Genomic DNA, 144,179 nt, shown 5'->3' with positions numbered 1-144,179 from the left:
CTACTGAACCTGTACCTTTCTCAGAGGTAATCATCGGGGAAGGCCAGTGGGTTGTTTCGGTCCCTGAACACCCTTGGAGCTGGTGGTCGGAATGCTCTCCTTAACAGTTGAGCGCCTTCATCAATGGGGTCCTCTAGGAATGGGCAGGCCATGGTTGTAGTTGCACTAAAGGTGTAGGATACTGCTTATATACAGACATGCAAACTCCTCACCTTTCGGCGAAATTCGCCGTTTTGAATAGGAAATGGGTGACTTACGTGATTCGTGCAGATCCGCACAGAAAATATTTGGGGGGGGGGGGGGGGGGGAGTCCACTATCAACCCCACTCACTGTCACACGCAGACGAGTGCATCTTGACTCAACATGAACATGAACACATACGTGAATATTACGTGATTGGAAGCCAACGCATCTCTGATTCTAGAATACTCGCGGTAATAGACTACTGCTACATCGCGTGGCGCCAATAAATGAGCTGACCAGCAGCGAGCGAGAAACGCTGTAGAAGCGCCACATAGCTGTTCTGCCTTGGATAGAAGAGAACTTCAAGAGCGAGAATCAACGTGGGAAAGCAAATTTGAGGTAAGATATAAAAAACGAACGACCTTGCTTGCTGACTTGTATCAAACAGGAAAGCACATTCTTGAAGAAAAGTGAACCAGCCATAGCACTACTTTACTATGTATGCCAGTGTCTAAGTTAGATAGGTTCTACTGAATGCTAGCGGCTAGGGCACCTTGCATATAAGATGGAAGAATGGACATTTGTAGATGAAATAGCTTTTAAATTTCATGATTAAAATTGATACAAAATAAACAAATAATGTCATGTTCAAATCTTCACTCCTATGGCTACTAAAAAAATGTAAGGTTTATTTAGCAAATGTTATTTTGAAGTATTAAAAAACATAATTGTTTTAAGAATTTTCGAACGAAATGGTTGGTAATTAGCACGTTTACGATATGACATTATGTGACCCTCCAAGGCGAAACCAGTCGTTTAGCGCACGGTGCTAGTTTGAGAAAATCCACGGTATACAGTGTCGACGGTATACATTCTACTCTACACTTTCATATTGTGAACAAATTTCACGGATAAACATACGTTTTCACTGTTAAACCTTACTTTATTTAGGTGAAGATTCAACACATTAGCAGTCATTCCCTTTGTCCACGCCGCTGTAAGGTTTTATGGTAGAGCTACAATTTACTCATTAGCCTACTCATTACTAATTACTCAATGTGTCAGCTCTTTATCATTCTTGGCAGATGATGTAACTGAATATGAATGTGAAAGACTTGCCCTTCAGGGCACGAACGGTCAAAAGCACGAACTTTTAGAAATATCCTGGCGTCATTTTAGGGACTAGAAGAAGTTTTCCATTGACGTAGGCTATTGCATTTTAAAAGTATACACAATCTGTGTACACAGAACTTCCTTTCCCCTTACTTCCCCCGAAATACATTAAGTATATTCTATAGTGACACCTTATGACCGTTCCAGGTATTAACTAGGGGGCAGAAAAAGACACTCACTGCACGGTTGAAACTGCACTCAGTCATCCGCTTCAAAGTCACGCTACATTTCGTTGGAACACTTAGTTTATGGCCGTTCATGTGAGCACAATAACTTAATTTTGTAAATGTTACCAAAGCGACTGGTTTTGCCTTGTAGGGTCACATATGTTCGCTCGCTTAGTGCCTAACAACACCCCTCAGCTGTGCTATATTCACGATATAGAATGGCCTCTCGGGGTTTATTGCTTAAATAATATTAGACCAGCCTTTAAATTACACTTTTGCTTGAACCTAAACTATGTTCTTATAGCTTTGTTCCAGAATGAGGGATCTCACTGTAGAAGATGTAGAAGAAAGGAGCACACTGGAAATGTTTTACATTTATTTTTATACCATAAGGGACTTTTCTACATTTTCTTTAATACCTAAAAGGACTTTTCTTATTATTTGAACAATTATACAGTATTGCCTTGCAAGCACTACATCCATACACAACATTTATAACATTTTACTATTTTACTAACTTTACTAACTGATTCAATGCCACTATTCTCCTTCAGTGTGAATTCCCATTTTTATTGAGATATGTTGTTGAGGTATGCCACATGGTGCCCCCCCCCTCACCACCTTTCTTATGCAGCCCTTGCCACTTAATCTACTAAACCAGGGGTTCTCAAACTTTTTCAAGCTGGGCCCCCCCTAAGTGGGTCAGCTGAACTTGGAGCCCCCCCCCACCCCCCCATAGGTTTACATTTATTCATTTGGCAGACACGTTTATCCAAAGTGACTTACAGCAATAGATAGATAGATAGATTGATAGATTATAGACCTATATTAATATGGCATAGCTACTAGGCTAGGCTGTTATTATTATTAGGCCATATAAGTTACTATTACTATTATTATATTGTTATTATTATTGATTATAGTTATAATATTAGTAGGCTATAGTATGCTATTAGCTAATTTTATATTATTATTGTTGTCGTTATAGGCTCCATAGGTTATTATCATCATTATAATAATTATTATTACTATTACCATCATTATTTTCTGGTTGGCGGTAATTATATTATTAGTAATGGTAGTGGGCCTAGCTAGGATATTATTATTAGGCCTATTATCATTATATCATTATTGTTATTATCATTATCATAATTATTATTTATATTATTACTATTATTATTATTACTATTATTATTATTATTACTACTATTATTATTATCATTATTATCATTGTTATTATTAGCCTGTGTTATACGCTTTGTCAAAACGTTGTATGTTGTCAATGTGAGATGTGGGCCTGCTTTTCTTTGCAGAGATCTTTAATTCGTGGCTCAATTTTAGATAAACATAGCCTCAGGTCATCCTCGATCTGTGCGCGGTTGCGATATTTAGTTTTGAGCGCAGTCAGTTTTGAAAAACCTGCCTCACACAGGTATGTCGATGCAAAAGGAAGGAGAATTTTTAAGGCTACATCGGAGAGTTGGGGGTATTCCTGCATCACTGCTACCCAGAAGGATGCAAGAGGACAGGTGGTGAAGAGGTGCTTTAACCTACTGTCACTCTTCAGCTCAATAAGCTGTTCCTGCATTTGCAGCGACAGCTCATTTGCTGTGCAGATAAATGGATCCCGAACCCACAAAAATGAGCGGTAGTCCTCCTTGAAATAGGATGCAAACTGGTTCTTCAGCGCAGACAGGTGATCTGCAGCTGATTGGAGGAGAGAGGAGAAATCAGTGCCACGTGCATCACTGATAAACTCAGCAATGCTCGGGAACATTTCACAGTTACCGTTATTGATGCGGTCATGCCAGAGGGCAAGTTTTTGAACGAACGCATCCACTCTGTCTGCAAGGAGCAAGACATTCGAATCTCGGCCTTGCAAGGACAGGTTCAAGCTATTCAGTCGCTCAAATATATCGACCAAATACGACAGAGAAGCTAACCACAGAGTGTCGTCAAGGTGCTTCGCCAGGTCTGATTTCCTTTCAGTTAAAAACAATTTGACCTCTTCGCGCAGCTCATACAAGCGCTGTAACACTCTCCCTCTGGAAAGCCAGTGCACCTCTGTGTGCAACAGGAGTTGGTCATGCCCCGAGCCCATCTCTTGACAGAGGACACCGAACAATCGTGAGTTCAATGGACGGGACTTAATGAAATTTATGATCTGAACTGCTTGATGGAGGACAGACTCAAAGGGCTTTGGCATTTTTTTTGCAGCAAGTGCCTCACGATGGATCATACAGTGAGTCCATCTGGCAAGCGGAGCTACCTGCTTGACACGCATCATTGATCGTGCCCCATCGGTGCAAATACCTACACACTTGTCCCAGCACAGTCCAGCATCTCTGACAAATGAGTCAAGAACATGAAAACGGGTTTGAAGAGGACGACAAAACAGAACATCCTCTTCAATCCCCTGGTCTCTCACGAACCTTACATAGGTGAGCATCTGAGCCTGCCCAGCAATATCTGTTGACTCATCTAATTGCAATGCATAATATGGACTCAGTTTAATATGGGTTATTAATTGCTCTTTGACATCGCTGGCCAGATCGGAAATTCTCCGTGCTACTGTATCATTTGACAATGGGATGGCACTCAGTTTGGAGGCAGCGCTTTCACCCAGCGTGATTTTACACGTCTTGTGCCGCAGGCAAAATCAGTGTTTCAGCGATAGTGTGCGGCTTCCCAAGTTTTGCCATTCTTTGGGAAACCACATACGAAGCTTTGAGACACTGACTTGACACAGTGGTGTGTTGGACAATGGTGGCCTTTTGGAGGTGGAGGGCATCGCGTTTTCTTTTAAAAACATCCACTGGTTTGTCTTTTATTTCAGAGTGCTTGGTCTCCAAATGTCTTTTTAATTTGCATGGTTTCATGCTGTCATTGGCCAGCACCTCCGCACAAACAACGCACTGTGGACGTGGTTCTAATGTGCCAGTTACAGAAAAACCAAACTGCAAATAACTCTCGTCATATTTGCGGAGCTTAGCCTTTTTAGGAGCTGGTGCATCAGTTGGTTTATCTTTTTTTTGTCGAACGAGGAATTTGTCCATTCTGTTTTGATGAAGTGAATTCAAAATGAATAAAGTTCTAAATATTAAGGTGTGTGTATTGTGTAGGCTATGTTAATTTAATGAACAAATTACAGAGGCTATTCCTTGTTGTAATGCTAGCTCGAAGACGATGGAATGAATGAATGCAAGCAGACAATCCAGGGACAAGCTCCGTTGAAATGAGTGGATCGGTAAGGTATTGGATGTGTGTTGCAATACGGTGTGGTTGAATCCTAATGAAGCGTAAGAGACGAGTATTAAAGTAAGTACAGTAGGAAGGGAAAAGGTAAGGGTACAAGCAGTAAGAAGGGAAAGAAGGCAAGCCAGAAAAACAGGCTAGCTAGCCTACTGCAGTTGCAGCGGCAAGAAAGGCACGCTTAGCAGGAAGAGAAAGAGGCAAGTCTATTAAATTTTAAAGTAAAATTGAAAACAGAAATATGTCTTTACAAAGACAAAGCGATTTACTAAAATGGAACACTGAGATAGCCTTTAAAAAGGCAGTTGTGGTCAACTTGAAAACTGTCGAAATGAACGAACGTGATCAAAGTAGGCTACCAGGCTACAACTTATGTTGCACACTGGTGTGTTTCCGATGTCTGCACTTTCTTAAGTAGCTATGTGTGTGCTGTCCGCGCCTTAAGGTCATCGTTGACATTTCAAATGAATTGTAGTTTCTAATTGGTTGGCGTGAAACTGAATGTGTTCGTGATTTGTTGGTGCAGCTGTAGCCCAGCCCCTTCCGTATTTTTTTATTTTATTTTATTTTTATTTATTTTTTGTTTAGCCCCATGAGCAGCCAGTGACTGGTCCGTGTCACGCCCCCCTTGGGGTGTGTTCGCGCCCCCCAGTTTGAGAACCACTGTACTAAACCACTCTTTTACTGCACTTTTTACCCCCCCCAAAAAAAAAAATCACAAATAGGCTGACACCAGACATAATTTCACTGCATTTCTTACTTCCAGTAACTATATATGCATGTGACAATAAACTTCCTTGTATCCTTGTAAATGAGTCATTTTGTAGTTTGTTCTCTTTGTAAATGTGTGGTTTTGAGTTGAGGTTTTTTTTTACTCTTAAGTTAACTATGCACTGGTCTCAATGTCAATCGCGTTTGTTTTGTGACGTAACGGCCCATCTTGGCTTGTCCCCTGCACTCCAAAATCTGGCGCTAGTTAGCCGATGCTACCAACAGCTTTTTCAATGGTGGTGCTTCGGCATCGGGCTAGCCATGCAAATAAATCACTGTTTTACACCATTTACGAGGCTCAATGTATCTCCACACTTCATTGGTAGACTTCCGAGGGCCCTGACATTTAAAACGAGACATTGAGAACTCACAATTGGAATCTCACAATTCGGTTCAATAAAATCGAACCGAATTGCGAGGGCAGTGCCAATGCACACCCCTAAAAACCAATAGTGACTTCTCTCCAACACCAAACAGGAAGGGGCAAAGTAGGCGACAGCTGTAGCAAGGGACCTGATGAAACCCATGAATATGATCATTTGTTATTTCATTTCTAGTCGGCTCTTCCATGCGACAGAACAACTCTATATCGGTTAGAGATGTCACGCATGAAACAATGCTGCAGAAACACGAAAATATGACTTTGAATTTAGTAGGCTATCATTTCAGTTCCTGTTTATCTATTGCACGATGGGTAATAATTTAAAGGAATCTAGTTGCAGTCTTGTAAATAGTGACCCTGCAAGATCCCTAGTTATTGCAAAATCATAGTCTGTGACTTAAAACTCTATTACTTGTCTTTAGATGTGAGAGGGTCTGAGACTGTAGTCTTTCAAAAATCTTTTCCAAATCTTTCCAAAGTCTGTCAAAGACTAAAACATGTTTGATATTGTGTACCTTACACTTAAAGGAATTATCCGGAGTAAAATGCAGTTTACATCGATTTACAGATGATTGGGAGTACATACGTTGAGTTGACATCTAAATCATGTCATTCGGATGTGTTTTGAGAAAGTTAGATGTTACCATTTTTAGTCAAAGCTCGTTAGCGTGGAAGTGAGAAGGCCATATTATTTCGCCGCTACAAAACGCTATTTTTATACCTCTTCTACAGTTCCAAACAACATTGCACTTACGTGGTAGTGAGTAGAGGGTCCCTAAAGCCAAACCGAAGTATCCCGAGGTCTTTATGTGGTCTGATAGAGTCCAGAATGAATTTCATCAAGCCAGTACCTTTCCGGAAATGTTGCCATCTTTGCTGCCATCTTTAGGGGAAAGTCCGTAGGAGTCGATTGCCAAGTGTGCTCTGGAAATTCACAATTTCGTCGCCGTTTAAAAAAACAAAAACAGTGTTTTCCTTGTAGTCCCTTGACACTCCAGTAATTCATTGCCATACTATCACACAGTTGCCTCAATTCCTGTTCTCCATACAACAGTGGCACTGGAGAGGGCCAGGTGTCAGGTGACAACACATTTATTTGATTGAAAAGCTCCAGCTCATGCTCTGGGACCATCCTGGACTGCATGCCACAACTGAGTGCATGAAAAAACTTTTTGCAATTGACTTTTATTTGTCTCCCACCAGTTTTATTTGTCTCCCACCACCAAAGGAACCCCTTTAAAAACTCTAGGGGCCTGAAAAAATGCCTGGAGACACCAGGCCTAAAAAAATGAGGGCCTGGTGTCTCCATCATTGCTAAGACATCAGCCTGCCGTTTAACTTTCTTTAACCCTTCTGAGAGATGAATTTCTCTGTTTTGTAATGCCTCAGACAAGTCTTTCAGCTCCTCTAGAGCATCCAACATTAGTCCCAAATTGACAACAAAACCCTCTGAGGATAATTTAGCTGCAAAAGCCCTTCATACACCTTTCAGCCGAGGTCCTCAATGTATATTTAGCAGCACTGATAAAGTGCTGGTGCAAAGCACCATACATATTCCAGACAGCCTCAGCTGTCCTGTAGGATGAGGCAACCCATCTCACACTTAACACACAACCTATTTTTCTCAACTGTGTGCCCACTACTGATGCAGCCTCATCCAGTTCCCTCAAATTCTTTGGGGACTGATTATAAAGACAGTACAGCTTATCCAGGAAACTGGTGAAGTGGTTGGTTTCCACACAGCTCCTTACGGCATCCCCAACTGACAGCTTTAGCCTGTGACTAAGGCAGTGCCAGCCAACCACTGCTGGATACCTGGCCTTTAGCTTTGCATACACCCCTGCCTTTCTACCCAGCATCACCGATGCCCCATCTGAGCAGAAGCCAAGAAAGCTTCAGAAACTCATTGTCTAACCCATTGTCCATGAGACACTTGAGCAATGCATCAGTGATGCTATCTGCAGTAGTCTGTTCTAGCTCAATAACCTCTAAGAAAAAGGTGAGTGGGTCGATGTGCGAACATATACAACTAAACAAGATTTTTTGCTTAGTGTCGTACTCTCATATATCAGGATGGACACTTTGGGCCTTGTATTCCTGATGCTGGTCATCAGGGCATGTTTAATTTCTTCTGAGATGAAATTAACAATCTCTGTGCATGTGACATTAGTGTGCAAAACTCTCCCCATATTAAGACCATTCATGCGCTGTAGGTCGATAAGCGAAGGGTGATCTGTGTATGGGCGATTTTTTTTGCCAATGTGATATGCCGTTCTAAACACCTTCTCAGTGGTGCACAGCTGTTCTTGTTGTGCTTTTAGGAAGCTTTCTTCTTTTTTTTCACAGATAGTCTCGGCTAATTTGTGGCTATGCGATGTTACATGGTCGCATATTTTTTTTCTTTAGTATCCCCATATGGTTTAACTCTGCCATATTGCCACTCTGATGAAAAAGAGTATTTGTTTGAACCAGATCTTAGCACAACTGGTGACCCTGCATCTCTGCATATTTCACATCCCAGTGCCCTTGAGCAAGGCACCTAACCCCAACTGCTCGGGCACCGGATTAAGGGGCTGCCCACTGCTCAGGGTGTGCATGTGGCACGGTTACATTCTTTTGATATGGCAATTGCAGCATTAACTTACCCCCCAAATAAATCTTACAGGGTCAGCTTCATCAATGTTTATTCAGCGTCTGAATGAACACAATCAGCTTAATAATCTTTTTTGAAAGATTGGCCTAAACTATCAACAGAGCGAATGCTAGTAGAATGAGTTGTTTCTTTCTCTGTAAACGATGGGATTAGTGCTGCCAATAACGACTAGGCTAATTTTCTAACAACTAATTCTTTGATTAGTCGACTAATCTATACGACTAATTAAAAAAAAAAAACAAGTGTTTGTTATTTCGTTGTGTTCATTTTGTTGTGTTTTATTTGACAAGCGTCTTTGACAGGGCCATAGACTCTATTATGTCTATGGACAGGGCGGCCAGAGCCTCTTTTGCAGCTCAAATCAGCGGCGGTGTGTACGTACAGTGAGCCATTTAAGACAGGAGACCAAAAATAAATAGGCAGTAAAACGACACGTTGACTAAAAAAATGCTGTGGGCTAATTTTCATGTTGACTAATCGCGGCAGCACTAGTTGGCCTACTTAATTAGCTTAGTTGGCTTTTTTGTTTCTGACGGACTGAGTGCTAGGCTGAAAGTTTCAGCAAGCAGCAGCAGCAATGATTAGTTAAATCTGCACTAGTTCTATTGTTGACGTTAGTGTGGCATAGGGTGAATTGAGAAAACATAAAAGACTGAACCCCATTTAATTTGTTAGACTTGGAACACTACCACTGATTCTGTAGACCTCTCATTGTGATATTCATCCCTGTTAAGAGTAAACTCTCCAGCAGATGGCGCTCTCTGTAATACACATAGGCAACTACTGGTAAATAGCTGACGACAGAACAAGAGTTGTCAAGTAAGTTACGTGTGTAGAAGTGCGCTGATGAACTGTCACATCTTTTTTGTATTCCCAACAGGTAAATACACTTAAAACAGAATCTTGAAATTAGTTAACAGTAGTAGAAGTACAGATAGCGACCTGTGGTAATGTTAACTCTCTACAACAACGAGTTTTCTTGTGTGTTTTAACTAGCTTCTTCTGGTACAGTGGCGCGCGGTCAGTTAACGGTTATCGGCAAAGCCACTGAGTATGTTTGTTACATTATACGAAAGCTTGTCAGCTAGAGGAATAATACAGTTCAAAAATGAATGCTGTGTATGTAATGTATGAGGTTTACTGTTATGAAAAATAGGCTAAAAGTAAATACTGAAGGTATCATTTTGTGTATTAGCTCCCAAGTTTGTGTCAGCGTCAGTCCCAATGAGTGAATGTATGTTAGCTAACGCTAATCGCGATAGAGGTTATTGCATTACTATAGAGGTTATTGCTATGTTACACTCTCTATGTGGTTCTGAAGGAAGGCATCAAGACATGATTGTCCTCTATTGTTTAAGTGTCACATTATTTTGGGCGGTATTGATGTTAGGAATTATTATCTGTTATCTCCACACTGGGAATTTGAAGAAAGAAATCTAGCAACATGAATAGAACATAGGCTAAGGTTGTTCAGTGAGAATGTTGTACACACACGCGCGCGAGCACAGACACAATTGGCGCCATTACACACACACACGCACGCACACACACAGAGAATTATTATCTGTTATCTCCACACTGGGAATTTGAAGAAAGAAATCTAGCAACATGAATAGAACATAGGCTAAGGTTGTTCAGTGAGAATGTTGTACACACACACACGCGCGCGCGAGCACAGACACAATTGGCGCCGTTACACACACACACACACATCTTCACAAATACTTACCTGTTACATGGTTTCTGCTTATTAGAGAGATTGTCATTTGATGAATAGTTATATGATTACTGTATACACATCTGTAATACTTACCTGTTACATGTCTACTGCTTATGAGAGAGGGTATCAATGGATGAATAACTTAGATGTTAGATGATTTCTGCTACATACGCATAGTATACTTACTTGTTGGTGGTATAATTGTATAATATGTTACATTATTAGTGCTTATGCGAGACATGGAATTTAATTGCATATTCAAAATATCTGTTACAATGTTCTTCTGAAACCCAATGTGTGATTGGGTTATACATGAACTAAAGGTTGTGATGCTTAGTAATAGTAATGTGTAAATAGCTGACGACAGAACAAGAGTTGTCAAGGAAGTTACGTGTGTAGAAGTGCGCTGATGAACTGTCACATCTTTTTTGTATTCCCAACAGACTTTTAATTAAATGTGTTACACCAGACCACAGTGTCATTCTTGGACCCGTAACATTAGCTTGGCTCATTTGTTATTTCCCGTGTAATTTGCCTTCAAAAACAAACAAGCACTCACCTTGCTTCACCAGACAAGACAGCTTTAATACACCTACTGTAGGCCTACTGAATCTCAAAACAACTTTATGTAATTCAGTTATCTAAAAGTCAACTCTTCAGTTTTGATGGCTGTGGGCGGGAACGTTAAACTGCGCAGGATCAACACAACGCAGGTTACTAGACAACGATCAATGCATTATGACGCCTGATGATTCCATGTAGCCTGGGTGTCTGTGTGGTTTTGCTAATTAGTCTCATATATGCCATGTATTTGCCAGGAGATTAAATAAAAATAATTCAAGTGGAAAAGCAATATTTGGTGCTGAAGGAGACGGAGCTGAGCTCCGGCAGGGTGTGTTGTGGACCTGAGAAGGCAGAGCTGCGATCCGGCCCAATTTAACCTCTGCTAGACATAATATGATGAGGATATTATCCTCATCTTAAATATCGGCTACTGCCCAGACGGCAAGCAGATATCGGACCACCGGTAGATTCTGGTCGGCAACGGTCCGCTGTATGAATGAATAAAGAAAAGGTTGTCAAAGCTGCGGCTCGTTAGCCCTTGAGCTGCCAGCGGACCGCGGTAGAACCGATGCCCAAAACTATGCCCAAGAGCACCTGGCTGCAGACCTATGGGGAGTGGAGCTCCACTCCAGAACGGAAATACGTCACCTCCACTGTCTATGACGCACCTCCACTCCGCCCCTACAGCGGTGGCTGCCTGGCTGCGCTTTTTAAAAATGTGTGTGCACTATTGCTTGGAGGAGCTACGCAAAAGAAGATATTTCTTGAGAGACTTGTACAAGTTATACAGATTTAAGTTAGTAATGTTTTGATAATAAAGGAGTTAAAGATTTAGCCCGACATCTGTTTTTTCATGTCAGTAAGCAGGGTTGCCAACTTTGGGTGTTTGGCTGAAGTGAGATTTTGTGAAGTCATAGTGCGTGTGCGTTAAATTTTTACCTAAACCTAATTTTAAAAATGTCTGTCCCCTGACTTTTTTGCTATGTACAGTATAATCCCTGATTTATGTTTTTTTTTTTTTTAGAAAAAACTAATAGAATGGAAAAGTTTCTTCAAAATGTACAATTAAATTATTGATTGCACTTGAAAACAAGACCAGTGTTTTAACCCCGTGGCATGGAAGGATTATGAGCCACTGGGCACAGACATGAAAAGGGTCCACCTGAAAAAGGTAGTAGCTCAGTAGAAAAAATTGAAAAATAACCCCTTAAATGATGACTTCTGGCGAGTTTTGTGGAAAGAAATGGACAGATTGAGACTTATGAAATTGTGTATGATTCTACGTATGTATCAGGGATGGAAATATCCTAACATATTTTTTTCCACCTACCATTGTGGCTGGTGGATTCCAAAGTCTACCAGCCACTAGATACAGTATGAACATTTGATGAAAAATCATGACCAAAATGATCACGGTTATTGGTATTATTGCAATATGATTCAAATGTGCTGACTTTTTTTCTAAACCTACCATCAATGTTGGACAGAACTCATAATTGGCCTGCCCTTCATGCCCAGTAGCAACAAATCTAAAGGTCAACAGAACAGCTATAGTGTCATAAAAGTGATGTGGCTCCTTTAAGACCCAATCCACTGGTGTGAGTTCTGAAGCCATCCAACTTTATCTAACTCTATACTATCCTACATCATCTGATTTTAATATTATGTCTAGGCTATATTTAACATTTATTTTCTATTTGGCCTGTTATGAAATTATGCATTGACCAATATAAGCACATTTTTTTAAGACACTTAAATACATGCATTCCTAGCATTTTGTGAAAACAAATCATTATGGCTACATCGACAAACTCTTAGCCATGAGCTGTAGCCTATATCCTCTGATTTTAATATTTACACATATGTAGGTAGGCTATTTAAGCACAGCTCAGTTAAGACACTTAAAGGCCAAAATTGGAGACCATATAGAAATTTGCTACCATTTCAAAACCGGATTACTCTGGAACGACTTATTGTACAGGGGATTACAATACACCTTTGTAAGGTCTGCTGTTTATTCTGGTTTACGGTTTGTCATGTGTGGAACGAAAAGTTTGTGATATATTCCACCTATATGAATTGAAATGAGCGCAGAGCTGCCTAATATGATTATTTCTTGAAACTTAATTTTCTCGCGAACCGTTTATCGCAGCAAATAGCGGCTATAGAACCTTATAAAAGATGAGAAAAAGTTATTTCATGTGATGTCTGTGAGGCTACTTCGCGAGTAGTTCCTATAGAAGAATGGGCGGCCACACTTTGTGTCGGTCTGCCTCATGTCTAAATAGCAGCGTGTTCCGTGAAGGTGTCGCGGACCGGATTAAAATAGCCTAGTCAGCGAATCAACAATCAGAGAAAACTGCGCTGAGAACGTTGTAGGCGGATATTAGACCTACCTGCTGTTGGTCTACATATGTATGCCTTAAACTCGTATCCTGTCATTTAGAAACAATGCTGTGGTCTAGTCTAGTCATCAACAAAAAATGAACGTATTGCAAAAAAAAAAAAAGAATGGATTTGGCGTGACATTTCTTGCGTGTGCGTGAGAGCGTGAGTGTCACGCCAGATGCGTGAGAGTTGGCAACCCTGCAGTAAGTCAGCAGGCTATAGCTGTAGTCTTACTTGCGAGCTTCTAATGTAGCTAGTAGCTCTAATAGGTGACTTACCAGCCAGTTTTAAGAAAACCAGTAGCCTTACTTTATGTGTTTCTTTTCTTCCTAACTTATGTTGTAAAGTAGTAATAAGAACTGTAAGATAGTAGGTATCCAAAGTAACTGTAAGTAATCTGTAAGTAAATAGTACGCAGTACAGCAGTAACGTTTCATTCATTCTCCATGTATTCTTCTTCTCTCATATCATGTCAGAACATGAATAACGCATAATGCGTTCTCGCCACCTACTGGCGAATGTACAGTCTAGAACACAACATTCCCCTTTACATAAGGATGATACCACAGATATAAATGTTGTGAACAGGCATTTTGCTAGAACAGAAGTAATTATAAATGTCTTACTATAGCAATTAAAATATAAGTAGAAATCCGTACTGTACCGTTTTGGAAATATCAAGAGCTTTGTGTAGGCTACTATAACAGTTAGCCAGAATCTAATTTGTAATAGAAATATTGCATCATGTTTAACACTGATGTTTCATAAGTAGAAATGAGAATAGTAATAAACAAAGCAAAAACTCAACAATCGTAAGTATCAGTAGAAATATGTAAAACGATTAATATTCAATAGCCAAGCAATAATAAACATTTTAACCGGCTACATTAACTCAGTTTTTTATGGTAGAATTAAGTTTCAGCGTGTGTGAGTAATGTGAGTGTAACTAAATGTGATTAAGTCACATATTCCTGAAGCCAGCTTGGAGGCCGTCTGACACGAGCAGGGTCAACAGAAGAAAGAGATTCACTGTGTACATTTCTCCGGAACCGAGGATGTCCAGAGGAGAATATAGTGAAAATGCAAGTGGATCATGTAAGCCAGTGTATTACATTTATTCAGTCATACAGTTACTGTCAAACCTTAGGTACACTTGTGGTTAATCTTGTTACTTGACAATCTATTTATGAAATATTGTGTGATTTCATTACATCAACTTTTGCTGTTTTGTTGTCTTTACAGATCGACAGCTCATTGATGGCAGATTTAGATGATACCACTTTGGCTAAGTACATTCCAGCGTATGGAGACAGGATTGCCGCAAGCCGTTTTTGTGTGCAGAATAGAGGTGGAGGTGGAGAAAAAAGGCTCTCCTTATTTGAAAAACTCAAAAGAAAGATGGGCAATTCTGACACGCCAAGCATAGATTCCGAGGAGGAGAGTCCTGGTCTGCATCATCTAAAGAAAAACAAAAGGGCATGCAAGGAAACAAGGAAAATAGAGCTTGGCTGGATCCATGACAACCGGCAGGTGAGAAAGCGACGTGGTGGAGGCACCAGACATCTGAGCATTTCAAAGGCAGCTACAAAAAAAGACATCATGAAGAGTGTCAAGGATTTGTTTTTCCCCAATAGCATGTCGTCAATGGGGAAGTGGGATGACTTCAGCCATGACATTGTGGATTTCCAAGAGGCTTGCCTTGAGGAGAGTATCAGTGTTGGAGAAATGTATGAGGCGCACAAATTAGGAGTGTTACGTTTTTATCTCTGCACAAAGACTCTGGAAGTGGAGCAACACATAGAAGCTGAGCAGCAGGAAGCACAAGAAGACATTGTCCATGTTGACCTCTCTGCTTTGTATGATTCAGAGGTCATGATCGGACCTTTTCAATGCGGGTCGTTTTTAGGTTCTCTAGACGACACCCTCTTACACGAGCCTCCTTTCCCACTACATCATCTAATGAACACCTCAACTTTAACAACTCACTCTGCTGCACTCACTGTGCCACCAAGCCCTGCCGCCTCACCCGCTGTGCCACCAAGCCCTGCCGCCTCACTCACTGGGTGTGTTCGAAACGGGTAAAGTTGCTGCCTTTTAAGATATCTAACTGGGGAGCAAGGCAGCAAGTGCGGTTCGAAACCGAAAAAACAAATTCTGCTGCCTTTTAAGATATCTTAGAATTCCCAAATAACGGTCATTTTTGAAGGCAGCATCGATGCACACTTCATGCTGCCTCCTACCCATAATCCCTTGCGGCAATGTCTGAAACAGCTTTGAAAGGTAAACAAACATGGCGGATGACATCGGTAATGGCTGCTGAATCTGTTTAAAATGTCATTTGTGTGATCTTATTTTGCTTAGATTTGCAGATTACAGATTAGAAATAAACAATTTACTATCTGATTATGCCATTGTTGTAACCATTAATAGCGTCTGGTCTGATATATCTGCCGGCCGTAAAACTAATTTATACCGTTAGCCTGCTAGCTTACGTAAGCTAATTTAGTTTAACGTCAGGCCTTTGCTAACGTCATACCGTAGTGTTAACCAAAGATTCTAGAGTGCTACGCTCATTTTTAAAAGATGCATTTAATCCAAAGTCATGTCTAGTGAGACAGCTCTCTATGTAGGGAGGGAGGCAGTAGGCAGCTTTCTCCCGTTTGGAACACACCCACTGTGCCACCAAGCCCTGCCGCCTCACCCGCTGTGCCACCAAGCCCTGCCGCCTCACCCGCTGTGCCACCAAGCCCTGCCGCCTCAGTTGAAATGCCACTAAGCCCTGCCGCCTCAGTTGATATGCCATCAAGCCCTGCTGCCTCACTTGATATGGAACCAAGCCCAGGTAGCCCAACTACTGGCTTTGAAATTTTCAATGCCACAATCAAACTGCACAGAGTCAATATCCTGGATGAGCTAATCACACAATTCAAAGATGAAGTGATTATGAACTACCCTCTGAAATACAGCTTCATAGATGAGATGGGCGCAGATGCTGATGGTGTGTTCAGGGATGCATATGCTGCATTCTGGATAGAGTTCTTGGACTGTGCCGCAGAAGGAGCTGATGTGAGGGTGCCAGCACTAATGCCTAAGTGGCAAGAAATGGAATGGCAAGCTATTGGGAGAATTTTGGCCAAGGGCTTGAAGGATCATGGGTATTTCCCTTCTCGCCTAGCCCAAGCCTTCACAGCGGCTGTTACATTTGGTGTACACTCAGTCTCACCTGAGTTGCTCTTTGACTCTCTAATGCTATACCTGAGTCAGTGTGAGCGTGACCTGATAAGCAAGGCTTTAAAAGAGCCTCTTGTGGATGATGACATGGATGAGCTCCTGGATCTCATGGACCGTATGGGTGTGAGGACAGTGCCCACACAAGATGGCTTGAAAGCAGTACTCCTTCAGGTGGCCCACAAACAGCTAATTCAACAGCCAAAGTATGCACTAGATGCCATCGCAGCAGTTGCTGCACCAACACTCCAGGAATTTTTTCCATGTATAGAGGCAATGCAGCGATTGTATGACAATCTTAAACTGACTGAGTAAGCTGTTAAAACTTTTTTCAGCATTTCCAACCTCTACAGGAGAAAGACAAAGTCTGCAGTTTTTCAACCAATATGTAAGGGGGATGGATGATATTGGACTCAGGAAGCTTCTAAGGTTCTTGTCAGGGTCGGATGTTATCTGCATCAAGGAGATCCAGGTGGTGTTCACAACACTGGATGGCCTTGCCCGGAGGCCCATTGCCCATACCTGTGGCCCCTGTCTAGAGCTGCCATCAACCTACACCAGCTATCCAGAGCTGAGGTCAGAGATGGAAGCCATTCTCACTGCTAATGCTTATTCAATGGACATTGCATAGGACGTCAGATAGGCATAGGTGTGTAAGTTCATGTTCAGACAGGTTAAAACCGCCAAAGGCATAGCACCAACAATTGATGTTCAAAAAAAAAATTAACATGTTAAAACTAAAATGTAAAACTTTGCAAGCAAAAAATATGTACCTGAATATGTAAATGTTGTGAAAATATGAACTTAATGAAATTAAATGAAATGTTGTTGTTTTTTTTAAAAAATGAAAGAAAATGTTAAAATGTTGAAAAAGTGTTGTTTTCCCCACCAGGAGAGAGAACAGAAAACTTGATTTCTGTAGCATTGTTGCCTTAAGGCAACAAACCAATATCTGGTTTTGGGGGGGTTTGTATTAAAAAATAAATAAATAATTTACCTTTTCTGTGTCTTTGGTATGGCCTTTATGTTCACCAACTTTTTTTTAACTCATCCCTTGTAAAGTCCCTACCCGGTGGCAAACATCTACAACCTGGTCCAAAACTGCCAAGACCCATAGAGTCCAATGACTTCCAGGTTCCCCAGTTCCTTTGGTGCAATAAGTATTAATTTTAAATACCAATACTAAATAAATGTGCATTAGAAAGTCAACAATCCACCAACACCATTATCAAATAGAGAGACTATTCAGGCTGTCACAAACTACAAATACCTTGTCCACTCTCTCTCTTGAGGCCCCGCCTGTTTTTACTGCATGCCTGTTCTGTAACCGCTCTTTCTTGTGTGCAGGTCTCAGGTGTGCGCAATGACCCTGGCTGATTGGCGATGGTAGAAAAGGCCTGCCGTGCCAACTCTCGGGGCTGCTCCTCTCCTCCGCTGGCTTTAGGCTTTTGTTTGGTTATTCCCATGACTGATCTCACACCACACTTTTGGTTACATCGCATATCACTGACATAGGCTACACCACATCCTTTTACCTTTACCTTAGTTTCTGTTAAATCTTATCTAATAAATATTGTTATTCCTTTTACCTCGCGTGTGGCCTCCCCGGTTGATTCATGCCAGAGCCAAGCATGTTACACTTGGCATATGTTAAACAATAATCTCAAATGGGACTCATGGAATGAACGTTTGCACACGAAGACACATCAAAGAATGTATTTTTTGTATTTTTTAAATAAATTGTTTTTGTTAATGTTAACAAAATTTAAGGGAAAATAACATAAGGGATCATTGGATGCAAAATCAAACGTTTATTATCATTGTAATCAAACATTAAATCCGAGTTTGAATATAAGCCCTTAAAAAAAGATAGAGCTCAATAGCTTCCCTTGCCATAGAGGGTGGATGCAGATGATTTTCTGACATTGCTAAGCAGCAAATGTCAAAAACAGTTTTGTCGCAGGGCAATGGGCCTCTTGGTAGACATTCCTCTCTACAGACTTGTATTTGCTGAGGAGCAATTGGTTTTAGGTAATCTGTTGTTCCAAACAGATGGGGAACGCTGTACATCAATACAGGCCGTCCACTCGGAGAAACAGAATTCCTGCAGGGCCAAATTCTGTGGCAGTTCCAAAGCCGAGCAACTTGCTGGAGCTCCCTCTATAAATAAACATTACCTATTAAACTTTTACTCTTTTCTTTCATGACAATGTGAACATTGAAACAATTAAGATGACAAGGCTGTACAGATAGGCTACATTTAAAATAGGACTGTGGTTTAAGAAAACGTGAAAAAAACGCATCTGCATTCATATCAACGTGGGCATAGCCGTTTTTGGTGTCTGGTCGACAAATGTACAATGGAATGATGGGTCTTTTATAGGCTACACATCCTAATGTCCATGATCGGATAAAAGAAAGATGTGTCCAAATAGGCCTTTATCGTCATTAAACCATAGGCTCTATGATCAATTGAAATATTATTTTTTGTTTTGTTTTTAATAGCTTATAGCCAGCAAAAGACATGAAATTTGATGTGTAGGCCTATGCTTAAGAACTGTAAAGCCTATCAACTGCAATTTTTGAGTCGCTCCACCCAAGGTGGAACTTGCCCAAAGGCGCGTAAGGGTAGGCTATAATGCGAAGTTTGCCCACGGCAGCCGTGCGACCAAATCGTGAGGTGTCACAATGCAACAAATGTTAAACAAATGTGAATTAGGCTATAGCCTATACGTTTTTTGTGCGCGCAATCACGTGTTTCAAAACGGGATTTCTTATTCGAATAGGCTAAGTAAATGCGATAGACTTAAAGGTTAATAAAGGTTATTATGCAAAGGTTTTGTCTATACCTACCTCAATTACTTCCATGCAAGTGAACTGGATGAGATTTTTGTCCAGGAAGTCTCCAGAAAAATGGTCCAGGCCCTTAAGATCCTGAAATTCATTGATCCAATATTGCGCATGATGTGTTCTTAGTAATCCCCACCATTGCTCAATCCTTTGGTTGTGATTACTTGAACCGGTGATGTAGGATCTTTTGGAAAACTCATCATCATGGGTGTCTCTTAAAAACACCTGAATTTGCCCCATTACGCAATTCTCGGTGCCCAGATCTGTCCTGATGCGTGATGGTGTTCCGCCTCTTTTTTCTACCTCATCAATGAAATAGCCAGCGATGACCTTTGGGTTGCTGTTTGTGGAGTACGCGTGAAGCCATATCCATCCACTGCGCCATTGATGCAAATGCCATACGGTTTCAGTTTATCATATCCGTCGACATGCCACAAGAAGTTTGGACCAGGATTCCGGTATACCCGTCGCCTTAAACGCTTCCGTAGCCTCAGCTGCACTCCTTGAGGGTCTAATATTTGTAGCAGGTATCGAACAGTTACATGTGTGACAACCAGGCCAGCTTGGATGCATTTCAGATGCATGAATCTGTAGCCATGCAACATCCCGTATTCCTCTAGTTGTTCCACTAGGAATAGCGCGACATCGAGCAAGTTAGACTTATTTTTCCGCCTGAACAACCCCATCATCTTCAATCGCCGTCGTAGTCTAGACATACTAATTTGAATGCCATCTTTATGGAGACATGTCAACATCTCCCAGTGCCTCATTCCAAGTAGGAAATAAAAACAAATGAACTGGGAAGCATCCATCATTACCAGTACGCACTATCGTATGTTGCTGTTTGCTTGGCCTATCTTTTCTGTTTTTCTGAATTAATGAGATCATTTTATCGTTAATTCAGAAAATCAGAATAACTCGTTAATTCAGAGAAACAGGGCTGTTTTTCTGTATTGATGAGATAGTTAACTGGTTATTTCAGAAAAACAGGATGTGCTAAGTCATTAATTCAGACAAACAGGGTGCATTTTTTTTTATTGGTCATGAATGCAATACGCTTCCGTAGAGTCGTACCTCTCCCGTGTCGGTACGTGCACTCAAACGCTCTGGTGCGCGGCGCGAATGTGTTAGCATGTTGCTATGCTAGCGGGCTCAGACGTAGCCATAGATAGAAGTAATCAAAAACATCCACGTTTCTGTCGTGGAAAAAATCACTAACTTTTAACTCTAACTTAGCACTCTGAACAAAAACCAGCGGAGAACGGTCTGAGATGAGAAGTGGCCGCTTGTGGCCTTTTATTCACAAGTCCTGCTGGGTACAGCTCTGAAAAAAATGCACAGAGACTAAGTGTCGCCAGGCAGGAGTTGGGAATGATGGATGTCCTCTGCAGCGGAGACTCCATGACCCAGGCCTTGGGGAGAAGGTGCGCACGTTCTGAGGATTTTCCTCTTGGGGAAAGTTTTTGTATGTTATCAAAACACCTCCTTTTTTCATATGGCCAACCCTGGCCGGGTGTCTGCCCCCTATGTAAATGGCAGACCCCCTTGTAGCCAATCAGTATACACTCAATAAATTATATTGGTGGATGAGCTCACCAAGCTGCCACAAAAATTATTAAATAATCCCCAGTAGCCCTGTGTCACGTTCGCGCACATGCATGACATCCTCCCCCAGCTTCTGCCTGGCCACCTGGCTGCACATGAACTCTTCATGAACTTTACTACATATATCTCTCGGCTGCTGCCTGGCAACACATGACATCTTCAAAAAAAATCTGCCACATAATCCCCCCTTCGAGGCTTGCAAAAGTCTCGCTGAAGGGAATCACATTTTCAACACATAAAGTATAATAAGAACATAAGGATTGCATAAAGAATATAAGTCATTGCATATAGCCTAGTATACGTCATTAGGCAGTGTTTCCTAGCTTGCTGATTGCTAAGGCAAATGTGGAAATAAATGATGCTATAACTTGACATAAGTTGCATAAGGCACACAAGACAAACAACACAATTAAAATACATACTGGTGACACTAGTGTAGAAGCAATTGATAAATGATACCATTTACCAAAATATTTAAGACAAATGGCTGGGCTCCGAGTCGGTTCCTGCCCTAAAGTGGTGTTTAAAAATGTACCTCCACTTGCCCTACCGGAAGACTATCACTATTGACAGGTGAACTAAAATCTACATCTCCATGATAGGAGGAGCCCATACCAGCCAATCATGACAGTCTTTGGTTGATTCACGACACTTACAATTACAGCTAATGCTACTAATCCTACTAAAATAGTTGTTCTCGTTTATCATAAGTAATGTTGTTTCCTTATGTGTAATGGTTATAGTCCTTAGTTTTACAGAGGACATACTAAAAATGATTAGATATGGTTAAATATGCCTTCCATGCTCTGCCTTCCTAGGCATTACTATCCAAAGTAAGACTATTTCAAATTTTAGTGCTGCGAGTGCAGCTTTGCATCCTCTGGTTCCCATTGTCATAATCATGTAGACCCACATGATACTGTTGTGGTATGTGAACAACACATAGACTCTGAGATCAGTACTCAGATAGGAAGAGGTTTCAGGCCGCTTTGAAACCAAACTTCCCTGGCTAGCAGCCATCCAGAACCTGTGGCGGCAACCCCCCTGCCTTAGGTCGTCCCAATGCAGGCCAAAAACAAGGATCTTACCCGTTATAGGGCCGAGTAGCCTTAATCAACACAGTGTCCTGTTCTGATGAGGAACACACGAGAGGTGCAGAATATCTTCAAATTTAGACTTGGGAAACAGAGCATGTGGTCAAAATGATACAGTATATTGCTAAATTTTGCAAGCAAGTCTATCCAACAATTGTGGATGGTTGTGCCTGTGAGGGCTAGTCCTCCAAAAAACTAAGTTTCTACTATGACTATATGATTAAATGAAAAAACATGCATGTGATTACATGGTTAAAGGAATTATGTGTGTAATTATATATGATTAATATGAAAAACATACATGTAAGTATAACCTTCCACATCCCTACACATTTCTAGGCTTCTTGCAGAATTGTGTCGTCCATACTGCCTATAGCGTATCAATAATAGATCATTATTAATAATATGAATTAATATACAGTAGTTATCACATCATATCCTCATCAACGTGCTATGTGGGTCACACAGCTTCATCATGTACACTAACAGCTACTAGTTACTTGAATTTGTTAGACCTTTCATATTGGTGGTGGTGGAAACTCATTGCACACATATTTTATGTCTTGTGTGAGGAAGTCCATTTTGTTTGCAAAACCCTCCTGCATTTCCATATACTTACTTAGGTCAACCTTCCCTTCAACTAAATGAGTGTTTTCTTCTACTTCATTTAACACATTAAGTTGTTTAGAAACAGTGTCTGAGCAATACCGTCCCATACATGGCAATAAACAACAATCACACATTTCATATGGCTTATTCACTGTCATCGTCATCGGAGGTCCAGTATTGGACCATCTCCTCCAGCTCCTTCCAATCCAGTCCAGTATAGCTGTACCTGGCCAGGTCTCTTGGACTCTTGCTATGTGGGCTGCGGCTAGGCTGCCGCCGTGTGCTGGTCTGTTGAAACAATGTCAGGGAAAAAGTTCTGGTTGCTGTCCTCCCCAAAGAATGTAGCTGAGGATGACAGGGCCGATGGTGGTGTACTGTTCCGGTGAGTGAGGCCCCTCTGGCTCTGCATGCTGTTCGTCAGGTAGGCAAAGGCTGTGCTTGATTCTGGTTCTGGCTCCGATTCCTGGGATTGGTGGGGCTGCTGTTCCTGCTGGCGTTGCTCGTTGATGTGTTGTTCTTCCCTTGGATGTTCTGCTGCCTCCTGGAACCCTGAGTCCTCCCACTAAACAGGAGTGGTGGTTGTGGGAGCTGGTGTGACTGCCATGGCTTCAGGCGGTTGGAGCTCCTTGCTGAGAAGACTGCAGTGATGTCTGAGTGACCAGCGGGCTCACCCCCAGTGTGAGCATCCTGGCTGAGGTTGTTGGTCGAGTGTGGTTTCCCCTCAGACCTCTGGTTCTTCTGCATCAGCACAGCTGTTGGGATGGCCTGGATCACCATGAATGGTCCGGTTGCCCTAGGGTCAAGGCATAACCTTTAAACATTCGCAGGTACACCAAATCTCCATGCTAAATTGGTCCGTCTGTGGTCATCCTGTCCAACCACTCTTCATTGTTTTTCTTTTCACTAAAGAATTCTTGGTGAATATGAGACAGTTGTTTAACATAATATCTGATTTCCTGTATTTTGCTGCTTTATCTTCCCCCCTTGCGCAATGATCAGATGATCATGCGCAACTTACAGTCCATGAGGAGGGTAAGCAATTACCGATCTGGGGCTATCGCGAGACCATTATGCTTTCTCTAGATCCCATCGGGTCCTTGTTTAGCACCTTCATCATGCCATTTTTTTTTTTTTCACCTTTTCCCATTCAGTAGCGTGTTCCTGCATTATTTAAATCTTTGTCAGTAGTGAGACGGGGTTGCATTATGGTAACATTAACATTCCATCATCCAGGTGACCCTACTGGTGCTTATATAGCTCCGGTGCCTGTGGGGTCATCTACTAATTGAAACAGTAAGTCTTAGGGATAATGGGGTTCACAATGGAGTTTTCCGCATATGATACACTCCCCCCTTTGACACATGGCACCACACAGAGGGTCATTATGATGCATGTGATTCTCATCAATCCACTAGGAACACCATTTGCACCCCCCAGATGAGAAGAAAGGGCACTGAGTGGATCCACCCAGTAATATGACATGTTGCCCGCCTTCACGAGGGGCTGTATTCATCTCTCTTGCCTTGGGAATGGCCTCTATGTCGTCCACTGTCCATGTGAGTGGGTTTCTCAAATTGTCAGATCCGGTCTTGAAATCATAGCATGCAGGGGAGCAATTATTTGCTTGTATCACTCCACTCAGTCACTCCTGTATCCAATTAATCCCCAAAAAATTACATCATTAGTTTTAGTAGCAGGTTGTGGAACTCTGGGAATAGACTCTGTATGTTCTGGTGCTATGCCCTTCTTCCCTTGCTATATATAAGTCTTTGTCTGCTAAAAGTTTTAGTATCTTGTTGCCTCCTGTATTTGAACATCTACGAGCTTTCGCTGAGCATACTGATCTTGTTGATTTTTCTTCTCTTCTGATTGTCTATACTGATTCACAAAGTGGGCCACTGCTTGTCTAAACTCGTCCTTGGTCATCACTGCAAGCCGTCAGTCATTCTCCAATTGTAGTTTTACAGGTCGAGGTAGCGCATCAAGGATTGCTCGTCTGAATTGTGATCGGCCGGCATGGGACACTTCAGGGTCTTGCTCCATTTTACATCGCCATTTCTGTGCTGCTTTTTCCACAAAGGCAGCTGGGTTCTCACTCTCTTGTAAATTGTCAATCCATACTGCTGTGGGGCTGCACTGATTAGGATAAGCAGCTCTCAGAGCTCTCCATATCCGTGTCCGGTATCCATCAAATGGTACTCCATCCATAGCATTATCATCCATAATGTATCCAAGGTGCTCCCTTTCTAGCACAGTTGTGGTTTCGTGTTTTCCCAAGGACATGCTCAAAATGTATTTGATGTCTCCTAAGGCTAGAGTTTTTCCGGTCATTTCTGTTTCGAGCTCACCTATATACAGGCCTGCGCCATCATGAAGCACAGGTAATCTTGCCATTAATCCACTGACATCTGAGTGAGACCATGGTTGGTAGTGGGCCTGTTGATTTTTTTTATTATCAGGGGAGCCATGATCCTGCTCTGTTCTTCTGTGTCTGAATGATCTTCTTCGTCCTTCTTCTTCTGTGCCTTAATCTTTTGTCGTTCTTTTTCTGCCTTTTCCACCTTCTTTAATTCTTTTTTTGTTTCATCCAGGCTCTTTCTTACTACCCCTTCTATTTCACTTAATCCCCTTCGCACTCCTCTTTGGAATTCGCTGAATCCCTTTTCTACTCCTCTCTTTACTCGATGAATTCCCCATAGGCCTGCTTTCACCATGCCGGGTGGGATTATAAGTGGGCATTCCAGTGTGGCACCTGCCAGTAGTCGTCCTTTGCATGTCCTTTGGTGAACTCGTAGTCCGGTTTCGCCTTTGAACCATCCTTCGCAGTCAGGACACTTGATTTTAGTGGGTTGTCTGAGTATGGGCTTCAGTGGCTTGTTGGCAGTAAGTCCTTGTTGATCCATGTGGTTTTCTTCCAGTTCCTCATCTTCTCCAGCCTCAATTTCATATTCTTCCTCTGCCTTGAATTCATGTTCATGTACTCTGTTCGGGTCAGCTTGAAATGCTGGTTCTCCCTCTATTTTCAGACAGACTTCTCCTAGTTCATCCACTCCTGTCAATGTGCCCTCCACTATTCTCACTGTGCGCTGTGGGCGGCTGTCGTTTTCTTCCATCAGTTCCAGTATATAATTCCGATAATTCATTAGGATGGGGTTGTATGCTGCTCTGCGGCAATAAACTCTTCAGATATGTGTTCACCCACCTCCTGCCAGGTGAGTGCCAATTCGGTGTTTATCCAGTTCAGCAGCAGTTCCGCCAAAGCCTTCCGGTCAGTGGTTTCCTCTGTTTCTCTTAGTGTGTGTATTCTCTTTATAATTCTAGATTCTTCTTCTCGTCTTTCTCTCCAGAATTCTTGTTCACCCAATTCAGTGGGAGTTCTACGGACTTTGGGGGATAAAGAGGCTTCCTTCCTAGGTGCAACAGGGCCTTGGGTGTCATCCGCATATCTCCCTGTTCCCTGCAGGGTGAGAGAACTTCTCCTTGAAACTGGTTGGTGTGCAGCGTGCAACAGGTGCTTCTCTAGATATGCCTGTGAGTTGGATCGTGGACAGGTGGTGGTTGCCCAGCTGAAAGCAGTCCTTGTATGTCCTTGGTCAGACTGTTCACATAGCTGCTGTGTTTTAGGCCTGGCTCCCCCCTTTGTCTTCTGAGGTGTTGGTGGTGGGGGCATTGGTGGAAAGAGTGTTGGCTCAGAGTGAGACCTGGCTACTGTTGGTTTTCAGTTGTGTCTTGGAACTCTTTTGTGTCGGAGGCCCCCTTCATTTCGATATGTGCTGCAGCGTTAGTCTCAGCTCCTCTCATGGCTTTCCTGAAGTTTTCCATGTATCTTATCTTAAATCTTATCTCTTTCCACTTCATCCATGTCAGATACTCTTCTTGTTTGTGGTTCGGAGGCCCCTTTTATTGCAATGTGTTCTGCGGCATTAGCTTCTGCTGCTCTCATGGCTTTTCTGAAATTTTCCATGCATCTTATGCGGTCTCTTTCCACTCCATCCATGTCAGATGCTCTTCTTGTTTGTCGTGTTCTGGTGCGGGAAACATTACGGGGCGGTGAAGTTGATGATGAAGATGATAGTGGGGGTGAGAACGCACGGCGCCGGGGTGGCCGTCGGTGAGTCACTCGGGCTTCTTCCCGTCCTCTTCTCCTAATTCTGACTATTTCCTCTGCCAACTCTGTCTCTGTTCCATCTAGAATAATTCCTGCAAGACTTAGAAATTGTCCATCTGTTTGTTCATTGTGTTCAGAAGTGTGTGCTGCCTCAGGGAGACTGGGATACAAATTCTTAACTTCCGCGTACGGAGGGGGTCTCATCTCCTCCACTCTGGGGGCTCTGGGTGTTTTTTCCTTTGTCAGATGTTGTGCTTCCGATTCCAATTCCTGTGCCTTGTCCTTTCTTATGTCCTTATCCTTGCAGTTGGCATTGGTTGTTGCAGCGAATAGCCTTAGTGTATCCAGCTCAAGCCTCCTTTTCCGTTGTCTATCCATTCCTCGCTCATTTTTTTTTGTAATTCTTGAGTTTCTCTTCCATTTGAACCAGCATAAGACTATCAAAAGTTCCTTCCTTGGGCCATGGTGTAGCATCTTTTTGAGTCCGGAGAACCCATTTATGATTTATGTTTTCGATTATTGCTTGACGTTCAGGATACATTTTTATGACCCTTCCCACTGGACTGCATTGTTCTGATATAATTTTTGGTAGCTTCTGTGTGTGCTCACTTCCAAGCATACAGTATACTACTGGCGATGCACTCTTGCTGTTGTACAACAATTAGTCTTTAAATCCTAAACTCCAGTTTTGAGATGTTGTGTGGTCATATGGTCCCGTGATGTTTCCATCAGTAAGGTTTTCTTGTGTTTGCTGGCTCCTAGTAGCTCATTGATTAATGCTTGTTGTCTGGCCCCCTCCTGCTGCTGTCTTGGCGCCTTTAGCTGTGGCGACTGGCTCCCGTGGATCATCATTGAGAGTTCTGCATAGAAACTTGAAATGTGTTAGTTGTGCATACAGTATGTTCATACAAGTTCAATAAGCTATGAAAATTCATTAGCGAGCTGGAACTGGTTCCCGTCTCTAAATCTTCCATTATTAATTGATACATTCCGTTAGGTAGTTTTATGATTGTTAGGATTTTACCTGTCATCATTATTTTCATCATCATCTTTTTTTTTTTTTTTGCTGTTATTCAATAACCTGACTCAATTAATCTTTGCCTGCACTCTAAAAATGATTCATGAGGTTAGTAGATAAAACTTAAAATGAAGAACATTTTCGACATAAAAAAATTAAGTTTGCTACTTGTACATGTATAGGTGAGTTGACAACTTATTTTAAGGAGTTTGTAATACTGAAAAAGAAAGAAAGCTGTCTCAACTTATTAATATATGGATTTTCAACACACAGTCTTGCTTTCACCTAACAATAAAAAGTATTAAGTTACTGAAACTTGTAAATCTCGTGACCAAACTTATAAAGCTGATAACACGACTGAACATTCAGGACCTTCCAGACCACGCCTGAGAAGTAACAGAAATTATGGCACAGGATCCTGGAGCCTGCATCAAATATCAAAGGTACGTGCAAAGTAGTCTAGCCTATTTTGCGCTTGTTTTAAAAGCAACAGCTATCAAACACAGTGCATCAAAATCTTTGTCACGTGACACTACAAATGAAATTAACGCTACAGCTTGCCCTTTTGCTAATTTGAATATTTGAAAAGATGGATTTTACCTAGCTATCTACAGACAGTAGCTATCGTGTCTTCCAAGCTAGCTGCACGGTAATTAAACCATTTGAAAAGATGACTTTGGTAGCTGGCGTCTTCAAAGTTACCTGCAGCCTGCCCTTTGATCATTTGGAGTTAGTAAAGGTAAATTTAGCTGTCTGGTGTCTTCAAACTTCACCGTGGCAGCTGTATTCAGCACTTAACATTTTAGCATTGCTAGTTCTAACACTGCACGTGTTTGAGAATCATATTTGGTCGTCCTAGTTAAGCCTAACATTGTCACTATTTATGAAGGTTTGTGGGCCATTTGACATTCTTAGCTTAACCTGAACACAGGCCTAATAGGTAGGCCAACATTTATTTATTTTTGAAGTTTGAGAAATATTCTGTGTCAATCCCTGCAAACCACGTAGATTTTGTTCATTTTGTTGTTTGTCTTGAGGTAAATATTCTAACATTGTGCCTTTCTTTTATACAGATAAATGACGAATTCAGACGGATCTCTACATTCATTCATTGCACAACTGGACCAGTTGCCATTGCTTTAAAAATACACAATGCTTTCAGAAAATTTAAATTGCTGTGTGCTTTTATTCAGACAGAAGTGAAGTAAGTTACTATAACTTAAAAAGATCCATGCAAATTGTTACCTTAATTTTTTTATTTTCTTTCATTTCAACTCAAGTCGCTCTCCGAGCAAACACTGCGAGACCTGATTTGTCCTCTAAAATCTTAAGTTGAACCAACTCAACCACATCAATTTGATCATACAATATAATTCAGTTGTTCCAACTATATAAGTCTCACAATATTCACCCAAAAACGGCCCGAGCCGAAACCACCCAAAAAGATCCATGCAAATTGTTACCTCAATTTTTTAAGTTGAGCCAGTGTATTATTTTTAGAGTGTGTTCTTCGAGGACTAAAAATCTACAAACTCACGTGTTTTTAACTTTGTTTTTTGAAGATTTCCTACCCGTCAGGTGGCTTGTGAATTTTAAGTCTGTTCAGAGGGGTTTCTATCTGTCCGAATGTCACTGACTAATTTTGTTCTGTTCTGAGTTTTCTGTCTGTCCAGTGGCATTCGGCTCATGAATTCTGTTCTGTGGGGTTTCTATCTGTCCGAATGTCACTGACTCATTTTGTTCTGTTCTGAGGGTTTTCTGTCTGTCCAGTGGCATTCGGCTCACGAATTCTGTTCTGTGGGGTTTTCCGCCTAAGATATCTTTCTGCTGTGTTTTACTAAACATGTGATTGAGGTGTCTGTGATTCCTTCAAAACATGGCCCTGCACCCAGTGATTAATGTGTCTGAGAGCCTCCAAATGACCCGCACCACTCAGCCCTAAATTATACTGACCGTTGCATGCGTTCCCAAGGAAAAACAATCCTTATTCTCACAAAATTGCATCTCCTTGTTCTTCTATATTCTTTTTGTTCTTCAATTATCGGTCATCAGAACAGGTAAAAATGCTTAAAATGCAACAATTTTTTGTAACCCTGTGTGGGAATAGTAGGTACAGAAAGACAACATTTCCACACCCAGACACCCACACTCAAGCACACACACTGACACAGACACCCACCTACACTTGGGTCCAATGCCAGTATTCATGTGTTATCAATGTACAAAATGTAAGACCAGAATATAATTACACACTACACAGTGGTCTGTGGCAATAGCAAAACAGATCGAATTGGCACAATACACAATACACAACTACACTTTCCCCAATCACCCAAATCAGAATACATTGGCTACATCTTGATCCATTTCCCCCAGATCCCTGGCCCCTGTGGCAAGATCAGGCCGCGGCAACTCCTCATGCATGGAGCAAACACATCAAAACACTCAGTCTGAGCCGCCACTGCAATCTGCACTTCTTGCTCTTGTGCCTGCTCCCGCTCTGCTCCCTTCAGGAAGGTCATAAATCAAGTCAAAGTCAAGCCCTTCCTCCACTGCTTCTACAGTATGTGCTCTAAGTTTGAATCAGGGCCATTGCTAGATGCAACAGGGTCAGCGCTAATGTGTCTCAGTCATCCGTCGTTGAGTCAAAGTTCCTTTTTTTTTTTTTTTTCTCCTCACACATTCATAATTCCATTCACGCGGGTACCCTCACACATTCATTCATCTCAACATTCAATCCTTTTCATCAGTTCTCACTACTTATTTGCTAAATCATACAAATAATGGACGGGTGTCTCATTCATCCTCCTATTATTACAAAATGTAAGATCCGTAATCTACTAGTCTTTCACACAGGAATTATTTAGGGTTGCACTCTATTCATCAATTTGATAAATCTATTCTACTCTCGGAGATCGCAGCAATCCGGTAAAAATACAAATATCTAAAAATGAAAAAAAAATCTTATCGAAGATCGCATATATTCGATAAATCTATTCTACTCCCGGAGATCGCATCAACCCAGTAAAAATATAAATCTAAAAAAACATATTTTATCGAAGATCGCATCAATTCGATAATCTATTTTACTCTCGGAGATCGCATCAATCCGGTAAAAATACAAATATATAAAAATGAAAAAAGAATTCTTATCAAAGATCGCATCAATTCGATAAATCTATTCTACTCCCGGAGATCGCATCGATCCAGTAAAAATATAAATCTATAAAAATATATTTTATCGAAGATTGCATCAATCCGGTAAAAATATAAATATATAAAAATATATATATCTTCTTACCCCAGAGTTCTCTTTTTTATTATTATTTTATGAGGATCAGGTGAATATGCCTGTCCCAAGATTCAGCCAACTCCAAATGACAAATGGTATTTTAAACTAAAGCAAATATGCTCACCTTGGCGCGCCTTTGTCATTAGGAAGGCCTCCTCCGGGGCAAACCGCTTCCCCGTCCTTCACAAAATCTCGGTAGGAACCTCCAAATATGTCGTGGAAAAAATCACTAACTTTTAACTCTAACTTAGCACTCTGAACAAAAACCAGCGGAGAACGGTCTGAGATGAGAAGTGGCCGCTTGTGGCCTTTTATTCACAAGTCCTGCTGGGTACAGCTCTGAAAAAAATGCACAGAGACTAAGTGTCGCCAGGCAGGAGTTGGGAATGATGGATGTCCTCTGCAGCGGAGACTCCATGACCCAGGCCTTGGGGAGAAGGTGCGCACGTTCTGAGGATTTTCCTCTTGGGGAAAGTTTTTGTATGTTATCAAAACACCTCCTTTTTTCGTATGGCCAACCCTGGCCGGGTGTCTGCCCCCTATGTAAATGGCAGACCCCCTTGTAGCCAATCAGTATACACTCAATAAATTATATTGGTGGATGAGCTCACCAAGCTGCCACAAAAATTATTAAATAATCCCCAGTAGGCCTGTGTCACGTTCGTGCACATGCATGACATCCTCCCCCAGCTTCTGCCTGGCCACCTGGCTGCACATGAACTCTTCATGAACTTTACTACATATATCTCTCGGCTGCTGCCTGGCAACACATGACATCTTCAAAAAAAATCTGCCACAGCGGCCTTACATTGTACGATTTTTGTCTGTTTTCACAGTCGGCGACTAAATTTCCAAAGTCGGACAGAAATCATGGGAGTTGTACTGGAATTGCGGCGCGCTCTCGTCAACTAGATCGCTGAGTGTAAGGTGCCAATCTTAGCGGTTTTAAGTCAGTCGGAGTCAGTCCTTTTCTAGTTTTGCCGTTACGACAATATCAAACATGTTTGATATTAATCGCAAGTCTTTCTAGTCGTGGCTCATGCAAATAGTGACGTGAATTATAAAAACCAATAGTGACCTCTCTCCAACAGCAAACAGGAAGGGGCAAAATAGGCGACAGCTGTAGCCTATAATTATTTGTTATTCTTATAATATTTGTCATTTCTTATACATATGTAGTCGGCTCTTCCACGTGACGGAACAACTCTATATCGGTTAAGGATGTCACGCATGAAACAATGCTGCAGAAACATCTTAACGACCATGATTTCTGTCCAACTTTGGAAATTTTTGTCGCCAACTGTGAAAACATTATAAGACCAAAATCGTATAATGTAAGGCCGCCATTAGATGTGAGAGGGTCTGAGACTGTAGTCTTTCAAAAATCTTTTCAAAGTCTGTCAGTGTAAGGAGGGCTTTAGCCGTCGTCCCCCTCACTTTTGATGTCTCTTCAGCACTGCGGGGGACATCCCCACGTCCCTCTTACCTCCTGCGCCCCTGATTGAAGTTAACTCTGCTAAGGTCTTATCACAACATAGTTTAGTCTCCTCAATGTACAGTAGCCTACTAAGTTAAGTTGCAATGCAATCAAGCAGTATCTCAAAGCACATTAGCATACTGTTTGGATGTCGAATTTAGCATGCTTAGCCTACTTACAGCTGCTTGTCAATTTCGTTGAAGGGTTGATTTTATTGACTCTGACACTGAATGTTTGCAAAATCCCGATGTAAATGGAAAAGTGTTTTCCAAAATTCAAAAGTGCTTGTCCCAAGGAGAAGTACGAACCTTTATTTTAATTATGTAGAAAACGTTATGAATTGCATCCACACATCAGTAGCCTTTTAACTGTGAATTGCAAGGGTTCCCTCATGAACGTCTTAAAGTGACAGGCACTCAGGGCCTGTCCACACGGAGACGCTTTTTAGGTTAAACGCAGAGGTTTTGCTTCGTCTTGGCCGAGCGTCCAAACGAATCCTGTAAACGCACTGCCCGAAACCGCACTTTTTTGAAACCTGGTCCCAGAGTGGGAAAATCTGAAATCGTAGCCCGTTTGAATTCGTTTAGACAGCGAAACCGCACATCCTGCTTGTGTATCGATGATGTCATCGCCACACCTCAGCTGCCCTGGACTTGCACTTATAGTATTGGCTAACAATACTAGTTGTCATACATGACATTACCTACGATTACACTCCGTAAGATAAATATCACAACTGGTGCTGCGCAGCGCCGATAGCTTATGACTTGGACTGAACACTGTTTTTCCCAGTGTTTTTTTTTGCATTCTAGCTACTGTCAGTGACGCGAGAGAACTTAAGTTATTAGGAAAGTGCGGTGTAAGTTTAGGCTACATTAATTTGTGCGTAGTGCCAGTGTCATTCATTTATTTTACATGTCTTACAACATATATACATGGATTCACAGTCGAGTGAAATCAGATATAAGCATACAAAGACGCTTAGAACTCACGTTAAGCCGATGGTAGCACACTGAATGCGCGATTTGATTACTAACGTTACTAACGAAGGTTTTATAGCAATATTATAAATGTGGCGACAGAATAGCCTAGAACTTGGGTAAGCCTTGCGTTTAGTAGCCTAATTGCGGTGATAGCCAAAACTAATGTGAATCACGGACTATCCTACAACCAAAGAAAGTAAAGGTGATTAGTAGCAGCTAGGCCTACCTGCGTTAGCCAAATAAAGGACGGGACTGCACCCTTCACAAACCGTAAAATAAAGTTTATTAGTTTTACAGTTGACTACAGTTGACAGTTCACCATCAGTCCACACAAACAATTCTGGTTTCCTTGCACTAGCCATTTCTTCATAGCCTATTCTGTCTGTTTGTAAAGCGCAAGTTTTGGTCAATTTCTGTAAAGAAACAGTGCCACCTATAGGCCTGGGGTATGAAGTAACGTGTTGAGTCGTGTTGAGATGGATCCATTTGGACGCAAATATTCTTGATACGGTTCCAGGGAAGACGGAGGGAAAAAAGATCGGTTTGGTACGTGTGGACTAGGCCTCAATTAGACCTATACACTACCAAGACGATCTTAATACCCCCCCCCCCCCCCCCCCCTTGTCCAAGTCAGCTACCGCCACAAATTGAAACCAATAGACCAATTTCACAGTGTCCAGGTGTCTGGTCTCATTGATGTTAATGATGCCTTAATTGGCAGGGTAAAACGTCTTCTTGTTACTGTCTTTCCTGTGGACTTTTCTTTTGCTGTCTATGGGACAGTGCTCTTCCACAGGAAGTTGATTTACACAGCAGCCCCATCTTGTGAAATGGGCTAATTCTGTGGGAAACACTAAGCTTTGTACATAGTTGTGTGTTTTTAATAAAGCTCTTTCTTTGCATAAACATGTTCCTGGCCATTTTTCCTTATTTCCTCAATAAATTGATGTCCTTGATGGTAATAATAGTGTAGTAGATTACATAGGATGACATGAATATACAGCATAATAGCATATCATTAATAAATAAATAAATATATTTTATAATTTATTATTGGGGTTTACATTTATTATGAGCCAGGGTGACCAATTCATGGGTTTCACAGATAGCTTTAGGCTTAGCTGTGAGGGTAGACCTTCTGTGTAGCCATGTCCCCGGTTGGATATTGTAGCCGCAGTGCCTCTGTAATGTCCATGTATTTAGACTGGCAAGACTCCCAGTCAACATTTTCTTGAAACTTCTTCGCCTTGTACTCAAAGGAGCAGTTACGGCTTCTACACCAGGGTTTCCTACATTCTACATCATTCTACATCAGGGTTAATTACCGGACATTGGCCGAAAAAAAAAAGTAAATGTCCGACAAAATTTAAAAACTTTTTTTCAGAGGACAGACGCGATGGATGATGATAAATTGGTAACGTCTGAAGCCTCAGATGTCTGGTCAGCTCCACCACCACCAGATAAAAAGCATAAGTGTCGGGCGTATCTGTCGGAATCATGACGTTGGAAGTGGAGTTGCGGGGTTGCGGCCGCTCCAAGACACTGTCATTCTCCGTGTACACTGGACATGCAACTCTTTTGTACCCAAAGCATACAGTAGGCCTATGCTTTCTCCGTCTATGATCTGCAGGGTTAGGGCCTCCTCGACGAGGAGATTGCTGGTCCGCGGATAATTTCCGGCACAATTAAACGGTATCATTGAACCGCGGACCGAAAGAAAAAGAAACTAAACATTTCCCAGAATAGGAAATATTTCTTAATTTATTGTTATCAAATAAAGAGGCATAGCCTTAGGGGGTAGTGGTGTGAGCGCTTATTCTTGTGTGTGCGCATCTGTGCAAGTTAAACAGTGGAACCACTGGAGATAACGTGGGTAGCATCAACAAACAACGTAGCCTTTTTAAAACCATGAACAAAGCGGACTCTTGCTGTCCATGAAAACATACATACTGGCTAGATCTTGTTAGGCATGTTTACGTAAGTTAGGCTAATGAACATGTTGCATTCTATTCAGCCTGATTATGTCATTCTTTAAGCTACAGTACATAGCCTGTCTCCAGTGTTCCTCAACTTGACTAGGTAATTAAGAAGTGATAATAGGATATTTGACCGGCATATCATCAAAATGTCTGGAAAACGAAACCTCTGCCGGTCACTTTGACCGGCACCATTTTTTCCTAGCGGAAACTCTGTTCTACACACAGTTACGTGCGTTGCAGTCATAGATTCTATAGTTAACTGTTGCAGTGCTGGAGACGCATTCCATTCACTTAACATGGGCTCACGTCATCCGTTGCCGAACTGAATTGTGGGTCCGTTGTGTCGCGTTGCTCGCGTTGAGAAGTTCAGCTGTTGCTGCCAAGGGGGCAGGCGAATTTCCGGAAGTAGAAGAATCAATGGAGGCTGGAGGGACCACTTCTCTGCTAACCCCATAGAAGCCCATTCATTTTAGTTTTTTTTTTAAATGCCATAACTTCATACAGCATATATCCTAGGCACCCATTGTAGCTTCTGCATTATCTACATAAACAATAGAAGGCAAAACAGGCTCAGCTACCTCATATGTAACGTTGAGGTTCCCGTAAGAAGTATAGTTAGCGAGTCCGGTTGTAGGGAAGCTAACGCACCGTAGGGAGATAACCGTATTGTTTGGATAAGAAGCAGCCAGCACGGAAACTCATGAACAAAGCTATGTAGCCTACAATACCATTGTATGTTAAGGTAAAGCATTGGATAGAGACAAGCAGGCTTGGAATTTCACCATTCTGGGGGCAAGGCCACTTGGCCTTCAGTTGGGCATATTTGGTGGGGGGCACAAAGGCCACATGTCAGGGCACCAAGGCCAAAGTTAACTATACAGTAGTAGGCTATAAAAATGATCAAAGTTGTATTTAGCCTATTCACTGCAGTAGACCTGCATCACTGTATGAAACATTACACAAACATGAAACATGACATATTACATATAACTGTAAATCATCTGATCATCTAATAAAAACAGATATCTAGGCTATATATAAAATTTATTTTATATTTGGCCTGCTATGAAATCATGTATTGAACAATTTAAATGTAGCACAGCTCAGCTTTAAGAAACTCAAATAGCCTAGATGCATGCTTAGCATTTTTTGATCATTAAGGCTACTTTCACAAACTCTTAGTCAGCTGTCCTCTGATTTATCAATATCTAGGCGATATTTGTAACATTTATTTTGTATTTGGCCCGTTATGAAATCATGTGGAACAATTTAAACACATTGTAAAACTTAAAGCCCAAATTTGGAGACATCCATGCATGTCGAAATTTACTGCAAATTCAACTGGATTACTCTGAAACGGCTAACTGTACAGGGGACTGCTTTACACCTTTGTGTTCGGTAAGGTCTGCTGTTTATTCTGATATATGGTTTGTCATGTGTTAAAAGAAGGGTTCGTGAAGTATTCCACCGAGATGAATGTGTAGGGAGATCATGGACGCAAAACCTTCAGTAGAATGTATGATTAAATTGAAATATATTATTTACTTTTCTCGCGAACCGTTCAACACAGCAATTATCGGCTAACATCGTTAAAAAGCTCTTTCATGTGATACTTGTGATGTCTGTGTGATGAATAGGCTACTTCGCGAGTAGTTCAACTGAGAAGAATGGGTGAATTTGGACGCAGTTTCTTGCGCTGTCACTTTCTCCACTGCGTAAAAGACTAAATTAATTTGCGCTGTGAATGCTAAGATTATTTTGACAGGCCACAGGCTAAATAAAAATCGCTATCAGCAGGACACAAAGCAGAATATTGAAAGAAGGGGGCACCAAGGCCACCGTGGCCTGTAAACCTATGATTTTCAAAGGGGCTCACGGCCAACGCAAGGGGCTACGACGGCCATGGCCGTCGTGAAATTCCTACCCTGGAGACAAGTAAACCTAATGAAAAAAGGCACTAACGATAATCATTTCAGAGGTTTTCGATGGACTGACCGTAGGTCAGAAAAGTGTTAGATTAGCTTCTAGTGCTAGGTAGCAGTGCTAGGCTATAACTTTTTAGTTTGTTTTACCATGACTGTTTTTGAAGATGATCATGTGTGGTAGTTTCAACATTAACACGACTTGATATCACTTGTGAGGGTGATATTAATAATAATACTTAAATAAATGTTTAACTTTGAAGGCAAAGGAAGTGTGAGAAGAATTTCTGTATAGCCTATCTATCATATGATTTAGTTCGATGGCTAACGTCACGAAGTTAAGTGCAAGTCTGCGCAGTACTGGGGGGACCAACTGAAAAATCGTTCTATTTGACTCAGTGCCCTCCCATTGAAAACGACGGAGTCTGTTCGTCCATTTCTTTTACTGTCTATGGATGCTGCACCGGCCAATCAAGCCAATCGACGGACGGCACCAACCAATCAATTTACGGTTATACTTAGTCATTTGCATAGGTACCGTCGGGAACACCCATTGGCATGTGTTGACGGAATGCAACTGTGTGTAGAAGCTGGTCGAAGGAGCAGTTCGACTTCTTCGGTCTAGATAAAACACTTGTCCACGTCCACTTGCCAAATCCTGTATGTGCATGCTCCACCCCTTCTTCCGGGGTTTGGAGTTTACAGCACCACATACAGGCCTGGCATATGCACTACAGTGTGTTTGCCCGTTTTCACCTCTTTGTGAGGACGCAAGAACTTTTTCAAAGGGGTCTTTAAAGGTGTGAAGACGGTAAGAAACAATAACACCGTCGTTGTCATGTAGCCGAGGCCTCAAACCTGTTTGCATAGTTACCTTGCAACACTATCTTTTCGTCAAATCACAGTTGCAGTATTTAGCTCAGCATGGCTTTGGTGGCATTTTGTCCGTCACGGCAGTGTTTTAGTCAGAGGACTGCCATCTCGTTTGTTTAGAACACCAGCGTAACCATACAGTTATCAGTACATCAGTTCAACATTTTCACAATGTCATGAAAACAAATTTCCCAGCCTGCTTGCTAGTAGGAAAATAGGAAAGTGACCTATTACCGGCTGTACCCTATTTTTACCCTTTTACGTGTACTGTAGGTAGGGCTGGGACAGTAGCCGCAAAACTAACAAAACTTCAAAACCTATCATCAAAAGATGAAGCAAACCATGTAGGCCTACCTAATGTGCAGTAGCCTACCATTGTAACATTAGCATAAGCATCATGAATGTAACAGTTCTAAAATTGTGATAGCCTTGTTGATAAACTGCTGATTTCTTTCATGTCTGAAGCATTTGGTCTCAGTGAAGTCTAAAGTTTAATTGGCTGTGATGATGGCACAAAATTCATAATCCATAACTCGCAAAAAAACATCCGTCCCAGCCCTATATGTCAGATAATATTCTATATTGCTATAGGCTACTGTACAAACCAAGACAGCAGATTCCTAAAGAAATGCAAACACCCACTCCATAAGGGTATTTTACACTGTAATTTGTAATTTGTACTACACAGTAATTTGTACTACATTTTAACCAAAAATTACATTGTAGCCTACAGTGATTCACCCAGCTAACAATTTATGGTTCCCAGAGTTTTTGGTTACGGGAACATTCGTTTTTGGTTCCCGGACGTCCCCTAAAGGTTAGTTTTTGGTTCCCATGAACGTTCCCCTAACGTTATCCGAATGTTGCAACCTTTAGAGAACCTTCTTCCAATGTTCCCTAAACGTTGCAGCCTTTAGCTGCATAAATGTTTACTTACGAACAGGGCTTCTGGGCACGCGCTTCATCATGGAATGTTTTCGTGGTGGCAGAACAGATTTATCTGAAATAAAATACCATACAATTTGTACAGATTGCGAAAATAATATTTGAATTGTGTAAATAATGTAGTCTGTACTTAAGAGGTCTTACCATCACTTGAAGATTCTTTAATAAACCTCCTTGGGCGTCCACACCGTCTTTTGTGGACGCTCGCCTCTTCCTCCGTCTCGATGCTGCTTGTGTCCATGAGCCGCTGGCATTTCTGCATGGCCTTGGTGTAGGAATCTATGTTAAGAGAACAATGTTTTTGTGAGCCAGTAGCAGAACAAATACAGAGAAAACTATTATTATTATTATTTATATATATAGTATAGCAGAAATAGATCACCTGTACACAGCCAGATTTTCTTGAGAGGATATTTGCTCCAGCTGTTGTTGGGCAAATGGCACGCGGGACTTGGGCCTCACATTTTGCGTGGTCCAGTAGCAAAAGAGAACCTTTTGGGGAAATGTATGTAGGCTAGAAAAGAGATGAGCTGGCTAACACTGCTTTTGCCAGCTGCCCGTTACGCTAGGTCAAACCTGTTGTATTTTCACTGTTAACTCATTGAGTACCAAAATGCGTTGAGTGCCAAAAACGTATATTACGTTTTTAGCTCTTTTTATTTTATTACGAAACTAGACACTCTAACACACCTTATATGTGATTTTTGGAACTTTGTGATGAATGGAAATGAAATATATGACGATCGAAAACTCATGAAAATGCAAGATCTGGACATTTTATCTGGACGTTTGATCTTAACTCGGCTTTTGATGGTTGCCGCTTTGTTTCGAATCAGTCACTGATTAGCCTATCAGTGACATGCACGCCAGGTCAAAATCAGGTCATTTATTTTCGTGGGTTTATCACTAGGTGGCAGGTCTCGTTAGATTTCTTCCCAGAAACTTTGCAGGCAACACTTCTCAGGTGCTAAAGGGAGAAATGAAAAAGTCGAAGCAGCAGGTGCGTTTTCGCCAGACAACGCTCGATGAGTCGATGAGACTTTCTACTAAGACAAGATGACTCTGACCACGACAGGTCAAAAACATTACAAGGAGTGACTGAACACCGTGCTGAGGAGGGAGCACATATTTCATAAAAGACGCAATATCTTCATTTCTAGAAAAAAAACAGGGATTTTGATGAAAACTAGCCACTGTTTAGCTTGGGATTTCTCAGGAACAGAGGCGTGTAGAAATACACGGTTTGCACCCACTGAGAGCTTAAAGTCTCACCTTTTAAACGAGCCATTGTATGTGTTCATAGCTATAACACAGAATGGAAATGCATGGATTCCAGTTTCTTTCAGTAGCAGCAACTGGAATCCATGCATTTCCACGGAATTATTTTTGGAATCTGATCCCTTATCATACCTGTTCATTCTTACTCGTCGCTCGACTTATCGTGACTAAATTCAAGATGGCTGCAAACGCTAAACTTTGTGAAGATACTGTCTGTATAAATCGTCTTGTAAGTAAACTACCAGTGCTTTTTTAAAGTTCTCAATGTCTCGTTTTAAATGTCAGGGCCCTCGGAAGTCTACCAATGAAGTGTGGATACATTGAGCCTCGTAAATGGTGTAAAACAGTGATTTATTTGCATGGCTAGCCTGATGCCGAAGCACCACCATTGAAAAAGCTGTTGGTAGCATCGGCTAACTAGCACCAGATTTTGGAGTGCAGGGGACAACCCAAGATGGGCTATGAGACATACGTTCACACTCGGTATCATGTTTCAACACACTTTAGGTCAATATCACACCGGAATTCTCCTTTAATTACTTTAGCATATTTTGTAATTTGTATTTTGCAGGATTGGAAAAACTCAAATGTAGTTTGTAACAAAATACTTTGAGGGATTGTATTTGAGTATTTCAACTACTTAAATACTTCTCAAATAAGCCAAAATGTCATCACTCAATTAAATACTACCCGCTATAACCATGATGATAGGCAATGCTTATCATAAAGCCAAAGGCCAGAATCTTGGTGAATCTAGTTTGAAGAATAGGCTGGGTGCCTGGAGATATCCTTTGGACAATTCCCTATATTCAACTGTAAAGTTGACCTAAACATTTCATTACCTTTTTGGAAGAAAAGCATGACATTTTTACCCATTTTTCTTACTGTGGTCTGAACATGTGTAAAGTTGAAAATTTGAAAACGATACAGATAAGATACTGAGGGACAGGGACGGATCATGGCTTGTGCCAAGTGTGTGAGTTTCGTGGAAATATGGAGGGCCATACAATTGAATTTATGTGTACATTTAGTTACCGTACACCAATCGGCATGTAGATGGTGGAGTTGAGCAAAGGGTTGCATGCACACATACACACATAAAGACACATACAGATCCACACAGGCACACACACACACAGAAACACACAAGCACACACACACCATGACCCCCCACACACACACACAGAGAAGCACATGTACTCAAAAGCAAACACACACGCACACACTCATTTACATGCAAGAGAAGAGGATGGAGTAGGAGATGGAGACAAATTGACAAGAGTGATTTATTTTTGTGGAGATAATGTGCACGACTGGGCGGCGGTCCTATTGTGTACCGCTCTGTTTATCTAGTTACTGTAGATGTGTTGCATTTATGTTCTGTGTCTGTCAGCCTGCCTAATGCAGACAATGTGTTTGAGATGCACATATATGCACAATATTTAGAGACTGAAGTTCTGTCATTTCCAACTTCAAAACAGTTCAGAACAGGCCATTTTCATTCTGGCACAACAGTTTCCACCTGCCTTGTTCTGCAACTGGGGCGGTGGTAGTGTAGTGGTTAAGGAGCTGGGCTAGCGTGCAGTAGCCTGAAACTTGTCGGTTCAATTCCTGGCTTCCACCGTTGTGCCCTTGAGCAAGGCACTTAACCCCAAGTTGCTCCGGGGACAATGTGATCCCTTGTAATATAGCTGACATATGTAAGTCACTTTGGTCAAGAAGTGTCTGCTAAATGTAATGTAACTGACAGTTAAGGGTTAGCTCTGGCTCTATCCTCATCTGCAGCCATTTCTCATTGCTGTTCCCTGGTTCAAAGTGATACGGCTCAGTGTCTTCCTCTGTTGTCTGATGTTTTTCAAATTGCCTACTGCCACTTACTTGTAGATCAGTCTGTCTGGTCTCTATGATAATTCACAAGTATGAGAGGTATGTGATTCCAGGCGAATCATACAGTAATGCAAAAATTGGATTGGGGCTGGTGCTATCAGTGGGACCATAACAATAATGTATGAGCACTGTCTTTGTTGTGCTGAAACACAAAAATGACCACCTTGAGCATATACGTAGCATATCTTATTACAGGTTTAGTCAGATTTTTTTTCCCGGATTTTTTATTGATCTTTTCTTCAGCAATTTTATGTCAACGATTCCTGGACTCCTCAGTCGCAGGTATCTTTGGTTGACGTTCAAAACTGCATGACATTTGAAGTGTAGGATCATTGACACCCTCTGAATGCATGCACACATAAACACAAGCAGGAATGCACACAAAAGTTGCAAGAGTAGGGGATGGAGTAGGAGATGGAGACAAATTCACAAGCATGATTTATTTTTGTGGAGAGAAAGTACAGGACTGAGCGCAGTCATATCTTGTACCGCTATCTGGTACATCTGATTCAGTTCATTATGTAATAATTTTGTTTAATGTGTGACACGTACATCACCAGATTTATGTGTGCTGGAAATGGCCAGTAAACGGTGGAAATCACATGAGACTGTCAGCCGAAATTCTTCATAGTGAACATTTTCACAATATTATGCATACAACAAATGGGCAGCTCTTGTCCTTGTTCAATCAGTTGACAGAGTACTATTAGGAGCCACTAGGGGCAGTGTATACCATGTTGCAACATTATTTCTTGTAAATTTAGAATGTGTTCAGTAATGCTTGTAGACATTCAGCTTGTATTTTTAGACATAACACAACATTTGTTAATGCATTTTGTGCTACATATTAACTAAGCCTAAATTATAACAATTTATTACAATCCCATGTGTCAAGCCAGATGTAAATTATTGATATAAATTGATACTGAATCGGTATTGAATATAAATACACTATATAGACGAAAGTATTGGGACACCTTAGACCCACAGCACGTTAATGATATCCCATTCTAAATCCATAGACATTAACATGGAATCGGTTCCCCCCTTTGCTGCTGAAACACCTTTGACTAAAGGCGGTCCACAAGACTTTGGAGGGTCTGTGGCAATGTTTGTTCTAGTTCATCCCAGAGGCGTTTGGTGATGTAGAGAATTCTGTTCTCTGTGAGCCAGTCAAGTTCTTCCATATCAAAATCACTTACACAGTAGGACCTTGCTTTGTGTACTGTGCAGTCATGCTAGTGGTGGGATAAAGTTATAGTGGGGTTGGAGTTGGGTCAGTGAAGGGAAATCTTCAGTATACCAAAACATTTTGGTATATGTTTGCGTATAACTTTTTGGAAACAGTTCGGGGAAGCCCTTTTTGGTTCCAGCATGTACCTCAGTGCACAAAACAATGAGCATAGAATGAGCATAGATTTCCACAGTTACTCTAGAATCTTGTGGAAATCCCTCCCAAAAGAGTGTACTGTAGGCTGTTACAGCTGTAAAGGGGGGACCAACTCTATTTTCATGCCTATTGATTCAGAATGGGATGTCATTGAAGTAAGTTCCTGTGAATTTAATGGCAGATGCCCCAATACTTTTGACCATATATATTTTTTCAGGTGACAGTCCAGTTTGCACAGACAAAGGAGTGTTGACATTCTTGGTCTTATCTAATTATCTATTGCTGTTTTTTTTCCAAACATTTTTAGATGTATGTCCCCTTCCACTGTAGAAAAGGGTAATTCCTCTCTTGTCCAGTAGAGGGTGAAATTGTTTCAGTTTTGATGGCCTGGGAAAATCACTCAGATAATTTTGCCCAATGTGTCAAAGACTAAATGAAAGTCTAGTTGAGTGTGTGTAAATTCAGAAATCTTCTATTCCAAATGCACTCTGATTGTAAACATTATTTCACACCTTGAAGCATTAGCTTATTGAGGAGTGTCATTTATGAATAATTGTGGTGTTGTGTATAATTTCAGGAAGGATCACACTGTAATCCCCACTTTTTGAGAGAGCTTAAGATTTACTTCCAGCTAGAGCCAGATGCACAGCACTCAGCGATTCAGTGATCAATGATCTGGGCACTGCTTTGTGACTTCCACAGTGTGACAAGACTTGTATGTTGGTTTTCAACTAGTCTTGTCTAAATCCTTCTGTGTAATTCTGCTTATTGGAGTCAGTAAGACAGCCCCAATCTAAACAATACTTATACAAAAACATCTTTGATCTTATTCCTTGTAAAAAAAAGAAATACCCAACCACTCTCAACCGAACATCTTTTCCTGAGTCACAGTAAAAGCATTAGCACATGAGAGACCGCATTTTAAAGCAGAGAATGTTGTTGCTAACTGGCTTATACCCTGTGCATCTACACTTTTGTGTCATTGTGTGTCTGCTGTGCGAAAGAGAATTCTCTCATCCTCTCAAGCACATAAGAGACCGCATTTTAAAGCAGAGAATGTTGTTGCTAACTGGCTTATACCCTGTGCATCTACACTTTTGTGTCATTGTGTGTCTGCTGTGCGAAAGAGAATTCTCTCATCCTCTCCAGCGCTCAGCCTTCCCATAGTGTACAGCACCCTCATCACCCCACATGGGGGGGGGGGTCTTTCTGACAGCGTCATGAGCTCAACATCAGCAGGAAGGTGCAGAGCGTAGGTCAGAGTGGTCTTAATTACCCACTCTTATATATTTATTTCTTAACACTCATTTCTTTCCAGCTCAGCACACAATGAAAGATCTGCCCAAATGCCTCTGGCACTGTCGGAGATTAGTTATTAGCAAGATGAGATTGGCCCTGAGCGAGAGAGCACATTCATTCACTCATAGTTTTTCACTCATTAAGACCCCTTTGCATTTAGCCGTTTAGTAGACACCCTTTTTGCAACAGAGATGCTTTACAGAGCATAGGCTTCAGACAATAATAAGGCAAGAAAGGCACTGTGTATTCGTTTATTTCAATTATGTTGTGTACTACCGGTATATGTCCACTAGCTATTGTAGTTGTTTGTGATACTAAAGCTAGGTTTTAAATTAGTCCATCAGTGTATTTTTTGGACTGCCAGGTATTGTGTTGGTAGTGAAAAGCTGCAAATGAATATTATAATTCATGCCTCAGATGGCTTTCTAAGGCACTTTTGATTAATTTCCCATGAGTGCGAATCCCAATATCAGGGAAGGACCAATCTGCAGGTGCAGTAATAGGCCCTTAGTGCCTAACCATTTCGACACACCAGAGTGCATTTCCCCAAAATATAAAACAAAAGTCATGAGACATGGCAAGCGACCTGGTATTGCCCAGGTTCTGTTTACACACCTCGTGTTCTACCTTGTAATTAATTTTGTTTGTTTGCACACCAAATTCTCAGGTTGCCACCATCACCGCTCACATGTCATGTTTACCAAACCACATCCACGTGCTCTTTCCATTGACTTTTCCCCTCAGCTGTTCTACTGTGATTATTTCCAGGGACTACAGCGCAATTAATGGCTGAGCACACCATGTGCAATTGTCTCTACTATGGTGTGTTTGGATATGCTGTTATCGCACTTTACTCTGAGGTCATTTTGTGTGCTTAGCTTACAATAGCCGTTGGGAGCATGCTACTATCTGAATGTTATCATCAACGTTATCTCAGCTGGGACTGGATGGAGCTTGGAGATGTTGGCTGAAGACGAGTATCTCACTCTAAATTAAAATGCATGGATACCTTCAAGGCAGGATTTTGTGAATTGCATGTAATTCTGTGTGAATTTTGAATTTCACTGAACAGGATCCTTTATTATCTGACTGAAGGTTGCACATGCAATAATCTTTAATGGGTGGGGAAGGGATGTTTGCTGTATTATTGTAATTGTCTGTGAGAGGAGTTGAATATTAAGGTACTTTGTACTTACCCCAAACCACACATTTTTGGGGTCTTAGCCAGGTAATAATCTTGCTAGTTTCCCATAAGACTTGTTTAGGTCTCCTTGGTTAGTGGAGAGAGGAGAGAAGGCCAAACAGGAGAGTGACCCCCCCGCCTCTTGTACACCAGGAGGGACATCTGCTGCACCTGTCAGACCTAATCAGCAGTATTTCATTAGAAATGCCTCATTAACTGTTACACAGCTTCCTTCTGTGAAGGTGAGCACCTCTGAACTGTTCACACATGCATTCAGAAAGACACAGACAAATAACAAATAAGCACACCTCAAGATGTGTGAAACGCTCAACACATTCTGTATGGGTGCATGTGTAACCGTCCAATTGATAGACTTTGTGATTTGTTATCACACGTGTGATCCCATAATAACAGCTGTCAATCTGGCCAGTCCCGCTTCCCTGTGTAACATTAATCTTGTCACAATGTGATAATGTATTTGTCATGCATTTGGGCAAATACAATTACAGAATTGATCTCAATCATGCCTCTTCCATCTCCTGTCCTGTTAGTGTGTGTATGCATGTGATTTGATTTAAACAGGTGTAATCACAGCGTTTCAGGCAGATGGATTCTCAGGTGAAAGATTGTGTTAACCTGTGAATGGAATATAAGCCATGTGAAACTTTAATTTGATTGTGGCAACTTGGGTACATTACAATCTTTTTCCATAATGTAACAAGACAGTCAACAAACAAATTCATCATTACACAGTAAATTGTAAGGTGGTTTTGTTTTTCTTATTTGCAGGTGGAAGTTGATTTATTCAGGAACAATCATGCGAAATTGCAGATAAATCTAACATGTTAAACTGTCAAAAATAAAGTCTGACCCAGCCATGAGCAGAATCTCACTTTAAACATTACACTGGACCAGAGGCCATCTTTATACGAATGATGTAAGTGAGTGAGTGTGTGTTTGTGTGTCTTCTATATGTGTATGTGTGTTTCAAAAGCAGTGACCGAAAGCCAGATCTCATCCACCAGATTAAAGTGGGAGGTGTTGCTTTCTGAACAGAACACAGTTTATTTTTTTCTCTCTCAGTGACAGTGAAGATGATATTAATTAGCATAATTGCAGTGACCGGGCTGGGAGTGCTGTGTGGATGCTGTGCTGTCTGTTCCATTGTGACTGTCTGAGCCGAGCAGCAGCAGTGGCTCTCTCATTGACTCACCAGCCAGTAGCGTTTCCTAGCAACGCCTCCTGAATGTACTGTACTTGTGTGTCTCATGGGCGCTCTTAATAATCAACACTGCTATTTCCATGTAGGCTTCCTTAAAAGATTGATGCGTATCTGAAATGGGTGTGTTCAAATGTTGTTTATGCCCCCCAACACACACACACACACATACTGAACACATCTCAGCATTCCCCACCCACACATCAGAGGTGATCATCCCATGTCAGAAAGGGACTGTATGTGGTGGCAATTAAGCCGTGAGTGGTTTGCTCTGAGGGCGAGTGGAAGTGTGACCTCCATCAGACTTGCAGATTACCTGGACACTCCTGTTTGTGGTTATGTCAAGCTTGGGCCTCTGTTATGGTAATGGGGGTTGATGAATGGAGTTGACCTTGATAATTCCATTAGTTGAGTCCAGCCTCGGGAAGGGCTCTACGTTAATAAATGGCATATGGGTTTCGGGGGGGGGGGGGGAGTTCAGATGTCTGTCTGTGAAACTTCTATCCTCCACCTGATGCATCCAGAGGGGCTGCCCAGCTGATACCCAACCTACGCCCCCCAAAGGAGGATTTCAATTGTTTTTGGATTGAGTATGAATGGAGCACATCAGTGACAGATGAGCCAAGTCGGCGTGACGATAAATAAAGCAAGGCCAGCTAATCAAACACCGTCGGGGGTGTTCAACGAGGCTGAGAGCGCTAGAAGGTTGGCCGCCTTCTGGTGATAGATGCTGATGTGACACGTATTGTTGCCCGAGCGGGTCAGGCTGGGAAATTTATGGCGGATAAAGAGGGAGCCTATCATGTGCTTGGCAGGCGGTGTATTCTCTCGCCGACAGCATGCCAGTGACGTCTGATGTTGCAGATTGCTGTCACTGAGATTTCGGGGTTCAGACTGGGAAGTTTAGTCCTACACGATGCTACGTGCTTTTTTTTTTATATGCTACGAGCAGCAGTCATCCAAAGGAGCACTTAATAGACACTCTTTGACATCATCTGCCTGCTGTTATGTTGTATTTTCTCTGTATACATAAGTAGTATTACCATGAACATAAAACAGATTGGCACACTGATACAGGGGCTTGGGAAAGGGACGTGGGGACAGCAGATGACTATCTAAGACCTGATTTCCAGTGTTTTGTTGTTAAAAACAACCATGAATAATAGGGGCAGCCGCTGTGTGTTCACTGTGTGCTGAGTGTGTTTCACTAATTCACAGATTGGGATAAATGCAGAGACCAAATTTTCTTCACGGGATCATAAGAGTATATATACTTACTTATACTTACTTAATAAAGTGGGCATAACTCCCAAATCATAAACCACATTTATTGATGATCTGGATACAACCTGGCACATCTGATCAATCCTAGTGCATTTCACAAAAGCTAGTGAGAAAAGTAGTTTACTGTTCTATTCATTCAGCCTATAATTCAGTCTGATTTTTCCACTGAAAACAGACTCCTGTATTCAGTTGACTGGATGCTAGAATCTGACCAGGTATAAAAGTGCTTCTTCCTTCCTGAATTGTGGTAAAACTTGCTACAACTCAAGGTTACCCTGTGAGGCACTCAAGGAATATTTCCACAAAATCCTAATTCTAGAGCTGAACTGCTGGAGCACAGTCTGCACAGAGGAGAGTAAATATTGACAGGAATCAGGACTGGCCATGACAGTGTTGGAGGCAGCCCAAGGCAAGATTTTACAATGGCACTATCACCAAATCCCGTCCACCATTGGCTGTGGTAAAATGGAGTGGATCAGAAACATTATGCTCCAGTAGAAGATGCCACAGTAATTTAGTTAAAGTTACAGTTGGGACGAAAATGATTGGAATCGATTCAGTATTGAACTATAGCATACTGTATTTATATCACGATGACTAGATGATATTTGTATCACGAATGACTAAGATAGGGGTCTCAAACTCAAATGAGCTGGGGGCCACTTCTGCCAACGTCATCTGATTGGAGGGCCGGCTATTTCTGAAAATGCAATGTTCTTTTTTTCAAATACCACACAAAACTGCAAACAGAAAGTGCAAGTGTTTTTATCTAGTTTTAGACACCTGTGCTAGCAACCTTAGCTTATAAATAAAATAATGATAAAATAAATATTAATACAAATTATAAAACAAACAAAAAGCATAAAAACGGGTATGTGTGTGTTTCACACACCATTGGATTTTTATATCAAAATTTCAAAAGGCCATGGCTTGAAAGTGGTCAGAGATAAAGTCCTACTGTAAATGTAAAAATCTTTGAGTATAAACAAAAGTTTATGAAGGGGGTAAATGTACCCATCACTGGATGGCAAGCACATCAAATTATGCACCTTTCAGTAAATACTGGATGAACATATTTGAGCAGGTTTACTTTCCTTTTTTTCATATTACCCACATACTATTTCCTGAAAACTTTGCGCAGCGATTTTGGGTTTGAATCAAGCTCTGGATGTCTAGCACATCTATCGTCTATTTTAATCAGTATCGTTGTTTGTCGCAATTAAAAATAGCATCAAGGGCCGGATTACATTATTATTTTGACATACGTTGCGGGCCGGGTGTTTGAGACCCCTGGACTAAGGATTACAATGCAATCCTATACGGCATAGTGTCACGTCAATGTAAACTGCTTTTCAGCCCTGACTAGACTCAACAATGTCATTATAAGTGTCGGTTAACATGGCAAGAACTCTCTGGAGATACCGCTGTGTTTGGACATAAAAAAAACTTTAAATGGGCCCTGGTTGAGAGATGCCGAAGATTCCTTTAAAGACAAATATAATAAATAAAAAGTCTTTGGTGTGCCCCCTCTGGTGTTGTGAACACTAGACGGCCATTTATATCACAGGCCACCACTGACAGGAATATATGAATTATGAGGATGCCCTAATATGAGCTGGGACCATGTCTGTATTTGTAGTGGTTTCTATAAGAATCCAGAATATCTTGACTACATCTTTCAAGTGCAAAAGAGAATGTGAATATGGCCCTATCAGCACCTGGCAAATACCAGTGATCTAATGCCTTTGTGTGTTTATTAGTTTAATGACTGATATGCTAGGAAGTGCATCTGTCTCTAATTTCCTGTTCTCTTGGTCCTTCAGCAGAGTGCAGTCTCTCAGGTCCACAAGCCATTCACTGGGATTGTATTTCCATCAAATGAGTGAGGCCTCTTGTTTTTCTCCGCTGGCTCACTTGGCTGAGCGTGTTTCCCCCCTCTTCCCTGTGTGTATCAGGGCACACTGCAGTCTCGCCACAGCTGAAATGCAGCTTGCTGAGCACTTAGCAGCAGGTAGCACCACAGGCTAACCACTAGAGCGTTACTACTATAGTATCAGTCTGTCACTTTCACATAGCCTCCAATGCAGATGCTAATTACAGGCTATCACTGCTAATGATTTTCATGTCAGCGCCTTGGCCTGCACTGTCACTGTGGTGGTAGTAATAGCCTAAGCTCTGGAGAGTCTATCAGTGCATGATCCAACCCAGATTGATGGGGTGTTCAATATCCAGACCTTAAGGACTTTTTTTTTAATAGCAAAGAGAAAACACTCAAAGATGCGTGTCTCTCTCTCTTTCTCTCTCTCTCTGTCTCTCTCTCTGCCTCTCTCTCTCTCTCTCTTTCTAGGCATCCTGTAGAGTTTGTCCTGTTAATTCAGACAGCAATTAGCTGTGTTTTCAGGGCACGCTACTCTGTGGGATATTCCACCTTTTATGGACATAATAGCATTTCTGCCCATAGCATTTTTCAGTGGCTTATTGTTTTATTCATATTTTCACATCCAGGTAGCTCCCGGATTGCTGCTTGACTGCAGTGTCAAGCTGCTAATGTCAAGCATGGTGTATTATTTTATGTTTCTGCCGATTTCATTCTGGAGTTTTTTTTTTTTTTTACTTCTCTCCCTGAGGTAAGAAAGATGTTGTCTCCCATCTGGCTTACTTCACTACAGACAGCCAGCTCTCAACTCTCCACTGACTCTGTGAGAAGCGCAAATCCCTCCCTGCCAGGAGCTCTGAATTAATTCATGAGCATTCTGCAGCACAGTGTTAAGCACCACGAGGATTGGGAAAACCGTCTTTGCTGCGTTGGTCTGACATGAATACACAGTTTGTCATTTCCAGGATTCAACCTGGGCATATTATTTTCTCAAGATCACCAATGGTGCCAAGGCGATTTCCAGTAAGTTGTAAATATGTAATATTATATATGTTAATATATCTAACTGGAAATCACCTTTGCACCACCGATGAGTTCTTCAGGTACTAAATTCTGTTAATTCTGGTATTCTGCTAGATTATTCTCTCTCTCTCTCTCTCTCTCTCTCTCTCTCTCTCTCTCTCTCTCTCTCGATATACCGGTATATATTTATCTTTCAACTTTTTTGGATCCTCTTGCAGATACAGTACTAATCTATGTCTTGAGTTCCAATAATGAGCAGACATTTACATTTTTTTTTTACATCTAACCTCATGACAAACTCACCCCTAGGGAAAAAGTGAAGGGGAAAAAAATCTTCCACAGAGACATCATTGGATGTCACTTTCATTGGTTCTTCAACAGAGATTTTTTTCCATGTTTTCCAGTGTGTCTACATGAAAGGCTCGCCCCGTTTCAGCTCATGGTAGTCTTCTGCGGTTTTCCAGGGTTTCTCAGGTGCTTTGAAAGCTCTGTGGAAAGGCAACAGAGACATTTTGCACCAGTGTCCTTAATGATGGCCAGGGTCACCTGCCATCCATCCTGCTGGCTTAAAAACAGTCTCTCTGGCCTATCAGCAGGAGTCCAAGACTCCAGGTCTGTCTGAGGCTTGAAAGTTCTCCATGCAGTAGATCCTGTCAAGGATTTTAGAATACCTTCCACACATAGATGTAGCTTCTATGAGCGCATCAAGTGACGTCTGGATGGTTTAGGTTGCGCTACCTACAGCAGCACACAGCGCTAAATTAAAATGTATTTTTCTTGATCTTGATCGAAACAGAGTGAAAGTGAAAATTAGAGATTTGTTTCCACTAGAAATAGCAAAAAGTAGCTGTAGCTGTCCACCCTTGAATAACACCATTAATCACACACCCTACAATATTGAGGGTGACAACCCTTAACAGTATCAATCAGTCAGCATTCAAGATGAGTTAATGATCTCCCTTTGTGTGCAATGAACCTTATTGAGATCTAGGAAGAACTCAGTCACTTTGTCCCTCTGAAAAATACATTGTAGAAAACTGTGGGTGGAGATCTGGTGAAAAAAACTGGTAAGATAATTAGTATATAGAACACTAGGAGAGCAATATGTGATGCGCCGCTGATGTTCTATAACAGCGTTACAGAACATCAGGGTGTTCCTGCACTGTTAAAATGTACTGCTCTAAGGGCCCTACTTTCGTGACTCAAAACCTGGCGGAAAGCACATAATCATCACAACGTAACACATATTCCTATTGTACACTCAAGTTTTGCGCCAAGCGCGTCTTTATTATTGAACAACACGCCAAGGGGTGTATGGAGCACAGCTGAAGACACACTGTCACGAGATGTAGGCTAAGCAGCAACTTTTCTGCAGGATAAATGTCCTTAGGTTTTTTATTCAGTCATTCGAACATTATTGGGGTATGTGTTGCTTTTTTCAGGTTATGTTTTTGATGGTAACCTATTGGCAGTCAGTAGTGAAAGTAACTGTGTATAACTGTTTTGTCGCTGACTATGGTAAAGTTAGTTTCACTTTGCAAATGAGTTCAAACAGAGACTTTCTAATGAGGAGACACAGCACTCAAAAAATCCTCCATAGAAATGCATGTGGTTAGTTTGTAACGCCAATATGGCCGTTGTCTACACATATCCCACCCCTTCCTCGGCAAAACGTCGACATGTAAATACATTGAGCCAATCATGTGGTGTGATGTGAATACATTGAGCCAAATTATATGGTGTGTTGTGAAGACATCTTGCCAATCATGTGTTGTGAACTCGCCGCTGAAACAAGATTGGTGTCGTGAAGCCTTGCGCACGCGCATTTCTGCTGAAGAGGATGCCTGATGAGTGCCCAAAAAGCGTTGCTATATGGCCGCCGAGTGGAGGGACTTGCCTAAAAGGACTTTGGTTCAAATAATAGATGAGTGCAGATGCGTGTAGGCTATTTACTCTGCTAGGTTTTAGCAAAGTATGGTTTAGTGGAATACCTGTTCCATACAGTCTCGCGTGCATGCAGATTCCTTCAAATGTGCTGGTGACCATCAAAATACCGATGCGCTGTTTGAAGTCACGCTGCTTGCTGTTAAAGGGAATGACATATGTCACTCTCATTGGTTTAAAGGATGTTACACCCAAAACACACCCACGACTGATTAAGAAACATAGCAACACCTTGTTGCGCCATCCGCCGACGTTTGATAACGAAAACACTCCCAATGTGGACTGGACATCCCACTACATTTAAATAAGCTTTTTGCCAATGACCATGCATTTTAGAACATTTCATGCACATGAACAACTCTGTTGAACAGTTCAGATGCTTTGTCCAAACACTATACTTACCAGTAATTAAGATTAAAAACTATCTGTCTTAGGCTGAGAATACAAAATTACTTTTCTGTCCATGTCCCCCAGCCAAATACCTCAGTGTCACAGAGAATTGTAGAAATAAATCGATCGTAGAGATCATGTAAATAATTCAAATGGTTGGCTTTGAGGAGGACTAACCAAAATAGTGCCTTTATCTGGGCCACCCTAAATGAGTAAAGAAGTCCTCCCCCGTGGTGCAAGTGTGACATTAAAAGTGCTGTGATTATCTACTGGGACAGGCTGCTCTATTTTTGGTCAGATGACGAGGTCGGGGGATGGAAATCACAAGCAGGTGGTCCAGTGTGTCATTAGAGTCTCTGTGCAATGCAAAGAGATCCTCAAGGTGCCGCTTATTCAGTTCTATTCAATTCAGACAGGACATTTTCTCCTTTTATTCACCACATTTCCCTTGCTTATATAAAGTGTTGTTAGAAAGAGGACTGATGAACTTCTCAAACAGCTTCAAGTCAAGCCTATTATGAGAATTTGACAAGGTTTTATATCATTAAAACCTGAGATTTCATTGTGGAATGAAATGACATGTACAATCCACCCCCAATGTGAACACAAGAGCCAAACTATTACGTTAATGCTGACTTTGATCTTACACGGGAACACATCACTACTTTGGAGACAGTTTCCAAACAGCCTATTTTAGTATCGCATTGAAGCAGTCAACTGAAGAATTAATTGGGATGTTATCCTTCTCAATGCCATTTCTGGAGAGACGGGAGAAAAAAGCAGGCAGGAACATACCCTCTGCTAGACAACTGGAACAGAGGTGACAGCATGTGTCTGCTGATTTTCCACTGCGAGTCTTGCTGACTCTGTTATGATGGTTGAAATAAAAGAACTATTAACAAAATATATGTAGGGCTGATTTGTGGTGCTTTCTCTCTCTACTTGTAATTTGAGGATTTTAGGGAGTAAAGGGAGTAAAGAGTTTTTTCCAGAGAGTGTCTCCCAATATATCGTACATTTGTACCAGTCATTTTGCCACAATGGGTCTTTTAGACGTGAACTGGAGGCCATCCTCCCAGATGTCCAGGTATTATGTCTCTCAAGGTACTGTAAACTGCCAGCAAAGAAAACAGTAACGTGTCCTTGGTTTGGAGGAGGATGTTCATTTCTGTTAGACTTCTGTCTCTCTTGTCCTCTCTTGCCCTTTCTCACCCTCTATGCTTCTTTTCAGAAGTGTCGTGCAGGATATCAGCGTCAGACTATAAAATAGAGGGCTTTGCTGAATGTTTTGTGCTACTGTGAGCGCTCCTCTGTTGAGCCCTGGGCGAATGTCTTTCTGGAAGTTGGCATAACTTCTGTTCTCCATGTGGCCGTCTCCACCATCCCGCAGTCCCTGCATGCATGCTGATGTGCGTTAGACACAGTACTGATAGGCACTGGCGCTCCGATTGGTTGAGTAGGGCCTCCTCATCCTGATTGGTTGTTTTGTTCGCATCCCCCCACCCCCAAGCCTGGAGGTTTAGGCAGTCACAGGGACCTGAGTTTGTCCTCAGAGAACCTCCTGTGTTGATGGCTTCTAGCGTATGCAAATACTACAAAGGAGTGTTCCAAATTAGCATCACTGACCTTCAGTCCTCCAAAGAAAGAAATTAGGATTTGTCTTCCATAAAAGACTCCAAGGCTTTGTCTCCATTACATTCTTATAGACTTTTTTTACTTAGCTGTGCCCTTCAGCTTAGATTTAACTGGATTGTTCTTACAGTAGAATGTAATCAACAGCTGAACCACAATGCGAGTGCACTCTCTGACACACAACACTGTGATTAAATGAATTCTCATCTCTCTCTGAATTAGCTCAACTGATATTAGGGCTCGGGGAATAAAAGAGTGTGTCAATATGAACCTAAAAAAATGATGTAGTCATCTGTGTCTTCACACCGCTCTTCAGTCATGTATTCGCACAGTATCAGAGGGTGGGTGAACTAAATTGACTTTGCACCTCTCTTCTGAGCCTGGATTAGGAACTAATTTCAAGGTCTTTTATAGTGTCAATTAAACCCACTGTATCAGTGGTACTTGGGAGAGGCGACTGCAGGCTCAGTGCTGGGTTGAAATGTCAAACAGACAATTATGCCGCTGCGCATTTGAACAGGTAATCTACGGTGGCCTGGAGGAGGGGGCACACTCTGGCCTTGATGCTACCCCCATGCTCCCCTCTCCCCACACACACACATACACACACTGACACACACTCAAAAAATATATTGTTGTAGTGCAGTGATTAACACAGATAAATAAAACATGAGCAAGCCATCGGAGGCCTGGTACTAAATAGAGCAGATGGTTGGCATTGCCTGAGCAGACTTTAACTGAATCCGCTCCCCAGCAGATGATTCAGCCAGAGTGGCCAGCCCTCACCACCGCCCGCTTCCACTGGCCTGACCCGATCTAGTTCATCGGGCATACGGACCCTTATGACGTGGGTCGACATGGACCGGTTCTGTTTGATCCGGATCCTATTTATGGACATGCTTGGGTACTAATTAAACCTTCATGGATTTCCACAGATGCAACATATCCAGATTTAAGCAACAGCTGCTGTTGTGCTGTCAGTTAGACAGGGTATCTATAGCAAACATGGATGAGAATCAGTTGAGAGAAGTGTATTGCCAAAAATGGACTGATCAATTCAAAGAACTCTTTTTATTGATGGAAGTAAAAGTTTTACGTTTCTTCTTCTGTTGAAGTTTTGCTTTGTTCTTCTTTCTGCCCAAAGTGCATCTGCACACAACAAACACTGACTCAGCCCTGCCCAGGGGATGCTTGTGTCTCAAAGGTTCTGGAAGTTTCTGTCAGCGCCTCCTTTGAGCTCAAAGTCCTGCCTCTTATTGACAGCGACAGAGGCAATGCCTCATCAATGGCTCTGGCGGCGAGGTGTGCAGGTGTGAGACAAGACATCAATAGTGACCCCGCGTCAGTAAGCTCAATTTCTGCAATCAAACGAGACCGATTCCTTTGGGACCGTGCCATCGGCAGCATTTTCTTCACCTGATTCCACTGAAGGCAGCAGGAGTCGAGTGCGGTGGCCGCGCTACTGAAATTTAATCAGCCTCGTTTTCTATTCACATGTTCGATCATACATTACTGCACCTTGGGGTGAGACGTCTAGTGACATTTGCATGTTGCAGGAAAAGGGAACTGACGATGTGAAACAGCTCCAATTGAAATGCGTGATTATGAATTGGTCTATACATGCCCTTCGTTCCACAACCCCAGCTGAAATTAAATTGACAGAAACAGCCTATTAATTTTCTGTGACAAGCCGCTCATCTCCTCCTGTGTGTATCTGATAGCAGTGTGTCATGCAGCACGAGAGCTAGATATTTTCTCTCAACGTATCTCCTAATTCCACCCTCATGAAGATTGTTTCACCATACAGCCAGTGCTGTTCTGCACACGTTTAAAAATATCACTCTATATATAAAAATAGGACAGCATAGGAAAATGGAATAGGTGTCTATTTGTAAATGCATTTTGAACCCTAAATGTATATATTTTCATAATACAAGCTTGACTTCATGTCGGGCATCCTTATTACCATTATAGTGACATTTATCATTAACATGATCAATTTGTACAGATTATTTTTTTGGTTTTTGAAGGTGTTCCAAATTGGTATGTTCTTTTCTTTAGTTCTACTTAAGCATGCAGTTTGCCATTGTATTCTGAGGTTAATGAAAGCCTTTCTTCACACAGTCCATACCTGACTGCATGGCAGGTGACACGACTGTTTCTTACCCCCTGTCGCTTTTCCCCCTGAATAGCAGCAGATGAGACAAAGGAGGCGCTAATCTGTGCAAAAGCATGATGTTTAATTAGCTCCCCACTGACACAGGTTCAGGAAGTTTCCTCCTGCAGTGAGGCAAAGTGGATCCACTGTGGCTTTTTTGCCTCTTCCCTGCTTTTGGTTGGCATTAAAATTGCATCCAGGTGGGGTGAAGCTGGGTCTTCTTTGCCGAGCACTCACCTTCCTCATATGAGAGTTTAACCCCTGAAGAACACGCGGCTCCTTGGCCCCATTAGAGGAGGCACCGGGCCCCAGCGACTGAACTGCTGTTCATGATTTATTTAGCAGTCTGTTGCACATGGATGTATTCTCAAAAGAGACGCAGCCTTGGGAGAGGCGAGTAGTCATAACTTGTAAGGTTGATGTGGCAACAATGGAACTCCTCGGTCTCAGCCTGCTGCACTACAGGGCTTTCAGTGCAGTCCGTGTTTAGTCAGAAATACAGAAAAAATACACAACCGTGAAAATACTGTCTTTATATGCCAGACATTTAGCAGCACAGCAAAGAGAAAGGAAAGAAGAGATGGTGAAGTGTTTAAGAAAGATGAAGAGAAGAGAGGATGAGATGAGTGGAGGATGAGGAGCCATTGGTCTGGAATACACAGCTCTGCCGAGGCAACCCTCTGGAGGATTATATAGTGAGCTCCCACTCCCCTGTCAGTCAGCCAGGAAAACGCTTCATCTTGGGGGTGGTCGCAGACACCAGGAAGGTTACAGTGGGGTCAGAGGAGTACATCCAAAAGCAGAATGAAACAGATACATTGAAACACAATTAAAATGCACAATGCCCCCACTGCTATTCAGAACACCCAATGTCATAGGGCAAAGAGATGTGATTCGTTGAATGTACAAAGCTGAAATCATCGGCAGGTCCCATTTGGACACTGTTGACATTTTGTCAAATCTTAATTAGGGGCTATAACTCCCGGTCCTTTCATAAGTTTGAGAACATAATTTAATGAGATAGCAGCTTCCCGTTGCTAGGTAACTAGTTTGGGGGGAAATCCTGTCATGAAGTATTTAAAATGCATCATTAATTACTCATTTTTTCTTCTTTGGAATGAAAACTGGCTTGTTGGATTTAAAACCGTTAAAATATCTTATTTTCAGCTTTTTGACAAAACATGGAAAAAGTGAAATGGTACCCAGGTTGTTTTGGTCCACGGCAATATTGTGTGTAAACATAAAATTATCTTTTCGGGTGGATGGTGTGTGTGTGTGTGTGTGTGAACCAATGTAGGTGCGAAGCTCCACATAACCTCTGCGAGCACTCAACAAACGATGTGGGAGACGAGTGGGATCCACCCCCATATGAAAAGGGGGTTATTTATAGAAAGCACGGATTATCTGCAAGAGAGCTTGTTTTATTTCAGTCCTCGTGGCTCAGTTTGGATCTCCTCAATTGACCTGTCGCTAAGCGCCACCCTTAGAACACTGATGAGCCAATGACAGTCCAGCCTCAACTGAACTCGGACATCAGCTCGGACAACTCCATAGGAAACAACAGGGAGGAGGCATAAAATGACAAATTAATGGTTATTTATGGAGTTTATTAACTCAAAAAAAAAAAAACCTACGGATAACCATGGTCAAACGTTTTGCATGGGGGACGTGTAATACTGATAGCCGGTACCCCGAGAGGCTAGAAAACGGGGTATATTTTCATCAACAGTAGCCTACAGCAGCGGTCCCCAACCACCGGGCCGCGGCCCGGGACATTACTAACCGGGCCGTAGCCTACGACATGAGTTTAAAAAAAAAAATGCATGCAAACTAAATTCAATTTAATTCGCAATAATGTCACGTTTTTACATGACATAGGCCTATATGCAGTTGTTTGATTGCACGCATGTTTGCATTTTGCAAGGTCTATTTTCTTACGTCTGTCTGTCCCGCCTTCAACACTTTTACATATTGCTTTCAGCGCTGCGCAGCCTCAGGTCAGCTCATTTCACCTTCTTAGCGAAAGGTAGTGTCACACGAAGTTAGCTAAACTGCTAGAATGAGCAACAAAAAACAAGCATCTTTATCAGGTCACTGGCCAGAGTGTTTGAGTTGCGAGAGCCGCTGCAGAGATTTCTTACAGAAAAAAAGTCACAGTTAGCTGCACATTTTAATGATGAGGACTGGGTGTCAAAACTCGCTTACCTGTGTGACATTCGGGTTGCTTAATGACCTCAACCTGTCAATCCAGGGGAGAATGACGACTGTCTTTAAACTGGCAGATAAAGTCGCTGAATTTAAAGCCAAGCTTGATTTGTGGGGACGACGAGTGGACCGGGGTGTATTTGATATGTTCTAAACAGTAGTGGGGGTTTTGGGAGAGACTGAGGCAGGGCCCTTTCTCTCGCAGCTGGTGCGCGATCACCTTGTTGCGCTTTCAAATGAGTTTGAGCGCAATCGACTGGACATTTTAAACACACTGAGGGTGTCACTGTCTTCCATCACCCCCAGATGGAACCTTCTTGTTACAGGGAAACAAGCACAGGGCTCCCACTGATTATATTCGTAATGCACGTTTAGTTCCCATGTTTTGTTCCCATATTTTGTTAAGCATGTTCACACTTATAGATGTAGCTTCAAGTTGTTCAATATTCATAGTTCATATTGTTCAATTTTCACTTCTTCAAGTTCAGGTTTTTTACATGTTTAAGAGATCGTTACCTTCACTGTTCATAGCTACATAACTGGAGCTAGTTCTTTTCCAGTAATGCGCATGCACAACACATATGTAACATGGAACCACCCCCCGCCAGTCCGTGAAAAAAAAAATAGGAAACAAACCGGTCCATGGTACATAAAAGGTTGGGGACCCCCTCGCGTTTGCAACAGCTCGACGTAATGTAGGCTACTAAGCCAACAACGTGGGCACAGGTTCCCTGTTAAATCCCAAGATGAAAATGCTCATTAACCAACTACTATATTCTTACTACATCAAATATTAACGTAACCTAACATATCTTAGTATCAATCTTCCACTAGCTAGCTAGCATTAACGTCAGTGGTTTTTGCAGGTGATTTGCATGGCTACTTGCCACAACTGCTTGTCACCTTGTATGTATTCTAAAGTTACCCCTCTATAGCATAATTAAGTCCCTTTTGATAGCTTCTGGAGGAAAGTAATTCCTTTATCGACCAAAACGTCCTCAAAGCCTGCTTTCATATACTGTCAGCTGCCATTGTCCACAATGTAGCCTATTTCTAATCAAGTCTGGTTTGTTTGTCCGAGTTTTCGCACGGTAACAATGGGGGGCGGGGCTTAGCGACAGGTCAATTTATGAGGCTCTCTGTCAGTATGCACCGTGCTAGCGAGCAAGCAAGCACACTTCCCTGAGAATACTGCCAACAGATGGGTGAATAAAAATGATGTCATTTCTGTGGACTCAAGCATCAAATCTCTAAAAAGAAAGTCCCTGAGGGCAAGCGATATGATAAGCTTGTCCTGATTTTGTAGACTTGAGGAAATGGTTTCAGATTGGCAAGATGGTGCGCTTGCGTATGATGCAGGTAATCTAAGAAAATTGCAGTAAACAGTCAGTGAAAGACAAGCTCTTAAAAACTCACCCCCATGTTATTTGTAAGTAGTACCGAGGATGAACTTAACCACAACAAAGGTTACAGAGATGGCCACAGATGGGTGGCTTATTGAAAGAGCCATGGAAATTTATGTAAGAGTGTGAAGTACTTTTGGAGTGAAATGCCAGTATTTAGTCTTAGTTGTACAACACACACACACACACACAAACATACATACATACACATACACACACATATACAGCAATGCAATAAACTAAATGGAGAAAGGAAAGGTGTGCGCCACACAGGGGCCAATGAGTTCTAGCGAGCGGTGTGTGTGTGTGAGAGAGTGTGTGTGTATGTGTGTTTGTGTGGTCTGCCTTTCTCCGTCTGTGGCTGGCCTGGTCAGCTGGGGATTAGAGCCGACCCGAGACGGCAGCCTGACTCAGGTGCAGTCTGCACCTCAGACAATAGCCCTCTCACACCGCCGAGGAAAGGGCACATCTGGATCTGTGTGTGTGTGTGTGTGTGTGTGTGTGTGTGTGTATGTGTGTGTGTGTCTGTGTGTGTCTTGAGTGTGTGGGTGGTTTTGTGTCTGTGCTGCTGTGTCAAAACGAGAGAAATGGAGTGAGAAGGGGAAAAGCTGTTTTTCCTTCATGTGTTTGGATATGTCTGTCTCCCTTTGACCTTGTTTCTAATTATGTCTTTGACTGTGCCAGGCTGCCGAGGTGGATTATGTGTTTTATGTCTTATCTACCCTTTGCCAGCCTAGGCTTATGAGGTAAATAATGACAGTTACAGATACATACTGTACCATTACTCCCATTAACGATTATGTATGCTTCATAGAATTTTATATGGAAAACATGTACATACTGTATATAAAGCCAAATAAATATGTTAAAATAGACGTTACAAGATTGTAGTCAGGACATTTGCAACAAATGGGTTTGTTTAGGTTTGGTGTTGTTTACTTTGTAGCATTCTGAATATAAAAGAAGGCCAATGACCTGAAATTATTGAATAAAGCTGTTGTCTCTTGTGATGGTTCTTTTTTTTCTTGGATGCACAAGACGGAACTAGACAGGTACATAGGAAACAAAACAATTGAATCCATTGCAGCATTTTTCCTCGGCTGTGCACTTATAATGAAATTGTCAACAGAAGGCCTAAGATAAAAGTGTTTTTTTTTTTATTCATATCTTTGTGGTTCATTTTTATGTATCATGACTCTCCACTGAGTGAGAAGCGTTATGGTTATATTCTGTAATGTAGAGCACACTAGTGCATGTCTTTATATATTATATATTATATGCACATCATACCGTTTCACAAATATCACATAACTACTAAATAGAAAAACCTTTGCAGACTAGATGCATCCCCCATTAAGCTGAATAGATAGTACTGTAAATGGACTGCCCTGACACAACATTTATTCTAATGAATGTTATGAGAATGGAACTTGACACAGCATGCCGTGTGATGACAGGGGACACACATAAGCCCTTCATACTGCCACACAGATGATGCTGAGTTTGTTTCTCTTGTGTGGAGGTATCATGAACCTGCAACCTGCTATGCAATGCCACTGCCGCGGGCATCAACAAACAGCCCTCTGCTCCCTCTCCTCTCTCCTCTCCTCTCCTCTCTCCTCCCTCCTCTCTCCTCTCTCCTCTCCTCTCTCCTCTCCTCTCCTCTCTGCGCCTCCCCTCCCCTCCTCACTCTCCACACTCATTGTGTTTACACATATTCACGCCAAATGACTCATAAGTGCTCAATCCAAGCTGCTATGATATACAAAAGCAGCAGGATAGATACTGGCTATCTTTGAAATGTTCATGTTTTATTTTTTTTATTATTATTATTTTTCCAACGGCACGGTACATTTCAGGGGGCTTTAAGGCACGGCACAGATATAGACACAGACACATGGGCATAGATTATGGTACAGGCTGCACTCTGTGTTGGAGAAATATATGTAAATACGACTTCAAATGAGTCTTCACACGCCTCCCAGTTCCAGTAGGCCTACTTGGAAGGCAGTCAGCTGGTGCCATCTCATCAGGCTAACATCTGTGTGTGTGTGTGTGTGTTTGTGAGTGAGAGAGAGAAAGAGAGAGAGTGAGTGGATCCTGCACGCCGCAGGTACCCGGGCAGCTGTGTGTTTATCCGCTAAAATTGCTGGCTCTCCATGAATTATTCCTCACTCTTGTTGGGCCGCGGTCTACTTAGGAGCACTGGTGCTTATGAAGCCGGTGCCTGATTTATGTGCAAATAAATGGTGGCTGTACCCTGCACTGTGACCTGTGCCACAATGCATCTAGTTGGTGCAAAACACATGGGTAAAAAAGGGGGATTCCTGAAGCTTGATTTATATTTTCACTACCTTGGCTGTCCAGGAGGAGATATACCATGGACGATGTGTGTGATGGCCTGTCTTGTCCACAGAGCAGCAGGTTTGCAATTCTGAACAGGCAGAAATGCCTTGCTACGATTAATAGGCTTTATCAGACATGTGTCTGTATCAGTCTCAAAGGGAAATGTGTGCCCTCACACCGCCTTCTCAGATTATCTGTGCACAGATAACCAAAGAGGTTACAGGATTCTCGCATGGTCTAGGAGCCTCTTTTCAATATGGAATACAACATGCTGAGAAGCCTCCAATGAGGTGTTAGAGTTCCTGCATACTAAGGGTAGATAGTTTCTATCTAAATGATGACTTATTTTGTTAGTGCAGATGAGACTAAAGGTCAAATTTGAAGAGCATGAGGCAAAATTGCACACATCAAGCCGTTAAATTCTTAATCTAGCTGAGATTCTTGTTTAGACAAAGAAATTAAGTCGCTTTTTAAGAGCAAGTGCTGAACAAAATCAATAGTGAGTGAAGAGCGAGGACACAAAGTCCTCAAGAAGGCCATTAATATCTAGATCAAAGTTATTTTAGAGCTTTGGTTAGCCCTGATTCGAGCATTTGATTCAAGGGCAAGCAAATATAAGCGAGACACGGAGTGAAAGGGAATTAGGACATCAGCAATGCAGCTTTTTGGAATTCATGCCAAGCCTGTTAACCTGTCATCCACCAACCCAGAGACACGGGCAAAAACTGGACTGACATAAGTCAACAGTCTAAATATAGCGGCGGGTATTCTATCCAATGTCTTTGTGTGTGTTTTTTTTTCCGTGATATGAAAACAAACCTCACATAATTGCAAACAGTTGAGCAGCAGCACATCTGTCATGCAGCTTGGCGAACAAAAAGATGAGGTGAGGGAGTTTGCTTAAGGACTGTCTGGGCTCTTGTGTGGCGTTATTGATTGACGTGAAAGTTTAATTAATTACAATGGGGTGTCAAATGCTGAGCTTTATATGAGCATTATTTGTGCAAAGATAGCCGAGTCTGTTTGGATTAACGTACGAATGGCCAGCAAGTTCAACAGCCCATAAAAATGGTTACAAGTGACAATAGAGCCAATATCATTGATGTAAATGAGACTAGCTGAAACAGACTTACACGGTGACAAAATGTGATGTGAACTAAAGCCTATAAACCTTGTTTATCCTAGAGCATATTTGCAGAAGCTGGGAGATTTTGGGATGTATTGATGTTGTAAGCAGCATCTCACTGACTCCAATCCACCACAGGTAGACTAGAGAATAAAGATGTTTATTTTGAAATAGTACATTTACAGGTCATCAGTAAAATTACACAGCCTCTCTGGGAACTGGGTAGACAACCTTATATAGACTTCGGCTACAGCAGCAGGTCACAGGTTACATACTCCGCAGAAAACCTAATGTTGCTCTGGGGAGTTTATCAGTGTAGAATAGTACAGTACAGTACAGTAGAAGTACTTATGCAGTGTACATCAGACAGTTGGGTGTTCTATCCTTGTGTAAAGTTGACATTCATGCCTAAAGAGGATATAAAGGGTTAGTTTACTGACATGTCTAGTGGGTAGGTATATAGCATTGTCAAATCTTGTGCTTTTTTGTTTTCAACACAAACCCACCACAGGCCAGCTGTGGCACTTTCCTCAAAGCCTTTCGCTAAAATCTATAAATACTAGAAAAAAAGCTAGATCTGCTGTGGGTTGTTTTCTTTTTCTGTATATTAAAGAGTTCGGTCCCCTGACAAACAAATATATATGGCTTTCAAAAACAAACGTCAAACCACTTAACAAAAGAAAGAACAAAAGAAGTATAGTAGGTAAAAAAACAACAACACTGGTATTTCCACACACCTCATGCGTCACATGACTGCCGAGGCGTTTGGGGAATTTGCCGCTTGTGGGGCTTCGATGGATGCCACTCTGCACACAAGCAGTAGCAGCCGCCGTGGCGGAGGCCTTCTCCAGGCAGATGATAATGGCGAATGGCACTGGGTGCAAAGATCTCCTTGGTGATAAAGAGAAATTGGCTCTGGGGAGGGAAGCACTCATCCAAGGTGCATTAGCGGGATTTAGGCTCCTCTTGAAGTCTTCAGAGGATAAAAGCACTCAGGGGCGCTAATATGCTGATCCGTCTCACTGCTTTGCCCAAGCAATCCAGGAGAAAGTTATATCAATACAAAGAGGACTGAAGAGTTTACCTGTTTAGTTGCAGTTGATGGCATTAGATGTGATTTATATTATGCATTACTTTCAGATCTGATCTGGTGGGGTTCAAAAGAGACTATGAAATAAAATGGCACTGGCAAATTTTGTCTCTTTCAGGAAGTTCAAATAAAAAGGCAGCAAATAGGAGCTTTATAGAATGTGAACTGAGTCAATACAAAAACTGACGTCAGTATAGTAAGGTAAATTACAAGTAAGCTGCAGTGGCGATGGATGCACCCCTCACACACCCTCTGCTAAGACTAAATAAATAGTATTGTTATTATTGCTTTCTTTAAACAAAGATGGGCAAATCCTTAGCAGAGATTTCATTTCCTGTGATATTTCTGTGTGGCAGTTGGCTCGTAGAATGCTAAATAACAGGGAGGGAATTGCCACAACACTGTCTATCAAACACTGACATTTCACACATTTGATCTGATCCTCGTTGCAGGGAGACCTCATGCTCTGGAATGATTAAAGTCGAAGAGGTGAGACCTTTCTTCAAATCCCAGCATGTTCAGTAGGGTACAAGTAATATTCCTCTGTATTTGTTTCATACTGTGCACTGAAGTGTTGTGTAATAGAATGCAAGTTGAATGTGTCGTAACAAGAATAGTATTGTCCTTTCTTTTAAAAAACGTTGAACAGTGTTTTTGTATCTATCAATGATATATATGGAGTAACAGAAATTCTGCCTTGAAGGAACTGTGGAAACCAGGATAAACATAAACAAGGTAATATATTAAAAGTTAAACATTTGTGCCTATTACCTCTGCCTAGCTAGGACAATTTAGAACATGCATAAAACATCAGCAAATATTACCACAATAATCAAGAAAATCACGGAACAAAAACTTCAGATGTGTTCTCTGTGGCATGTTTCTCTTCTGCTACAAACCCGGTTTGTGTAAATTCTCTCCTTTCCCCAGTTTCTTAGCAAGTTCATCCACTAATTCAATAATCTCTGCTGTGAAAAATATATGTACAAACAAGGCATGCCAGAAATAAATAAGAGAGGTTTTAAATAACATGCACTTAGTGTTTGATACATGCCAGATTGTGCTAATTACATGGAACCTGAAGTAATCAAGAGGAATTTGTTCACTGCGTGGATACAGACAATGCATCCAGGAGCAACATGGTGCTTTTGTAAATTACCCTACTACAGATAAAGTTCACATTGTGTGTGCATGTAGATAGACTGTGCATCAGTTCAGATATAAGAACGTTGTCCTTGGATATATATGTAAGTGTTTCAGGGGAGGGGGTGGTGGGGGGGTGAAGAGACGAAGAGGGGGCAGGATGGACATGTCGAACCAGTGTGTTTGTTTGCCCCCTTAGACCCCATCTTCACGTGAAGCGCTCCGAGTTCATCTTACGCAGTTTCGGGGGCAAGTGGCCGTCCATGCGCCCGCCACAGCCCCCGGCCATCCGCTGCAGCTTGGGTGGCAAGTCCGCCACCGACTGGCTCATGGGGTCAGCGCCCATCTTGGCCGTCTTGGCCGAGCCCATGTGCCGGTCGGACGAGTCTAGGTGCCGGTCGGCCTCTAGGTGCCGGTGGGCCTCGGCCACGCCGGGCACCGAGCTGATGCGCTGCAGCTTCATGGGCAGGTCGCCCAGGCTGTAGGTCATCTCCGACGCGGTGCTGCTCATGCGCAGCAGCTTGCGCGGAAGCCCGTCGCGGCCGGTCATCTTCTGCAGCTTGGCCGGCAGCTTGCTGGTGGCCGCGGCGGCGGCACTCTCCGTGTCCTCCAGGAGCTCCAGGCAGTCCAGGCTGTTGCGCTCGCCGCTGTTGCACAGCGAGGGCGCCATGAGTGGTGAGGACATGAGCAGAGCCTCCTCCTGCTCCTTGACGCTGTAGGGTGGCGTGGGCACCTCGAAGGTGGCGTGGAACTGCGAGTAGTCCACCTTGAAGAAGCCCTCCTCCAGGGAGATGACCGGGAAGAAACGGTGGCCCCACAGCACCTCGTCCTCCGTGTAGGAGGTCCTCGCCTGGCACGTCATGCCTGTTCATACCGACGAGAGATGATAAAAAAAAAATTAAGGTACAAAAATTACAACAAACAACAAACCCACATTCTGTTTACAGCTCTTTCAGGTGTCCAGTGCAGATGAGTCCAATCTATCATCCAGACCCTGGTCAGATCCTCTCACACATTCAGTCATTTAAAATATGCAGATTTGGCATTTTTTTTTACCAGACAGATACTGTAGATCAGACTTGGGCAATGGTGGTTTGTGATGGGTGTTTAATGTTCCCTGTTAGAGATGAATGTCTCCACACACCTATCTATATCCAAGCCTCAGCAGAACCGTTAACAGCTTTTAAGTTTTTAGTTTTAAGTTTTTAATGCAACCCACCCGGAGGTATAGGCTATTTTCAACCAATTCTCTGACTCTATACTGGGGCCCTGAGTGTTTTTTACCTGCACACTGCAAAATGGAACTAAAGAGCTGATCTCCCCCCAAACTAAATGAGTGCTGCACAACACAGCAGATCTTTTTGTATTTGAAAATAATGCTGAGAAATGAACACTAATGTGATGTGATAATTGGATAGATTACTTTCAACAGGCACCAAAGGCACAGCCTGGTTTCACACTTAGATAATGCCTGATCAATTATTCATTAAAATCAATACAGACACCGTCTGTGATCGATGAACAAATGCCATTGTGAAAAAGGTATGGCAACACAACACAAAATGGATCACCATTGAAGTCTCTTGAGGTCTCTGAAGCAACCACAGAGAAAGTAGGTACTACATGTTTTAAATAACAAGCTTTCCATAATGCAAAACTAAAACCCTATTAGACATATATTACACTTTTACTCTCATTTCTTTAAGCAAGTCAACAATAAATCTGCTTCATACTTCTATTTTATAGCGATCTATACTAGGCAATAGGCTGTTAATTAGATGTGTATGGCATTGGCTATGGTCAACTATGAGGTCCTTAATCTTTTAGCGCTTCATCTTCTCTTCATCTTCCACATCCTCTCCCCAGCAACGTAAGACAACAGATTAAGATAATGACTTACTCTTAAGAATGAACCCCACTGGGTATTCACACACAGGAAATGAGTAGGCATAGCCTGTAGCCATTTGTTAAGTGTCTCTTTAAAAAAGTCTCAATGCAGTCTTTGTATTCCCTTTTGGTGATCTGACAGTTATGAATTAGAGGATCAGCCACTAAGAGATATCAGACAAAGCTAACAAAAAAAAAAAAAATTGTCCCCGCTTTCTTTGGATAGCGGATTTTAACATATTTTTATAACAGATTAAATATCCATCAGCTACGCCTTGCTATCAACTATCTGTTAACTCAAAAGTCATGACTTGACTCTAACTCTTCCTATTAAGCCCACCAAAAATTATCAGATTGTGGAGGAATCTCAAAAAGGTTGCTAAAGAAATGAGGGCATATTTAATTAGCTAGGGGCATCATGCTTACCTGTACCAATAAGGAAATGTTCAAATTCCCCACATAATCCAAAACAAACAGATGAAAATGATACAATTGTCTGGTTTACCCTATTATATTCCAAGAATATAATAGGGTAAACCTAGAAGAAGGTAATTTACCTTGTATAATTTATGTTAATTGGGACTTCCCTCACTTTTTAAAAAACATGGGCACACTAGTTTTTTAGTTTCAGTTAAAGTTGCCTCAGAAATAAATGTAATTGAATGCAAATGTAATATTCTTCATATTGTACACCCTTAGCTGGAATCTAATTGGTCACCTGCCTACTATGTGGTAATTGGAGCATAGCATACATTTGTTTTTTATGCTATGTTTAAATAAACAGGTTTAATACTAAACCCTGGGCTTCATCAATATTTGCTATCTTAACAATACTTCTGCAGCTGACCTGCTCCATATAACATTTCCTTTGATGTGTCATTTGATTGCTGCAATGATTCTGGTGGTACCATAAATAACCCCAAATCACTGGCAATAGATGGCTCTCACATTCATTTATACACACACATTTTTGACTATTATACTGTATATGCAATTGCAATCTGATACATGTTATTTATGCTTCATAGTTACTCAATCAGTTGTGCTGGTCTTGGTGTCACGCCAGGAGAAAATGTTCTGTCTTGGCATTGATCAAATTAGAGGTCTTGGCATGCTATTTGCTATTCGCAAATGCGAACACTCAGATGTGAGCATGACAGATGTCACACCAGCACCAGCGAAAGTGACTTAATTAAAAACATTTCATTACTTGAACAGAATTCACAACCACTGACTGCAAGGCTGGAGAAGTCTTTAAAGAGGTTATTTTGCATCATCCTCATTCAATATTTAAAACCACATTTGCTTGTTTTTCACATTTTTATGAGTTGTTGTTAAGGACACCATTTACAGAAAGACTTTCTTCCTTCTTTCACTGCAAGTAGTGCCAACAGTGCTGTTTAGGGGGTCTTTGCAAAGGGGTAAGTATTAACTGTAATCTAGTTGGCATACTGATTTTAAACATAGACTCTGTGTGTCACTTTCAGCCATAGTGCCTGAAATCCTGATCAACACACAAAAAATGAACAAAAAACATTGTTAATAACAGATTTACACATTAGATCTACACCTTTAATCCTTAACCACCCTGTGAATCCAATCTTACAAAACACAGGAAAATATTAAATGTATTAAGTAGTATACTCATTGACCCCTGAAGACCACAGAAATGACATCCGACCTCTGAATTTCACCTTCAGTGGAAATAAAACTGCAAGCCAGCGGCACTTAAGCAGCTGCAAGCACCATTCGTACCCATTAGCCACAAAGAGGTTTTGGAATGCATACATCAAACACTGTAATTAGTCAATAATGCTTGAGTGGTATTAAATGAATATGGGTCCATATAATTAAGTGTCTGTTAATGAGAGGGTAAACTGTGCTTCAGTAGGCTTCTTAGACATTCCGCTCTGGCTTGACCATACTCTCAAGGTCACAAAACAATTTGGCAATGACAGCTCATGACAGTCACAGATGTGTGTGTGTTTGTGTGTGTGTGTGTGTGTGTATGTGTGTGTGTGTGTGCGACTGAACATCGAGTGCGGTTGGGGCATTTCCGCCGATGATTTCTGCTTTACTGGACGAGCAGGATGCGAGTTCTTTTCAGCATATGGAAATATGCCGCCGCCATGACTAAGGCAGTGTGAGCCGATAAGAATTCAGGGCTGGGAAACCAATTGAGGATAAGAATCAGGAGAGCTGTGGTCATTTGTGTCATACAGTTTCCCTCCACTCCAGACTACCGGCTGGAAGAGAGGCTTCGCACTGTTTCCCTAAAAAGCCGTAGAGGAGGCCAGTGCTCCTGTTATTTCATGATTTGTCAACACAGCCATTTTTTTGTTCAGCTCTTCAATATTAATATTACTGGGGTACACTGCACTGCACAAGCCAGAAACATCAGAAAAAATACCATTAGAAGGGGATAGCCAGGATCCATGGGAAATGACACATTGAGGATATGAGAAATTCTAAAGTTGATTTATGTTGCCTCCATAACAATGTAACATGAAGTGAAACCTGGTTATTCATACCATATATTTCAAAACAAAGAAGCAATTGCTTTATATTTAGGCTGACTAATTCCATTCTTGGTTGCTATATGAAGAAAGATATTCTAAGCATTGCCTTGAGTAAAAAACCATCAGGGTAACATGCAAAGGATCACAGAAAATAATGAAGATGTGGGCACATTTTATTTTATTTTACTTTTAAGCTATGATTGACTACAGTATGGAAAAATAATGAAAGCTCATATGTAGGTACAAAGTCTCAACTCCCACTATCTGCAATACAGAAAGGCAATCATAACAGACAATGAAAAAGAAAAAAACGCTTGTGTGTTATGTAATTATAAGTCACACCTGACTACAACTGAGAGTTTCTATGACAACGACTTCTCCCAGCACACACATATGGCAGGCTATATAAGAAAACAACAATAGAGTACTTGTGAGCATTGCAAAAGGCAAATAAAAACAACCATACACACAACTAGATGTACTGTACCGCACACAACTAGATGTACCACAGTTTATGTGTGTGTGCGTGCCTGTGTATGTGTGTGTGCGTGCGTGCCTGTGTGTGTGTGCATGTGTACTGTGTGTGTGTGTCTTTATTTGTGTGTGTGTTTATGTGTGTGTGTTTATGTGGTGTGTGTATGTGTGTGTGTGTGTGCGTGCGTACAGTATGTGTGCATGCGTGTTTATGTATGTGTGCCTGCATGTGTGTGTGTCTGTGTCGGTGTGTGTGTAGCTGATATACAGTAGACCCCCAAGAACGGAATTCCACGAAACTTGGCATGCATTCAGAGGGTGAATGAACCTACAAAAAAAAGAAAGAACAAAAGAAAAAAAAAAGAAAATCCTCAACAGACAAAAGAATGGCAACAAATGATACTGCCCTCTGTGCTGCTTATATCTCCCATAAGCACTTCTTACAACCATCAGAGGACAAGCTAATGTCTAGAATTACTCCAGTGACTGATGAATTAATACTGGAGAAAGGGGATGCATCTCTCGTGTTACCGTTACACAGCAGAGACAGATGTGGGAGGAATCCCTGAATGGCTGGTAAATAGCCTCTACCTAGAAATAATCACATTTGAAATGTACACTTACAAGACGAACAACAACCCTTCAATTGCATTAGCTGACATAAATGCTGGGTTGCGGGGCGTAGAAGCGGGAAGACGGGCGTATGTGATTTGCGAGTATACAGTACATCGAGGGTTGCATATACATCGGCGTGGAGGAGGGATGAGAGAACGGAGGGGACTTGGCAGGGTTTCTCTGCGGCAGCTTGGCAGAGCTACTGGCACACAGAGGGGTGCGAGGATGAGGGAGAGAAACAGAGAGAGAGAGAGAGAGAGAGAGAGAGAGGGAGAGAAAGAGAAAGAGAGAGAGAGAGAGAGAGGGAGAGAAAGAGAGAGAAAAAGAGCGAAAAAGAAAGAGAGACAGGAAGAGAAAGAGAGAGGAAGAGAGAGAGAAAGAGAGAGGGAGAGAGGGAGAGAAAGAGAGAAAAAGAGCGAGAAAGAAAGAAAGAGAGACAGGAAGAGAAAGAGAGAGAGAAAGAGAGAGGGAGAGAAAGAGAGAGGGAGCGGAGGCTTGATGGAAAAGGCGGAGGCTCATATCCATTTTTCCAGCATGGCTTTGACATCCTTCACGCCTGTCACAGAGTGAGTTCACCTCGCTGCTCCAATGCTCTGCCCATGCATTATGTATTGCCATCACGATGCACAACCCCCCCCCCACACACACACACACAATGCCAAACTAAAAAAAGAGCCTGATTTGAATTCATGTTTACAACAATTAAAACACTGTCTCCCATGAGGCTAATCCTGACGCACATGTGCACTTGCATGAGATCCTATTGCAACTGCGATTGATGAGATTACCATAATTCTGGGCTTAAACCCTTGAAGGCAAGACAATGTGATGGAGAGACTGACAGAGTGAGAGAGAGAGAGGGAGATGGAGATAGAGAGAGAGGGGGAGATGGAGAGAGAAAACAGGAGGTGGGCTTTTAGAGTGACCTCTCATCTCGTCTTATGACACAGGGATCAGTGGCTGCAAGACATCTTCGCATACATGTACACAACGACACACACACACACACAGACAACAGAAAGAGGCTGTCAGAACATCTTCCAGACGGGCACCCTGGGATTTACTAGGCAACTCAAGTGTTCTAAATAAGAAAGGCAGGGAGGAAAGAGACAGCATGGATCTGGACAATCAACTCGGCGCACAGCTGCAAACCAGCATGGCCTGCGTGCGGGCATCACAAAACAGCCTCTGCTGCCTGGCCTTGAAAGGGAAAAATCAGCCTTCACCTACACCCTCTTACTCTCTCTCTCGCTCTCTCTCTCTCTCTCTCTCCTCGACAGTGCTCCTGTTTCGTCACATAAACAACAAGCCCTAGTTGGTTAAACTTATTACTGAAGAGCTGGAAGGGGTGGGGGTAGGGGGTGGGGGTGGGTGTCACACATTTGGACTTGCCTATAATCCCTGCCTGGGTGAAATTAAATATTTAAAGGCAGCGTTGCGCAAGATTAGCACGAAGAGAGGGAGACACAGAGGGAGAGCGACGGAGTGAGGCGGAGGGCGGAGCGGCGAGGGGCGAGAGGAGGACTCCTAAAGTCTTTAAATGGAAATCAGTCTGTACAATTCACCACATTGCAAAAACGCTTACAGTGAGTTAGTAAAAATAGGCTTCTTTTTTTTTGTGACGGAATTTCGAGTATGCCTACTCTGTGACACTTGTGTGCATGAAAGTGTATTCCCCCTACACCTATACAACCACCACAGCCACAATTCAGATCTACAAAAGCAATCATTTGTTTCTATGGTGACCACCATCAGCTGTTGGAATCCAGTTCCTCTCCCCAAAACCTGCTTTGGCTGGATCCCTTCCCCCAGCGAAGGATTCAGATCGTCTGCTTACAATACCGGTCTCCCCTTCATTCGATGCCGGCGCAGTCCTCAATCAAAACGGCGACTGGAGACTGTAGCCCTCCGAAGGGTAAAAACCACAAATACAGGTTGTTGCTGTGCTGAGGCTGAGGGGGGCTTGGCTCCACAGTCCACATTGAGGGAAATCCATTGCCTGAGAAGAGCCACGCAAGAATGGCGATGTACCACCAACGTGGGGGGATGGGGAGTTGCTCTGAGGGGCTGAGTGCTCCAGCAATAACACAAGCAAGGAGGCAGACCAGGCGAAAGGGCTGGTGGAGAGGAGTGTCTGCGAGAAGTGAGCAATGTGGGTCCAGACAAGCCAAGATTGCAGCTGAAGAAAGAAAGGAATATGAGGGAGCGAGAGGTGATTTAACACAAGAGGATGGAGAGAAAGAAAGGCCAGTATTAAGGGGGGGGCAGCGATTACCTTAAGTCTCTGCGAATATTGGCCCCCGAGGCCGAAAGTGAGAGACTGAGGATGTGAGAGAAACCCAGTGTATATCGCACGGCTGCTCATAAGGCAGAATGCCGCTTGTGAGAGCGGGTATCAGTGTACCGGAAGTACGGACTGATGTGTGTCTCACTGATGGTCACTGAAGCAACACATGGAGAGACTGAAATAGAAACAAACACAAACACACACACACACACACACCTCTAGAGCATCATCTCACGAGAGGGCTCTTCTGAGAACAACACGTTCATGTGCTTGTGTGTTTAGACCCAAATCGATTAATGTGGACTTCAGGGACACTCAGACAAGATCAATCAATAGTGCCAGGAACCCAAACACTAAAAGCTAAGCACAACCTTTATCACTGATGATAACAGACCACCCCAAAACAGACATCCCCTCTCTGTTTGACCACGGTTTATCCACCCGAGGTCAGAGCGCTGTCATCCTGAGAATGCTCCATCTTTGCCTGCCGTTAATTAAAGTACCATTACTATTTTGCCTGAATCCCTTCTATTTGTCTCATTAACTTCATCATTTACTTTGTTTTCTGTAAAAAAAAAAGTTATATTCTTCATCAAACAAAACAAGTACAAAGAGAAATAATGCTGTCACTTTCTCTCTTAGTGTGCCTCTCATGATCTGGATGATCAAAATACTTTTCCATCATTGAAAAACTCTTCCACACTCCAATTATTGTGATGTATAAGTCAGAAAGACAGTATTTCTGACATGGCAAAGCAATCAGGATATGGCCTTCATGACCCCAACACTCTTGAAGAGGCATTCGATCCCTAACACATCTGAATAGTCCAAACAAGCATTGTGTTTGTGGGACATTACCTTTCTGACCGTCATGTGCACTCTGGGGCCAATTATCTCTGAATTGTGCTCGAGCATAGCAACTGATTCTGTGTCATGGCCCTTTCCTTTGAGTTGCTATACCACCCCAAAGATATAAATATATAAGAACATACACACATATATTGTGGTAATATTTATACAAATATATAACTACAGTACAACAAATATATATATAAACAAATGTCCACTGTGGCGTGACGACTACTCCACAACCTCCAGTGATTTATTGCTATTCAGCAGAATCATGACAAATCCCTAAAGAGACAATTACCTTCCCCCTTCCCTTTGGGAACAGCACATGGTTCACCCAGAGTGTGCAATGAATCCCTGATGCCAGAGATAGTTCATTGCTATGTCAATTATGAGGAGTCGTCTCCCAAGCGCAAATTACTAGATGGGGGCCATAAAATGCTGAAGCCCTCCACCAACTCCTGTCCATGTGTGTCCACGACGGAACACTGGGATGACAGAGAGAGGGTATCCTGCTGGGGAGAGTGCTGGTGAGAAGCGTGCCAACACAAACAGCTCTATTTTTACAGTAATTGTGGGCATTCTTTTATCCTGGGCTACCATTACCAAATGCACCCGAAAAATCCGCCATATACAGCATAGCACAGTCGCTTGATCATTGTGGTGCTGACCGCCTAGTTTCCTCAGGGAACCACATCTAGTTTGTCTCCCAATATAGCCCAGGGATGGCTGTCAATCCCAGAAACTACACATAGGGATCAGGAACACGCCTTAATGATGTTAATGATGTGGTGTGCCCACGTATAATATTCATTTCTGGCCAGTGTATTGTTTAATTAAGCAATGACATTTCTGTCCAATATTACTTGCGTCGTAATCAATCACAGGGACCAGCTTTAATCATATTTAATGCTGGAGCTGATTTTTATAAAGATTTTTCTGCCATTGGCAGTTCAGAAACGCAAGAGGTGAGTTAATAATAAATGAATGAGTGAGAACATGGACAGCTACTGTGAACCTTAAACCGCTTAGGGGAGCAGGAGGGCAGTGAAGACGGTGGCCCAGCGAGCTCCTTGGAGGGGCCCAACACGGCTCTGTCGTGCTCTGACCCGTGGCACATTAGACTTAATTGGAGTCTCCCGTCCTCACCTGCTCAGAAGCCTGACCGCCCCCTGCGAACTCACATTAACCCCCCTGAACCGCAGGGCCGCACGAAGGACACACTCCGAGTGTAATCATTCAGAATGAATTACAGTCACTCACTCTCCCCATCTTCTTCTCTCCTGCTCTCTCTCTCTCTCTCTTCCTCTCTCTACGGGCTGGCTATTCTTCCTGCCTTTGCGGGCTCAACTGCACAGCTATTTACCCGGGGTCTGTTGGCCTGACACCAGGCGCGTGTGCTGCTGATTCCTGGGTGAGACCCAGCTCCATGTCTCCCGGGCGACGCCGTGTTGTTTTGGACACGGTTGTGGCAGAGCACTTATCGAGACCCGGCCATGACATGCCTTGTGGATTGTTCCAATGCCTTTATCTGCTGAAAGAAATACCATCTGACTCAGGATCACAGGAGTGAAATAAGGGTCTACATGATTGTGAGTGTTACAGGGGAGTGAGAAATGGGACTCTCTCTCTCTCTCTCTCTCTCACTCTGTATCTGTTTGTGTGTGTGTGTGTGTGTGTGTGTGTGTGTGTGTGTGCATGTGCTTGCTGTGAGAGGGCCAGTTTTTTCCCCCAAAAAATCAAGAGCAGGACCTGCATCAATCCAGGGGGGAGAAGCAATTGCCTAAAATAAGCCGGCGATTTCGTCTGGTTCGCACTTTGAGAGGCATGTCTCATCAAGCAAATCAAAGTGCTATTCACACATCATCCAGGGAACTGCACTGTCAGAGCAGACAGGCACTGATGGAAAGACGGGAGCAAGAGTTGGTCCTCCGACCCCTCGGGAGAGGGCCTGATCATGTTTCAGCAGTCCACCTCCAGAGACAACACAATGGAGCTAAATATAGACACACTGTCTGAGCTGAAACGAGAATAAACATATTTCACAATTCCAGACAAGGCGTTCACGTAGACTTTATAAACCTCTTGAATGTAACAGAGCGTCATTTGTTTGTTTGCGTTCTTGTCTCTCATTTTGAGGGAGTACTTTTGGGCATTCATGTGAACTCAAGTTGCAGCTCATGCTACGCATGGCAAATAAGAGATTCATGTTGCTTTACAAATCCTCAAAGTGCAGGTGGGCATTCAGACCCATCTGTTTCCCGTTTAATTACGTGTGATGACAAACAGCAGAGACTTGCTTTTCATAGGTTTGCCACAATGGTACCAAATGCAAAAGGAAACAGCATAATGAGAGAGAGCCATAAGCTTTTTAAACAGACAAATGGAACTGAAACAGGAATGTTTTCATTGCATCATAACAAAAGGAGAAGTAACTGTAATTAATATAATTTTTTATGGGAATGGCTGATGCAAATGTATTGCATCTAAAATGAAGATTCACTCCCCCTTCTTTGAAATGTCCCAATTAAGGCAAGCAAACGGGTATGTCCAGAATGCATGCTCCGCCAGACAGGCTTGCAGACACATGCAGACACATTAACAGAGAAAAAAATCCATTGAATTCATTCCAACACAGAGTACTGTATATAGCCTCCTACCACCCACACAAATACTGGCAGAAAATAAGACACACAAACACGCGCGCGCGCACACGCGCACACACACACACACACACACACACACACACACACACACACACACACACACACACACACACACACACCGAGAACAAAACAATACACTCAGACAATATGAATCTGCTACAAAACATGCTAATGATGATAAAGCATATTCACTTGTACCTAAGTGAAGAAACCCTACACTTGAAAGAAAATTATGTCTACTGAGCCCAAGACAAACGCGAGGTGGAGGTACACTGTCAGTACTCCATTAGCTCTACAAATCCTTCTCAGACAGGCATCAGAGTCTTTGTTTTGTAGTAGGCTATAATTTTATCCCCTGCCTCAGCTTCTCTGATTCTTTATGGATTTGCTCAGCAGATATAGTGAAGAGTGGCAGTCCAGGGTACATCACCCCCAGAGAGTAACCGAGTATCCCTCTACGATTTTTGCAAATGTGAAAATAGGTTGGGAGCCTTTCTCGGTCACGCCTCTATAAACATGTAATCAAATGAAAAGAAGGTTTGAGGAGCTCTGCTATACTATTCACGGGTTTGTCGTGTCAGCACTTCGTCGAACAAAATCAACTTTGGAACACACACACTCTGTGGCAAATGTATGAATGGCTACAGAGCAGTTATTAGAATCAAACATTTATGTTCTGCATAATTGCGAGAGAGAGAGAGAGAGAGGGAGAGAAAGAAGAAAAAATAATGCCGATGCGGACTTATGCAAATTATCAAATTCACAGCACACCAACTGTATTCACAGAACTACAAAATTCTGAGAGAGAGAGAGAGGTCACACAGATGGACTGCTGATTTCTGCAAGACGCCTTCAATGCACCCGGCCCGCTGAAAGCAGCCCCACATAGATATAAAAAGATTCCCGCGACTTGTAAAAAGTGTTGCAAGTTTTTGCTGTTCTGATAAAAAGAGGCCCAGAGTGACAGGCAGCACTGATGACTGCTGACGAGGAGGGATCGTTCCTGCTAATGACAAACCTTTCAGTATGTCCGTCACATCCACACACCCAGCTTACTTGCCAAAAAAAACCCAACAACAAAAAAAAAAAACTGAGAAAAGAGGCGATAAGTGGATCCCACTGCTGGGAACAGGGATGAGACCACAGCACAAAACTGCATGATAAATGCATATAATTGCCATGCCATTCAAAATCTGGGGACCTCGATTGCAGTGCAAGTAATTTAACTTCCGAAAATGAGAAATGATCGCAATCTCGCCTGAGTGATTCAATAATGTTGCTTTGCATTACATTTCACAGTTGACAGAGTCTTATCACCTGCAAAATAATTTATCTGGGCTCTCACTCCTACTCATGCTTCCTTTATGCACTTGGGTTTGGACAAGTCCTTCCCTATTTAAGAGCCTCTATGGTTACACTTTCAGTAAGTCACAGCGTTCTTGATACCCAAACTGATACATCATTGGGGAAAACCGTATAACCGCATAATGAGGTAGGAATCTCCCCCACCTGGATGATACCACGGCCACATCTGTGTGCCACTATGTTTACCACACATTGGCTGTCTTGCGCGAAGGTGACAGATGACAGACAGATTACCAACTGGCTGCACTAGATATGATTCAGGAGACTTTTGTAGTGAAAGTGCCCATTGGGTGAAGTGTTGCCAGAACACTGGGGATGCCACCCATACACTTTTACAACATGCATCTTGGGGTTCTTCTATAACCGCAGTGGGCTGGGGCCTCGGTGTAATAGCTCCCATGGGTGCCAGTACCCGGTTGCCAAGCAGCATCCCAATCTTTGCACTCATCAAGACAGGCCAACGGTTGAGTACCTTTACTGACCCTCAGCTTCAGTAGCAACGCTTAACCATACTTAGTCTTCTATTCAGGCACTGACCAGTCTGACACCTGCTTAGTTTCGGCAGGTCACCAGTTGTGAGCTACAGGGCTGTGTGAGAGGAGAAAATAGTCCATTGTTCAGATTTCCCTGGGATGGAACACCGATCATATCTGGATGGCAGGTAATGAGAAGTTCATTTCGCAAGAACATCAAAACAGTAAAACAATACCACATGATACATTCTTGCCACCCAAAAGACTTCTTAATAACATAACACCCTGCTTTAAATGGTATTTGATCTCTGATTGAGCACAAGCTGCCCCTCAAATTCAGATATCATGAACCTGTGAATGCCATGCCACTTTTAAGAACCTCAGTGCATCGGATCCTGTCTTAACCTCTCTGCGTCTGTGCATGCCTGCCTGCCTGAAGCCCTGCACTGCAGAGCTTCACAACCTCCCTCCGTCCCTAAAGCTGTCCTCCTCCCCATCAAAGGGAAAATGTCACATTACATCAAGCCAGCTTCATGCCTGTCTTTTAAAGGCCTTAAATATACAGCCTTGCATATAGGCACAACAACTAAGACTTGCCAGGATTTTTTCTAGGTTTCTAAATAAATCCAAGTTTAGCTGTTCAGCTTGAAATCTTGAATGCTCAAGGAAAAAAAAAAGGGGGGGGGGGTTGCTATGGAAACAGAGTTACAATGACCAGAAACGAAGTCTTGGGACCCAGACTTGAACATTATACTGTTCATGTGCCACCAGCCTCTCCATTCTTTATTCACACATGATTGGTGAGTTACGACTGACAGAGGGTATTGAGGTAATATGAGACTCACATGTTCCAACTGACTCCACAACTCACAAGTCAATATAAAGAATGCCACCACGCACACATGTATTTTATTTGAAGGATCATTTGTATTCTTTTGATAAAAATGGTATGCTTCTCTCATACATTGTCCTTGTTATTGGCATCTTGGTATTTCCTATAGCCTACTCTATGAACTCTATGTGTAAGTACATACATGTTTTTTCTTTTATTGAAACCAAAGGGCTTCAGGGAGTCTGAAGTGCTTTACTTAATCACACTATGCCCAGTCATCCCAAATTATGTAATGACATTTCATTAAGAAGGCTATGAGGCCTGTGAAAACCTTATACCATTACATCTCTCCCTATTGGTTATCTTTGCAAGGCATCAAAAATATTTTCCATGTCTGCAATGCCACCAATCTCTATTCATGCAAATAAGATCTAGCCATGTCAGTGGTGTAAACTTATTTATCATTTCTCCAATGGTGTCCTATGGTGACATTCTCTGAAGACAATGATGATAATCTCAGTCTTGTCAAGGCTGCATTGTGTCAGCATATTCTCTGTTCCATTACGTCTGGTGTTGTATATTCAGACCCTGAGCTACTGTTCTAACAGCAGAACTGGCAATGACAAATGAAGTAGTCAAACTTTTGAGGGTCTTAATGTTATGTTTCATAAAGGCAAAAATACCCTTTTCACGTATCCTTTCTGCAAAATATCAATACTGGACACAAAAAAGAGGACTGTTCTTCTTATAAAGGATACTGTACAATCTGAGAGATCAGTTTTTGATGCAGACAAACTGTCAAAGCCAAAACAATGTTGGTAGGCTGCTGTCTAGTGTATGACCAGCTACTGAATGATGCAGTCCTCAATAGATCAATAAAATCAGATCAATGAAATGCATTTAAGGGTCACTGGTGTGCCCTGGCTGTTATAATCCTATCAGTCAGCAGAATAACCACCATGTCCCCAAACAGCTCTTCATTTCAAGTCTTATAAATACCACTTTTCAATCTATAGTCTAATTCTTACTAAATCTGCCACTCCAGTTTAACTTTTACTAGTTTCAAGTCATCATTTGGCATTTTATAATGATAAGACTGGACTTACCTGTAGTTTCCACAATGCCTTCCAAGATCACTACAATTTCAAACTGCTCCGTTTGCATGGATCTCTGGGAGAGTTCGTAGAATGGACTTTTGGTGTCGATCACGTGACAGATGGTGAGCGGTGACACGAGAAAGAGCTGATCCGCCCCGGTGCTGAAGCCCACATCTAACTCTAACTGATCCAGCGGAAGAAACTCGCCTTCGGGCGTCTGTCGAGACTGTGGAAGCGTACAGAGAGAGGATGGAATATCGGTTGAAAACCTACAACTCAGTGAACTGTGGTGACAGCTTTTAGCCTACGCATTTTAAGGCAATCACAGCAATCAGTCATCAATGAATAGATGGAGGAAGGTAATTACATTAAAGGTTAGCATCAAACACTGCCAAGAAACAAAGTTTCTTTTAAAAGTGTGCAGATTTCGCACGCACACATCACAAGATGTCCTCGTGAGCATGCTGTCAGTGCGTTTATTCCAATGACTATAATTCAGTCTAGATTTGTCCACAATGCTTTGCAAAACTTTAACAGTTAGCCTACCATAGAACTGTAGCCTGGCCTTATTTAGATTACGTCATTACATTATGTATGTACACAAATGATCCATTTAATGTTTAAATCATTAGACTGAAAATGGGTTAGCCTATAGACTAATTCAATTTGGACTAATGATTGTCCATTTCAAAACTCATATTTCTGCATTTAGGCTACATGAACAGTTTATGAAAATCAGCGTGCTTTCTTTACTTAAATACTTAACTTGTTAATCAAGATTAGGGACTAAACTTACTTTGAGCAATTTGCAGCGTATTTGTGCTGAGACCATGTGGCTGTTGCGCAGGTTACCGACTCTGAACATCAGAGTGAGTTTTCCATCCCTCATTGAAATGGCCGCGTGTTCACTGAACATTAAGGTCTCAGCTCTTTTCTTGGGCTGAGACATCTTAATGAACATACAGCCGATTAAAAATGCATCGACTATTGATCCAAGAATTGACTGAAACAGAAAGAGTATGATCCCCTCGGGACATTTGTCTGTGATGTATCTATAGCCATAGCCTATAGTGGCCTCGGTCTCAATGAAGAAAAGGAAAGCTGATGGAAAGTTATAAACATTGGCAACACATGGCGTGTATTTGTCATCGTGAGTTCTGTTGAGGTCTCCCCTTATGTAGGCAATAATCCACCACATAAAGGCCATGAACAGCCAAGCCACAGTGTAAGTTAGGATAAAAACGAACAAATTATATCGCCATTTCAGATCTACCAGTGTGGTAAAGAGATCTGACAAATATCTGCTGGTCTCTCCACCGAGGTTTCCATGCTGGACGTTACATCGCCCGTTCTTGTCCACAAAGCGCTGCCTCTTCCTTTTCTTCTCTGGGGCTGGCTGGTTAAAGCCAGAGCCGCTAGATGAGGTGGTCACTACCTGATAATCGTCCCCAAATTTCTTTCGAAGTGCAGACATACTATGAGGACAACGGAAGATAGGAATAATCTCGAAGATTAATTTCTGCAGTCCACTTAGTAGGGCTACAGAGTGTTAATTGTGGTTGCTGCAATTGTTTCACTGTTATGCGCAATTTCTTTCAGTCAAAAGGATCCGAAAAATGCTATAGCCTATCCCTAGCTATATATTGCCACAAGTAAATATCTTTACCGATACATGACAGAAAATTACCACGGAACAAACCATAAAACAATGTTTTGACAAAAAGGTGGATTTAAGGTAGTGAAAACAGGCACAAGTCAGTGAAAAACCATTCGCAATTTAGGAGGCTTTAGTTTGTGATCAGTAGGCTACTGTATATTCTTTGGTGCGATGCTCATTTTTCATCCAGCTCAGAACGAAGCGGGTAGGCATTAGATATTCACTGAGAAGTCCAGACCTCGAGTTGAAAGTTGCAGATGTGTCAGCACTCCATAAATCCAATGTAGCTGCTGCGTTGGACAATTACTGAGATTTGTTGAAAGAGCACACACGTTGTTGTTTTTAAAGGTCCGCACATGTGTGAAATTGAAACCGTTGGTATCGGACAAGACTCAGTTTACAACCCTCCTCCTGCTGCTTTGTCTTGTCCGTACGAACACATAGAATCGGCATACAGTTAAACCACCGTGAAGAACGCAATAGACTTTCAATTATAGCCTACTGTCCGACTGATTCCACAGTTCCTGTCTGCGTCAACTCGCTCAAGATTTCCTTTTCCAGGCGTTAGTCTTCTAGAAAATATGTCATATCTAAAGGGCAGATATCAGAAACGGCTGCTGTGTTTTCCCATAGGTTTCCTCTTCTGCGCAATGTGCGCTTCATACAAAGATGCACTACTGTCTGTGGCTTCAGTCGTAGCCTACCTACTGAGTCTATTTGCCGGGAGGGGGTGGGATACAGTTTGAGGCTGGAGATGTTGAGGGCGAAGTCAACATTATGTTTGCTATTTTAGCTGTTCTTTGCCATCTGACGAGTTAATCACAGCGCAATTAGACATTTATGACGCATACAGTTTTAGTTCAATAGAGTTTTAGTTTACCCAGTTGCTTAGCTATTGCTAAAATCAATCCACTAAACAGCAAAAGATAAAGCCTTTATTAAGGTGTTTTTTCTTTTTAACATTTTAGACAATGTATTATCAGATATTCCAAATTACATTTCTGCTATCAAAGGGGCAATTGCCACATGCTTTTGTGTTTGTTCACCTGGTGGATTTCATGCTTCTCAATGAGGGATAATGACTGTAAACAGTGGGGGCTATCTTCACTCTTCTGAAACTAAGTAACTGGCAACATTGTATTTTTTGACATGAGGAATTTCCTAGGACTATGCCTTAAGGGCAAAATAATTTTCACTTTGAATAATTATCCGGCCCTCCCAACAGCTTCTGGAAAGGTATGTGTGAAGTGAACCTGGCATAATACATGCCATAGTGATTTTTCTCTCATCTCTGTTTTTTCATTTAATTTGATCATTCATCTGTAACCAACAGTAGGCCTATGTAAAAACTCATAGACTATCAGATGTACCTATGAAAAGTTACAGATATGGTAGGAAATCATGCCACTCAAAGCCTGAGTTTAATCAGTTCTTCTAATCATAAAAACAGTTGGAAATGTAATTATACTTATAGGCACACCCCCAAGAGGACTGAGGAATGAATTTGAGTAATTTCAAATGAAAAACAAATGAAAAAAGTGATTCTTAATAACGTAATCACTCCGATTCCAACGTGAAATTACACATTGGTCCCGCAGTCTGAGTTCTTTTACACTCCTAATTGCTCATTGGCCACGTTGTTTGTGTGCCACTGCTTTCTCCTTCAGCACTATGATTCATCAACACACCCAACTGTTAACCAAGCTAAGAAATGCCACAAAGCCATGGAGGTGTCACACGTGCTGAGGGCCAAGCGATTCCTGGGTGAAGGTGATCGATATGTCCACACTTTCGTATCCCTTGCGGTCACATCCGCCAACGGGTTTCACCCTAGTTCATCCGCTAACGGGTTTTACCCTAGTTCACAACAACCTTCCTGCCCCTGATCTCTCCACTTTTACCTGGAGATTACTTCTCTTGGTCCCATGGGGTGGTAATGTTCATAGTCTTAACTGAGTAAGCGGTTATACCGGACCCCCCCCCCCCCCCCCCCCCCCAATCACCATCCAAGTCTTATTACAAACTGTGTTTCTCACGAGAGCCCCCACCAGGGGAATGTAGCAGAGTAGAACATGGGTCCTGTCCATACCGCATGAAATATGGCCCTCAGCATACAAATGATTGGCTTTGTGCTAGTTCATGCGGCTCTTATTCTTCATGGCTCTCTTGGCAAAATGTCTGTCAGCCCAAGGGAATCTGCTGTGGCCACACACACACATTTTACACACATTCACATCTCCTTCACACATGTACTGTAGCCTACCTTTTTGTGTGTGCAATGTGATGGGAAACTGTGTGTCTTTGCAGCAGGATATTATCATTAGGAGCAAGGAAGTTCATGCTTTTGAACATTTCATGTTATTTGAATAGCCGGTAGCAGATGGATTTTCAGATCCAAGGAAATGTTTCTGTATGATTTTGTAGGATCAGGCTGCACTGAAACTTCACTTTTCTTACGAGTAGGGTACTATTTAAACAGCGGCATTGTAAACCTTCATGGATTTTGCTCAACATTTCACCTGGCACTGACATTTCTCCCAAATAATTAGATTTTTTAAGTGGGTCTATAAAGATCAATATAATTGTTGGGGCCAGCTGCCGAAAGTGCTTTCACTCTCCAACAGTCCCTCTAAGCCTTGCCACCGTCTACTACAGACTGTCATTTTAATGACGTTTCACCTTTGACACCATATTCAGTCCGCAGCAGTCTAAAAAAACACACATACGCTCAGGCTAAACTCTTTGCCAGGTGTGCTAGAGAGTATAGGGATGGAAACTGGATAAGATAATTGGTATAACGATAGCTCTCTCTCTCTCTTTCTCTCTCTCTCGCATTCAGTCTTTTCTCTTTTTTGGTGCACCTCCAACTGTCAGTTGCCAGGCCTTGATTACAGCAGGTAAAAAAGAACAATTGAGTGCAGGGCAATTGCTGCCGTCAGTGGGTTTTTTATAATGAGTCTGAGGTGATGGGGGTCAGGGAGCCAGTGTTCTTGTCCCTCATTAATGAGAAGTGGCCAGCTCAGATGTTTTCCACCAACTCTAACTTAATGGCCTTTTGCAAAAGCACTGTGAGAAGTTGTACAAGGGGTATTTATGTTGAAATATTTGGCGCAGTCGGGGGAAATATGGACTTCACACCGTGTCTTTGGACAAGCAGTCTGTGCATATGATAGAGATGAGTCACAGAGGAGAGTGACAGGCGCTTCTTTCCCTGTGTGCCCAAATGTCAATTGTACCAATACAATGTAATAGCCAAATTACACTTATTGCCGTCAGGTTATGGCAGTCTAAACGCTGTGAGCTTGAAAACATCACGGACTGGAGAGCAGAATAGTTAGAAAGTGCAGAACGCAGAACGTCTTCTCTCTGTTTTTCTCCTTCGCCACATTTCCTCGCGCTTGCTCATAAGGGTCACTGCTCTCTCACTTCACATCATTTTAAGATCAGGAAAAGGAACCAGAGTTGTGTCCTCTTCCCCTGTTTCCCTCATTAGCATCAAATGGAGGCAGAATCAAAGGCGATCTGTTGTGCTGAACGCAGTGGCATATGGTACAAGGGAACTCACTATTTATGGCAAGCCCCCGGCGAGATCAGTGACGAGGGACACTTCCATAACTCAGATGGAACAATTGCTTTAATTGAGCGAGGCCTCTTAGTCATAGACCAGCGGTTTGAGAATATTCACTTCTCTCTTTTCTGCCTGCCAATATAAGAATTAGTGGCAGAAACATTTAAGTCATTGCCTTTTTTTCACACAGCAGACCAAATGAGCTTGGTTGCACTGCAATTACGAGCTAATACTGCCAGAGAAAAGGGCAGACAGGAAAGCCGAGCAATATTTATCTGTCTACAATTTTGGCCGGACAACAGCAATACAGCAACTATCAATTTTCTCCCACAAATTTGATCGAAATCCGATGATGATAACATCCACATTGTTTTGAAAGATTGCCGTTGTCATTCTGGGGGGGGGGGAATTGCGCTTATCTCTGACAAATCCAGAGAGAGAGAGCAGATGCCATAGTCCCTTCCCTTCCCAGCCTCAGCACCAGCCATTATATGGGTCCTCCTCAGACACTGATGAAAGGGATTTTGATGTTCTTGTGTAACCCATTTCATAAAAATAGACTGGACAAGACCTGGTGTGGAGGCGTAAGGGGCCGGGGGTGGGGGTGAGAGGGACGGAGAAACTTGAATTGATTTATTAATCTAATCAGAAGGAGACAGAGGAAATGCAATCATTGAGCACTATATTTCTGACACGACGATGGCACTTGACGCCAAGACGCTCAGCCAATCACTTCATAGGATCATCCGCTCATTTCCCATCTCATTCCCTAATCACTGCCATCAGAGCCCCTGCACGAAGCCTGATTTAATATCAGCCTTTAGACTGTTGAAGATCTCGTTACTCTCACTTACTGACGGAAAAAAAATCACATTTTTTAACAGGAAAAAGACCCTTAAATAAATCCCCATACAGTAATGTTATTTGCAGAGCTACTGATTTCCAATCTCTGTTTGAATGGAGCGGTGACAGGACCTGATTCTCTGTGAGTGACAGAGCGATAGCTCGCCTCCTGGTTTTCTTTCTCCCAAAGTCCAACACAGCATTCTTCCACCCAGTGACGAGCTGTCCTAAAACTCACGAGAGGACACCCAAAGGTCCATCTGTAATGTGATTCGGCCTCGCTGCGTGAGCAGCAGATAACGAGCAGCTGTTGACAAGTGAATCCATCATGCTCTCTGACAGGGCCAACTGGACAGCCGAGACAGCGGGGGAAGGCAGAGTAAACTGGCTACATCTGCTGGCTTTGCAAAGCCATTACAGCGCTGTAGCAGAAATTAACTGAGGCTCAGAGGGATACAAACATCGAGGGAAGGACAGATCTCTGCCACTTTATTGGCCTTGCGGTGTCATTCTGCTGAGGGTTGATTCTCTCCAGCTTTCAGGAACGTAGTGGACATGACCCTGAGTGACCGCAGGGCTGTATAGTTTTTCAGGGATGCTCCATTTTGTATTGAATGCTTTATATCAAAACTACACCTGCCACAGTACAATCTACAACATAATCCCCTCTTTCAGAATAATGCTTATTTTTCACTTGAAAAACACACAGGCCACAATAATGTAGTCCTACAGTTGCGTGACTGCATTTTCACCAGAGGAGAAAGGTATCTTATGTTTGTGCTCTGTGCAACTGTCTGTGTTCTCTCTCTCTTTCTTTCGCTCTCTCTCTCTTTATTTGACCGAATACCATAGGCAGCAGTAGACCTCGCCCCTCACAATCCCTCACCTTGAACGGCCATGCTTGAAACCTGCGAAGAGGCACCAGTCTCTGAGAAGCACCCGGTCTGTTGAGCCGCACAAGCCCTCTCAACCATTACGCTTGGACTCCGCCTGTGGATGTGTGCAAGCAGCAGATGGAGATAGAATACAAGGCCATCCATGGTGCTGATTACTATCCTAGACTCCATTACAGGGCTTCGCGCGGACACAATAGAAAGCAGAACATGCAGAGAGCACACGGTCAAATCCACTCACAGTCAAGCACATGGGAGATGAGAAACAAGGTTGTACACTGAGTCCTGAACTCACTCTCTCACTCTCTCACTCTCTCTCTCTCTCTCTCTCTCTTTCCTTTCTCCTGCCCAGCCCACCAGGAGAAATGCTCTTCTTGCTGTCTACTGATGTGTATAGAACGGAAAAGCAACACAGCACAAGAGTGTGAGGTGTGGACAGGTCTCTAAGCATACAGACTGTCTCTGGGGGTGTCTGTTTTAAATTGCTTCTCTATATGAGTTTACATGGCTCTGAAGCTCTTCAATTATAATTGGCTCTGTTGGAATTAGGCTCTAAGCATGGCGAATTTCTCCAGGCGAGGGAGAAGTTTTCTCTCTAATAATGTTGTGAGCAGAGAGAGAGAGTTTGCTGCACGAGAGCCAGCCAGTCAGAGTCCCCAAAAGTGAAGAGATTGCCTATGCTGATACCCCCACCCCCTCCACCATCACCACCAAATTGGCTGGAGCTGAGCACACAGGTTCTGTGAAAGAGGATGAAATATCACCTCAGTGTGTGAGGGGTCTTATTAAACTTGCAGGGGAAACCCATACGTGTTGCGTGGGGGCACCGTGTAAATCAGTGCCAACAATTTCGCCCCAGCCACCATTTTGGCTCCTTCAGATTTGCCACCTTCTCTCCCGCTGTCCACCTCTCCTTTTTTTTTCCGACGACAGAGATTAGTGGCCAGGCCCTGGTGTGGCGTGGAAGGACTCCAAAGCGTTAACTTTCCGTCTCCATGGAGAGTGAGGTCGGCCTCGCAGGAGCGAGCAGCATCAGATAAGGACACCATTAGGGTGTTATTTTAAACCACCTGTCCCGTAATGGGCTGCCAGCCCTGCTGTCACTGTGGCCATGTCAGGTATATTTGTGTGAATGTGAATGTGTGTGTGTGTGTGTGTATGTTTGTGTGTACATTCCTTGGGATTGTGTGACTTTCTTTTGCTGACAGTCTTGTGTTTCAAGTGTATGTGTCTTCGGATTGTGTGTGATTGTACATTTTGCTTATGTTGCTTGCAGTTGTGTTTTTTGTGAGCTTGTGTGTGTTTGTGTGTGCCTATGTGTGTGTGTGTGTATGTGAATTTCCTCTGTGCTTCCATATGTATGTGTGTACATGCATGAGTGATAGAGTGCACGTGTGCATGAGAGAGAGAGAGAGATTGACTGACAGAGTGTGTGTGTGTGTGTGTGTGTGTGTATGTTGGCTGTGCCACCGTCGCTGTGTCCTCAGGTGTGATGCCGGCTGTGTCCCTACAGCGCAGAGGTGCTGGAGAGCAGCACAGGCCGAGTGAGATCACGCCCCGCCATGACTCATTAATTACACTAGAGTGGTTGCCTTGGAGAGGTTTACAAATATTTGTTACGGAAAAAAAATGCCTCCTGCTACGCGCGCACACACTTTCACACCACCAAGAGCGAAATGCAATCAAGGTAGGGTGTTGTGACTCGGAACATGCACACAATTTTTGCTTTTAATTCAATGCTGAGAGGTACCTACTGAGAGAGGGATACATTCAGGGGGAAAGTCCATATTTAGGATTGAATTCTATCAGTATGACATGAGTTTAATATAAATGTAAACCCAATGGCAGCTACTGAATTAACAATAACAATTGAGTTCAGTGGGACATTGAGAAATACAATAATGAATGCAAACATTCCCGGTAAAAAAAAAAATCAATCAAATCTCTACCTGAAGTTGCAATACAAAGCGATAAGGAACCAAACAATGGAATTAAAAGGCTTTTTTTGTAGATCAAGGATGGCCTGTGGGGTCAGTGTTGTGACTGCTGTGATCAATATACTCTTTGACTAGCCAGAGTGGATTGTGGGGCATTTAATCAGAACTAGAAAGCATCCGCTCTTCAGTAGCTGATCCCTTTGCTGATACTGGGGTCCCTTCTTCTCCTGCGGCCGTGAGTCATGCCCGGCAATGGTGCAGTGAGGTGTGTGTGTGACCTGGAGCTAATCAGCATCAGCAATGCATACTCAACCACCCCCTCTCCAGTGACCTCAATGAGTTGCCTGAGTCCTTACATTCATCAACAGTGATTTATTGTAGCTCACAGTTCAGTTTGTTAGTAGAATCCATTAGAGTATGCATGATAAATACACACTCAATCCATTCCTGTGTTCAATGTTTTTTGCCTTACAAAAAATGTACAAACAGGTTAACATCACTTCAAGACTAATACAAAGTTACACATTTCAAAGTTGAAAGGCAATCTATGTTGCTATGTTTTGTACCATGCACTTAAAAATGCCATGAAAGTCACTCTGTGACCAACCGGTTTCATAGACGATAAATATTCACATTCCGTAGCATGGGTCAGAGTTTAGTTTTGATTGAGTGTGTTCCTTCCTCTGTCATTAAGTAACAACACCCCTTTTAGTTTATTCAATTTAGTCCATTTTAATGGACTTAATCAGACTAAATTAGCTGTTCAAATTAAATACATGTAAACAATACAACTTTGCTTAAATCAATCTGGTCTTCCTACATAAAGCTATCAAGAAGTGCCGATGCATGAAAACATTATGCAATGTAAAATCTTGAAAGTAGTCTGATGATATGTAAAGGGGTTTTGAAGTCAGTTTAGCTTACAGTGATAAAGTATATCCAACCAAACTGCTAATAATGACAAAATACTCTAGTGCACTTAAATATAGTAAATGTCTACACTCTAAATTTCCATAGGGCTTTCAAGTTGCATCTTAAAAAAATAATCTTTTTTTTGTGTATGTACAGTGGTGCTCAAAAACTTTTGGTTATATTATTTACAATATGCCAACTGCATTGTATGGTTGTTAATGACAAAAATAATAACTTAAAAGTACAGTAGTTTGTGTTGTAGTCAAGGCTTGTATGTCAAGGGTTGAATGACAATGATTTGTCTGTACAGGTATTTATACTGTCTTGCCATATATCTGCTTGAGGGATATCATGATGTGTTGCCTATAGATACAGTAGCATTGATATTTTGGTGAGGCTTTCTACATTGTTACATGGACCCTTCACTTTAGCCCACCGGGTAATCAACATCTGTCAAATCACTTAATCTCTACATTTCTGAAATATCAGTGTTTTTTTAATTATAAATAGGACACTTGACTATTTAGGGAAATAAGTGTTTTCTGAAAACAAACAACAGCAACGACCCAAATAAAACAGGATTAATATCAAATCTGCAAACTAAAAAAAAAAAAAAAACAGACAACACATTGGGATGCCCCATTAATAACAAAAAAACAACTAAAATTGAATTAATATCAGTTAAGCAACATATTATTGAAATGATAATAAAAAAACAGAGAGATTCAACACACGTCCCTGTGTTAAGTTGAAAAAAGGATTTGCTTCCAGGTAGAATGTAGTTACTTAAACAACAATGGATAGAAATGTGTCAAGTACCTCTCCATAGCAACGGTGGCTCCATCCACCTTTTCTCAGTGCTCCACACAATGAGTTCCTATTAATGATACGATAACTCAAACTTTCCTTAAGGCAAAATCAATACACCACAAGTCAATATCTCTGCAGTAATTGAAAAGCTTCCCACACCATAACTGCCGTCTTAAACAGTGTCACTGGTGCACTAGTTTTTTCTTGCAAAGAGACATGCAGACAAGATGGCAGTTCTTCATCTGATTCTGCAAAAAATAATATCTACTTACAGGTCTAAGTCTGACAACTGGTTTCCCCAAACAGTAGTCCTCTCCTTAAAATTATGTATTTAATAGAAATAGTAAGATTTCCAATACAGGTCTGATAAGTAGAGATATGGACGAGGGAAGTCAGATGTGATATTAATTGACAGGCCCCTTGCGTGTTGTTGTACTTGCATCGGAAAGTATGTGCAGTACTGTGCAGAATGCAAGGTGATTGTATGATCTCTAGATATGGAAAAGGTCCCACAGCTAGATTTGCTGAGCACTCTGGGTAATGCAGTCTTGCTTTGGGTTTTGTCTGGAGTGGAGCAACAGTCTTGTGAGTGTCCACAGACGCTTGGGTGGTCAGCTCCTGGTGACTGAAGCACAAAGAGCTCGACTAACAGTCTCTGAGCAGGTAGGGCGGGATGAAGTCCTCATGACAACCTCTCTCTTAATCTCAGACACACACACACACACACACACACACAAAAACAAAAAACTCTCCCACACAAAAATACACTCAATCACACAGATAGGCTGGTTAAGCCATGCAGTAGAGGCCGAGGGGAGAGGGTGCTTTCGCCCGTTCCTACACAGTCACAGGTCCCAGCAGCAACAGTAGCAGCACTAATGGTATCGTGTGTGTCTGTGTGTGAGTGAGTGTGTGGTTGATGTCAAGTGCCCTTTTTGGGCACGCCAAGGGCCAACAGGCTCTCTCAGGTGGGGGGTGCCAGCCTGGCAGGCTGGAGGTCAGAGGTTAAGGGTCGAGGGGTCATGTGGGGAGAAGGCAGCTCACGCGCTGAGGGTCATGTTCCTCAGGATCCACTGCTGTGAGCGGCTGCCGTTGCAGTCCCTCAGGGTGGGCACCATCTTGTCCTCGTCAGACGGCATGTCCAGACACTGGTTACTGTTCACGTGCAGGAGGGTCAGCCTCTGTAACGAAGGTGAAGGTAGGGTCAAGGGTCAAATGACAGCAAAACACAAACAACGGACTAGGTGTTAGACAGACATGGACGATGCAACAAATGTCAACATCGAGTCCTGCCCACATAGTAGTGTGTGTGATATTCACATGAAGCTCAACAGAGAGGCATCAGCAGAGTGATGTTGGAGGAGGGCCTTCACCACTTCACATCACTTCATCAACAACACTGATTAAAACAACAACATTAATTCAAACAGAACTTACTTATTACTTAATATAAACGTAATTAAAGCAATGCAAACACCACATCACCCAACGCCGTAGACCAAATGATTTTACTATATCACAAACAGAGTGGAGTTGGAGGAGGGCCTTCACCACTTCACATCACTTCATCAACAACACTGATTAAAACAACAACAACATTAATTCAAACAGAACTTACTTATTACTTAATATAACCGTAATTAAAGCAATGCAAACACGACATCACCCAACGCCATAGACCCAATATCACCAACACTCTTCAGATCGACAGCACCATAATGGAGAACTTGAACTTTGGTGTGTAATTCGTTCACCATCCAGTGACTGCCATCTCTGAGAAAACACAGGGAACATGAAAGCTCTTTTGAGTTCTCAAAATGGCCTTCGATGGCTTTTTGTCTGAGTGGCGTGTGCCTCTACTGAATTGAAATAGTATCAAAAGCTCTTAGGAAAGAAAAAAACAACAACACCCACAGCAACACTGTCAAACCCTGATTGTTTTTAATGGTTTCGGAGAGAGGGGAGTAATCACTCACTGTGCACGCATGAACAAGGAAATGTCAAATACTTGGGGTGCGTTCACATATTTTCACGCTCATCAAAAAAGTTGGAGACCCGTGGTAATGAGCGAGGCAGACCCCTCGAGTTTAAGGATCGGTGCTAATCACGCGAGCTGTCTGGCCATAATTAAGAGCGCCTATCAGAGCGCACTGCCTGGAGAGACACAATAGGACATGGAGCAGAATACGCCGCTAATGCCTTTTAATGCGGCCTTGGCGTTCACAAGTCCTGAAGCCACTGTTGGCCTCTCGTCTCTCATTACAGATGAGACCGAGGGACAGAGAGAGTGTGTGTGTGTGTGTGTGTGTTATGGGGGTGTGAGGGGAGGAGGGGGAAGGGTGGGGTGAATAAAGAGTGTGTGAACAGCGATGTTTATGCTGTTTGCTTTTGGGGCGGAAAGATCATTTTTCAGAAAAGAAAACACCACCAAGTTTTGGCGTGGTGACAGAGGGTTATGTTTAATGAGCGTGGAAAACTCAGATGCAAAAGCGAGTGGGCAGTCGCACACACACAGCACAAACACTCGCACACACACAGCACAAACACACACACACACACACACACACTTCTATACACCTCTACACTGTCTAAGCACAAAAATGACAAAGCACCACTGCCACGGCACAGACAACTGCAGAACGGGCAGGGCAGTCCATCACAGAGGCCTGGCCCTACACAGTGTACACAAAGCACACACACCACACACACACACACCTCTGAGCTGATGTCATGTGAGCACGCAACAGGTCCTTCTGAGTGCTCTACCACCATCTTAGAGGAGCAAGGCATCTACTATGCAGTGGCTATGAAATACGTGGACCCTGAGTCATGTTTTACAATGCATTTCAATAGCTCATTATCCTAATGCTTGCTTTGTAGACAAGCTGCTTCAGGAAACCATGAAAACACTGGGTCAAAGGCCAGCTAGCATGCTAAACACACTCATGATTACGCCTCTCGTCTTAAAAACATGACATGTTCAGGCCTTGGTGTGAGCGCTTTTCATTGTAGCAATATTGACTGGAGCGGTCATTCCTGACAAAACATGTCAGAAGTGATGTATTCGCCTCAGTCCCTCTCCCATAAATCACATGGAGACACGGTCAGTGGTTTGCAAGAGACTGGGCTGTTCATGGGCGATTTCGGCTATTTGGATGGAGTGGTGAAATAATGACAGTGATATGCAGACGCTTCCATCCTTAGCGTCCCCATTCATTATGGATGAGTAAACGCTGCCAAAGCTATTGTGCTAGTTGTGACACCATCAAAATAAGGATGGAATATGAAGCCCCCTCGTGTAATGAGAACATGAAAAGCATTGGGTTTTGGTCAGTGTCTAATTAGGACTCGCTTTTTTAGTCCTTCACAGGTCCCATTCTATGTCTGTGTTCCTGGACAAAGGTGGAGTACTGTGCGCTCTCTCGCTCTCTCTCTCTCTGTGTGTGTGTGTACACTTGTCTGAAACCCAGCTAATTAAAAAGCGGATTGTATCTTCCATACCCCCCGACTCCAATGAAATTGCTGATGCTGACACATGCCAGACTCTCTTTGGGTCTGTCCATACGCTATTGTAATGAAGTTAAGAGTCTGACATACATCCACTCCTACCTACTGTCGTGACCCCACACACCTGTTTGGCTTTGATGCCGCGTGGAACGTCTTACTGCGGGATACAAGTTGTGTACAGGATACAAACTGCTGTAAACATTAGCTCCATATCCGCAGCAGCTATATAATAACCACAGTAATTATTTCCAAAGGGAAATAACAATGCATACGCCCGAGTCCAAACAACAATGAGTTTGAAACCGAGACCCAGCAGCAGGCATATTCACATGAAAGAGAGCGCCACAGTGCCCAGACCAACAGCCAGGGTGTGCATTGCACGACACAAAGAGAAAGTGACTTGGTGAATAAGAGACGGAGAGAGTGGAGAAAAAAAAAATCAAAGCGAAAAGTCCAAAAATGAGAGATGATGAGATACAGGTTAAAAACAAACAAACAAAAGCCTTGAAAGAGAATGAGAGAGAGAGAGTGGGCGTAATTGAGAGGCAGGCTCCAGACAATGAGAGAGAGGGAGAGAGAGAGAGACGGAGAGAGCATGAGTGCGTGAGAGGGAATGTGAGTGTGAGGGAGAGGAGAGAAGGAGATCTGGTTGTTTTTGTTTTGAGCGGCACATGGTGCTGCAGCTGCTGGGTTTGCGTCAACTCGGCCGCCCTCCATCTCCGCGAGGGCGTCGCCATGAAAGAGCCCGCTGACAATGAGGCGCTCACTTCAAAAGAGCTTGTAAACAAAGGCCAGCCCCGTCTCCAATCGGCCTCGGCGATAATCAACTACGAATAAATATTAAAAACTGCCTGGCGTTTCCATTCAGACAACACATCATGCCCCCCCCCACCCAATCACCACTCACTGTGCACAGTGCCTCCACCGCTGCCAAATGTTCACATCAAAAAATGAAATATTTATGTAACGGAATAAATGTCAAATGAAATTTAATTTGAGGCTGGCTGGACAGGTGGTAGTAGTGGTGGTGGTGGTGAGTATGTGTATGTGTGTGTGTGTGTGTGTGTGTGTGGGGGGGGGGGGGGTTGGGAAAAGGTCTGCTAGATAGTGAGGTACGTAAACACAGCGGCGATAGGAGCCTGTCACAGGACGGCCGTTATTGCTTTCTCTTTTTACACGCCTGTGTTCCTGTCTCCCCACATTCATCTCCAAAGGTCAACGGTAATAGCTGGAAAGCAGCCGGCGACCCGCTTTATTGGCACGCTCACTTTCACCAGGCAGGACAAACCCCGGCGCCCTATAACCGCCACGGTCACGCTCCTCAGGGGAGAAAAACAAATAAATAAATAAATAAACAAGACGGGCATCTGTGATTGACATGTCGATCAATGATTTAAATGGACTATAAAACACAAAACTGCTACACAAGGAGAAAATGATATTCAAACAGTTTGTCGAAATCCATCCTTAGTAAATGTTTCAATCAGAACTGATGCACCTTGACAACTAGTCAGCCAAGACTAGCCTAGAAAAACCTACTGTACTATGATTTTTTGACTACTCACACTCTACCTACTAACATTCTTGAACTGGCAGTCACAAGTGAACTATACACTGTAAAAAAGTATTTGCCCTTGGTGTTATCTTAACTTATATTATTTTGTCAAGTTGACTGTGATTCGCCACTGTTGTTCAAATAACTTAGAAATCAGTGTTATTGCCTGTAAACTAGTGGCACAGTTGATACAAAATAGTATTTGTTGCTTAGTATTAGTATTTCTACACTGTAAAAAAGTTTTGAACAATAAGCCATAGTAAAGTCTTTTCTTAACTTACTTTAACTTATAAAAGTGAGTCATGTCATTTCAACTAAGTTTCATGAGTTAACAGTGTTTCAACTTTGATTTTGAAGTGAACTCAATAACATGTGAGCTGAACTTAACATGGTAAGTTATGTTCCTAACTACAGCAGTTAGGGATTATGGGTAAACTATTTTCTTCTTTATAATGTTTATTGTTTTTTCATTACTGTTTATTGTGACTTTTTTGGATGTGTATGACGTACAACAACTGATGAGTAAAATTACTGTGTAAGAGATTTTCATTGTCAGGATTGGAGAAGACCGTTATTGAAATATAGGACATTTTAGAGAGTAGACATACTTCTTCTCTGGATTCAATGCAAAATAGACTACTTTCTCAATTAGATTCTTAGGCCGTATCCATTTACTATGAATGGATATAAAAGGTGTAGCAACTGGACTAATAATGGTAAAATGGGAGTCTATATTCACAATGCCAACAATCAGGGTGCGATTTGTGTAAAAGCCAGAGGGGGGGATGATTTTGAATAAGTTTGTTCATCAAAAAAATGAACGAACGATTCATAGCCTAGTAATGTCATGGCTAATAATAGCCTATATTAATTTTGCCACCTTTGTAACATTTTAGTTTTAGTTTATTGTGGTGTATGACTTTAAACAGCGAGTGTGTTTGGTATGATGATCAGCTCCTCTACTGCAGGGTAGGACTACGTTTTGACAATCATACAAATTCACCTTGTTCTTGCTCCATCTGAAATTACTCCTCTACTTTTGCTGCCTCCATCCTTTCTGTATTTGTTGTGAAAAAAACGTATATGATGGCACTGAAGTCTTAAGTTAGTGAATTGGCTAACAGTGTTAGTTGGTAACCAAATAGAACATTGCGCTACACGCTGCGTAGGCTACGTGCATTCTCTCTCCTGCTGATTTGCGTTCAGTAGCCAAGTGTGTAATATTGCAAAAGTTGAAAAAGTAAATGTGTTTATTGTAGCCTACAGAAAATAAATAGCCTACTATCATACGGTCAGTTAATTGGCTACAGTGCAGTGAAGAGTTTAGAGAGTAAAGTTATAGGGCAACTTGAAGTTTTATGAAAATAATTTACGAACCAGAACATAAAGACCATGAAGCTTCTATTTCTTGCAGCTGTTAAAACACGCGCTAGCAGGGATGGATTACTGCACGGGCCTACCGGGCCCAGGCCCAGGGGCCCAAGGGGTCAGAGGGCCCTGAAGCCCAAGCCTTTGGATGGAATCATTGCCTCAATATCAAAAAATCAGGATGTAGGATATGAATCTGATTGAATTAAAGTATTGGCCATCCTCAAAATGCACCAGAATACAGGAAATCACATCAAACAAATTAAAAATGTTTTGGGGGAAGACCACCAAACCCCCCCTCCCACATGAGCGACAATTAGTGGGGGGCCCTTAAAACATCTGGGCCCAGGGGCCCGAAAGTTCATAATCCGCCCATGCCCAGGCCTACGTTCTACTCTACGTGCAGTTGTCCTCCATCTCAGTTGCATCAGTTTTCAAATTTTAAAGGTTCTAAAATATGACGATATGCTTCACTGAATCCTTCTCGTATTCTTTCATTTGTCCAGCTAACTTTTTGAAACCATTGAAACTAGCCATTTATGATGGATTACACACTCGACATTCTGAAATGTCCTGCACGATCAAGGCCAAATAAAGTTATCACGCAGCCACTGTGTCAGCACAGCAGCATGAGTGCTGACGGTGACGGTGCGTTTTTGATGTCAGATTATTATGTAGGCTAGCCTACTAGACTGTTCTCACGTTGCAGCGCTTTACTTATATGAAGTAGCATTAATCAATATGAAGGGCAGAGGGGGATAAATGTTGTCCCCACCGGGGATAAAAATAATTTAGCAGAGGTAGGGATAGGAAAACCAGAGGGGGGGAAATCCTCACCATCCCCCCCTACAAATCGCACCCTGCCAACAATGCACAACTAAGTTTGTGTACATATGTTCCTGCCTCCAGCACCATCAATTTAAGCCCTATGCACAGGATTAGTGTGTTCTGGAAGGTCATCTACTTTGATGGTTTGTGGCACCAACGAATAATTACACGACAACATGACGACAATATAGCCTTTAGTGTCACTGTCACTTAGTTATGTATTTTACTTCAAGATTAAATTTCAGTAAGGATTGATATGTGTATCTTTTTAAGAATGTGTTGACTGGGGCTGTAGCATTCTGGGAACAAACCTCTGCTCAAGTTAAATTAATGTTAAGTCACATTCATCAAAAATTATGTTGTGTTGACAAAGAAGCCTTAGTTGATTGAACTTGCCTGATTTAGAATATTAGTCAGATCAACATGCTATCTTTATTTGATGCAACTTCATTGCCTCATTATGATAACTTTTTATATGATTTTCAATCAACGTACAATTTCAAGGCAACCAGGTTACTCACTTTTTCCAAGTTAAAACAACAAGTAATTTTTTACAGTGTAGCTACTCCCCTACTGCTAGGCTCCCACTGTACCTGCCACTCTCTGACACAGGCAGCGGCTACAGGAAGTAGTCGGTGGGGCTGTAATAGAGCTTCCTGAAGACCTCGATCCGGCTGAAGTTGCGCAGGATCCAGGTCTGCAGTGGGCTGTCGTCGCAGTACTCCACCGTGGGGCCCCAGGTGCCGTCCTCCAAGCGACTGATGGTCAGGCACGACTGTGTGATGATGTGCAGGAAAGTGTGCTTCTGCATCCGGGAGGTGAGGTGGGGGGTGAAGTAGGGAACGACACCAGCAGGCGCCACATGCAGGTGGAGTGGATGAAGAAGGGAGGGGAGGAGTCAGATGGAACATGTTGATGGTTAAATGAGATGAGACAACCAAACAAAAGTGCCACACTAACTACTCAGAACTTGCACCAAATGGCAGTGAGGGACAATGTCCAGATAATAGTAGTGGTGGTCATCTGGTGGTGGTAATGGGTGGACCAGACAAGCCCAAAACAGTCTGACTGTGTGTCCAGACACAAACAGCACCTGTGGCTCTTGGAGCTGCGTGACTGGGCAGCTGGAGAATGGGTAATGGCTGAGGGACAAAGGGCGGCACACATGACTGACAGGTAATGGATGTGGTTGACGGGAACCTGAGGGGCGAGGCAGGGAGCGGCCCCAGACAAACGAGGCGCAAATGGGATAAAAGTGGCCGGAGCGGCATGGGTCTGGACGGAGAGGGAGGCTCTTTGTCGCCACGGCTGCCGTCTGGTGCCGCTCCCGACGCTGCTGCCGCCACAGTCACCGCCGGCCCAAAATAGTGCCTGACAGCACGAGGGCAGACCAGCACAAATGAGAGGCAGACATTTTTCTTCATCCACAAATAATTTAATGTCTCATGTTTCACGGAGCACAGAGCCCAACGCTGCTGCAGCATCTCTCTCCCTCCCTCTCGTCTCTCTCTCTCACTGTCATCCCTGTCTTCTCTCTCTCTCTTCTGTCTCTCTCACTCTCTCTCAACCTCTCTCTCTCTCACACACACACACACACACACACACACTGTAACCCCCCTCTCTCTTTCTTTCTCTCTCTGTCTCCCATCTCACAGCACCCCCCCCCCCTCTCCTTTCTCTCTCTCTCTACTGTGTTCCCTCTCTCTGGCCTATGAATAGACCATACTGCATTAGATGGAGGAGAGAGAGGGGAGGGGGCAGGTTCAGTGCCCCTGAGACAAAGATAAGAGAATCTCTGGAAGGAGACATTGCATTTTTGACATTAAAAATCATGTCCCAATAGTGCAGCCCCTCCCCCGGCCTTGTAATAAATAATCCATTATTAAAATCAACAGCTATTTCTGGACTTCTGATGCTACTTTCATGCATCTCCCTTTGCCCCACAGCCAGCTCTCATTTCTCTCAATGTCGGATTTCCAAGAATCTGCCACTGGCTCCATAGAGAATATATGTCAAGATAGAGATGCACACACAGGCTTTCAGTCTACACTCCATTCAGGCTTACCAGCATGGTATGTTAACGATTCGGCTGTGGGATCTATAGGTTCATGTAACAACCTTGCTAAGGGATGTAAGGTTATACAACCACGGGGACACATGGGGCTGCTCATTATACCAAACACCATACACACTATCACCGGTCAAACTAGAACGCCTACTAAAACTGACCACATAATGTCACACAGGGGTTGCACTGACACTCACAGAGCACAACTTACCTTAAAATCATACTCCCACTTGCCCACATACTGAGGCAAAGACAAGAGAGACAATCAGACGCTGGTAAGTTGGAGGGGGTCTCAAGGTTCATTCTGCACCCCAACAACAAAGACTCGAGTCTGCCTAAGGATGAGCCACAGGCACCTGGCACCACCTGGTGGCTTCAAATAGCCCTGCACCTCCACGAGTGATGCAACGATATGATATCCCAGTACAGAGACTAGTCTGCAAAATTAACAACTACTACTATTCTCATTCGTTACAGACAATCCTTCAGGGTGTCAGACTGAAGTATAGTAGGCCATCTTCATATTGTAGCCGTATTGCTGTAATAATATACAGCGTATGTAATATAGGAAGGCATACCTCTGCATCGTAATCAAACATCTGGTTCCCCTTCATGTGGTGACACTTGAGCATGACCACTGGACCGTTGAGGCGTGAGACGTCCAGACACAAGTCGTCGGTCCTGATCTCCTTATCGGCCGTGTAAGAAAACACCTGTAAAGGCGCACAAGCAGAAGAGCATTGGGTGTCAAGTTCATCGGCGACACATTTGCTGCCCAAGCTCTGTGTTGTGACTGGGACGGAGGGTCTGCTCTGCTCTGCTCACCTGGTTTCCCCCCATGCCGTGGCAGTTGAAGAAGCCCACTTTCTCGTTCTCCTTGCGGCCCATGTTATCCACGCACTGGTTGGTCTCCACGTTTCTGATCTGGGAACAGAAAGAGGAACAGCTTGATTGTGAGGTGGGAATCCTACTCCAAACTGGAATAGTAAGGCAAGCAGCATCTGACCACTACATTAGTCTGAAGCAGCTACAACCCATTGGTCTTCTCCTGTGTAGAAAGTCTCCTTGACAAATGAATTAGGAGACGGCACCTGTGCCTCACATTCAAATCTAATAATTATTTTCAGATGAACAGATATGTAATACATAATTGAACATTCCCTGCTCAATGGAACAGACCATTCTGCGCTATTAAGAGTGTTTCACAACCGATACAGAATGACAGCACCTATAATTGGGAGAGCCATTGTTTTGGAACTACAAATGACTGAACATAGTCATGCCATGGAGCCAAAACACGGCGAACAACTCCAACAGGTCTGTTACTTAATGAATTCCCCCTCCAATGGGCCGTTTAATATCAAGCTAATATATGCCTAAATGCCGGGCATGCCCTGTGCTTTATGCTTCAGTTATTATCTTGCATCAGCAGCATCTAAAATTGAATAATATAACAGTGTAATGGCTTCTGTGTTTGAGAGGGAATCCAGGATGAGCTGTGTGTGTGAGGTGAGGAGTGAATCATGGCCAGACATAGAGAGAATGAGAGAGAGAAAGAAAGAGAGAGGGAGGAGGAGGGAGGGAGGGAGGGAGAGATGAGAAGAAGGAGGAGAGGAGACTGCAGTGGCTTGCAGTGCAATGAGCAGGTTTTACTGCGGCACGTTGCAGGCTGTAAAATCGCAGCGTTTCAGCAGAATTGAACTTGGAGGGGATTACAGGCTCATTTCTCAACACTCACTGCCCAGCGCCACTCACCAGCCCTCTGCTGTCCACCATTAATCATGGTCTCTCTCTCCCTCATCTCTCACACGCACAATCTCTTTCTATCTCACTCTCTCATCCCTCCCTCTCCCAGACTCTTTCTCCCTCCATCTCTCTCTTTACCACTCCCCCCCCCCCCCTAGACTCTTTCTCTCTCTCCCTCTATCTCTCCTTGTCCTCTCTCTCTCTCTCTCTCTCTCTCTCTCTCACATCCACGGTCTCGCTCTTCTCACTGCATCTTTCAACATCACTCAAGTTTCTCATTCCCGTTGTCACTTGTAAGTCTATTACCTCTTGAGCTGCGTGCCTCCGCGTCTGCTCACGGAAGATTATTCGCTCGGCCGAGCACTGACCTTGGCTCAGAGTCCGCGGCTGAACACCTACTGCTCCACTGAACCCCTGTGCGTGCGTGGTCGCTACACTTTGATCCTGATGAATCGTGTCTGGTGTGGCTGACAGTTATGTGTCCAACGTCCTACGTTGGGGCCATGTGTGTGTGTGTGTGTGTGTGTGTGTGTCTGTTGGGGTGTGGTGGGTTGTGGGAAGGCGGTGGTGGCGACGTACCTCTCCGAGTGAGTAGTATCTCCGGGGGATCTGGGAGTCGGGGTAGACGTTCTCCAGGTACCAGGAGAAAGGCTTGCACTGCAGGGTGTCCCTCAAGGCCTTGCGGGCCGACACGTCTCCATAGTCCACCCGCACCACACCTTCAGGGCAAACACACAACACAGCACAACATTCGTGAAGGTTCACTTACGCCTCAGCATGGCTTACACACGCACACGCGCACACACACGCGCATACACACATGCACACACACATACACACATACACAAACAAACAAACAAACTGAGCAGGGCCTTCACTGAGCAGTAATCTGTGATTTTTGTATGACATACACTTATAAAAACCTTGATCTTCAGCTGCATTTACACCAGACCTATAAACACTTTTTCACTTTAAAGAGCATTTGTTAGCATGAAGCATTCCACGGCCCTAATCGAAAGGAACTGTGAGAATGCATTCATACTCACCGCCTAAACAGAGCTGAACTCTGTGATTCTGCACAACGCAGACTATTTATGATTCTCCGCTGCCAGGGTGCACTACGTGACGTGAATGTTTACTTATGTACCGATCCTAAGAGAGAACTGTCAGCTGAAGGGCCTCCCCAACACACAGACTGATTAGCCAAACACACACACACACACACACCCACACCCACATAAACACACCCACACACACATAAACACACGCACACACACACACCAGGGTTTCCGTTGTCCGGTAATTACCGAACATTGGCCGGAAAAAAAATGAAATGTCCGACAAAATTAAATCTCTCCGGTCAAATTGTCCGAAATTGAAATTGGCTAATAATCCCGTCCCCTAACGCAATCTGAATTTGAGAATAAGCCTTAATATGTAAGCCTATATTATACATCCTCTGGCTATGTTTTTAAATTAACAGGCTCTACCGTTTGAAAAGTAAGCTAAACAACACGCCTGCTGCATTTCAAATAGGAAGCGCACACTTAAAACGTCCATGTTAAACAACGAACAAATGAGTGAGGCGGTTCAAACATGGCCAGGCCCAGGCAGACTAGCCTTAAAAGTTTTTTCAGAGGCCAGACGCGATGGATGATGATAAATTGGTAACGTCTGAAGCCTCAGATGTCTGGTCAACTCCACCACCACCAGATAAAAAGCAGAAGTGTCGGGCGTATCTGTCGGAATCAGTGACATTGGAAGTGAACTTGGGGGGGGGGGGGGGTGCGGCCGCTCCAAGACACTGTCATTCTCCATGTACACTGGACATGCAAAGTGTTCTTAACCCAAAGCATACAGTAGGCCTATACGTTCTCTGTCTATGATCTGCAGGGTTAGGGCCTCCTCGACGAGGCGATTACTGGTCCGCGGATAATTTCTGGCACAATTAAACGGTATCATTGAACCGCGGCCGAAAGAAAAAGAAACTAAACATTTCCCAGAATAGGGAACATATCTTAATTTATTGTTATCAAATATAGAGGCATAGCATTAGGGGGTAGTGGTGTGAGCGCTTATTCTTGTCAGGGATGGATTACCTAGGGGCCCAAGGGGTCAGGGGGCCCTGAAGCCCAAGCCTTTGCATGGAATCATTGCCTCAATATCAACAAATCAGGATGTAGGCTATGAATCTGATTAAATTTAGTATTGGCCATCCCCAAAATGCACCAGAATACAGGAAATCACATCAAACAAATTTTTTTAAAAATTCTGGGGGAGGACCCCCAAACCCCCCCTCCCACATATACGACAATAAGTGGGGGGCCCTTAATACATCTGGGCCCAGGGGCCCGAAAGTTCATAATCCGCCCATGATTCTTGTGTGTGCGCATCATCGGTGTACATGTAAGTTAAACAGTCACCACTGGAGATAATGTGGGTAGCAGCAACAAACAACGTAGCCTTTTTAAAACAACGAACGAAGCGGACTCTTGCTGTCTTGTTAGGCATGTTTAAGTTAGGCTAATGAACATGTTGCATTCTATACAGCCTTATTATGTCATTCTTTAAGCTACATAGCCTGTCTCCAGTTTTCCTCAATTTGACTAATTAAGAAGGGATAATAGGATATTTGACCGGCATATCATCAAAATGTCCGGAAAACGAAACCTCTGCCGGTCACTTTGAGCGGCACCATTTTTTTCTAGCGGAAACTCTGACACACACACACACACACACACACACACACACACACACACACACACACACACGAGTGGGCGCTGCAGGCTTGGCCTCGTCTCCTGCCGAGATCTCAGGTGGCTGCGGAGTGCCTCCACTCTTCCTCTCGGGCGCCTCCAAAACGTTTGACTGTGCCACCTGTAAATGAATAATGCAGCATTTGGGGGCACCACAGCGCTCCCTCTTCTTTCCTCCCTCTCTCTCTCTCTCTCTCTCTCTCTCTATCCCTCTTTCTCTCGCTCTGTCTTTCCCCTGCCGAAAGCTATTACAGCCTTTCGCTGGGGCCAGCAGCAGGACACGGGAAGGAGCTCTCTCTCCCGCTGCAAACGGCCATTTTTCCTCCTTCATCACTCTCGCCAAGCAGCCTTGGGATGCGCTGCCTGGCAGTATCCGATAGCCAGTCATCATCCACAGTCCAGCACTGCAAGATAACGCTGCCTAATACACCTGTACAATGCACACACGCAGCACTCCCTCTGTGAGTGAGCAAAGACAGAGAGCATGCATTGAGTGAATGGATGTGGAAAGGGCTTTATACATGTGAAGTGCATGGCAGATTGCAAAGATGTAATACCTACACTGTACACTAGAGGGACCCTCTTTACCATGGAACGTTTATTGTGGGCGAACTCTTAGCAGTGTGTGCTGATGGTTATTCCGTTTTTCAGGATTGTGAACACCTGCACATCATGTCAGTGGCTTGTTGTTTTTTTCCCCGCATAAGTTCTGATGAAATCGAGTAAAAAAATAAATAAATAAACCCAGCTGGCTCTCCTTTCAAGTCGCCCTCGAGTGCCCTCCCGTCTGTCCAGGCCATGCTGTGAGAACTGACAGGTGAGCAAATGGATTAACAGAAAGAGATCCCCCTTTCAAAAGGCTGCGAGCACACTAAGGGTAAGGCCAGAGCCACAAGTCTAGAATATCGGGGTAGGGGGGTGACCAACGTCGTTCAGAAGCTCGCAGCGGTTTGGTGGCGTTGTTTTCTAGGTTACAGGGACCAAGGTGCTGCAACCCTGCGGTGCAATATCTCCAGCCGCAATCAAACAGTGTTTTTTTTATTTTAATGCTGTGATCTGCAGTCAACCGTGTGATGAGAACGCTGCGGCCAGCTCTGTCATGATCTAAGCCTGGTTATCTGCAGGAGTCCACACCACACACACACACACACACACACACATACACACAGACACACATGTACACACATACATACACACACACACGTTTCAAATCTTGCTGTGCAACAGTGTGAGACAAAAACAACTTCTGAAGAAGCTTCATGGAGATACAGCTACTTTTTGTTGTTTTTGTCAGTACGTGAGAGCCATGAAAAGCTAACGCTAAACACCTCAATCCTTTTGTAAACTGTATATATGCTATTAAATTAGCATTGCATCAGAGAAGCAGTGCAGCTTTATTCTGAAGCCATTTGCCTGCAGTTGTTTTATTTGATAATTTGCATGACGACTGTAGGAGGAATAATCACATTAGACAGGTAATTTAATTGGCTCGACTGAAATTCCTCATTTATTTCTTAGGTGTGCTAGAACTTGCGTGGGCAAGTGTGTGTGTGTGTGTGTGTGTGTGTGTGTGTGTGTGTGTGTGTGTGTGTGTGTGTGTGTGTGTCTCTGTGTGTGTGTGTGTGTGTGTGTGTGTCTGTGTGTGTGTGTGTGTGTGTGTGTGTGTGTGTGTGTGTGTGTGTGTGTGTGTGTGTGTGTGTGTGTGTGTCTCTGTGTGTGTGTGTGTGTGTGTGTGTGTCTGTGTGTGTGTGTGTGTGTGTGTGCGCGTGTGTGTGTGTGTGTGTGTGTGTGTGTGTCTGTGTGTGTGTGTGTGTGTGTGTGTGTGTGTGTGTGTCTGTGTGTGTGTGTGTGTGTGTGTGTGTGTGTGTATTCCTTTAACTATGTGCTTGTGCGTAGGAAGAAAAATGAAGTCTGTTGATGATCCCCACCTTTAAGATGAGCTCAGTGAGTTCAGTTGCTGTGCCCCTCTGCCACCCCAATTCCACCCCATCCTTGCCCTGCACGCCCTCATCTCCACTTCCAGACACCCCGACCACTCCCTCCCCACCGCCGGCACCCCCCCCCCCCTCGCCTCGCCTCTGGGCCCCTCATCCATCAGGCTGCTACGGGTTTGTGGAGGATGGCAGGGGTGATGGAGGTGGTGGTGGTGGTGGTGGTGCAGCACTTATAGGAACTCCCTGAGCTGCCCTCCGGCCACTCCAGTTCCACAGCCTGACCAGATTAGAGCGGGGCGCCGGCACAGGATGCCCCTGCATGCCCGCACAAACACTCACACACACACACACGCACACTCATGTGCTCTGATTGGATGTGGCAGAGGCAACACAAAGAGTAATCACATTACCCCGCTTGTAGGAATAGGATGCTGGCATTCTTGTTATTTCACACACACAAACACACACACATACACACAGTCTCTACACTCTTTCACTCGGTCTCATTCTTTGTTGGTCTGCCGGTGTCCTGTCCTTTTCCACATTCCCTTGTTCCCTGTGTCTCTCTCTATTTCTGACTGACACACACACACACACACACACACACACACACACACACACACACAGAGAGAAGGCGAGCTGTAGTGGCCTGTAGGGACTGATGTGTGGCACTCCCGTGAGGCCCGTGACCGGATCATAAAAGCAGCCTTTCATGAATATGTGAGCGGCAGTTCTCAACTGCTCCATCCCTTCTCTCCAAAAAGACACTTTAGTACAATGCCTGCCATGAATAAAAGATTACCTGTGACCCCCCCCCCCCCCCACCCACCCACCACCACACACACCTCACCCTCCAGAAAGCTCGCCTCATTCACTTGCTCTCTCGCTGGCTCGCTATGTGTGTAAACATGACAAACAGCATTGCCCAGGTAAAGGTAGGGCCGGTACGTGCCTCACTTGCATCCACACTCTCTCATGGGCGAAAACCGTCCCGCAGGGAGTCCGCTCACATGAGCGCTGGACAGAGAGGGGGGGTGGGGGGTCATTACACATCCGTCAAGCTGAGTCATGCGGCGAGAAGTGACCCACAGGCAGACCTCCACAAGAAGGAGAGAAATTTAAAATAAATAAATGGAACTGCCCGCAAGTCTCATTTTGTGTACAGGAGCCTCGGGAGATAAAATGCAGCAAAAATGAAAACAAACAAACAAAACATACAAAACAAACAACATGAAACAACGTGCAACGTTTCCCAGAGTTCTTGGCCACATGAGGTGAGACTGGGTAGAGGCTGCGGTGTTCACGTGCCCGGAGGTCTACGCATACACAGCATACGAGAGAGAGAGAGAGAGAAAGAGAGAGGAAGAGAGGGAGAGAGAGAGACAGGGAGATAAAGAGAGAGACAGAGAGAGAGAGAGAGACAGAGCGACAGAGAGAGTGAGAGAGGGAGAGAAAAAGAGAGAGAAAGAGAGAGCGCAATTACAGGCTCTGGCGCCTGCACCTCCACAGAAATGGCCAAACTGAAAAATCTATTTTTAAACAACGCCGCTGCATCATACTCGCCGACTGACACTCATTCACTCTCTCTCTTTATTTCTCTAGAAGACACACACACACACACAGCGAAACACACATACTCACGTGCACACACAGGCATATGCAGACACTCAATTTGCCATCACAAATTTTAACTTCTTGGCAGTGCAACAGAGAACCTCCTCTGACAGAGAGGCCAATCTATGTGTGTGTGTGTGTTTAATTATGTATGTTAAGGGACTCCATAAAGGCCATTAACTTCTCTGTCTACGCAATCAAACATCACAACAGCAAAACAGAAATTTGTATTCATAATTCAGCCTCGATGCATCCAATTAAATGAGGTAAATAATTTGGAATGAGTACAAGCTAAGAGTAAATAAAGCAAGTCCTCTGTTTTAATTAAGACTGCTTCTCTTCTCATTTTCTCATGAAGGAAGCGCTTGGCAACTTGGCAACAGGTGGAACTATGTCTATGTTTTCCATTATTCAAATGAGTTGCAATTAGCTCTTCTAAGATAACAGAGATGATGAGGATGGGGTCAAACCGTAAGCTAAAAAGCACAGACTGTGGTGTCACCTGCCATTACATAGCACTCAGGAGCAAGTACGTCACAAGCGCAAGACACAAGGGCGTGGTGGAGCAGTGGTATTGTCTCCGACCAGGGATGTAGTGGTAAAATAAGAGGTGGGTAAACTATGAATTCTCTGATCAAGGTGAGGTATATTGCGGTATCGGATATTTAAAAAAGGCATTCAGAACGTGGTTGATGATGGTGGAGGTTATTGTTGAATGTTAACAATGTATAACAATACCAATGGTATTAAATGGTTCCTAGAGTGTTGATGAGTGTACATAATTGTGAATGTGGATAATACAGTGTCATTTTTGAATGTTAATACTTGCAATTGGTGAATAAACTCTTTTGATGTGGATAAACTCAAATAAGAAATAGATAAACTCTATTTCTGAAATTTCAGAGGTGGATAAACTGCATTTACTTGTGCTTAGCCTCCACTACATCCCTGCCTCCGACTGACCATCAGTCGACCCGCCACTGAGAGTCTGTGTCTCTTTGGATAAAAGCGGCTGCTAAATATCAGTCAACTATCAGTCACACAAGCATGGTGACAGACACACAGAGAGAGAGAGAGAGAGAGAGAGAGAGAGGGAGAGAGGGAGAGAGAGAGAGAGAGAGAGAGAGAGAGAAAAACTAGTGACTGTACCTGGTGATATGATGTAGAAGAAGTCTTTGAACTCGTCCATCCACACCTCGGCCAGGCGGCGGTTGTTCTTGTTGATGACCTGGCCGGTGCCCCCGGGAAATGTGTAGGGGGTGGCCTTGCGGAACACGTGGCCCACGTGGGAGCAGGTGACAATCTCCAGCGAGCCCCCACACTGCCAGATCTGTAGAGAGAGGGGGAAGCGGGACCAACCAGAGGTCACGAGACGCATGTCAGGGAGCGTGTGTGTGTGTGTGTGTCTTCTACGATATCATCAGGTACAGCAGGTGAATGCTGAGCTCTTTTACAGTTTGACCCTCCTCACCTAGTGACAGCTGCCCCAGGGGGCCGAGAGACTACTGAACTTACACTGACCCTGTCGTCAGCTACACACTGCCCACTCCATAGACGCCATCTGAGGGGCTAACCCCGACCTTGGCATTCATTACACATGACTCAATCCTCAGAGGGAGGCCAGGTACGGTCACTTACCCTGAAAGACAACTCCAGGTTCTCCCCTCCCCATATGTCCATCCCTGGGTCATAGGTGCCAATTTCTTCAAAATATGTGCGGTCAATGGAGAACAGGCCGCCAGCCATCGTAGGTGTTCTGTTAGAGAAAACAGAGTGACAGAGAGAGAGAAGAGAGAGAGAGAGAGATGGGGGGTGAGGGTGATGGACAGAGAGAAGAGGAGAAAAAAAACGATAAAAAGATTATGCGACATTGTACATATCACATTACAGGCCGTTGCTTTTCAAGTGTGACAGGGCCTACTATTGAGCCTTTCGTGGATTTCAAAAGTAATTAAATCCTATGTATATTTGTCAGCCACCGAGAGCTGACAAGCAGCCCTTTGAGATGGGCTCAGTCTATCTGGGGCCTGAAGACTTATAATCTCCAACCCTGCTCTCCTCTGATGGACAGCTAATGCTAATTTACGGGCGGGTAGGTGATCAATCAGGCGGTGACTATGCTAGCTGTCCCGCGGCAAAACAGACATGTCTGCTGATGCTGCAGGACTAAGGAAGCCACCGGGCATGATGGCATTTTTTTATTCCCTCCATCATCTCACATTCATCAGGCCATTTCCCCCCTTTTATTCGGTTGTTTCGTGGCATTTGATTCATGAAGAGCGCAGATTTTCCTGAAATCTCTTTTTTTTCCCCCTCTCTTTTTCTCTGCGGCTATTATTGAGATCTGATTTGTGCGAGGCTGAGTGATTGGCCGCTTCAGGTGCTGAGCACAATTACGGCGAAGCTGGCCGCGGCTGTCAGGGGGCGACGGCGCGCCTCTCCGCTAGTTGCCACATCCAATGAATGAGATTAATGATGTTGAGACAAATGGCGGCGTGTTCTTTTGTTCAGACCGCCGCCGCAGCACTTCAAGAGGAATTAGCATGGGCTTTGTTTAACGCTATGGACTGACACATGTGGACGCAAATGTGCAACACACACACACACACACACGCACGCACGCGCACACACACGCACACACGCGCACACACACACACACACACACACACACACGCACACGCACACAGACACACACACACGCGTGCACACAGGCATGCACACACACACAAATAGAAGACCACAAAGAAAGGGTTTTCGATCTCAATGAGGATCCCTGGGAGGTAGAGCAAGCAATCTTCACTGCCGCCTAAGCACTGACTTGGCTCATGATTACACTTCTGGAATATTCTGGAATAAGTGATTAGTACTATGCCCTGGTGTCTTTTCCCCATGACTGCCAGACGTGATGGCTCATAGACACACCGGGGTGAGCCTTGGGAGCCATATCCCTCTAAAGTTAACACCTACGCTGTGCTCCATTTTTTTTCCGCTGCCGGTAAAAAAAGAAAATTTTGTAGGGAACTGAAGATTAGATTTTTCCCTTGGTTCAGTGAATCTTAATTAATCTAGGTGGATTGGATGAGTCCAGACATGCTTGAGTGTGTGCGCTCCACGGCAGCTCGCAGACACGGGCACACGGGCGTAGGTAAATCATTCCAATCTAATCTCCCTTTCCTTATCGCCTTTCCGGATGCTTCCGTCCGCCCCTATAACATGCTGTGCCGGCGTTATCACAAACACATCTGTTAAGCAAGTGCAATGTCTCTGCGCAAACAAACGCCAGTCTCTCTGGTGGGCGGAACGTCAGAGTTTATTGGACAGAAAATGACACGATCGGCTCGTTTGGCGTCTCAAAAAGGGATTCTGAGTTGTCATGGCACCGCCTGAGGGGAGACGGTCTGGAGAAGAAATTTGATCAAACTTTCCACCTCCAGCGGAGAGTCTATTTTTGGGCAGCAGGATGAGTAAGCAGGCTCTCGTGTGCTCGCCGTCCTCCACGACCTCGCTGGTTCAGGAGGAGGTGATCCACTGACGTTCCAGCTGAATCCTCTATGGATATGACTCAATCTATGGAACTCCTATATGCAACCACTCTTTGCGAATGAATAAACCCGAATCATGCCCCTTGTATGTACCCCTCAATGACAAACTCTGAAGCAAAGAAGTTCAAGTTGGGAGCACACATTCAGAACGAACACAGGATGCTGTAACTCAAACTGTTTTCTGCAGCTTTGTGTTCAGATATCTAGAGTCCAAGAAATATATTGACAGTCAAGTGCTATGACATTACCAATTCTAATCATTCTAGTATGTCTTGAAGAAGCATGCCATTTCTTGATGAATGAATGCACTATGTTCACTTTGAATGTGTGCTTCTAACTTGAACTTGAACTCTTTGGTGTAGCTCCCCAACTGAATTAGTATTGGTTTGGAAAGCGTGCCCTCATCTCCCTCCAGCCAAACAAAGTCTATGGAGCGTCAGCCATCTTTGCTCTGTGAGAAAGTGTGATAGAAATGTGGCTCTGTAACGGCAATCGTACCTGACTGGGAGGGTCCGGTCCCCCTTGCGCCGGTCCATCTCCCTCTGGGGTACAGGGTACCAGCGGAAGTTCAGCTTCCAGTTGAAGCCGCCATACGTCATGTCCGAGCCGGCCATGTACTCGAACGTCTCATCGCTGATGACATCGATGATGGGACACACCACAGACGTCCTGTAACAGCAACAGAACAGGGAAACGATGAGAAAGCACAATGTCATGACTCACACACAAGTTTCAGTGTTCCAGCAAAGTGAGATATGCTTCCCACTTCCTTAAACAGAATAAATTATTCATAGAGAGGACAATCCCCAAACTATTCTTCTCGAGACCAATAGGGAAAGAATGAGAAAAATCACGATGTGCTGACCGCACAATACACGCCTGGCATTATTCCGATATTTATTATGAGCGTTGCTACAGTCAGTCAAAAAGCCCATATGGCAGCCATTATGGATCCCACCGACTGCTAAACTCCATAACAGGAATGCCAATTACTCTGACACCTGAGGCAAGACGCAGCACCACAGAGTTCCTGATTGCAATCAATGCAAAGCTAATATTAGCACTGTCTGGCGCTGCCAATATCAGAGCTGCTGCCTTGCATCTTTCCCCGCACAAATTAGCTCAAAAGTGTTTTTTCTTTACTCTCACCCAAAGGCGCCTCCATTCCACACCAATTCGGTCTGATCTCGCTCAGCAGACGTTTTCCTCAGACTGGCGACCGCAGCTGTCTGTTAGCCTGGCTATGGAATTATGTATGACAGCGTTGCGGCGTGCCTGGCATAATGCACTGCGTAGTGTCACTCTGAACACTCCGCCTGGCAATATGAGCACATTTACAAGTTGCTATGACGGGAGTGTGACAAGAGGGACAAATTACACTTTTCATGTCTTCATCATCATCATCATCATCACTACCGTCGTCATAACGATCACCACCACAAAATCCACTGTCATCGCTCTTGAAGCATAAAAGGACCAAGAGCTGCTGACAGTCTCAAAAAGGGATAAACTGGAACAGTTACCAACTGCAAAAAAGAGAGTGTGTGGGGAAAAAAGTGGTTTGGCCTCTTTTTGTTCCCAAATCTCTGAGCCTCTGAAGGAGCTGTGGACAGATGAATCACAATGACTAGGAGTCGGTTTGCTCATGGGTCTGTAATGATGGGCTTAGATGCTCTTGTGACAGACCAAGCGGATTTCACCTTCAGCTGCGAGAGAAAAGGGACAGCGCTTCCGCAAGAGAAACATTTGCATGTGTTTCAGCATGCACGCACACACACACACACACACACACACACACAACTTATTTTCACTACAGCTCACTCTACCACACACACACACACACACACATACACACAGCTGTCACTGGCACTGGCTTCAGCAAGTGTCTGCTAAAATTACATGCAACTCTTTAGATTACAAAAAGCACAAAAAAAAATGCAAATCCCCATCACTCGCAGACAAGGAGGACAGAGGCAAATTACCCATATGCTGCTCACACAAAAACCTGACGTGCATTTCACCAAACTCAATTTTTCCAGCTGTTCCTGTGCTAGGTAACTGGGGGGAGGTAAGAAATCTCTTCATATGCTCCTTGCACTTGCAGCATTTACAATACCAAGCACAGAATGTCCTCTCCCTACAGTTCAAAGAGGTACATTGAATAATGTAACCTACACAAACCAAGGCCATTATATGGTTATATGGCCTCAGATCTGCTGGGCCATTGCGTTTTACTACAGAAGTATGCACAGTAACTTAGTGCTGTATATATTTCAGTGGTATATCACACTAGTTGGTTTATACTGCACAATCTCCTCAGGGCAGTCGTGGCCTACTGGTTAGGGCTTCGGGCTGGGAACAGAAGGGTTGCCCATTTGATCCCCAACCAGTGGGAACAGCTGAAGTGCCCTTGAGCAAGACACCTAACCTCTCACTGCTGCACCTAACCCCTAACTGCTGCACCTAACCCCTCACTGCTGCACCTAACCCCTCACTGTTAGTGTGTGCTTCACCTCACTGTGTGTTCACTGTGTGTTCTCTGTGTGTTCTAATTCACGGATGGGATAAATGCAGAGGCCAAATTTCGTGTATACGCAAGTATACTTGGCCTAGAAACCTGATTTACATTTACAGAATAAGTGCACACACTACTCCAGCATGCCCGTCGCCCTGTTCTTCACCTTAAGCTAAAGAAAGACAATGCCATGCAGCATTCTCTACAACCAAATTTGGTGGGTTGGGATTAACTAAAGGTCAGTCCCTTTATCTTAAGCTAAAGATAGAGAGTTCCCCCAAATACAAGTCTGGCAGGTGGGTATTATCTACAGGTCAGTCCCCTTACCTTAATCTAAAGACGGGGTATTCGCCCACATCCAAATCTGCCGGGTTGGTATTAACAAAGGTCAGTGTCCTTACCGGTCCTCTTTGATGCGGGCCAGCAGTGGCTCCAGCCAGCCTACTGTGCACTCGCAGTGGGCGTCCAGGAAGGTGATGACCTGTCCCTTGGTGGCGGCTGCCCCCCGCAGCCGAGCCCGGATGAGGCCCGAGCGCTGCTCCATGCGCAGGATCCGCACCGGCACCTCCAGGTTCCGCACATAGTCGTCCAGCTTCTTCTTCAGGAAGTCTGGGGTGGGAGGGGAGGAGAGGAGAGCAGGAGGAGACAGTGCTGCTTACAGAGAACATCCGGTGTGACGGGAATGTTGGAAAATGAATGTTCTAAAGAATATCTGGGTTCATTGAATTCAACCAGAGCCATATAAGGCTATCTATAAGGCGGGCTTGTGCAAAATTCCAGAATTGAATTGAAACTCTGAATTCAATTCGAATTGTGCACAACCCTGCTATAAGGCTCTGAATTCAACATAGAATTTTAGAACCTTGAATTGTTGCGGAACGGAATCTCATGTTAGAATGTTCCAAAAACCCACACCTTAATTAAACATCAAAGTTTTGAGTCAGATATGGGTGTTGGCATACAGTAGTCGGCATTCAACCCTGAAGCGGTTTGCATTGAAAAGCAATTCCTAGCTAATGCTAACAGAGGAAGCGTGTATGACAAAAGGAAGCGTGACTGAGGGAAACCGGGGAGCAGCCAGGAGATGGTACCTCTCTCACTGGCATCGTCCACCAGCACGATCTCCACGAGCAGGTGGCGCGGAGAGCGGTTGATGACGCTGTGGACCGTGCGCAGCAGCGTGCTCCACGCCTCGTTGTGGAACACGATGACGATGCTGGTGTTGGGCAAGTCATCCTGATACACCTTGGTCTTGCAGCTAATAAGATTTAAATAAAGTACAGAGTCTCGGTTAAAAGAGTAAGCCTCAGGATATACACACACACACACACACACACACACACACACACACACACGACCATAAAATGGGGCTCCTGTGATATGATGTGGGTCTAGCTCAACATGCTTCTGGGGGGGGGGGGGGGGGGTGCTGGATGGGAGGCAACAGAGCCATAAAGCTCCGTCTTGACTTAATGGCACCAACAGTGCTGCCTTTACCCCGAGATGGAGATGCATCCATCCTGCGCACGCCACACAGACACAAAGCAGAGCAGGGGGCGCCTGTCGCCAGCAGCTGCTGAATAAAGGATGAGGGTGCATTAGCAGCAGAGAGGAGGATGTGTGAGGTGACAGGGGTGGCTGGATGGGAGGGGAGGATAGCTCTCCTGCCCCGCCCACCCCCCCCCCCCCCCCCCCCCCGCCAATCACCATCCCCACCCCCCCCGCCACCCCATGTCTCAAAAATGGCTGACCCGGATGACAGAATGGGGTCAGCAGGGGGCACACCCCTCTCTCTGTGGCGTGAGTCGACCCACGAATTTAGCCAATGACCGGTCTTTCCTCACTGTGCTTGAGAATGTCTTTTCAGGGCTGTATGGCTTTTTTTCACCTAAGTTTATTCAGCACAGCTGATTCATAAAGATGTTGGGGAGAAAAGATTAGATTTGCAATCCCACCTTTCTTCTGCAGCACTACACTCGCTCGCCATGCGGCAGAATCACCTCCTCGAGACTTGTCATTTATTCGCCATAAGAGCTCCTCGCCAAACCATCACGCTGGACTAATAGCTTATGATTACCCACAGTGCACTGCCTGGGTATTTTTCCAACAAGTCGACGGCCCCAAACCTGGAAGCCGGTGATGAATAGGTGAATTGTGCTTAAAAAAAAAAAAAAAAGAGTCTTCAATAAAATGGTAGGGAGTGCACCATCCTCAGGAAAACAGATGTTAACAAATGCTTCTGAGGGAGTGCATAAAAATGAATCACAGTGGTGTGTCGTAGGAAAGAGGGGGAGGGGGAGGCTAGGCTCTGTAAATCAGCGGGGTAAGATGAATGCTGAAATGTTTCACCCAAATAGCTCCCCGGCTTTTCATTATGCTGCTCAAATGAGGCCTGGGTGTTTCAGAAAACAACACTTCCCCATTCCCCCCTCTACTGAGTGATGAAAAACGCTTGCCCCTACGCTCCTTGAAATGGAGGCAAAACAAGAACATTTTAAAACGCTGAGCATTTATTTATGATGTTTTGGAGACATTTTTAAAAGCTGAAAATGGGTGCCTTGTCTTCATAATACACCCCATTTGATCCTTTTTTTTAAAAGCATTCTGTACATTAAAGTGCTATTGAAGACATATGCCTTTGGCAGTCAAACATTTTGTGCATTGGGCTCATCATTGTGGCTTTCGTTCATTTTACTCAAACACTGATGCCACCTATGTGTGTTACTTTACATGATTTATAGTAAGTAGTGGTGACACAAATGTATTTGTCTAGGGGTTGGCATAGTTCTGGCAATGTTCTCTAAAACACTACTGAAGTACTATTAAGTGAACAACTTGTCTTGTGGCCTTGTGGTTATCAACGACATTCATCCTACCATGCGGTCAGGTGTCAGGTGGGCCCAATCTCTACTGCCTGACTCACCCATCCAGTCTTACGTCGGGCAGGCTCCTGTTAAGGGCGATCATGTCGCTGGCCATCAGGTTGAACTGGTTGATCTTAAAGAGCTCCTTCATCTTCTCCTGGTCATCCTTCGGGAGGACCACCGCCTTCCCCATCTCGCCTGGACCCTCGTGGGAGCGGGAGATCACAGCTGCAAGACCCACACAAACCAGAACGCCATCAGCAAGACTTCAGTTACGCCTACGTAGCTACACCTCTGCCCTGTATATGAAAACAGATCCTGACTCCAGCTTGACTCTCACTCAAACAAAAAAATAGTTACATTCAGAGAGAGAGAGAAACAGAGAGAGAGAGAGAGAGAGAGAGAGAGAGAGAGAGAGAGAGAGAGAGAGAGAGAGAGAGAAAGAGAAAGAGAGAGAGCCTCTGGCCTTTCGAGGATAAATTATGAGAGGAGTTGTGACATGGGTATGAAGTAAAAAATGAGCAGTGTTCTGAACCAGTGATCCATGTTATAGAATGTGTCAGCGGGAATGCGGCGACGTCCTTGGGCCGAGACTTACAGTATCGTACATCTCTACTGTAGCCCGGCACTGTCACAGCAGCGAAACGAGAAGCGACTAGAGGAAAAGCGAAAACAGCTGCTGGCCAGATTCATGGGCCGCTGGCCGATCTAATTTTGAAAGTAGATACCAAGAGTTCCTCACACCAAAGCCTCAGATGGAGGGGCAGGGCAGTGGAGTCCAGACAACTTAAAAGCAGCAGACAGAAGCCGAACTAGCTGCTACGTGTAAGAAGAGAAGTATACGGGTCCCCACTGCATTTGTGGTAGTGTGACTGGGCGTTGCACTGCCCACTCAGCAGCACGGCCCGCTCAGCAGCACGGCTTTCTTTAACTTTAAAGGGTGGTGGCCGCAGCACTGGACTGTGCCCTATGGCTCTGAATGCAAATTAAAAACAGCGGAAATAGCTGATGGATTGATGGCTCTTGGTGACGACTCAAGGTGAAGAGGTGCATTAGTGGGCGGCTGGGGTGGTGCGTGTGTGTGGGGGGGGGGGGGGGGGGTGGATGTGAGGGGGGTGGGGTGGATGCAGGTCTGCCGCAGGTTCAGGTTAAGAGGATTCCACAGGGGCCCTAACACTGGGGGTGCAGCGTATGGAGCAGAGCCTGATGGGTCAGCCCCTCTCCATTAGGACATTGGCTTAACACCGGATGGTCCGAGGCCATCGGATGATCGGGATTACTGAGTCAAATTGCAAGGCACTCTTGGACAATGGACCGAAATCAACGCATGCACAGACTCCTTCTTATTTGGGTTAATTCACTGTGTGATAGGCCACAGGGGCCTCTGGGGAGAAGGATTTTATAAACCAGGCCAAATCATCAAACCCTCAAATATGAACAAAAAAATAACAGTTGCTGAAAGAACTAATCTATCTGTGTCATATTCCTTCCTTCCAAATCTGCAACAATTACACATTAGAGGCTTAACAGTTATGGCAGATTTACCACAGTCATTTCCAGTAATGGATTATTGTAGTTCCTAGTACACAGGCACATATTTAAGAACAATGCTGAGATCTTGTTCTATCTCTGTGGCAAATGTGACAGTATTTGTCCCTAAGAGAAATGCATTCACTGTTAGCTGATGTTTGATAATGCCTGTAAGACAACAACTCTCCCGACAGGTCATATATTAATCTACATCATCGCCTCGAAGAGGGATTAACATGGATGATCATGTGCAGTGGTAGTCGAGTGAGAGACGCACTGAACAGTGAGGGCTTACGTCTCAACCCAGAGTAATAATAAGGACATACAACACGTCAGGTCCAACAATCGATTTACACGTAGGCCTACTAAGATACACTTGAACAATGAAGTATATAACAGCAATAACAAGGCTATGGCAACCAGACAACATGGATTTGATAACTAAAGGAAAATGGTGATTTATGTAGGCCTAACTAGTAAATGTTCGAGAAAAAATAATTAAAAAACCCTCTTCAGCATTAGCTGAATACTATGAATATTCTGAATTTGCGGATGAAGCCAAGTCTATCTTACTGGCTAAATCAGCTTTGAAGTATCTCAACCAGCCGCTGACACTTAAATATGCATGGCGAAAAACAGTCACAGCCTCTTCTGCCTCTATTTTCTCCATCTTCTTTTGAAGCCATCTTGGTGTAATGCTGCTATGACAACTGTTCACTCATGTGTATTGTTCAGCAGTGGAGGCACCTTTGTTGATCATTGGATCTCGGAAACTGCTAAATGTCAGGGTCTCTTGTGAGTCTCTCAGCTCCCAATCTGTGTGTTTGTGTGTGTGTGTGTGTGTGTGTGTGTGTGTGTGTTTGTGTGTGTGTGTGTTTCTCACATTTCAGCCCTTTGACATCTCCTAACCTGGTTTGTGAGACACAGACACAGACACACACATACAGACAGACAGACAGACACACACACACACACACACACACACACAGCATCCGTTTTAAAAGACCAGGCTCTCTTGAATCTAACAACCACATCCGTCAAGGAGGCAAGCTTGCTTCCCCAGGAACCAGTTCAAGTGTTTTACGTCATCTGTACATTGGAGCTCAATGGAACACAGCACAAAGTCTTACTAGGCCTGTGTGAATAATACAGTCTCAGATTCAGATAAACAATAACGGCCAACAGACCGATTAACGACACACAGAGGGCCACAGACAAACAATGTCTTGTCTGATGCAGGAGATTGCTGTATCTCTCACCACAATCACCTCATGTGAATGTGAACGCACAATCACCTTAGTGTGAACAGTGAGAGGATTAAGGTAACCCACGACAGCATGCCAGGGTTTGGGTGTGTGAACATGGCAGCGACACACATGCACACACACGCACACACACGGCTCTCCGCTCCACCACCACAGTCGGCCGCCAGTGCTGCTGCGCTCCAGGCAGGAACGGTTTGATCTCACCAGGTGTCCTACAGCACCTGCCATCACAGGCTGCCCAGCCCAGCCCAGCCCAGCCCAGAGCAGAGCACAGCCCAGCAGAGCAGCGCAGAGCAGAGCAGAGGGCTGTGAGCATGCTGCAGCACCATGAGCAATATGAGCTCCAAACCATGAAGACGGATGCACTGAAGTGAAGGCCTGCTGTGTGTGGTGTCGGCAAAGCTCGGAGTTAAACAAGGATGAACGTCTTCCTGTTCTTTTCTGAAAGGAATGTTTAGGATGTCCAACGTCCTGAAGAGCAGACACTGTCAGCAGCACGCATGGAATGGCAGTTATGATGGTAATTACGGTTCAAATGGCAAGCCACACGTACAGATGCCTAATGACTCGTGCAAGAGAGCTCCTCTAATCGAGCGGTGGAAATTTTCCAGTCTTCTAGAGGCCTTGTCTAAGAGGACCATATAGACATATGGCCACGTTGTAAAAGTGCATGTCATGCGCTGGCCCACAGACATGATCATTCCCCAGGCAGACTGATGCATCCGTGCAAAACTCAGTGGAGGCAAACTTGAAATGACTCAAAAATAAATAAGACAACTAGGGAGTCGGTGCATCCATCAACCCACACAAATAGCAGTAAGGAGAGAGGGTATTGATTGAGTCCAGAATGAAACATGCTGCAAATGAGACTCTTACTTTTCCACGAGTGGGCAATCAATTCTCTGTAAGGTGGCACGATTAATCTCAAACAGGGTGCTCAATTTAAAAAGCAAATCACTGAGAGATCGGACTGGCACTGCTTTTTTCCGATGAAATCATAAAGGTGTTGTCAAACTAATTATGGCTTACCAAATTCATACCCTCAATAACATAATATTAAAGACTAACAGACACTTAGACAGATAAGGGCAATTTCTCCACTGCTATATAGTTAAAAGGGACCTGACTATGTTCACGATAAACATGTTAATATTATTGATACTAGTGATAAACATCTAAACTATTTTTTATAGCTGCTCAACAAACATATCATCCAGGGCTTCATGACTAATTATCTAGTTACCAGGCATGAGTTTCAAATGACTAACAATGTCCCGGATAAGGGCCTGTGACCGTGTATATACTGTATCTGAACGCTTCAGTGCCTGAACATCTCAAGGGTAGTCCATTCACATCAACACCTAAATCAGCAAGACATAAAGTCAGGGCAGCATGAAGGAGGGCAACATGATTAAATCACCCATTGTGATGGCAATTCAACAAGTACAAATGCACAATAAGTACAAATGCACAACAGAGCAATATTGTCAAAAGCTGACAGACCGTCTCAGACCGTTTAAGCCTTGCTTTTCTGGGCAGAATGACTACTTAGACCTCAGTTGACAATCTAATTCCTTAATAGCTTCACAGGCATATTTAGATTTCAACTTGCTGTATTGTGGGGTGTGAGAATCAGAGACCGAGGAGGATTTCTGTTTTACATAATGGAAAAAAATCTCTGAAAAAAGAATGGCCAACACTACAATTTTATTCAAAGAAACCCATGCTTTGTGTATGTAAAAAGAGCAACACACTTTACTTTCTAGCACTCCGGCTTCCTAACCTTGGAAGCAGCTTAACTTGACCCTCTTAATCCTATTTACCTGCAAGACCGCCTACTTAAAGATACCAATTACACTGGTAATCAGAAAGTATGGCCAACTGTTCAGCTTTTTCAGACAGACTAAGGAAAAGGTGATAAGCAAGAGCTACTTCCTATTGATTTAACATTTACTGCGAAAACCAACGGGCCTTCCAAATGCTGCATTTATAACTGCATATGAGTATACACATATCACTTATGAATGTAGTATCCTACTATGAACTGAGGCATCAGCCAGACACCATTGCTCTGGTGGCCCTGCAGTGTGCTACAGTAGGCATGCCATGGATGTAAAAATGACTTAACAGGCCCTTCAGCACCACAGAACTATAGGAGTTATATCAGGCTCCTCTGTGATGCTTCCCAGATGTCAGCCTCCACTTTAATTTTCTCTCACTTTGTATCATCACTGTTATCGCTCTACTGACATCATTCCTCCACCCTCCCTTCTCTGGCACAAAGGATAGATCTCCAAGGACACGGTCAAACGATCAAAGCACCATCTAAAATGATAACATCACTACGGGCCATGCTTGTTTGAATTACCACCACTGTTTAGCTTAGGGCAACCAACCCCCCCCCCCCCCCCCCCACACACACACACACACTCACAGATACTCAAACACTTAAAATACCGCTATTAAATTAAATGACTCCTCTGAACTTCTGATCTGTGTACACAGGGGTAAATCAGCCCCTTTCCTGTGAGTGGCCTGCTCTGAGTAAGCGTGTTTGTGGCCTGCCAAGGGCAGATTAACGGTCCCTGGCGGGGGGGGGGGGGGGGGGGGGGTTGTTTCAGCAGAGGACTCGTACCTCTCAGGGCGGGCAGCAGTGAGCGGTCCTTCCTGTCGTCGCACTTGTTGCACTCGCTGAAGTAGAGCAGCAGGAAGACGTCCACCAGCACCCACACCAGCGAGGTGGTCAGCACCACCTTGCAGTAGACGAAGCGCCGCATGCTGGAGCTCGGGGTCGGAGTCGGGCTGCCGGAACAGGGAGAAGGGGGTGGGAGAGGCGAGAAGAGGAGAGGAGAGGAGAGGAGAGGAGAAGAGAGGAGAGGAGGGTTGGCCAGTGGCGTCAGGAGCCCAGGGAGAGCTCAGGGGCAGGGGCAAGGGTAAAGGAGTGGAGAGGCAGCAGTGGGGAGAGAGAGCCGAGGCGACGCCACGACGTCATCCCACTAGAGAAAGGAGGGGGTGGGGGGGGGGGGTGGAGAGAAAAATGGAGAGAAAGAGAAATGAAACACACACACACGTAGACACCATCAGGGCCTAAACAATGCAGGAAAGTCTACCCCACAGTCTGCATTTCCTCATTTCAGCTGCCAATAAGATTCAGTTGTTCTCAGCCCTCTTGACCACTGCAGTCAAAACAGAGAACCATACGAGAGGTTTCACTTTCATTGTCTGGGACAGACAAACTTAACTTAAAAGACTTTCAGTTTCTGCAGTTTGAGAAAATATGTTTCTGTCTCACTGAGTGCGGTTGAGCAAGTGAATCATAACCTGGAGATTTCCCACCAGGCCAGGAGTGTGTCAGGTTCACCACCTTCATTAAAATTAAACAATTCCAGGCCAAACCCAAACAATAACTTACTGTCCTCAAAACGTGTCTGTAAGTGGGGGGAAAAACATAACTGACATAATATGTCAACCTAAACATTTCTATGAGAGCTTTTTGTGTCGCTCTGGGAACAGAGCGGACAGTACCATAGGAAAAGGTAGAAAACAAAGAGAGGAAGGATCCAGAAAGAGGAAGAGAGAGAGAGAGAGAGAGAGAGAGAGAGAGAGAGAGAGAGAGAGAGAGAGCTGTAAGAGAGAGAGAGCCATAAGCTGTCAGTGCTGCCTCACAGCCTACTCTCCGATTCGCTCTCCAGGGTTCGCTGGAGGGGTCCATTAATCTGATTTCCTTATTATTCCACCACATCACCCCACATGCTTCCCCTTCTCCTTATTCCCATCCCTCCATACCTGAAGGAGAAGCCCTTACCACACAAGACTGTCAATGTGAAATTATGCAGCCATTATGCAGACATACTGGATACTCAAAGATTTACAATTTTGTGGCATAACCTCTAACTTGGCTAAAACGAGCACGGCATCAAATGAAAATACAGGGAATGCAAGTGTGTGCTGGAATGTGTTCAGGCCATCTTTAAGAGCCTATGCAGGCGGCAGATCTGATATTGAATGGGAAATTTCCACAATTTACAGTAAAAGCATGTTTTCCCTTAGAACACCTCAAGTTTCCTTTCAACAGGCCTTTTCTCAAGGTGCAGGTGGACCAAAAACAGTGCTAATGTCTGCACTGGCAGTAAGGAACAAATAATAACTTCTGACTTGTTTTCATGATGTGTCCAAGGGGCAGAACAAAGGGGACCTTAAATCAAACCCTGGGGAACTCCATACTGTACATAAAATGCCATTCTAAACCCCCTCCACATCCTCTACCCTAAAATAAGAATCCTTAGAAAAAATGGGGATATCAGAATAAAGTTGAGACTTGAAATGGGCATTGAGCCGCACTGACAACCCCAGCCTGACTGATGCAGTGTTCGGGGCCATCTGGCTTCTCAGAGGAGCTGTGCCATGATTGGGGTTTAGTGCCACCGCGACAGCCAGAAGCATTGCCTGCAGTCTCCGCTGCAAAAGCTGGGTCATTAGTCCAGCCATCTGCAAGGATGAGCGATTCCTGTCTGACGAGCTACGAGCCACACAAGGTTGCCCACTCCCTTCCCCTCCCCCTCACAATCGAAAATCAACACTGAGGCATCAGGGGTTATTGACCATGTTACAACCAGACATCCTTGTTCCAGTATTTCCTCAAGCCTGTTCTATATGGACATCCTCATTATCAAAACTATCTTGATAAAAAAAGGGTCCTCCCAATAGAGACTACAGTATTGTGAGGAAGTACTTAGGCATCAGCTCTATGGCTGGCTTCACTGTTTCCTCAGGAAGTAAAGGTTGACGTGACCTCCACCCCCTACCACCACATTGCCACTCCAGTCACAGGGTTGCAATTACGGCCGCTCCCCATACAAAGGCAATTCCTCAAGTTGCGAAAGTCTACAGACTTCTGGTAATCAACTTCCTATTATGATTGCTGATGTTTCTTCTGGACATAACGTTTGCTAAGTTTTTAAACAACAATGTCCTCATGAATGACAATGACAGGCACACCCACATAAACACAAAATCATGACACATGACAATACTGATAATAATCTAAATCTACAGTGCACAGAAAGAGGTGGTCACTCCATTTCTGAGCTTCGTTTCTGTCTACTTTGGTGGATTCAAAATGGAATGGAAATGTTTTAGGATAATGTAATCTTTCTACCCAATCTAGTTTCACAAGTGACAGATATATAAGAGTTTCCAGTGGCCAATAACAATGTTCACTATAAGTGAACTCTGCTTTCTTAAGTAGCAAGAGCAGTAGGCCTGCAGCAGACAAGTGCAATTAACATAAGTCACACACATGGAAATTGGTCAGTCTCAAAGGCTTACTGACCTACTTATGCGTCATGTCAAGCCCACAAGAGGCTATGCACCAAGATGCATTGCATTGATGCCAAATGATGCCTAGTGAACCAACTTGATGAGAAGTTCCAGACGGTAATAACCGGGTGCAAGATGTTGCATTGCCCATCATCCACGCAAAACCAGGAGGCACAACAAAACACAAACATGCATTGACGCACACTCTTCAGAGACACTGAGTGGCCACAACAGTCTGGAAGTCTAACTGCATAATTATCAATAGTTGCAAACAAATGATTCACAACACACGACATGACCCTGCTTCGATTGACCAAGCAGACTTGACAAAGGCTACATGACATACGACACATATGACATTGTGTCATGACATTCTTGATAACGTAACGTTATGCCGCATTATTTTCTGACAGAAATTGTTTCTGAGATTAATGGAGTTTCACTGCAGCAGGCTAGGTTGGTGATTACGGGATATATTGACAGACCAGAACAATGTCAAAACAAGTTTACTGGATAAAATTAAACAAGACAGACTCGTTGTAAAAGCACGATGATTGTAAATACTTACTGAATAGTGGTAGCGTATGAATGACACCTTGAAGTCTTGCTTGTCAGCAACGTGTTGCATAGGGTAGATTGCTAGCTAGCAGCTCAAAATGTATATCCTTGCAACCTCACTTTAAAGAGTCGCTGGATATTGCTCAAGGTCCACCTCGCGGAAGCATTTGCATCGCAAATATCCGCGAAGAGCGCTGCTATGCTCTCCTATTTTGCAATTATCAGTTAAATGGGTCTCGACGTCAGGTCGCACCGCTACACTGTAGCCATCGGTCCTATCCTATCAGAGTATGCTATGTATCACGATGATGTTGTCTGTGTATCCAATTCCAGCTACATTGCTGGCTTTTCGTCAACCATCATCGTTTGATTTTGAATTCCCCTCATCGTAGTCTTACTGAGCCCACTACCACCTGTCTCCGCCTTTTTGGCTAGATATGTTACAGAAAATAATATATCACCGGACACTTGATCTATCCCTAGTGCTGGTTTGCTAAATCTAACGGGTCTGGATAGTGTAGCGTAGCGGAGTATACGGAAAGCTCTGCGCTCACTCGCATACGCAATCCTGATTGGTTGCATGTTGTGTCCATAAAGAAACTGATCGCGCAAAGGCCCTACGGATAGCTGGTAAATGTAGGCTCTTGTGCAAATGCAAATGGTCTTATGTAGCCTAGGCTATTTTGTGTCTGAAATCTGAAAAACAAAAACCATGTCTTAGTTTCATAGCATTAGAGGCCATTGATTGACTATAATATGTCCATGCATTATATGAACAATCCCTATTTCATTCCATGTATGTAGCCTAGGCTAGACGGTTCACTACTTTTACAGCACTGCAACATCCATCAACTGTTAACATGAATGCTGAGACATAGACTATGTCTGGAATATAGTTTTGATATAGGCTAGTTAACTGATTAAGCCATTGCCATGGGACATATAGGCTACATCACATGAATGCTTTGTGATTGTCATTCTGGGGAGGCAAACAAAGTGTGATATAGGCTACACTATAGTACAGGGATTGTATATGCCTATATGATGTGTAATGCAGTGCAAAAGGAAATGGACCTACTGTTATACTCATAGATATAGCCTACTCATTACCTAGGCCAGGGGTTCCCAAACTTTTCCACGACAAGGCCCCCCAAATACCACTAGGTTCTGGCCAAGGACCCCCTTGATGTGTTATTAAACCCATCAACAATGCTACGGCAAATGTAGAAATACATTAAGCTAATCCTAATAATTATTTTAGCCACAAGCACTTCGCGATGGAGCAGTGTGTAAAAATTGCATTTGGGGCTTTCTGCTAGAGAGCTATCACTTTACTATTACTCCCAGTCATTATCATGGAAAATATAATGTTCAGATATGCGACAAATTATTATAATGGCATTGTATAACAACCCTCATAGTAATAGGTATATTTTACCCCCCCCCGCGGCCCCCACTTTGAAAACTAGTGACCTAGGCTACCTATCAGATCACTGTCATGGCCTGCATGGCCCAGCCTTTTTTTTACAGCCTACATGTCTCAGCATAAAGCCACCATAGACAGACTGACAGACAGAGAGAGAGAGAGAGAGAGAGAGAGAGAGAGAGAGAGAGAGACTGAACTTGTGTATTTCTGTGATTGTACATATCACCCCAGTCAATCAGGCTTTAAAATAGACAATAGTGCCATCTGCTGTTTACTAGTCAGACAAGGAGGTATGTCTGTCTATCTATATCCGTCTATGAGACAGACATAGCATATGTGAGATGGTGTTATCAAACGGCTCTTCATCTAGATTGTCTCTTCCTGGCTTTTCATTAGGCATTTTCCTTCACCTTTGACTGAAAGAAATCAGTAAAATACCATAAAGTGCAATCTTTTCTAATGATTTTCCAGAAGCATAATGTTGAATCTGATTCTTGTTCGTTCAGGACAAAAAACTTTGATAGCCTTAATAATAACATGTGCCTTTAATTAAATGAAGACGAGCAGCAGTAATCTAGCAATGTATGTCTGTCAAGTCAAGTTAAGTCAAGTCAAGTTTATTTTTATAGCGCATTTCATTCACAGAGGTCATTCAATGTGCTTTACATGGATTATTATTGTTATTATTTTTTGGTTACAAAACCAAACAATAATAATAAATAAAAGCATATAAGGGCAATATAGTCAAATAATAGTTCAAAAGGTAAAGATCATAATAAAAAGAAAACACAAGGTAAATGATGGCTACATGATGGCTACATGTTTGCACTGATTCGTAGGCCTGTCAAGGTGCATGCTGCAAAAACACATGAAGATGCAGAGGTAAACAAAGATAGAGGGGTTCAGAATGAGAGAGCTGATGGAGGAGATGAGTATTTCAAACAGGGTGTTCTTTGTGTGGGATGCCTTGTTCTGGACTAGTTTGTTGAAAGTTTTGGCAAACTGGCAGGTTTGTTGAACACAGCATAGTCTACAAGGAGTCAATCAGCTGTGAGAATAAACCATGTTCAAGAGTTTGGGGGGGGGGGGTAAACTACAGGAGATTTAGTTTTACGGTAGATTCGTTAAACTACAGGAGATTTAGTTTTACGGAATATTTATGAGTGATGTTGAACTGCTTCCATTTGATGTTGCCATGTCTGCTGTTTTTCCCCCTCTGGTAAATAGTTTGAATGTTTAAATTCTGTTTTCTTGTTAGAGTGTTCCATCCTTGGAGTGGTCTTCTTTCATCACACTGTCTTGGGGAATATAACTAAACACAATTTAATGTCTTTTATGTTGTTTGACAAAATGGTGAACATGGAATAAACTAGGCCCAAAGACTGACAGCTAACCATTGTGCCATATGGATTTGAGGTTGAGTTTCATTTAGGATATGACAAAGTCTATGCTCACTGCGTTCACTGCTCCTATAAACCGTATTAAATTATAACTTAACTAACTAAATTATAACTCAACAAAATTCAATCTTATTTGCGCATGACAAATGTGTCAAACTTCCATATTTCCTCAGGGTGGCGCTATAACACATCTACTAAATCCATCTGAATTTATAGACAGCCCTCATCGGTTTCCCTAGACCTGGGAATGGTTTCACCCAAACAGGTAGGCTATAATAAACTGGGTTGCCACGCCACAAGTTCAGTGCTGATCAGTTTGAGCCAGTCTACCGATTCAATCCGGATAAAGGAACGCAGAACGAGATAGTCATCTCACTTTGGACACTTGTTACTTTGTCTACATCTTTAGATATTTTTGAACCAAGAAGACACAATGATATTGACTCAATGAATATTGGGGAATATTTCATGAAAACTTAACACGAGCAATTAACCAAGTCGCGTAAAAGTCTACGACGGAGACGAAGATGAATTCAACAATGTTCAATCAAACGGATGGTGGATTCTTTTCCAACCGCACTGAGGAAATCATATCATGTTGTAACTTAACATCAGTGGTTACTGACAATGGATTTGTGGCAGCCGCCCCGGACGAAAGAAGTCTTTTCATCATGCGAGTTGTCCAAATAGCGGTAATGTGCGTCCTCTCACTCACTGTAGTTTTCGGCATTTTCTTTTTGGGTTGCAATCTTCTCATCAAGTCTGAAGGGATGATCAACTTTTTGGTGACGGACCGCAGACCCTCCAAAGAAGTTGAGGCCGTAATTGTGGGTGCATACTAACGATATCAGACCGTGAATGTGGACTCAAAAATCACTCCAACAGTGGTCATGGGATGGTCCAGAGATTATTCGGAGCCTAACCCCACGTAGCCTACATAGATAAATGAACATTAGTAGGCTAGTATTCGCCTTATTAATGCGGAGGACGTTGAACTGTCACACTTTTCTGGCCAAAGGTTGTTGGTTCATAGCAATTAATGTGGACTAATCAAGGCAATTTAGCCTATACTCAACTGCCCATGCATGACAGATGAACTTAGCTGACATGGAGGACCACTTTATTAAACCAGCGACACCAAGGTGCACGCGCGGATGTTGTCGCACACAATCGTCCAAGTCTTTTTATCAAGACCATTTCCTTTGTAAACAACGATTTAAAGAATGAATGTTTAAACCTATAAAGCGTATTGTTTCTAGAAGTTTACGTTTTTTAAACATAGATGTTTCAAAATTGTAAATGGGAAGCACAGCACGGATTGTTAAAATGTTCATGTCAATACAACCTGTCATGATTGTTTTATAACTTGGTCCAGTAGAATAGCCCAGGCATACAGTCTGATTAAGCAGCATTTCTTTCGAACGTCGGTTGCGCGCAGCCGTCATCAGGACCACTGTTTGCATGCCTCTATAATTGTCTAGGCTGTTTAAATATAGCATTACATTAATTTGTGTTCCTTGTTCGGTTCTGTTCCATTTATTATCGCACCGCTGCTTTCTCACAAAGTGAGTGTTGATGATGACAGGTGTACAGTATTTAAACAGTGTTTTATTTGTATTTTATACTGCTTTTATCATTTAAAGCCATTCTTTCATTTTGTTGATTGGATTTATTCTTTGCATAAAATAATACTACATATGTCATTTGGCTGTTATTGGTATACCACAAACAATTAAATATTTAATGCACAATCAATATTCATAATGCTCCTTGTGAATGTTAACATTAACTCGTATTGGGTGACTCCCAAGCTTACAATTGACAAGAGCTCTGTTTCTTTGAAACGTACACATGCATGACTTGCTTTTTGAATGCAAAGGGTGGAGGTAGCAGGATACAGCACAATATGTTTCCAGCCAACAAGTCACCTGTGGTTGGTGCACATTTAAATTGCCCTGAGTTGTCACACACTGTGCTTTAGCAGACAGATCGATCAGATTGTCCGTCACTGTTTTCAATTGGCCCATTGGCCCATTGTTCCTGATGGCATGATGAGAGACCAGGGAACAAGCCGTGTTAGAGCAAATGAACACTGTGATCAACAGAATACAGGACAAAACACCAAGTGACCCAGACTGAGCTAGATATGCATAGCTCTGGATTGAGTCATCCGTGTCCATGTACTTTCAGGGAGCAATGATACTGAAATATCTGTGTGTGTCATTCCCCCATACAGAATACATAAGACTGTATAGATGTTATCCTTTTCAAATCACACAGGAGTCAAAATCAAACCATGCAATATTTTAGAGTGGTCATGTTGTTTGAAGAGGAAAATGGTTGTGTACATAAACATACAATATACATGTATAAGCATCACTGATAAAGTAAGACACTGCAAGTAATCTTTCTAGATTATTATTATTTAGCTGGGTCTACATGAAGGTCTCTGAAATGACACCACTGATAAAGTCTTTTATAATTGATTATTACATAGGAAATATGAGAGCCCTTTCAAATGTATATATGTATGCCTAACACGCCAACAAATTATATTAACCGCATATTTTGAAAAAACTATCTTGACTTGGCATATAATCAAGATTTGGCATCTCTTTAATCTCAAACGCTTTTCATATTAATTAACATGCAGGATAAAACTGTTGATTAGAGTTTGTCGTGGGTAGAAGTGCCTGCTTCAAATTTACAAATGGATGACTAAATTACCTTAAATAAATTAGTAGTGTGTATGTGAAATTGACTCCCTTAAGCAGGTTGAACCTGTCACAGTGGCTGTGCTAAAGTGCTATTAGAGAGGTTTTGTCACCATTAAAGGGGCCATGTGTAATGTCCGCCAAAAAAACAATTCATACTCCACATTCCATAAAAGATGGGGGCAGTATACCTCCAGAAAGTGAGTTGGTCTACCCTCGAGTAACAACTGAGAAACGTGTATTGCAGTTTGGCTGGCGGTTACGTTGCCCGCATACCACCTCCGATGGCCGAAACTGGTATTGACACCTGTCGGGCTGTGGCTAGTAATTTAGGATGCTAATTCAGGTTGATATCTCTGCAGCACTATACCTTGTCATTTTTTAAATCACATCATCGCCCTTATTTCTTGTCATTCTTTTGATGTGTGTAGCTCATTTTTTGGATATTTTTACCTCAATTCTTACACATGGCACCTTTAAGTCTGCTGTTATTTGTTTCTGCACACCATAGAAAGTCCAATAATGTTTATTATTTTGAGGAGGCCTTTTGATTTACAGGAAACACTGTGTAAGATAAACAAATGTGCTTAGTATAAACAAATGTGCTCAGGACAAACAAATGAGATTGAATAACCTTTCTTTCAGGGTCTTGTTAGATTTAGTTTGACTGACTGTTTGGTGGACCACCATGAAATACTGTGAGCCAGAAATGTACAGAGTGCTCCATCTACACAGGTGAATCGGAGTATACCCTTAGGTGACAATTATGGGTGCAACTTCACTAAATGTCACACTATTCTGAATGTGGGTAACATGGTAAATAGAAGGTTTAATTTACGCATGATACAACATCTCTTTGAGCAGCAAGGTGTAACTATAATCATGATAGAGACATAATGTTACCTTTTCTGTTTTTCCATGTTTTGAAAAGAGGCAAAAGACAAACGTCTACTTTAAATCTAGATTGCATATTCAAAAGTTCTCTTTAATTAAGCCAATCATTGGGTAATTATGCTAGATAACAAAGTGCCTCATCCCTTTACATCTGTATTCTTTGTTGACACTCAATACTTTGATTACAGCTGAGCTGACCAGACATTATTTATTGGCATTGAGATATCTTACAAGAGCAAGTGCATGTGCTAGTTCAGACATATAAGAACATGAGCTTGCATGACATTCAAACAGCCCCCTCTTGAATGCACTACAAAGGCACGACTAAATAATAACTCCTATTTCCACCTATCCCATCATGAAGCACTGTAATAAGATGCTGGTGTGTGTGAGAAAGCAGCCAGCTGCAGAATGAGACAGAGGCTGAGAGAACGACGGAGAGTCAATAAGAGAGACACACTGATAAAGGTGTTCTAATGTCACACTGAGTCCTGTCCTGCACCCATTGATACCAGGGTAAAAAAAAAACCTTGCATTGAAAGGATGGGTGGTTGTGTGTAGATTTCATGTGCAGTTTATTCCATTTCATTTCACCATTTTAACACAAGTTGTAGGGCAACCAAAATGGCTTCTCTGCATTCAGAGACAAAAATCTTTCCAAAAAAGAAACATTCCACGTGGGTTTCAGAATGTTAATTGTTGCTTGAATGTTGTGTGTACAAGGCCTTGTGGTTTTATAAAAGATCAACCTGAACTGCTAAACACGTGTCATATCTCACTGAGGATGTTTTACCTAATTGATTGACATCTCACTCCAAAATAGCATGTGCCTAGTGAGGCATTTTGGCACCCTAGTACCACGAGGTATTTATCTCCTCAAAAGAATGTGGCCAAGTTCAGAAAGAGTTTTTTTCCCGCTCCATTTCCACATATTTAATAAAGGTTTGACAGAGGATGGACAGGCATGCCATTTTGATGTTGACAGTGCTGTGTTATAGCCTATGTAACCCCTGCTGTGACAGGGCCTCTGTCAGGGCCTCTCCAGAGTGTTGATTATGGCCCGAGAAAAGTCCCTTTGGGCCTCGTCTGTCTCGTGTCCCATTGGCTGAGAGCGCAGCTGCTCGGCGGAGGTGGTCAATGATCTCGATTGCGACTGACAGCTCCAAATTGCAGCATGACAGACACAATCATCTCCACTGTTCTCTCCCTGTACCTCTCTAGCAGCAGGGCTCACTCTGTAAAGCCCCTGCATAGAACACTGGTCAGGAGCCAGGGTGAGTCTGTCTGTCGGTCTCTCGCTCACTCTGTCTATCTGTCTGTCTGTCTGTCTGCCTGTCTTACTCTCTTTACCAATAAATACTGTCACTTTATGACATATTGATATCAATTGATCATATTGTTGGAACCGCATTAAAACATAAAGTTTATGTTTTAATGCGGTTTGACTTAGGCAATATAAAATCCGTGTTCCCTGGCTGTGGGGGATAATTTTATTACTCGTCTTCTCAGCATGGGTTCCAGTGGCGGCATGAGTCACATCTCAGAATGTTGATTGTGTTTACCCCCCCCCACACACACACACAATCCATGAAATGTTAAAGGGATTTGGTATCCCAACAATACTGTTGTGTATACCTTCAACTCCTAGCCATAATCCTCTTTTGTACGCTGTCACAATTCTATCAGGTTGTGATAAAATGTAGTGTATGTCTACAAGGCAATACACACAGGCTTTTTACATACGGCTTGTGGCTGTTCACGTCATGGTGCCGTGCACGCAGGATATTACATTCTGTTTTAAAATATCATCTACCAATATATTTCCAAAAGCCCTTTTCCTTTTTTAGGGGTAATCAACACTTGTTACCACAATGTGGTAACTATGTGGAGTCTATGTTTATTTTTTGTAAGTTGCAATGAATAGCCCAAGTGATTCACCAAGGGATTCTCTTCACTGATGGGTCTACCAAATTAATTAAAACATTTGTATTAAAAAATGAAAACGATATTTATAGTGAAATCCATTCATGTCTTAGTCTATTGCAGTGGGCTACTTCAAGGCAGGTTATTCAATGGAATTTGTCTCTGTTCTATATTTCAACAAAGTGGTGGGCCTAACGCGGAGTTTTAGCTACCATTGTTAAAGCACTATGAAGCATGCACTGCTGTTTGTGTAAAGCATTACAGTGAACAGATGATTCAATCCATACTTGTGTTTAGTCTGAATAAACACTGATACAGAAATCGTGTTTACAGTTTTTCATCTGGTCAGTGTGTTGTTTACACGTCGGATTTCATAGTTTTCCGTTTTGTTTATCTAAATCCATCAGCCAAAGAAATTTGCACTCAACAGAATGACATCTCCCCTTAACCCAAACTAAAACAGTGGATATATTCTACCTTCAAACTCATATTTACATTCCAAGGACCACAATATTTAGTTGTCTACCAGACAGTTTATAACGGTCATTGCTGTTATGCTCCTTCGAGGTCACAGTATGAAATTTGAATGGCAACTTTGAGGAGAGCTTTCCCCAAACACAGAGGTGTTTAATGGAGCCATGCATTATTCAGTCCTGCCCTATCTTAATGTACAGGGCCCTTGTGGTCTTAGCCTGCAACTCATCTATATTTCAGCATTTGTGTAGAACAGCAAGAAAGCCGACTAGTTTGGCTTCTGCAGGTAAAAAATTAGCGTGTCAAGCAGATGTCACTCACACACAAACACCAGTCTGGCTCTGATATTACAATGTAATGCAATGTAATTAAAAGTAATTACAAGGTTACCTTGGCTCAAACCAAAAACGAATACATTTGTAGTATTTTTATAGACTTGTCAAAGGCATTTGATACTGTTAATCATTCTATTTTATTGGAAAAACTGCATAAATATGGCTTTCAGGATCTTACATATAAGTGGCTAAGTAACTATTTATCTGATCGAAAACAGTTTGTCTGTGTAAAGGGTTGCAATTCCAACATGGCTGGATTACCCTGTGGTGTTCCACAGGGTTCTATCCTGGGACCTTTATTATTTCTTATTTATATTAATGATTTGGCCAATGTTTCTAACCTTCTTTCTCCTATTATGTTTGCAGATGACACTACCTTGATTCTTTCACATTCAAATATCAGTGTTTTAATGAAAGAGGCAAATGCTGGCTTATCTGCATATGCCACTTGGTTCAAATTAAATAAACTATCTTTACATCTTAAAAAATCTAATTTCATCATTTTTGGAGGTAAAAAATTATACCCTAATGACATATGTAAAATTAAAATTGAGTCTACAGAGATACCGCAAGTTTCATCAACCAGATTCTTGGGAGTTATTGTTAATGAAACCTTAAAATGGAAGGATCAAGTAGACTGTGTTAGCAAAAAAGTAAATAAATCAATTGGGATAATTAGGAGGGTCAGTCTCTAGAAATTGCCTCCTCACCCTTTATTATAGTTTAATTTACCCATACCTTTCATATTGTAATTTAGTGTGGGCAAGTACTTTTCCTTCCACTATTCACAAATTACTGGTCCTTCAAAAGCGTTTTTGTTAGAATTGCAACCTGTTCTGAATGGTGTGCTGCATCTACTCCGTTATTTAAAGAATTGAAAATCCTTACTGTGAATGATATTAATGTACTTCAAACCTGTGTTTTTATTTATGAAATATATAGTTGTAATGGAAAGATTCCTGAGCACTTTAAGTGCTATTTTAAAACTAATTCACAGATTCACTCATATGGAACGAGGCAAGCTAATGATTTTCACCGTCCTCAACTTAAAACATGTCAAGCTCAATTTTACATACATTATAGGGGTGCTAAAATATGGAAAAAATGTTCACATCTGGCCTTGAAATGTTTTACTACTAATCATTTTAAAAGATGCCTAAAGGCTAATTTAATTGCTAGTCTATAGCTGGTTCTCCTGAAGACTTCTGTCATTGTAGTTTCTTCTACTGTAGTGCTTACACTGTTTGTTCATACTTTTTCTTTCTTTTTCTTTTTTTTTAATTCCTTTTAATTTATATTGTTTAGATACTTTTTGTGGCTCTTGTTGTTATGTTACTTTTTTAGGTGGAGGCCTCATATACTGCCTCTTCCTGCACTGATTTATTTTCTTTGTTTCTTCTCTGATTCTTTCTTTTTACAAGTGCTAAATAAAAAAAAAGAAAGAAAAAAAGAAAGAAAAGAAATTATGTTAGTGCTGTAGTAATTATGTAGTGCCACACCACATATAAACCCCATATAACCGAAAATATTATGGTTTTATACATTTATATTTGTGCAGTCAACAGAATATGAAGTTTTCACTTTCACATACATTCACTTATGAAATACAACACAAAAAATGAAACAATTAACTTTTTATCAGTAAACCATAAATGATCACATAGAGGCACAGCAAGGGAGCAGCACTCTTTGGACATCTCATGTTGTCTCTACGCTGTCGCCATCTTCACCTCTCTGTCCAACTCAGGCCTGTCACTATCGCTTATGTGTCGCAGTTATGTATTTTTCATTGAATGCTGTGAGAGGTCTTATTTCCAGACAGTAATGCCGGGAGCTCTTTGGGCAGTGCAGACAGGCCATTGCACTGCCAGTGACAACAGCCCTCTAAGGACACCTTGTGGGGAAGTTTGGTTGGGGGTGGTCAGTTTGTGTGTGTGTGTGTGTGTGTGTGTGTGTGTGTGTGTGTGTGTGTGTGTGTGTGTGTGTGTGTGTGTGTGTGTGTATGTGTGTGTGTGTGTGTTGGTGAGGGGGTGGGGTGCAGCAGTCTTAGGAGTGTACCACAGGTCCACTACCATATCACAAATGTGCAGTGAAATATGAAAGGCTTTTCCACGCTTTTGTGATAAGATGTAAGGCACTGGCTGATGACAGATTCACACAGAAAAAGCTGGACGCTTACTCAGCCTCAGTTACGCAGACAAAAGCTGGATGTGGGAGCTTCATTCATCTCAGCTTTCCTCATTCTTCAGGGTGAAAGGTGACTGCTGCTACCTTGATAACATGGCAATCTGACAGACAGTTTCTACTCCTGCAAACAGCATATGAAATGATTATATGATAGAATATGAATTATTGAACTCTTACCTTTGCTTACCATTTATCGTCGATGAAATCTCAGTTTCTTACTCGTTCACATTGCGTGTTTTCCTGTGTTTCAAAATAAACCAAATGAAATTCACTTTGGCCTCATTTGAATTCATCCTCTGCCCAGATTACAACTTAAACAGGCCACTGTTGGCCCATGGGAAACTAATTGAATGTTTTTGCATATTGAAGCTTGATTTCATGAACCGAAATAGGATCAATCCTGTCCTAGCTGGCCCACTCATTCTGTTCAACTTCCATCCATCTGTTTGCTGATGCCATACTCTGGAGAAGAAATCACTAATTACACATATCTAACATGCTAAAAGCCATATGACCTTTAAATTCAAACAGTTCAGTTCATAAGTCAGTGAGGCATCTTATGAAATCGGATCCACAATGATTAAATGTTACTCATTAAAGTTTAAAGGGTAACACTTTACTTGAAGATATCTACATAAGAGTGGCATGATACTGTCATAACCCTAACACTAACCCTAACCAATCGGGCCAGTGCACATTTTCTAAACCTAACCCTAACTTGTCATAACAAAAACCGAATAACACTTAACAGAAGTGAGTGACAGCGTTATGTCATAAACATTTAAGACTTGTTTATAATGTATATGACACGTTCATGACAGTGTCATGTCACTCTGATGTAGATACCTTCAAGTAAAGTGTAACCATTTAAAGTCTTGAAGATGGAATCAGTGCAGTATAGTGTGCAACACCACATGACCCCTTCTCCCAAATGTGGGGATTAATTTTGCTTATTGCATTTGTCTGCCCTTCCCCCAATTAATAAGAGAAGAGCACGCTAAGAAATCTCTCCAGTGAAATCCTTAGAGGAGCTGTATTAAAGTGCACACCATGCATGAGAATCCCAGACACGTCTAATCTGATTTGTCAGTTGAGCAGGAGTCTTGTGCCGGAAAACTCCCGGGGCTGACGGCCGTACCCTGGGAATTCATGCCTAATGGTCCGCTGCCAGCCTCTGTCGCACTTTATGAAAGTTTTCCTGAGTGCTCCATGGTGAAACATCACCAGGTCATGACTTATTGAGCCTTGTCAAATTGTCTGTATGTGTGTGTGTGTGTATGTACAGTATGTGTGTGTGTGTGTGTGTGTGTGTGTGTGTGTGTGTGTGTGTGTGTGAGAGAGAGAGAGAGAGAGAGAGAGAGAGAGAGTATGTGTGCTCATGTGTTTGTGTGTTTGTGTGTGTGAGAGAGAGAGAGTATGTGTGCTCATGTGTTTGTGTGTGTGTGTGTGTGTGAGAGAGAGAGAGTGAGATAGAGAGAGGGTTTCTGTTTTATGTTTGTGTGTAGTTCTTCTAGAAATACTTCCACATGCTGGGTCTGAGTCCATTATCGCCTGGGCAAAGGAAAGCAACACATAGATGTCACCCCCCATTAAACTGTATGTTTACATTTCTGAGAAGACTGGATTTTAGGGCAGGAAACCAAAGGAACTGTTGCTTTGTGAAAGATAGATGGTAGGATTGATACCATATTCCTTAGTAAAAAGCAAACATAACTAAACTTCATTTGCATTTTGTGACTTACATGCATAGTGTGAATACATTAAAACCTCAAGTATATTATTGCATGAACCTGATTGTTGTTGGATGCAAATGTCTTCACACAATGAAAGAAATAATCTTATTCCTCTCAAGCAGTTCCTCTCAAGCAGATACGCATACAACTATATGTTGCACTATGTATATGCAGTATAGGTTCCATATAGTAGCCTACTTCTTATATGATATATGCTTTTTTTCTTGAAGATTGAGCATCATAATCCGGTTTATTTGTCACTCCACTGTAGGCTGCCTCATTTCTGTCCAGGGAGAATGCAGCATTCAGTACTCGGGGGTTGCAGATGTCCACATGATAAACCTCACAAAGATAAACTTAACTGGTAGCCCTTTCAACCATGCCGAACGTTCGTATCTTCAGTATACAGGCAGTGGTTTGCCAGTTATCAGCGACAATCGGCTTCCAGAACATTTTTAATTTTCAGCTGTATACACACACAGAGACACAGTAAACACACTTCTGTGGAAATACATAAAGAAGGGGGAAAAAATAAACGGATAGAAAGATGGGGAGGGATAGCATCTCTGTGGAAAAACCTGAAAACCTTTTTTTCTTCCATCTGCCTGGCAGATCAATAACAAATACCAGCTGTATGTGTGCAATGTGTGATAGAGAAATTCATCAAACAGCAAAGCAACACAAAGAATTACAAAGGAGAATAGGCACACAACGCTGGCTTCATGTATAAAATGGAGTGCTTATCGAAACACACAGAAGTTCATTCACACATTGCTAATGGTGTGGTTATGAAATAATGAATAAAAAATGTTTTATATCATTCTTTGTCTCTCTTTTTTCTCTCTCATGTGTTGTGTTTTCTTTGCATGAACTGAGAAAATAATAGCATACAGAGAGCATTCAGTCTGGTGAAAGATGAGAATTGCCAGACAGAGACTTTTGCTGGCAATGCTGGCTTTGGCCAGGGGGTAAGTCACAGAAAATCAACACATCCTGGGTGTGTGGGTGGCTGTTCATGTGACAAACACTATACAATCTACCACCGGCAAAAGCCTTACCAGCACACAGTGTTTTATAGAAACATGAGTCCAAACACAGCACATTTTCAAGGCACAACTTAGTCATATCAATGTTGTCCGAATCATTTCAATTTATTTAAATTAACCCTGATATTCAAATGGCAAATTTTAATCTCAATGTATAGGTTTTACGTCACTTCATTGAGCACAGTATTGAGCTGGTACACTCAGAAAGTTATTGTAGATTTTTGCTGGTCTATCTACATCTCTCTGCTGTTCAACAGATGCTGTGGTCCACTGAGCAATATGCACTGTTGCTGTGCATTGACATGTGCGCTGTTAAGTCACCTTCCCAGCATGTGCCATAAATGCAGCTCCCATACTGTAGCTATGGGCAGGACCAACCCGCAGGACACACAGCCTTGTTGGGGATGCAGATCCCGCACAACCAACGATCCCGCCACAGCGGTGGAGCTGGACATGCAGCTGTCATAAGGAATCAGTGTGTGTGGCATCAGAGAACAGGGTGGTTGTCATCTTACGCTAATCGCCATGGCAGGGTCACAGCCTGACTGACTGCTGCTAAATTAGATTAAACAAAAACACAACTTCAAATAGTCAAGTGGAAAAGTGTGGTAGCAGTGGACAGACTGGACCTCATTTGACATATATGCCAGCAGGCTGGATCAATTAAATCTAAAATCTTTATGTAAAATTTTTATGTGATCTATATCTAAATATAACATTTTTATGTGATCAATATGCAAATCAATATACTACTAATATTTCAATACTGAATTTGTTTCAAGGGGGTATGGGATTGATCCGTCCAGGTTTCCTCCATAATGCATTTCTAATACACATAACATATTTCTGATATTTATTCCATTTCCCCCTCTCAGGGGTAATAATAAACTCTTTGAACGTGGCCGAGCTGAGGTGAGCAGCCTGTCCAGCTGACGCATATCGTGTGTCCTCTGAGCAACCCCATTTCAACAGGCTGATGAAAGCCAGCGCCTCTAAGCTTTGCACCTGGCGGAGGTTAGAGCCTTTGATCCTTATCCCACTCATTTCGCCCCATTGTAACCATTACTCTCTCTCTCTCTCTCTCTCTCTCTCTCTCTCTCTTTATTTCTCTCTCTATTTCTCTCTCTTTCTTTCTTTCTCTGCTGAAAGGGCCAAGAGATTGAATCTATCAGTGTTTTTTTAAAAAGCCATGGGATGTCATCCGTTGAGAGAGAGAGAGAGCCTCAGTGTCTGTGCACCCCGAGTCTGTCGGACAGCAGGGGCACTGGCTTGTGACACAGCCGGCCGTGGCTCGTTTAAAAGTGTTGACAGGTTAGATAGCGGGGCGGCGCGCTTCAGAGAAAGGGACAGCCCACAGGCAGTCGCAGTATCATCAATCTCAGTGCCCCAAAGGTGACCGGAGTGGCGCATCTTTTAGAGCCCTGCCGAACACACGCTCGCCCTGGAAGAGGCTGCGGGAGTCGGTTTGGAGAAGCCACAAGAGGACTGTTGACCTTCATGAGCTGCTAGCCACACACAGCACTGTCATTGCAATGCCTCTCTGTCCAACACAGTTCTTCTGGACAAAAGTACTGGGACAAAAAAAAATTCAAACTTCATGCAAATCAGAGAGAGAGAGAGAGAGAGAGAGAGAGAGAAAGCGAGACACAAATTCGGATTCATCACAGTGCACATCCAGGTCCCAAGTCCCAGATGGCCCGAAGGGACACTTGAGTCCTGTCATGCTGCATCCCATGCTTGCCGCTCGCAGCAGCTGTTCTCAGCCATTGCTAATGCATGCAGGTTGGGCTGGGCCGGTCTGTCTCGTCTTGTGAGAGAGGAGCGTCCGGAGGCATCTCCCACAGTGCCTCCTGGTTCTCACCGGTCAACACTCGCCCCACAGTGGCCCCTGTTTTTTTGTTTTTTGCATGGCGGCCTCATTAAAAGATTATTACACACTCTGTGAGTGTCTTGTCTTGTCCTGGCATTATGTGTTGAGGACCACAATGGAAATACGTCCTGGACTTTAATGTGTTTTTTATCCTTGATTGTATCTGATGTCTTTGCATGTGTAAGGCATTCTTGATACAATTAAATAATTCAAATCAAATCAAATCAAAGAACAAGCAAGCCCACCGTAAATATTGACGCCTGTGAATCCGTTTTCCAGCACTTTGATTCCCTCCACCAGACAGTCGTCACATGCCAGGTGCATATGAATTTGTCCATAATATTTAACCCTTGTGTTATCCTCAAATCTTACCGACACTCTTTATCCTTGGGGTGAATTTGACCCCAGCTA

General features: G+C 43.0%; 3 protein-coding genes and 1 pseudogene across 5 annotated transcripts; 1 reads left to right on the top strand and 3 right to left on the bottom strand.

Annotated features, from left to right (window-relative positions):
• The window catches only part of LOC121696997, a 3,104-nt pseudogene extending 2,952 nt beyond the window's left edge, over positions 1-152 (bottom strand).
• Positions 153-65,071: 64,919 nt separating this feature from the next.
• kcnj3a (potassium inwardly rectifying channel subfamily J member 3a) lies at positions 65,072-101,261 on the bottom strand. Its single transcript, XM_042080750.1, has 5 exons — positions 101,256-101,261; positions 98,464-98,466; positions 82,974-83,652; positions 82,187-82,403; positions 65,072-67,977 (listed from the first exon to the last, which is right to left on the bottom strand). Exons 3-5 carry the CDS (start codon positions 83,649-83,651, stop codon positions 67,322-67,324), a joined length of 1,551 nt encoding a protein of 516 aa, XP_041936684.1. The 5' UTR covers position 83,652; positions 98,464-98,466; positions 101,256-101,261; the 3' UTR covers positions 65,072-67,321.
• On the bottom strand, positions 91,433-128,292 carry galnt13 (UDP-N-acetyl-alpha-D-galactosamine:polypeptide N-acetylgalactosaminyltransferase 13). Of its 3 annotated transcripts, none has more exons than XM_042080733.1 (13): positions 127,777-128,292; positions 124,525-124,885; positions 119,154-119,322; positions 117,322-117,488; positions 116,632-116,839; positions 114,214-114,384; positions 111,812-111,929; positions 111,323-111,503; positions 104,449-104,588; positions 102,949-103,047; positions 102,702-102,836; positions 100,649-100,860; positions 93,861-93,978 (listed from the first exon to the last, which is right to left on the bottom strand). In XM_042080733.1, the coding sequence occupies exons 2-12, from the start codon at positions 124,664-124,666 to the stop codon at positions 100,675-100,677; spliced, it is 1,716 nt and encodes a 571-aa protein (XP_041936667.1). In that variant the 5' UTR covers positions 124,667-124,885; positions 127,777-128,292; the 3' UTR covers positions 93,861-93,978; positions 100,649-100,674. The 3 variants fall into 3 exon arrangements, with proteins under 3 accessions (XP_041936671.1, XP_041936667.1, XP_041936658.1); XM_042080724.1 differs by lacking the exon at positions 93,861-93,978 and adding an exon at positions 93,985-94,570; XM_042080737.1 differs by lacking the exon at positions 100,649-100,860 and having other exon boundaries at positions 91,433-93,978; positions 127,777-128,289.
• A 2,611-nt stretch (positions 128,293-130,903) lies between these two features.
• rprma (reprimo, TP53 dependent G2 arrest mediator candidate a) lies at positions 130,904-132,292 on the top strand. The gene has a single exon (XM_042081023.1). It carries the CDS (start codon positions 131,120-131,122, stop codon positions 131,432-131,434), a length of 315 nt encoding a protein of 104 aa, XP_041936957.1. The 5' UTR covers positions 130,904-131,119; the 3' UTR covers positions 131,435-132,292.
• Positions 132,293-144,179: the final 11,887 nt, after the last annotated feature.

This window comes from Alosa sapidissima, chromosome 2 (assembly GCF_018492685.1).
Source record: "Alosa sapidissima isolate fAloSap1 chromosome 2, fAloSap1.pri, whole genome shotgun sequence".
Classification (NCBI taxonomy): Eukaryota; Metazoa; Chordata; class Actinopteri; order Clupeiformes; family Clupeidae; genus Alosa; species Alosa sapidissima.
This window is presented reverse-complemented; position numbering and strand designations above follow the sequence as displayed.

What these genes read in the sequence shown, in the direction of transcription:
- kcnj3a (XM_042080750.1), bottom strand. Translation starts at nt 83,651, where the DNA reads ATGTCTGCACTTCGAAAGAAATTTGGGGACGATTATCAGGTAGTGACC. An exon ending in TACGCTGCAAATTGCTCAAA is followed by an intron (nt 82,404 to 82,973) that starts GTAAGTTTAGTC and finishes ACGCTTCCACAG; the next exon opens with TCTCGACAGACGCCCGAAGG. An exon ending in AGGCATTGTGGAAACTACAG is followed by an intron (nt 67,978 to 82,186) that starts GTAAGTCCAGTC and finishes CGGTATGAACAG; the next exon opens with GCATGACGTGCCAGGCGAGG.
- galnt13 (XM_042080733.1), bottom strand. Translation starts at nt 124,666, where the DNA reads ATGCGGCGCTTCGTCTACTGCAAGGTGGTGCTGACCACCTCGCTGGTG. An exon ending in CCCGACGTAAGACTGGATGG is followed by an intron (nt 117,489 to 119,153) that starts GTGAGTCAGGCA and finishes AAATCTTATTAG; the next exon opens with CTGCAAGACCAAGGTGTATC. An exon ending in GGACGATGCCAGTGAGAGAG is followed by an intron (nt 116,840 to 117,321) that starts GTACCATCTCCT and finishes CTCCCACCCCAG; the next exon opens with ACTTCCTGAAGAAGAAGCTG.
- rprma (XM_042081023.1), top strand. Translation starts at nt 131,120, where the DNA reads ATGAATTCAACAATGTTCAATCAAACGGATGGTGGATTCTTTTCCAAC.